This window comes from Bos mutus, chromosome 6 (assembly GCF_027580195.1).
Source record: "Bos mutus isolate GX-2022 chromosome 6, NWIPB_WYAK_1.1, whole genome shotgun sequence".
Classification (NCBI taxonomy): Eukaryota; Metazoa; Chordata; class Mammalia; order Artiodactyla; family Bovidae; genus Bos; species Bos mutus.
The window spans coordinates 96,751,650-96,895,828 of NC_091622.1; the positions used below are offsets into that span (position 1 = coordinate 96,751,650).

General features: G+C 40.4%; 1 protein-coding gene, 1 long non-coding RNA gene and 3 pseudogenes across 7 annotated transcripts; 1 reads left to right on the plus strand and 4 right to left on the minus strand.

Annotated features, from left to right (window-relative positions):
* The first annotated feature begins 32,562 nt into the window (after nt 1–32,562).
* Nucleotides 32,563–71,049, plus strand: LOC138988236 (uncharacterized). The gene is made up of 3 exons (XR_011464534.1): nt 32,563–32,694; nt 42,131–42,201; nt 70,757–71,049. It is a non-coding gene; the product is annotated as an uncharacterized lncRNA (long non-coding RNA).
* Nucleotides 71,050–83,021: 11,972 nt separating this feature from the next.
* HNRNPD (heterogeneous nuclear ribonucleoprotein D) lies at nt 83,022–100,027 on the minus strand. Of its 6 annotated transcripts, XR_011464532.1 has the most exons (10): nt 99,524–100,027; nt 97,606–97,662; nt 88,561–88,729; nt 87,791–87,952; nt 86,353–86,484; nt 85,823–85,922; nt 85,563–85,709; nt 84,370–84,464; nt 83,950–84,056; nt 83,022–83,189 (listed from the first exon to the last, which is right to left on the minus strand). XR_011464532.1 is itself a non-coding variant. In XM_070372575.1 (9 exons), exons 1-8 carry the CDS (start codon nt 99,754–99,756, stop codon nt 84,397–84,399), a joined length of 1,068 nt encoding a protein of 355 aa, XP_070228676.1. In that variant the 5' UTR covers nt 99,757–100,027; the 3' UTR covers nt 83,022–83,189; nt 84,370–84,396. The 6 variants fall into 6 exon arrangements, 4 of the variants coding, with proteins under 4 accessions (XP_070228676.1, XP_070228677.1, XP_070228679.1 ...); XR_011464533.1 differs by lacking the exon at nt 85,563–85,709; XM_070372575.1 differs by lacking the exon at nt 83,950–84,056.
* Nucleotides 100,028–127,391: 27,364 nt separating this feature from the next.
* LOC138988319 (small ribosomal subunit protein uS17m-like) lies at nt 127,392–128,371 on the minus strand (annotated as a pseudogene).
* Nucleotides 128,372–132,666: 4,295 nt separating this feature from the next.
* LOC102280521 (growth hormone-inducible transmembrane protein pseudogene) lies at nt 132,667–134,937 on the minus strand (annotated as a pseudogene).
* A 367-nt stretch (nt 134,938–135,304) lies between these two features.
* Nucleotides 135,305–136,873, minus strand: LOC102280243 (ATP synthase F(0) complex subunit C1, mitochondrial-like; annotated as a pseudogene).
* Between the last annotated feature and the right edge of the window lie 7,306 nt (nt 136,874–144,179).

Genomic DNA, 144,179 nt, shown 5'->3' on the forward strand with positions numbered 1-144,179 from the left:
TCCAACCATCTCATCCTCTGTCATCCCCTTCTCCTCCTGCCCTCAATCTTTTGCAGCATCAGGGTCTTTTCAAATGAGTCAGCTCTTCTAATCAGGTGGCCAAAGTATTGGACATCTTTTCATATAATGAAAAAGTCACAACTATTGGCCTCAGTCTTAAAAAATTAAAGTTTACTTTTACAAATCATTTTTTGTTTGATTCCTTCCATGATAAAACAACATGTGTTTAGTAAAAGTTGCAGCACAGTACAGATGTGATGGTCCGACCTACAACCACACTTCTATAGGTAACTGTACTTAGCAGATTTTTGTTTTGAGATCTTTCTCTGATGCAGGAGCTGTAGGAGAAACTTACTGGGTACAGTGGATGACTTCATGAGCTGCCTCCTAGCATCTGAGATTGAAATACAAATTTGGTACCTTCAACTGGACTCTCTTTGAGTTCCTAGCATAGTGCTCTCCCTTTGGTACTTAATGAATCTTTGTTGATGTCGACCTCTAATTTAAATGATTCAAATCCTTGAAAAGGAGCTAAAAAGTAGATCATCTAAGATGTTAGTCTGAAGCACACATCTTTAGGTGTAGTAAAGATCTTGTGCAAAGCAGGGTGGTTTTTTTTGTTTTGTTTTTGGAATTAAAGGCTACATTCACTTTTAAACAGTAGATAACTATCACAGAGAAATAACAGAGGTCTTTTTAGTCAAGTTTTACCTTCTTGATCTTCTCAAAATGCAGTGATTCCTCAGGCTATATCATTTCAGTAGAGGTAATACTGATAACTCTCGACATTTGTAGTTGCTTTGCATTTTACAAAGCACTTTGAGATGTGTCTTATTTGAGCCTATTGGTGCAGACTTAGTAAGAAGTATATCCATCTTAGAGATGAGTAAATGGAGATTAACAGAGTTTCATTGACCTTCTCAAGGTTACATAGTTAATGGTAGAGCTTGAACTAAAACATTTTTACTTTAGTGTTCTTTTCCCCACCTACACATAATGATTGCCTTTCTTAAATGATGATTTTTTAAATTAGTTTTTATTGGAGTATAGTTGCTTTACAATAGTTGTGTTCATGTCTGCTGTATAGCAGAGTGAATCAGTTATACATATACATATATCCACGCCCCATGGACAGTGGAACCTGGTGGGCTACAGTCCACGGGGTCACTAAGGGTAGAACACGACTGAAGCGACAGCAGACACTCTGTTTTGGATTTCCTTCCCGTTTAGGTCACCACAGAGCATTGAGTAGAGTTCCCTGTGCTGCACAGTAAGTTACCATTAGTAGTCTATTTTATACATAGTATCAATAATGTGTATATATCAGTCCCAGTCTCCCAGTCATCCCGCCATCCCTCTGGCCCTCTTGGTATCCATATGTTTGTGTTCTATGTTTGTGTCTCTATTTCTGCTTTGCAAATAAGATTATCTATATCACATTAAATGATAATTTGGGTAAGATGACTTTGGGGGACAGTTATGGGATGGCTGGCATATGCTTCTGCAATTTCCTTGCTTGTACAGTTTTCCTATCTTGGAAGCTAAGTGACAGTTCAGCACTATTAATATAACTCAATAACTAGTTGTGGCCTGATGAGGGCGCTCTTATTCAATGCATGGTTTAAAACCTGATGTTCAATCTCACTTGTAACTTCACATATAGCTTAAATAAATGAGTGTGAGTATAGTTATCTTGGACCAAATAAAGTATTTCAGTTCAGTTTCACCTTTTTTTCCACCTATCTGCTCTTTCCCCCTTACTTTTGATATAGATTGAAAATAATAAAGAACCTTCCAAAGATTGGATTGATTTAACTCTGATTCCAGAGCGAGAGTGTGGAGGGGGAAATGGGGCGGGATCTGTCCATCTCTGAGATGATGGTCAGCAACTGGTGAAACTTTTTAAAGGAGCCCTTTGACCTGCAATGCAGGAGGCCCAGGTTTGATCCCTGGATCATGAAGATCCCTGGAGGAGGGAATGGCAACCCAGTCCAGTATTCTTGCCTGGAGAATCCCAAGGACAGAGGAGCCTGGAGGGCTACAGTCCATGGGGTTGCAAAGAGTTGGACACAACTGAGCGACTAACACATTCCCTTTCACTTGACCCTCTTTTTTAACTCCATCTTAGCAGTGCAGATGTCACATAAACAGAGTTTGCTACGTATGTGCAGACCTTCGGTGTTCAGATTAGCTTGCCTGAACTTTTGGCTAGTGCCAGAAGTCATAAAGTTTACATTTGTGTTTGTTGACATATTGACAGAAAAATTCACCAGAGCTTCTGTTTTAGCTCAGTTTTGTTTCTGAGCTGCTATTCATGGACAGATTTGGGTCAGACCTTCCTGAGTGGGCTGATTCACTTCCCTCACCTGCCACCATCACAAACCCACGCACACACTCAGGTCTCTCTTGAGCAGGTGCTGTCCCGCCCACCTAGGCCTGGGAGTCCCTAGACAGTACAGGAGCATCACGTGGCCTGTCAGCCCACTAATCACTCTCATGGGCTACTCTGTCTTTAGTTTATCGAAATCCATTATACCACAGTACACTGAATTTCTTTCTTTTTTAAAAATAATTTTATTTATTTATTTTTGGCTGTGCTGGGTCTTCGCTGCTGCTTGGGCTTCCTCTCAATGCATCGAGTGGGGTTACTCTCCATTGCAGTGCATGGGCTTCTCGTTGCAGAGGCTTCCCTTGTTGCGGAGCACAGGCTCCAGAGCGCTGGCTTCAGTAGTTGTGGCACGCGGGCTTAGTTGCTCCGAGGCATGTGGGATCTTCCCAGACCAGGGATTGAACCTGTGTCTCCTGCCTTGGCAGGCGGATTCTTTACCACTGACCCACTGGGGAAGCCCTGGATTTCTTAAATAGTGTCAGACAGCAGTGACTTTGCCACTTCCAGAGTTAGATGTTAGATACAGGCAAATGGTTTGTTTAAAAAAGTTTTTGCAATCATATAAAGAAATCATGTTGGTGTATTAGGTGACATGTTTGGGGGGTGGGGGTAGTAGTGATGGAAATGGTGAGAAGCAGCTGAATTCTGGATATAATCAGAAGGATTTGTTGGTGAATTGTATATGAGGAGTGAGAGAGACAAAGATGTTGAGAATGGCTCTAAGTTTTGGTCTGAACAATGTGAGGAATGGAGTTGCTATTTATCGAGGTAGGGAATCTGAAGGAGCTTGGTAGTGTTTCATAAAATAACATGCATCAGATTGTTAACAGAGATGGAGGTAAGGGATGGCAGGGAGTCTGAACTAGGGCTGAGATGGAGAGCTGGAATCAGAGCCCTGCACCAGGTCCTAGGACCTAGACAGGTAGAAAAGCCTGTATCTCCGGCATCTCCTGCATTAGCAAGTGAGTTCTTTGCCACCAGCACTAACAGCCAGTAATAATGCAAGTAGTCACATGAACATTACTAAACATTATTAACTGTATGTACCAAACTGCAGAGGTCACTGGGGACAACAAGGACTTCATCGTGGTTTGTTTTGAATTTTAAATTTTCTTATTTGGTTACAGATGAGAAAATCAAAGGTAAAAAAATTTAGTCATTTGCCCAAGTTCATATAAGTGCAGAAAAAGTATAGTTCAAACACAGGCTGCTCTAACATCCAAGTCCATGTACCAGATTTTTTCACAAACCAAGTTAACCTGAAATACAGAGCCACAAACGCATCTTTATGAATCCTGTGTATTTAAATACTCGACTCTGGGTCTTCCCTGGTTGTCCGGGGCTTCCCTGGTGGTCTGGTGGTTAAGAATCTGCCTTGTAATAGAGAGGACACTGTTTGATACCTGGTCTGGGAAGATCCCATGTACCTTGGAGCAACCAAGCCCCTGCACCACAACTACCGAGCCCACGTGCTGCAACTACTGAAGCCCGCACGCCCTAGAGCCTGCACCCCCAAGAGAAGCCACCGCGGTGAGAGGCCCGAGCAGCACAACCAGAGAGGAGCCGCACTCACTGCAACGATGATGCCCGGTACAGCCAAAAAATATAAATAAATTAAAACAAGAACAAATATTTGGCTCTGTGTTATGTGCACAATCTTCAGAAACAGAAGCAGGAACTGTATAAAACGGAAACCACGTTTTACATGGTACATACTGAGAGCTCTCCTGGAAAGTTATTTTCGTGTCACTTTCCAGGTATGATAGATAGCCTGCATGACAAAACAAAGAAGATGAAAAAGAATGTAGCTAAGTCAATCACGGGCAAAGTTGGACCATCATGACTGGCTCAGATCAATGATTCTCAAAGCATGGACCTTGAACCATCAGCATCACCTCAAAACTTGTTAGAAACACCCCACCCCTCCTCACCTACTGACTCAGATATTCTGGGGGTGGAGCTCAGCAATCAGTGTTTTACCAAGCCCCCCAGGTTAAGGTGATCATGCTAAAGTTTGAGAACACCAATTTAGGTTTTGGCCAGTTCTGATTCGACCTCTAACCTACAGTATGAGTCTATCCCTCAGGATGCAGGAGGAAAAGTGATCACCTAGGCAAATCTGGGGTTCTCACAGCAAGAAAGATGTTTGCCAAAGCCTCTGTGTAAAATGCTTTAGGGGATCAGAGGAGGTTTTGAGGCCTCAAGGGAACTGACATGTGAATCAGCCAGCGGGATGGGAGAGTTTCATGGGGCCAAAAGGGACATTTCAAAGAGCGGAAACAAAATGAGAGACAGAAGCCACTACAGTTCCCTTAGCCCAGAGCCACTTAATTGATTGGGATTCATTTGTTGAAAATGAAGTAAAAATTCATTTCCCCAAATGTCAATCTAATGCATATGAAAACCCCCAACTCCTTCTTTTTCAATTACAAAGATGCCTAAAGGGGATTCGTAATTTTAAAAGACCTCAGTGTGAACAAAGCAACTAATTCCCTTGAGATTATTTTTCATATTTAGATTAATTTACTGAAACTTTATATTACCCACATCACAGTTCCTCTGTCACACCTAAATGATTGTCACTACTATTTTCAAATAGCCAGTACAAATTTTAACAACAATATCTTGGGTCATATTTTTAACTACTGCTTTGGGATTTTCTAATGGGAGCAAGAAATGTGACAAATAAATAAGTTAAAGAGAAGTAACATACTATTTCTAATATGTAGAATAGGAAAGAAGTTAATCTTCATGATATATAAAGAACTACCAATAGAATAGAAAAACAACTCAGTAGAAAAGTGAGCAAAAGAAAAACAAACAGGTCATTCAATCACTCATTCCATAGCTATTCATTTTTTTTTTTAGTTTCAGTATCATTTGCATCCTGGCTCCACCCTTTCTAATGGTGTAACCATGAGCAGTTTATTTAACCTTTCTCTGACTCAGTTTTCCCACCAGCCATAGGCAGATGATAATAGTATCTCATAGGTCTTTGTAAGTATTCAAATATACATAAAGTACAAGAAGGGGCTTCCCAGTGGCGCTAGAGGTAAAGAACCACTTGCCAATGCAGGAGACGCAAGAGACATGAATTCGATCCCTGGGTCAGAAAAATCCCCTGGAGGAGGGCATGGCAACTTACTCCAGTATTCTTGCCTGGAAAATTCCATGGAAAGAGGAGCCTGGCAGGCTACAGTCCACAGAGTCATAAAGAGCTGGACACAACTGAAGCGATTTAGCACGCAGGCATTCAAAGTACAAGAAAGCTCAGAAAACGGTAGATATTGCTATTATTGTTACATGTTATAAGACAAGCAAAAAAAAAATATTAAAAAAAAAACAAGCACTCTATTAGGCACTAGCAATTCTCAAAATAGAAAAAGAAATGGCAAAAAAAAATAAAAGATGCTTCCTATCAAAGATATGCACAGGTTTCTGGGGAATTGGCATTCTCATCAGATCAGATCAGTCGCTCAGTCGTGTCCGACTCTTTGCGACCCCATGAATCGCAGCACGCCAGGCCTCCCTGTCCATCACCAACTCCTGGAATTCACTCAGACTCACGTCCATCGAGTCAGTGATGCCATCCAGCCATCTCATCCTCTGTCGTCCCCTTCTCTTCCTGCCCCCAATGCCTCCCAGCATCAGAGTCTTTTCCAATGAGTCAACTCTTCGCATGAGGTGGCCAAAGTACTGTAGTTTCAGCTTTAGCATCATTCCTTCCAAAGAAATCCCTGGGCTGATCTCCTTCAGAATGGACTGGTTGGATCTCCTTGCAGTCCAAGGGACTCTCAAGAGTCTTCTCCAACACCCCAGTTCAAAAGCATCAATTCTTCGGCACTCAGCCTTCTTCACAGTCCAACTCTCACATCCATACATGACCACAGGAAAAACCATAGCCTTGACTAGCCGGCATTCTCATACTTAGTGTAAATTGTGGGCAAAGGTTGAGAAACAGGTGGATAGTATCAACTTTAAATGCACACACCCTCTGATGTCAGAATTCCACCAATAGGAATTTACCTGAGGGTACCCACAAAAGCACAAAAATGTTCATCATGACATTTTTATAATGGAATAAAAGTGTAAATATCCTGAATATCCAAATGTGGGGATTGATTTAAAGAAATATGATGTGTTCAAATAATGAAAAATCCACTAAAAAGAATAAGATAGAGATGTAGGTACTGGTAGGAAGGCACCTTCAAGATACATTAAGCTTTTTCAAGAGTGTAATATGATTTTTATAAACATCTTAACAGGATTTTAAGATGAAACTTGTATATACATGAAGTTTGTAGAAGAATAATTTGGTCATCTTGCGATGAAGAACTGGAAATTGGCGGTGACCCATGCTAACCAAACTTATTGTGGCAATCGTTTCACAACAATGAATAATGATTTCAAATCATTTTTTTGCATGCCTTGGATTAATATGTTATATGTCAATGACATCTAAATAAAACTGGGGAGGAAAGTAGAGATAAGGGATGGGAGAAGAGTTTTAATTTTTCCTTTTTGCACTGTTGGGATAGATACTACTCTTATTCACAAGATTGTGGATTGCATTTTCTTTCTTGTTCATTTTTCAGTACTTTTTTAAAACGTAACTTTTTTAGGGACTTCTCTGGTGGTCCAGTAGCTAAGACTCTGCACTCCCAAAGCAGGCAGTCTGGGTTCCATTCCTGGTCAGGGAACTAGATCCCACATGCCATAATTAATAACAATCCTGCGTGCCAACAATGAAGATTAAAGATCCTGTGTGCTGAATCAGAACAAGGCCCAGCACAGACAAATAAATACCTATCTTAAAAAAAAAAAAAAAAGAGCAAGTATTTATTATCTCACAATTTCTGAGGGTTAGAAATGTAAGAATAGCTCTGGCTAACAGAAGCTCTGGTTAATTTTTCCATCGATAAACCAACAAACACAAATGTAAACTTTATGACCTTTGGCACTAGCCAAAAGTCCAGGCAAGCTAATCTGAAAACTGAAGGTCTGCACATACGTAGCAAACTCTGTTTATGTGACATCTGCACTGCTAAGACAGAGTTAAAGAAAGAGGGTCAAGTGAAAGTCAATGTGTTAGTCGCTCAGTTGTGTCCAACTCTTTGTGACCCCATGGACTGTAGCCCTCCAGGCTCCTCTGTCCTTGGGATTCTCCAGGCAAGAATACTAGACTGGGTTGCCATTCCCTCCTCCAGGGATCTTCCCCATCCAGGGATCAAACCTGGGCCTCCTGCATTGCAGGTCAAAGGGCTCCTTTAAAAAGTTTCACCAGTTGCTGACCATCATCTCAGAGATGGACAGATCCCGCCCCATTTCCCCCTCCACACTCTCACTCTGGAATCAGAGTTAAATCAATCCAGTCTTTGGAAGGTTCTTTATTATTTTCAATCTACACTGTAGTATATAAAAAGGAAGGGGGAAAGAGCAGATTCCAGTTCTTTGCATAGGTGGAAAAAAAGGTGAAACTGAACTGAAATACTATTTGGACCAAGACAACTATACTCACACTCATTTATTTAAGCTATATGTGAAGTTACAAGCGAGATTGAACATCAGGTTTTGAACCATGCATTGAATAAGAGCGCCCTCATCAGGCCACAACTAGTTATTGAGTTATATTAATAGTGCTGAACTGTCACTTAGCTTCCAAGATAGGAAAACTGTACAAGAATAAGCGGAAAGTGCAGAAGCATATGCCAGCCATCCCATAACTGTCCCCCAAAGTCATCTTACCCAAATTATCATTTAATGTGATATAGATAATCTTATTTGCAAAGCAGAAATAGAGACACAAACATAGAACACAAACATATGGATACCAAGAGGGCCAGAGGGATGGCGGGATGGACTGGGAGACTGGGATTGATACATACACATTATTGATACTATGTATAAAATAGACGACTAATGATAACTTACTGTGCAGCACAGGGAACTCTACTCAATGCTCTGTGGTGACCTAAACGGGAAGGAAATCCAAAACAGAGTGTCTGCTGTCGCTTCAGTCGTGTTCTACCCTTAGTGACCCCGTGGACTGTAGCCCACCAGGTTCCACTGTCCATGGGGCGTGGATATATGTATATGTATAACTGATTCATTCTGCTATGTAGCAGAAATGAATACAACATTGTAAAGCAACTACACTCCAATAAAAACTAATTTAAAAAATCGTCATTTAAGAAAGGCAATCATTATGTGTAGGTGCGGAAAAGAACACTAAAGTAAAAATGTTTTAGTTCAAGCTCTACCATTAACTATGTAACCTTGAGAAGGTCAATGAAACTCTGTCAAACTCCATTTACTCATCTCTAAGATGCATATGAAAGTAAAGTGAAAGTGAAGTCGCTCAGTCCTGTCCGACTCTTTGTGACCCCGTGGACTGTAGCCCACCAGGCTCCTCCGTCCATGAGATTCTCCAGGCAAGAATACTGGAGTGGGTTGCCATTTCCTTCTCCAGGGGATCTTCCCAACCCAGGGATCGAACCCGGGTCTCCCGCATTGCAGGCAGACGCTTTAACCTCTGAGCTATACTCCTTACTAAGTCTGTATCAACAGACACACCTCAAAGTTCTTTGTGAAACACAAAGCAACTACAAATGTCAAGAGTTATCAGTATTACCTCTACTGAAATGATATAGCCCGAGGAATCACTGCATTTTGAGAAGATCAAGAAGGTAAGACTTGACTAAAAAGACCTCTGTTATTTCTCTGTGATAGTTATCTACCGTTTAAAAGTGAATGTAACCTTTAATTACAAAAAAGCACCAGCTTTGCACAAGATCTTTACTTAAGAGGTGTGCTTCAGACTAACATCTTAGATGATCTACTTTTTAGCTCCTTTTCAAGGATTTGAATCATTTAAATTAGAGGTCAACATCAACAAAGATTCATTAAGTACCAGAGCGAGGGCACTGTGCTAGGAACTCAAAGAGAGTCCAGTTGAAGGTACCAAATTTGTATTTCAATCTCAGATGCTAGGAGGCAGCTCATGAAGTCATCTACTGTACCCAGTAAGTTTCTCCTACAGCTCCTGCATCAGAGAAAGATCTCAAAACAAAAATCTGCTAAGCACAGTTACCTCTAAAAGTGTGGTTGTAGGTCGGACCATTACATCTGTACTGTGCTGCAACTTTTACTAAACACATGTTGTTTTATCATGGAAGGAATCAAACAAAAAATGATTTGTAAAAGTAAACTTTTTTAAAGAATGAAGCCAAAAATCATGGTCCTTCACCTCAAAGGACATTCTAGAGATAATGATGCCCAGCCTAAAAGCAAGATGCCAGACTCCTGTGCTTTCATCTCACCTATCAGAGTTTTGAAGGCTTCCCTGGTGGCTCAGTCGGTGAAGAATCTGCCTGCAGTGCGAGACACCTGGGTTCGATCCCTGAGTTGGGAAGATCCCCTGGAGGAAGGCATGGCAACCCACTCCAGTATTCTTGCCTGGAGAATCCCCCTAGACAGAGGAGCCTGGCGGGCTACAGTCCACAGGGCTGCAGAGAGTTGGACATAACTGAGCAATGAAGCATAGTACGGCATCAGAGTTTTGAAGACTAGTTATCTGACATAGTTTTAAGTGAAACATCTAAATTTTTCATTAAAACAGAAGTACTTTCAAATGATACAATCTTGGCATGCTGTGAATAGTGTACACAGATGAATCTAAATATCATAACAAGGGATTTCCCTGGTGATCCAGTTGTTAACATTCTGTGCTTCCAGTGCAGGGGGAGAGGTTTGATCCCTGGTTGAGGAACAAAGATCTGACACGCTGTGGCACATGGCCAAAAAACAACTTTAATGAAAAAAAGTTAAATATCACGGCAACTTGACACCCATTATCACAAGCTCCTCTTTCAAAGTTGAAAATGCCACATCATTCATCTTTCTGCTTTAACTCTGACTGAACCAAGGTTCAGTACAAGAAACAAGGAATAGGACACAGCGACTGAACAACAGTCCCTGGCGCTTAGCTCCCCTAAAATCATCAGTTGACAGTAGTCACACTATATGACAACCCGTGGGGCATAAGCAACAGCCACTCAATAGTTACCATAATACAGATGAGTACAGAGCTCTCTGGTGGTTTCCCTGGCGGCTCAGATGGTAAAGAATCTACCTGTAATACAGGAGACTTGGGTTCAATCCCTGGGTCAGGAAGATCCCCTGGAGAAGGGAATGGCTACCCACTCCAGTATTTTTGCCTGGATAATTCCATGGACAGAGGAACCTGGTGGGCTACAGTCCATGGGGTCACAAGAGTTGGACATGACTAAATAACCGCTAGGTCACACTGCTCTCTGGGTTTACCAGTTGAACCTCAACCCTGACTGTACCTAATATCAAACCATTTTTAGAAAGGCTGAAAAGGATAAACCTGCCCAACCATCCTATTTTTCAGATAAAGAAGCTAAAGACTAAGAGATTAACATCCTGCCAAATGTCACACCACCGGTCACTGACTGAGCCAGACTACAACACCAGTCTCCAGAATCTCCTGTGTTTTAGCATTGATTGATGAGTCTGCGAGTGACTGATAGAACCCTGCTTTTTCTTCTAGAATCTAAAAGAACTCAAGATGGCTTCATGTATACAGTCTCCAGTGCTGGAGCATGGTCATTTCAGGATGGTTTCAAATAAGCAGCTAAAGGTTCAGGATAAATCTGTGAATATCTGTGAACTGATTCCAATCCAGCTATCTGCCCTACTTCTCTTCCCTTTTACATCATCCACTGCTTGCCTTTCACTGGTGCAGAAGAGAGCATTGCACAGTGCATGCAAGAAGCCTGGGGATTCTGTGAAACTGCAGTCTAATTCAGGAGGTCTGGGATGAGGGCCAAGATGCTTCATTTTTAACAAGCTCCAAAGTGATGTCAATGTGGCTGATCAGGAAACCTCCGTTTAAGAAGGACTTTAAACCATGAGGAGTGTTACTTTACACGATGACTTTTCTAAATTAGAAATAATGATGATGATGATATCATATTAGACAGTGTTGAGGATTACCCAAATTAAGACAGTCTCTAAAATCTGTATTTCTGATCACTGAACTCTAACCAGTAAGCAAATGGCTTCATCTGATGTGTTGGGAAATGAAATAATCATGCCTCCTTAGCAAAAAGAAAAAGAAAAACCTGTAACATGAACCTACCTACCCTGGATTACATAATCTTTTACTCTAGTAAAATTAATGATGTTGCCTAAAAGAATACCCACTAAAAATGCATGCTGCATTTTTCTTGCGGCTAGGAATTTATGAGATTCTATTTCTCTTTTACTTGGCTCGTTACTCTTCGCGGTGCTTTCTAAAAACAACTCTACCACCAAGTGGACAATACAAAAACCAGTTTATATGATACAACATTCAGGCTTTTTCCAATTCCATCCTCCAACTTCACAGGTTAGTTAAGGGTTATTAATTCTGGACTAACTAACAGAGGTCAGTAGAACTCACTATTTGAAGATGGGCAGTCTCAAAAGATAAACCAGATGAAAGAATCATTTTCCAGGACCATTTAAATGGTGGCATCTGAGCAGAACTGACACCGCTGATCAGGGAATGCATGCCAATAGGTAAATATTTCCCCCATGGATATATCAATGATGAGTATACACAGCTGGAGCAATTGTCTAACACAGGAACTCATGCTAAGTGGATCTTCAACAAGGAAAGCAATGTGTTTTTTACTGCTTTTATTTTGCATTTTTATAATTCTATGCCTACTTCAAAAGCAGAGAAACAGATGTCCGTTGTCTATGTCTCCATTCATGCCCTGCAAATAGGTTCATCTGTACCTTTTTCTAGATTTCAATATATGCATTAAGATACAATATTTGTTTGAAGGGGAGGGTGGGATGAATTGAGAGAGTAACACTAACATACACACGCTGCTGCTAAGTCGCTTCAGTTGTGTCCAAGTCTGTGCAACCCCATAGACGGCAACCCACCAGGCCCCTCCATCCATGGGATTTTCCAGGCAAGAGCACTGGAGTGGGTTGCCATTGCCTTATCCCATACACACGCTACCATGTGTAAAACAGCTAGCGGGAAGCTGTTGTATAGCACAGGGAGCTCAGCTCGGTGCTCTGTGATGACCGATGGGAGGTAGAGGGAGGCTCAAGAAGGGGGGATATAGGTACACACATAGCTGATTCACGTTGTTGGACAGAAGAAATTAACACAACATTGTAAAGCAATTATATAAAGAATATATATAAAAATAAATAAAGCAATTATACTCCAACAAAAACTTGCCTTTAAAACTATATTCAATTGATCTTACAATTTGATGTAGATAACTTTAAGAAATAGTTTTATCAGTAATAAAGTTTCTAAATATCATAATAAACAACTCATGCACCTGTTTAAAAAAAACAGCAGGGAAACAGAAACAAGCAACATTACAGAGAAATATTATATGGTGAAGAACACCAGGGCCCTCCCACTGGGGAGTGTGCTGTGCCCCTCCCCTGCACTCTGGCTCAGTCATGTAATTTATTTCGGTGAGAAGGATATTAGCAAATGTAACACAATCAGAAGAATTGATGCTTTTGAACTGTGGTGTTGGAGAAGACTCTTGAGAGTCCCATGGACTGCAAAGAGATCCAACCAGTCCACTGTAAAGGAGATCAGCCCTGGGTGTTCTTTGGAAGGAATGATCCTAAAGCTGAAACTCCAGTACTTTGGCCACCTCATGCGAAGAGTTGACTCATTGCAGGAGGAGAAGGGGACGACAGAGGATGAGATGGCTGGATGGCATCACCGACTAGATGGACGTGAGTTTGAGTGAACTCCGGGAGTTGGTGATAGACAGGGAGACCTGGCGTGCTGCGATTCACGGGGTTGCAAAGAGTCGGACACGACTGAGCCACTGAACTGAACTGAACTGAACACAATCAGAGGCTAGTAAGAGCTTGCTTGATTGAGCTTATTTGCTCTTGTTCCTCTGCTACCACCATGCAAACATGCCTTCTGTATTTGTTTGTCTGTATTCAGGATTTGCATTCCTTTAAGTTTCCCTCTAAGAACTGTTTCAGCTGCATCCTATATTTTGGCATGTTGTGCTTTCGTTTTCACAAATGTCAAAGTATGAGTGAACATCTCTGGTGATTTCTTCTTTGACCCATTGGTTATTTTAGGAGTATGTTAGTTAATTTTCACATATTTTGAGTTTTGTAAAATCCCTTCTGTTATTGATTTCTGATTTTATTGAACTGTGATCAGAGAATATATTTTGTAATTATTTCAATCTCTCCAAATTTATTGAAGCTTGCTTTATGGCCCAATATATGGTCTATCCTATAGAATGTTTCATGTGCCCTTGAGAAGAATGTGGGCTCTGCCATTTTGGGGTGGAGTGTTCTACAGCTGTTAATCAGTCTACTTGGTATATAGCATTATACAATTCTTTGATTTCCTTGCTGATTTTCTGCCTATTTATTCTATATATTATTGGAATTGAGGCATTGAAGTCCCAAGTATTATTTTTTTTAATTTTCAATTTTTTCCTTCAGTTCCATGAATTTTTAGTTCCTGTACTAGAAACTCTGTTGTTAGGTACATGGATGTTTGTAATTTATGTCTTCCTGATGAACTGGCACTTCAATCATTATAAAATGTCCTCTTCGTCTCTAGTTAGAATTTTTATCTTAAAGTTTATTTGTCTCATATTTGTATAGCTACATCAGTGCTCTGGTGACTAAGGGTGACTATTTGCATAGTATATCTTTTTTCCATCCTTTTTATTTTAAAGCTGTTGAGTTTTTTTCATCTAATATGTATAAGCAGCATACAGCTGTATCATCTTCTTTTAATTCATCCTATCAATCTTTACCTTTTAATTGAAGAGTATAATCCATTTATATTTAATTTAATTACTGATAAGGGAGGATTGACATCTGCCATTTGTTATTTATTTCTACATATCTGATGTTATTTTTGTTTCTTGATTCCTCCAATTCTGCCTTCTTTTGTGTTAAATAGATATTTTCTCCTGTACCATTTTTCTTTGACCATCCCAATAATTCTTTTTCAGGTTTTCATTTTTTTGTTCTTTATTTATTTTTAATTAAAGGATAATTGCCTTACAGTATTGTGTTGGTTTCTGCCTCTGCTGTACCATTTTAGTCCCCTTGTCAATTCTTATTTTTTTAAGTCCTCTTACTTTATATGTACCCTTTTTTTTTTTTTTTGGCCATAACATGCAACTTGCAGGATCTCAGTTCTCCAACCAGGGATCAAATCCATGTCCCCTGTATTACAAGGTAGATTCTTAACCACTGGACCACCAGGGAAGTCCCCTTGTCAATTCTTATATTATGTATTTTTTATTTATTTTCCTACTAGCTGCCCTGGTGATTACAATTAACATATTAATTTATAATAATCTGGTTCTGATTAACACTCCTTAAAAATTTCAATAGTGTGTAAAAAAAAATTGCCCTAAACAACTCCATTCCCCACCTCTCCTCTATACTGTGATTACCATAAATTTCATCTGTATACATTATGTTCAAAAGCATCAATTCTTCGGCACTTAGCCTTCTTCACAGTCCAACTCTCATATCCATACATGACCACAGGAAAAACCATAGCCTTGACTAGACGAACCTTTGTTGGCAAAGTAATGTCTCTGCTTTTCAATATGCTATCTAGGTTGGTCATAACTTTCTTTCCAAGGAGTAAGCGTCTTTTAATTTCATGGCTGCATTCACTATCTGCAGTGATTTTGGAGCCCAGAAAAATAAAGTCTGACACTGTTTCCACTGTTTCCCCATGTATTTCCCATGAAGTGATGGGACCAGACGCCATGATCTTCGTTTTCTGAATGTTGAGCTTTAAGCCAACTTTTTCACTCTCCACTTTCACCTTCATCAAGAGGCTTTTGAGTTCCTCTTCACTTTCTGCCATAAGGGTGGTGTCATCTGCATATCTGAGGTTATTGATATTTCTCCCGGCAATCTTGATTCCAGCTTGTGTTTCTTCCAGTCCAGCGTTTCTCATGATGTTCTCTGAATAGAAGTTAAATAAGCAGGGTGACAATATACAGCCTTGACGTACTCCTTTTCCTATTTGGAACCAGTCTGTTGTTCCATGTCCAGTTCTAACTGTTGCTTCTTGACCTGCATACAAATTTCTCAAGAGGCAGGTCAGGTGGTCTAGTATTCCCATCTCTTTCAGTATTTTCCACAGTTTATTGTGATCCACACAGTCAAAGGCTTTGGCATAGTCAATAAAGCAGAAATAGATGTTTTTCTGGAATTCTCTTGCTTTTTCTATGATCCAGCGGATGTTGGCAATTTGATCTCTGGTTCCTCTGCCTTTTCTAAAACCAGCTTGAACATCAGGAAGTTCACGGTTCACATATTGCTGAAGCCTGGCTTGGAGAATTTTGAGCATTACTTTACTAGTGTGTGAGATGAGTGCAATTGTGCAGTAGTTTGAGAATTCTTTGGCATTGCCTTTCTTTGGGATTGGAATGAAAACTGACCTTTTCCAGTCCTGTGGCCACTGCTGAATTTTCCAAATTTGCTGGCATATTGAGTGCAGCACTTTCACAGCATCATCTTTCAGAATTTAGAATAGCTCAACTGGAATTCTGTCTTTTCCTGTGGTCATGTATGGATGTGAGAGTTGGACTGTGAAGGAGGCTGAGTGCCAAAGAATTGATGCTTTTGAACTGTGGTGTTGGAGAACACTCTTGAGAGTCCCTTGGACTGCAAGGAGATCCAACCTGTCCATTCTAAAGGAGATCAGCCCTGGGATTTCTTTGGAAGGAATGATGCTAAAGCTGAAACTCTAGTACTTTGGCCACCTCATGAGAAGAGTTGACTCATTGGAAAAGACTCTGGTGCTGGGAGGGATTGGGGGCAAGAGGAGAAGGGGACGACAGAGGATGAGATGGCTGGATGGCATCACTGACTCAATGGACATGAGTCTGAGTGAACTCCAGGAGTTGGCGATGGACAGGGAGGCCTGGCATGCTGCGATTCATGGGGTCGCAAAGAGTCGGACATGACTGAGCGACTGATCTGATCTGATCTGATACATTATGTACTTATCAGCACATATTTGGCTATTCTTTATGCAGTTATCTTACATCAGATATGGGGGGAAGGAGTAACAAACAAAAGCTATATTTGTACTATCTCTCATATTTACCCATGTTCACCCACTTTATCAGTGGTCTTTATGTGGATCTGGCATACTGCGTAGTGTCCTCACTGTTTAATTTTCCACGGAGGGCAAATCTGCTAGTAATGAACTCTCACAGTTTCTGTTTAGGTGATAAGGTCTTAATTCCTCCTTGTCAGATAAAAATTCCTGGTTGATAGGTTTTATATTTCCTTTCAGTGCTTTAAATATGTCTTCTGGTTTCCATGACATTTGATGAGAAGTCAGCTGTTAATGCTGTTGAGGTTCCTACATATCTAATGAGTTCCCCTCTCTTGCTATTTTCAAGATTCTATCTTCTCCTTTGGCTTTCAACGGTTTGAATATATGATGTGTCTAGGTGGGAATCTCCGTGAGTCTACCCTATGTGGAGCTTTTGAACATCTTGGATATACAGGTGAATGTTTTCCATCAAATGTGTGAAATTTTCAGCCATTATTTCTTCAGTTACTTTTTACCTGCCCTTCTCTCACTCCCCGTTCCTCTATAACTTCCATTACGGTTGTATTGGTAAATCTTTTGGTGTGCCACTGGTTTGTGAGGCTTTGTTCATTTTTCTTCATCTTTTTTTTTTTCTCTTCCCCAGACTGGATATCGATGCACCCATCTTCAAGTTCCCAGATTCCTTTTTGCCTGTTCGTATGTGCTGTTTAGCTCCACAACTGATTTCTTTCATTTTGTTTTTGTACTTTTAAGCTCCAGAGTTTCCATTTCTTTTCATAATTTATGCCTCTCTATTGATACTTTCTATTTTGTAAGATGCTGTTATCACACATTAATTCTTTAGACTTGGTTTTCTTTAGCTCTTTGGAATACTTAAAACAGTTGATTTAAAGTGTCTTATAGGTTCAATATCCAGGGTTCCTTATGTATAATTTCTACTGATTCCATTTTTTCCTTGTATGGAGTATATTTTCTTAACTCTGCTTTTTAAACTATGCCTCATAATTTATGCCTTAAATTATGCCTTGATATTTTTAATCTGTTTTTAAATTATGTCTCATAATTTTTGGTAAAAAGCTGAACATTTAATGAACTTTAATGATTACCAAGGGTGGGGAGGGATAGACTGGGAATTTGGGATTGACATGTACATACTGCTATATTTAAAATAGATTAAAAGGAGACTTTTTAATAGATAGCATCACCAACACAATGGACATGAATTTGAGCAAACTCCAGGAGATAGTAGAGGACAAAGGAACCTGGTGTATCTATGGGGTCACAAAGAGTCAGACGTGACTTAGTGACTGAACAACAACAACAACAGAAAGGTGGTCCAATGGTCAAGTGGCTAAGATTCTACAATCCCAATTCAGGGAGCCCAGGTTCAATCCCTGGTCAGGGAACTAGATCCCACATGCCACAACTAAGGGTTCGAATGCCACAAGTAAAGATTTCGCATGCTGCGACAAAAATCAAAGATCTTGGATGCCACAGCTAAGACCCAGCACAGTCACATAAATAAATATTTTTAAATAGATTTTTTTAAAATATTGATGGGAAAAAAACTAAACATTTAAAATAATACGACAACTCTGGGAATCAGATTTGCTTACCATACCTATAGTGCTTTACTGTTACCACCTTTTAGAGCTGTTGCTCTTTGTTTAGATCCTGAACTGATTCTATAAAGTCTACATTCTTCATCACATAGTGTCTCTACTTGGCTAGTTTATTGGTGAGCTAACGATTAGACAGAAATTTCCTTAAATACTGGAACCAATAAATCTCCCAGATTTTACTGCAAATGGCTTTATGTGAGTGTTGGAGCATATCTTTAAAACTCAGTTTATAATTCCACCTTAGCCTTCACTTCTTGCTTGCAAATAACCTCAAGGTCAATCAAGAATGAGAGCTTTGGGGCTTCTCAGGTCTCTTCTATGCATGCTCATAGTTCATCCATGTACACAGCCTTCTAGATTACCAGGAATATTTTAAGAGTTTTTCAAAGTCTCTATGGACAGTACATTTGCCAGTTATTCCTTTTAAGCTGTTAGTCTATTGTTTGCCCCAACTGCTATTCATCTAAAGCATCTGCAAAGTTAAAATCCCTGCTTTTAATTGTTCTTGACAATTCCCTCTGTGCAAAGAGAAGATTTTTAGCACTGAGTGAGTTCTGCGTCACTCTTGTAAGTGAAGTCTTCCAGGGAACTACAAGATAAGTCAGATCACAACAATTCTATAAAAAAAGGGGCTTTGAATAAACTCCAAATACATTTTGCCCTCCAGGCCTCTCTGGTAGCTGTCAAGCTGCCCTGGAAATGTAGGCAATTATTTTTTAAGACTATTGCATAACTGGAAAGTGGGGGCAGGAAGGACTAGGGCAAGCTAAAATGCCAGAGAGCTCAATGTTCACACTAAGATTCAGCCATTTTTCATGAATAAACAATTCCTGAGTTACAACAAGCCTTTGATTAATTTCTAGAGTTCTAAAGAAGTTAAATCTGAAAATTTTCCCCCAGTTTTTTCATTGCTCTTTAAGGAGAGAAAAAATCTTTGGAGGTCTTATTTTCTGCCATTTTTCCTGATATTTACCCATAACCTTTGTCAAGCCAAAAATAGTCTGAACTATGGCTAAATACAAACGCACTAGTAGCAGACACGAGCATCATGGGAACAAGGAGTTAGGAATTGTGGGACTTTCCTGGCAGTCCAGTACTTAAGACTTTGTCTTCCAATGCAGGGGGTGTGCGTTCAATCCCTTAACATCCCACATGTCTGGGGGCCAAAAAACCAAAACATAAAACAGAAGTAGTATTATAACAAATTCAATAAAGACTTTTAAAAAAGAGACAGAGTTAGGAGTTTTAACCTAATGAAGACATAAGGTAAAGCCTATGTCTTCTGTGAAATTGCCCCATAAGGCCCATCAGAATAGCCACTAATTTCCAGCACCTGTTCATCTGCCTTTAATTAAACCTGCTCTCCCTTAAACACCAGCACCAAGATAAATGAGAGAAAGCTAATTCAATCTTATTGATTCCCTGTTTTGTTTAATCACTAGAGTTACTGTTTTGCTTAATTACTAAAGGTTGCATTCTACTATTTCTATTTCAAATACACCTTGACTCAGTTACAATATTTCTGCAGAGAAATGTGCTCTACCTTCCAGTCCTTTTATAAACATTTTAAACTCAACAGTTTCATCAACAAAAAAATTAGCTGTCTGCAGTTAAAAGCTGAAACCAATATTGTAAAAAATAAGTGGTGTAGGCTGGGGGATAACTGGAGACCTCTGAAGGAAGTAACATCTAAGTGGAATTCTGCAGGATAGAAGAGGATTTAGGAGAATGAGGAGAAAGATTTTATGTCCAAGAGCTTCCAGCCCAGAATCAGCATAATATGCTCTGAGGTCAGTGAGCAGAATATAGTGGTAAATAATGTGGGAAAGAGAAGAAGATTAAATTGAGGGAGATTTGGGGGGTTTAAGGAGACAAGAGAAAACTTTAAACAACAGGCAGAGAATTTTGGACTCCAGGACAATGGTTCACAACCATATCCTCTCTTCCAGCATGCTTGAGGGATACAGTTATTCCCAGGGCCAGCAATGGCCTACAGGTCAATAGATCCTCAACTATAGGGATGTGGAAGTGAGAATATCAGGCTAAGAAGGAAGGAGGAGTGGTGACGGACATGAGAGATTTCAAAAACTCCACTTAAGGAAGGGGCTTCTCTGGTGGCTCAGTGGTGAAGAATCCGCCTGCCAATGCTAGAGACATGGGTTCAATCCCTGACTGGGGGTCTGGGGAGGGAATCCTGCGTGCCATGGAGCAACTAAGCCTGTGCACCGCAACTCTTGAGCCTGTGCTGCCCAGCCTGGGAGCCACAACTAGCCAGCCCACATGCCGCAACTGCTGAAGCCCAAGTACCCTACAGCCCATGCTCCACATCAAGAGAAGCCCCTGCAATAAGAAGCCCACGGACCGCAACTAGAGAGAAGCCCCCACCATCCTCAACTAGAGAAAAGCCCATGCAGCAACAAAGCCTAACACAGCAAAAATATAAATAAATAAATGTTTTTAAAAAACCCACTTGACATTTTGATATTGCTTCCTTCAGCACTCCACTCATCCCTGCCTGCACACTCAGTGGTTCAGCCGTGTTCAACTTTCTGTGACCCCACCCCTGGACTGCAGCCCACCAGGCTCCTCTGTCCATGGGATCCTCCAGGCAAGAATACTGGAGTGGGTAGCCGTGGGAAGCCACAGGAGACTTTTGAAGAAAATGCTGTCCTTTTTAACGTGCTTCACAGCTACTTTTTAAAGTATTTCATGGAGTAATAACCTAATTTCCTAAACATTAGACAAGACTATATCTGCACTTTTCAAGAGTAATTCACACAATACTCAACCCATAGATTTTCGTTAAAAAGGTTCAGTCCACATAAGTTTGGGAAATCTCGTATCACATCCCTTTCTGTCGGAGTTCACAAACCATATTAATTAGCCTACTAAAGGATCTAAGAACTCCCACTGTAGAACTCCCTGTTCCGTTTTTCACACCACTTTCCACACACTTATTTGATCATAGATCTTATTCCCACATAATACCTATTAAGATCCTAGCACTCCACAGAAAAAGTTAACAAACACTGGCCAACATTAGCGTCTGTGTGGCTGTGGCACGTCACATGTGGTTCTGTGCTCACCAGATCTTCTTACACAAGATAATAAAGCAGGAAGTGGCATTGCTCCTACTCTCCAGAAACCCCACTTCCCACAGCCCTTCCGGTCTGTTCCTATTTGCCTCTTCAGTTCCTTATGCAGAGAACCCTACTCCAGCCCTCCTTCCTACCCAGTGGAAAAAAAAAAGTAAAAGCTTTAGTCGTTCAGTCCTGTCTGACTCTTTGCGACCCCATGGACTGTAGCCCACCAGGCTCCTCTGTCCATGGGATTATCCCCCTAAGAACACTGGAGTGGGTTGCCATTCCCTACTCCAGGGGATCTTTCCCACCCAGGATTCTTCACCACCTGAAGCCCTCCCTTCCTACCCTTTAAGACCCTCCAGAGGGCTTTATTCAGTGGGGATGATGAAGTGAGGCTCCTGGGTTCCTCAGTGTTTTTCTGAGACCCTCACCAATGTCCACGCCCAGAATATGGGCTAAGTAACCAAGCTGCCGGAGAAAGAAATGGCAACCCACTCCAGTATTCTTGCCTAGAGAATTCCGTGGACAGAGGAGCCTGGTGGGCCGCTGTCCATGGGGTCGCACAGAGTCGGACACGACTGAAGCGACTTAGCAACAGCCGCAGCAGCAGCAACTGAGTTGGCTAAAGGAGAAACCAGCCGGGAGGGCCTAATGACCCTTTGTGCCGGTCTGTGTAATTAACTAGAGGAACGGGAAGGGCTGGGAAAAGCTGCTGAGCAAGAAACAAAAGAGAAGAACAGGCCTGTCTGGGCTTGAACGAGTTACAAAAGTAGATGAGAATAAAAACGAGGAATGGCCGTCTCCCTAGCTCTCATTTCCTTCTGCAAATTCCCTGAGTGGCCTTTTTAATTCTTCCCCACCACTACTGCAGGCAGATTTCTCCTTCAAAACTGTGCTCTGGGCGCCCTCTGCTGGCAGTTAGGTTTAAAACCAACTACGGCATGGGCTCACATTCAGAAAACTAAGATCATGGCATCTGGTCCCATCACTTCACGGGAAATAGATGGGGAAACAGTAGAAACAGTGACAGACTTTATTTTGGGGGGCTCAAAAATCACTGCAGATGGTGATTGCAGCCATGAAATTAAAAGATGCTTACTCCTTGGAAGGAAAGTTATGACCAACCTAGATAGCATATTCAAAAGCAGAGACATTACTTTGCCAACAAAGGTCTGTTTCCAGTGGTCATGTATGGATGTGAGAGTTGGACTGTGAAGAAAGCTGAGCACCAAAGAAGTGATGCTTTTGAACTGTGGTGTTGGAGAACACTCTTGAGAGTCCCTTGGACTGCAAGGAGATCCAACCAGTCCATTCTAAAGGAGATCAGTCCTGGGTGTTCATTGGAAGGACTGATGTTGAAGCTGAAACTGCAATCCTTTGGCCACCTCATGCGAAGAGTTGACTCATTGGAAAAGATCCTGATGCTGGGAGGGATTGGGGGCAGGGGGAGAAGGGGACGACAGAGGATGAGATGGCTGGATGGCATTACCGACTAGATGGACATGAGTTTGGGTAAACTCCAGGAGTTGGTGATGGACAGGGAAGCCTGGCATGCTGCGATTCATGGGGTCGCAAAGAGTCGGACACGACTGAGCGACTGAACTGAACTGAACTGAACTGAACAGCATGGGCTTCCCAGGTGGTTCAGTTGTAAATAATCTGCCTGCCAGTGTAGGAGACACAGGTTCGATGCCTGGGTCCAGAAAACCCTCTGGAGAAGAAAATGGACACCCACTCCAGTATTCTTCCCCAGAAAACCCCACGGATAAAGGAGCCTGGTGGGCTACAGTACATGGACTTGCAAAGAGTCAGACACAACTTAGCAACTAAGCACAGCATAGGGGAATTTCCTGGTTGAGACTCCAGGTTTCCACTGCAGGGACATCAGGTTTGATACCTAGTGTGGGACCTAAGACCTCTCATGCCCCATGGTGCGGTCAAAAAAATAAAATACTTTAATTTTAAAAATTAAAAAGTACACATTTGCTCTTAAACTTGGCTACGCTTCCTAGCAAAGATGACGGTTCAACTTCTTTTCTATCAGCAACAAAAAAAAAGTACGGGGGATGATAAAAAAAAAAAGGGAGTGGTAAAATAAATTATTATACTTCATACTATGAAACGCAGTCCACCTAAATTGTGTCCACCACTATGTGAGGTCCTGAAGAATAAAAAATTACTAATACTTTGCCTCTACTCTCAAGGAACTTGCAATTTAGAGTGAGGAGACATACAATGCATTTCTCAAAAGGAAGAATTTCAGAAAATTTCTGTAACATGTGCCTTGAATGCTGATTCCAGTAAGTTCACTGAATCTATAAAGAAGCAACTCAGGACTTCACTGGAAGTCCCATGGTTAAGACTCCAAGCTTCCGATGCAGGGGGCGAGGGTTCAATCCCTGGTCAGGGAACTAAGATCCCACATGCCACGCCATGCAGCATGGCCAAAAAAAAAAAAAAACAAGAAGAAGCAACTCAACAGAGCAGGCTGTGCCTTCTTAAATGTGCATCTTACTGGACATGTTTGGTTACATGACAATATGGACTCAGCCAATGATCGTAACAGCCAACTATTATGGAATACTTGTTGGGAGCCAGTCACAAAAAGTTTTACGCGTGTTAGCTCATTTTATGAATTAGGTTCAGAGATGAGCCTAAGGAAGGAACTGAGGTTCAGAGATGCCAAGATGACATAATCAGAAAGTGGCAGAGTCAGCATTCAAGCCAAGGTCTGCTGAACTCCAAGGTCCCTTTAATCTCCACCCACTATACTACCACGATCATTATCAGTTTCACGATCATTATCAGTTTCCATAAATATCACTGCTACCTGAGGTTTCCCTCCACTTGGTCACTGAGTATAATGCGTGTGCTAAGTCACTTCAGTCACGTCTGACTCTTTGCGACCCCGTGGACTGTAGCCCACCAGGCTCCTCTGTCCATGGGATTCTCCAGGCAAGAATACTGGAGTGGGGTGCCATGCTCCCCTCCAGGGGATCTTCCCAACCCAGGGATCAAACCCGCGTCTCTCATGTCTCCTACATTGGCAGGTGGGTTCTTTACCACTAGAGCCACCTGGGAAGCCCACTGAGGATACTGGATGTAATGGTCAACAATAGTATCCTATATCATGTTCATACTGAGCAAAGCCCTGGGCGAAGGCCCTGGCCTTAAGGAGTGTACAATAATAACGGAGCAAGGGCTACATGCAAAATAAATTAAATGTAGCCAACAGATTTTCCACGTGGCAAAAAAACAGCTAGTTTGAAAACATAATGGAAAACAACTTCCACTAACAAGAGCATCCAAATACTCCAGAATAAACATTTAAACATTTGTCAAGTCTTTATGAAGAAACTTACAGAGCTTTTATAGAAACATATAATGTAGAATAAATACAAAGTTAACTGCAGTTCCTGGATGAGAAGACTCAATATTGCAAATATATTCATTCTCTTCAATTTGTTAAATGTAAAAAGTAAATTTGGTTTATTGATTTGGTTATTGAATCACTGTGACATCAGCACATAAATAGACCTATACATCAACTCTAAAATTCAATTAACAATGGATATGGGGAGTTTAGTCTATGGTAAAAGTAGCATTTCAAACTAGTGGGGAAAACAGTCAATAAGTGGTATGTAACAGCTGGCTGTACATTTGAGAAAACACAAATTCCTACTCTTACAAGAGACATAAAAACAAATTCTAGGTGGATTAAGGATTTAAACATTAAAACAAATAAAAGTAACAGAAGAAAAATAAGGCAATATTTTTATATGGAGATAGGAAAGAGAGCCTTGCCCAAAATGCCACTCGGGTCCAACATTATGATTAAAATATACTGACACGTTTCATGAGGTAAAAAAACAAAATGTCTGGAAAAGAACAGACATGAAAAAGAAAGAGAAAATGGTAAACTTCAGGGGAAAAATATTCGAGATATATATGACAGAGAAAACAATGCATTATTAATTTTAAAAACAATAAAAAACAGAGTTCAGAAAAGTCTTCATTAATGTTAAATATAAAATGCACAAAAGAAAAGACGAATATAAATTAGATCACTACATTATTTTTATGGGATGGTAAAGAGACTTCCTGGTGGCTCAGACGGTAAAGCATCTGCCTGCAATGCAGGAGACTCGGGTTTGATCCCTGGGTTGGGAAGATCCCCTGGAGAAGGAAATGGCACCCCACTCCAGTATTCTTGCCTGGAAAATCCCATGAACGGAGAAACCTGGTAGGCTACAGTCCACGGGGTCGCAAAGACTCCAACAGGACTGAGCGACTTCACTTTCACTTTCAAATAGACTTTTACTGCTGTACTGTTTGAACTTCTACAGTGATCACATGCTACAAGAAAAAAAAAACTATAAAATATTTCCATTTCTGAAGAACAACAATAAGTAAAAGAACAGTCCTTTACAGGAGACCTAATACTTAACAAGCAGCATCCTGAATTAGTGACTACTTGAAAGTCTCCATCTTGTGGCATATTCGAAAACGCTCTAGTAACCTAAGAAATAGGATGATTCAAAATTAGTGACTTCTCCTTCTAAGAAGCTAATCTCTAAAAAGCAATGACAGGGACTTGCCTGATGGTCCAATGGTTAAGAATCCACTTTACTCATCAGTTCAGTTCAGTCGCTCAGTCGCGTACAACTCTGTGACACCGAGGACTGCAGCATGCCAGGCCTCCCTGTCCATCACCAATTCCTGGAGCTTGCTCAAACTCATGTCCACTGAGTCAGTGATGCCATCCAACCATCTCATCCTCTGTCATCCCCTTCTCCGCCTGCCTTCAATCTTTCCCAGCATCAGGGTCTTTTCCAGGGAGTCAGTTCTTCACATTAGGTGGCCAAAGGACTGCAGTTTCAGCTTCAGCATCAGTCCTTCCAATAAATATTCAGAACTGATTTCCTTGAGGATGGACTGGTTGGATCTCCTTGCAGTCCAAAGAACTCTCAAGAGTCTTCTCCAACACCACAGTTCAAAAGCATCAATTCTTTGGCATTCAGCTTTCTTTATAGTCCAACTCTCACATCCATACATGACTACTGGAAAAACCATTGCTTTGGCTAGATGGACTTTTGTCAGCAAAGTAATGTCTCTGCTTTTTAATATGCTGTCTGGGTTGGTCATAGTCTTTCTTCCAAGGAGCAAGTGTCTTTTAATTTCATAGCTGGAGTCACCATCTGCGGTGATTTTGAAGCCCAGTAAAATAAATCTGTCACTGTTTCCACTGTTTCCCCATCTATTTGCCATGAAGTGATGGGACCAGATGCCATGATCTTCATTTTCTGAATGTTGAGTTTTAAGCCAACTTTTCACCCTATCTTTCACTTTCATTAAGGGGCTCTTTAGTTCTTCTTTGCCTTTCTGCCATAAGGGTGGTGTCATCTGCAAATCTGAGATTATTGATATTTCTCCCAGCAATCTTGATTCCATCTTGTGCTTCATCCAGCCTGGCATTTCGTATGATGTACTCTGCTGCTGCTACTGCTAAGTCACTTCACTCGTGTCCAACTCTATGCGACCCCATAGACGGGAGCCCACCAGGCTCCCTCGTCCCTGGGATTCTCCAGGCAAGAACACTGGAGTGGGTTGCCATTTCCTTCTCCAATGCATGAAAGTGAAAAGTGAAAGTGAAGTCGCTCAGTCGTATCCAACTCTTAGAGACCCCACGGACTGCAGCCTACCAGGCTCCTCCGTCCATGGGATTTTCCAGGCAAGAATACTGGAGTGGGTTGCCATTTCCTTCTCCAATGAATGAAAGTGAAAAGTGATGTATTCTGCATATAAGTTAAATAAGTAGGGTGACAATACAACAAGACAGCCTTGACATACTCCGTGCCTGATTTGGAACCAGTCTGTTGTTCCATGTCCAGTTCTAACTGTTGCTTCTTGAGCAGGATACAGACTTCTCAGGAAGCAGGTCAGGTGGTCCGCCAGTATTCCCATTTCTTGAAGAATTTTCCATATTTTATTGTGATCCACACAGTCAAAGGCGTTGGCATAGTCAATAAAGCAGAAGTAGATGTTTTTCTCGAAGAAGGCAATGGCACCTCACTGCAGTACTCTTGCCTGGAAAATCCCATGGACGGAGGAGCCTGGTGGGCTGCAGTCCATGGGGTCGCTGAGAGTCAGACATGATTGAGCGACTTCACTTTCACTTTTCACTTTTCACTTTCATGCATTGGAGAAGGAAATGGCAACCCACTCCAGTGTTCTTGCCTGGAGAATCCCAGGGACAGCAGAGCCTGGTGGGCTGCCATCTATGGGGTTGCACAGAGTCAGACATGACTGAAGTGACTTAGCAGCAGCAGCAGCAGCAGCAGCAGATGTTTTTCTGGAACTCTCTTGCTTTTTTGAAGATACAATGGATGTTGGCCATTTGATCTCTAATTCCTCTGCCTTTTCCAGATCCAGCTTGAACATCTGGAAGTTCATGGTTCACCTACTGTTGAAGCCTGGCTTAGAGAATTTTGAGCATTACTTTGCAAGCATGTGAGATGAGGGCAATTGTATGGTAGTCTGAACATTCTTTGGTATTGCCCTTCTTTGGGATTGGGATGAAAACTGACCTTTTCCAGTTCTGTGGCTACTGCTGAGTTTTCCAAATTTGCTGGCATATTGAGTGTAGCACTTTCACAGCATCATCTTTTAAGATTTGAAATAGCTCAACTGGAATTCCATCACCTCCACTAGCTTTGTTCGTAGTGATGCTTCCTAAGGCCCACTTAACTTCACATTCCAGGATGTCTGGCTCTTCATGAGTGATCACACCATTGTGGTTATCTAGGTCATGAAGGTCTTTTTTGTACAGTTCTTCTGTGTATTCTTGCCACCTCTTCTTAATATCTTCTGCTTCTGTTAGGTCCATACCATTTCTGTCCTTTATTGAGCCCATTTTTGTATGAAACGTTCCGTTGGTATCTCTAATTTTCTTGAAGAGATCTCCAGCCTGTCCCATTCTATTGTTTTCCTCTATTTCTTTGCACTGATCACTGAGGAAGGCTTTCTTCTCTCTCCTTGCTATTCTTTGGAACTCTGCACTCAAATGGGTATATCTTTCTTTTTCTCCTTTGCCCTTAGCTTCTCTTCTTTTGTCAGTTATTTGTAAGACCTCCTCAGACAACCATTTTGCCTTTTTGTATTTCTTTTTCTTGGGGATGGTCTCGATCACTGCTTCTGTACAATGTCATGAACCTCCATCCATAGTTCTTCAGGCACTCTATCAGATCTAATCCCTTGAATCTGTCACTTCCACTGTATAGTCATAAGGGATTTGATTTAGGTCATACTTGAATGGTCTAGTGGTTTTCCCTACTTTCTTCAATTTAAGTCTGAATTTGGCAATAAGGAGTTCATGATCTGAGCCACAGTCAGCTCCTGGTCTTGTTTTTGCTGACTGTATACAGCTTCTCCATCTTTGGCTGCAAAGAATATAATCAATCTGATTTAGGTATTGACCATCTTGTGATGTCCACGTGTAGAGTCTTCTCTTGTGTTGTTGGAAGAGGGTATTTTCTATGACCAGCACATTCTCTTGGCAAAACTCTATTAGCCTTTGACCTGCTTCGTTTTGTACTCCAAGGCCAAATTTGCCTGTTACTTTAGATATCTCTTTGACTCTACTTTTGCATTCCAGTCCCCTATAATGAAAAGTACATCTTTTCTGGGTGTTAGTTCTAGAAGGTCTTGTAGGACTTCATAGAACCATTAAATTTCAGCTTCTTCTGCATTACTGGTTGGGGCATAGACTTGGATTACTGTGATATTGAATGCTTTGCCTTGGAAATGAACAGAGATCATTCTATCGTTTTTGAGACTGCACCCAAGTACTGCATTTCGGACTCTTTTGTTGACTATGAGGCCTACACCATTTCTTCTAAGGGATTCTTGCCCATAGTAGTAGATGTATGGTCATCTGAATTAAATTTGCCCATTTTAGTTCAATGATTTCCTAAAATGTTGATGTTCACTCTTGCCATCTCCTGTTTGACCACTTCCAATTTATCTTGATTCATGGACCTAACATTCCAGATTCCTATACAATATTATTCTTTACAGCATCAGACTTTACTTTCATCACAGTCACATCCACAATTAGGCGTTGTTTTTGCTTTGGCTCCGTCTCTTCATTCTTTCTGGAGTTATTTCTTCACTCTCCTCCAGTAGCATACTGGGCACCTGCCAACCTGGGGAGTTCATCTTTCAGTGTCCTATCTTTTTGCCTTTTCATACTGTTCATGGGGTTCTCAAGGCAAGAATACTGAAGTGTTTGCCATTCCCTTCTCCAGTGGACCACATTCTGTCAGAACTCTCCACCATGACCCGTCTGTCTTGGGTGGCCCTACATGGCATGGGTCACAGTTTCATTGAGTTAGACAAGGCTCTGGTCCATGTGATCAATTTGATTAGTTTTCTGTGATTGTGGTTTTCTTTCTTTGCCCATATATCCGGAGAAAAACATGATCTGAAAAGGATATATACACCCCAGTGTTCACTGCAGCACTGTTTACAATGGCCAAGACATGGAAACAACCCTAACATCCATCAACAGGGAAATAGATAAGGAATATGTATACACACACATATATAGAATAAGATACCACATGCCACACAGCATGGCCAAAAAACAGAAACAATAAACTTTTTAAAAAGTAATGATAGTAGATTTGCTGGTCCATGAAAGGTCTAAAAGCCTTATTTTAAAAGAAATGGACATATTAAGCAATTATCCTTCAATTTAAAAATAGTTTTTAAAAAATAAATAAAAGAAATGGACAAGAGCACAATGTCTCATTTCTCCTTCCCATGGGTCCATCTTCTCATCACTCTGCTCCACCCTCAAGATTTTACAAAACCATCTAGGGAAAGACAGAAATATCTATGCTGTTTTATATTGCCTGCTGTGGTTTTTAGGCTCTATTATTCTTCTGGCATAAAAACAGAAAACAAAGAAAATGAAAGGAGGACAAGCAGGGAAAGAAGGAAAAGATTCCCTAAAGGTTTCAAAATAGATTTTGGAAACTCCCTGAAGAGAGAGTGTACAGAAAGAAAAGGTTGGAGGTACAGAAGCCAACAGTAATGCCACAAACCGAGAAGACTGCCTGAGAGCTGGGCAGCTCCCCACCTGGGCTTACTGAAGGAGCATAGGGGGTCCACGGGAAGCAATCCACTGGGCCACAGAGCCCCGGCTGGGAGGTGAGGGGTGACAGCGTGTGGGACGAGAAGACGCTCAGTCACTGGGGACCCAGGTGAGGTAAGGCCCAAGAGCTGCTCCCTCAAGACCACAGAGTGACAGCATGACAGGAGGGAAGGCAGCATGGTGTGCTGGCCAGAGTCCTGAGACAGCCTCTTGAACCTCTCAAAGCCTCAGAATGGCATGAGGGAGCAGCAGAAAGTCTCCCCTGCCCCTCACAGGGCCACAGAAGAGGTAGAGAGAGACCCAGAGTGCATGCGGGACCCTGGAGGTCCCAAGTGGGGTGTGTGAACTGATGAGCAGAGACAAACACAAAACAAATATTAGCAGCAGATGCCACCTGAGTGAGATGAAGATCCTCCATCAGGAGACCTGCTCCTCCAGGTTCCTCACACACACACAAATGGCGCCCCCTGTACACAGAAGAGAAATTCTGTGTTCACTGAGGAAACCTCTCATTGACTAGATTAAGCACAGATACCAGGTAAAATGAGGCTCACGAGAAAGGCAGAGGTGTGCTATAAATTATGCTTTATGTTGCTGAGGCCTGAATTTGTGGACTGTGCAAAGTTAACCCCCCACACTAGTTTTACAGGATTGTTTTAATATGACAAGATGAGACCAATGATAGGGAAGGTCCCATATACATGTCTCCAACCATCAGATGCTTGTTGTCATTACTCCAGCTCAGGATTCATTGCCCAGTCACTTTCAGCACCACCATTTACTAAACAGAAGAGGCAAGGCAGTGTGGCCAAGCTTATTAAGCTTATTTTTACAGTAAGCAAGAATATACCAATGTATCACCTCAGAATTAACATATTTCTTTTTCCCACATGTAAGTGCTCGTGATTCAGGCATCCCACCTATAACACAAGACATTATCTCTAAGCTGGTAAGACACATTGATTCAAGATTTCCTTTATACAAAAGGATAAAGGATTCAACAAGCCATTTTTTAATAGTTACAGTCCAGACCAGTTTTGCTGCTTGCTTGTCAAATCCCATTTGATTGCACTGGGTTAAAATAAATTCAATCGACTACCTGTCTTCAAGTCCAGGGAGGGATCGACTGTTTTTCCTTTAAAGTTATACCATCAGAAGCAAGACAGTAATTCTCAGTAATTAATGTGTTTATCATACTAAAGATTGCAACTACATATCTATGGTGTGCTGAGTATTCCGCACAATTACTTAATTTAAACTTGACAATTATCCCTGTTTTACAGATTAGCAAACTGAGTCTCAGGAAGGCTAAGTTACAATAAAGGCACAGAGTAAATGGCAATGCCTATATTTCACTCTACCACAACACCTTGCTAATGAAAATACCTAAGCTCATCTGAAGTTTATACTTTAAAATATTCTTGTCAAGAAACTCTATGTCTAGAATAACAAGTCATTCCACCACTCCTCCCACTCTCAAGTCCTACCCACTCCACCACACACCTTCCCTCTGACACACACTCACATCCATTCCCTACACCCACTTGCCTTCTTCCAAGCCTTCACAGAGCTGTTCCCTCTGCTTAGACTGTCCTACCTTTCTTCCCCACTTAAGAGAACCCCAACCCATCCTCCCCAATGGGACAGTGACTTCAAAATCTTTGCTCCCTCTCCCAAGGAGGATTAGCTGCGTCCACTCCAGCATGTGTGATCAGTTTATCTTTCTGTCAGATCGCACATCCACCACTTGAGACTGGCATTTGCCTGCCTCTTTGACCACTACTAGAACATGAACTCCTCAAAATCAGGGTCTGGAACCTACTTCTGCATATCTGTTCATCTAAGTACTTAGGGAGCGCACAGTGGGAGTTCAAAAAGTGCTTGTTGAATTCATGAATGAATTTCCTTTTAAATCAAGGTCGATATTTCATATGTCCTAGATTGTGAATGAATCATATGTACGTAAATACTGTGAAGTAACTGGCTCTTAAATGAGTTTAAGAATGACTACGAAGAAAGGCTTCACTCACCCAAACCCAGTTTTTTCAGAGACCTCGCCCGGTTTCATCTGTTTCAGCCCAGGCAAGAGATGGCCCCGCCTCCCTGCCTGCCAATCAACCGGCTCTCGCGCCTGCGCAGACATCGTCCTCTCACGAAGCCCCGCCCCAGTCACCGCCCCGAGACTGTTGCGGGCGGTTAGATGTGGCGGGAGCTCTTCCTTCATTAGCTCGCCCAGAATGACGATCACCTACAGCTGCATTGCAAATGGCCGAGCGGTCCTAGCGGAGCTGGCCCTAACCGGCGGGTCTTATCAGGTACCCCTCCGTCGGCTCCTCAGCCTTCGGCCTTCTCAGATTCCACCTTTCGAGGGTGGCGCCCACCGGACCCGCTCAAGGGCGGTCCCCACCGGGCTGAGGGGCGTGAGGACCCGCCCCCGTGAACGGCCTGGCTGGTGAGCTGTGAATCCCTGGCGGGAGCCACTCACACTCTCCGGCGGCCGAGCCGCAAGTGCGCCGCCCAGGGGTTAGTGTTGGTGCTGCATGCGACGTACTTGAGGGTGACTTGGCTGTCACGTTAAATTCCGGAGACCCCTTAAAGATTTTCTCTCCCCCGCGGAGAAATGGCCTGCAGTTCAACACACGTTTATGAACATGGTTTAGTTGCAAAATCCCAGAGTCATGGTGTAAGGGAACAATACAACAATGAAAACCGCCCCTGGAGCTGTCCTTTTATACCCAAGGGCTGCATTCAGTCCTCCTGCAGTGTGTAATAAGTATTTCAGTGGACGTAGAGAGAGATTGCTACGGTAGCACTCGGGATGGATGACTGCTTGGCAACCAAAGAGATGATGGTGGGGTACTTGGCTTAAAAGCATTCCAAGAGTTCGCCGTAGCCTGGAGCAGCATGGTGGGCTTGGGGAAATCTCAAGAACCTCAGGTGTGGCTTGAGCGCAGCGTCGCAATATATGAGGGGCTAACGACAAGGTCAGAAAAGTGAACAGAGACTAGTTAATGAAAGGTCCTACATTAAGTTGGTTCTCTTATCCTAGAGATACCAGGGAGCAGGTCAAGATTTATAAATAGAGAAATGACAATATCTGATCCATTTTCTGGGAAATTTGGTATGGTTACAACATAGAAGGTGGTTTAGAGGAAAGAGAGACAGTTGGGATGGTGTTTTTATAGTTTATCCAGACGATCAAAGAGCCTGAGCTAAGGCAAAGACAGTGCAGAAGGAAAGGAATGGACAGATACTAAACAGACTTTGCCAACTAGTCCTCAGGAGTTAATGACTGGTAGTATATGTAGGACAGAAAACAGGGCCATGCTTAGGAGGAATCTCAGGGTTTGTTTGTTTAATATTTGTTTATTTTTTTGGCTACGCTGGGTCTTAGCTGAGGCATGAGGGATCTAGTTCCCTGACCAGGGATGGAACCTGGGCCGGCTGCATTGGGAGCTCGAAGTTTTAGCAACTAGACCATCAGGGAAGTCTTCAGGGTTTTTGTTGTTTCCTTTTTTTTTTTTTTTAATCTTTTTACCCACAGCTTTATTGAGATATAATTGACATACAACACTGTGTAAGTTTAAGGTGTATAGTTTGTCCATTTGTTTTCTTAAGTGGTATGAAACAAGAGGGCAGCTACAGATGGAGGAAGAGGATTGTGGGAGAAGGAGTTAGGAGAGGGACTGCAGGGAGGAGAGTACAAGTTGGGACAAGTAGAATTTTGTGGCCATTTGGAAACAGTCCATCTGTTTGTGTATTTATTCCTCCATCTTATTCCCAAAAGATTTAAGTTGTAAACATGTCCAACAGGTCAGAGATAACACTTAAAGATGGTAGAAGTGGGTAAGACTGCCCAAGAAAAGGAAAGAGAGTGAGAAGAGAATAGCACCAGAAGGCTGGACACTATTAAGAATAGAATAGAGAGACTTCCCTCCTGGTCCAGTGGCTAAGACTCCCATGTTCCCAATGCAGGAGGCCGGAGTTCGATCCCTGATCAGGGAACTAGATCCTGCATGTCACAACTAAGACCCAACATGGGCAAATAAATAATTCAATAAATATAAATGTAATTTAAAAAAATTTAATAGAATAGAGAGGTGGGTCACCAAACAGGAGCAATGATATTCTGAAAGCCAAGAGAAAAAAGTTACAAGAATGTTTTGTGCCCCAGAGAAGTTGAATAAGAGCCAACTTGGACAGTTAGGAGATGATAAGTGATCTTACTGATAGTGGTAGAGGTGGAGGAAGAAGACATTGCTTTAGGCCAAGTCGGGGGAAAAGCAGAAACAGTGACAGGTTTTATTTTCTTGGGCTCCAAAATCACTGCAGATGGTAACTGCAGCCATGAAATTAAAAGACATTTGCCTCTTGGAAGAAAAGTTATGACAGCGTATTAAAAAGCAGAGACATCAGTTTGCTGACATAAAGTCAAAGCTATGGTTTTTCCAGGAGTCATGTATAGACGTAAGAGTTGGACCATAAAGAAGGCTGAGGGCTGAAGAATTGATGCTTTCTAATTGTGGCTCTGGAGAAGACTCTCGAGAGTCCCTTGGACAGCAAGGAGATCAAATCAGTCAATCCTAAAGGAAATTAGTCCTGAATATTCATTGGAAGGATTGATGCTGAAGTTGAAACTCCAACACTTTGGCCATCTGATGCAAAGAGCAGACTTACTGGAAAAGACCTTGATGCTGGGAATGATTGAGGGTGGAAGGAGACCGAGGATGAAATGATTGGATGGCATCACCAACTCAATGGACATGAGTTTGAGCAAACTCTGGGAAACAGTGAAGGACAGGGAAGCCTGGCGTGCTGCACTCTATGGGGTGCAAAGAGTCAGGCAAGACTTAGCAGCTGAACAACAACAAGTGAATGGGAGATGGAAGCAGGGAGAATGAAGTTAGACTGTTCTTTGAAGAATTTAGAGAGGGAATGAGAGAGGCCAACAGCTAGAAGAAGCTTGGTCCAGGAAAGGCTTCATTTGTTAATATAAGGAGAACTTTCACATGTTTGTAGGCTAATGGAGAGAAGAGGTGCAAAATTTTGTGGAGAGGGCAGTTATTGAAAGAGTAAGACCTGAAGGAGCACGAAGGGTTGGAATCCAATGTGGCAGTAGAGAAGTGAGGCTTGGATTAGAGGAATGCGGTCTTTCTCTTGGGGAAAGGAGGCGTGTGGATGTAGACATGGAACGTAAGTCTCCTTCTGAGGCTTGTCTCTGTGCCAGTCCCTTAAATGCTGTGTTCCTCAGGGTTCTAACTTCAGTCCTCTTTTTAACTTGACACATTCATTCACACTCTTGGATTACTTTTGCTTTGATCACTGCCAAATCCACTTCCAAAGCATTCACCTCTCTGCACCGTCAGATTGTCTAATAGAGGTTCAAGCGTGTGATGTCCAGCACTAAATTCATTCTTGCTTAGCAGATTCCTCCTCCTGTATTTTTAATGTTGCTGGACAGCTCTGCCAAACCATTCAAGCTGGAAACTGGGAGTCACTTTCCATTTTTCCCTCTTCTATAACCCTCACATCTGTTCTTTGCTGCCAAGTTCTATCATTTCCGTCTTGTGAGTATATCTCGAATCCGCCTCCTTGTGTCAGAACCACATCTCATCATGGCCCTCATTACTTCTCATCAGGGTCATTGAAAATGCCCCCTAACTCATCTCCCAGACTTCAGCCTTGTTCCTCTCAAAACCAGCCTCCACATTGCTACTCAGGAGACTGTTCCTAAAAGCAAATATGATCATGTCACTCCCTTGCTTCAAATCATCAGGTGGCAACTGATTACTTTCATCATAAAGTTCACTGTCCTCAGACTGGCATTCACGGCCCTCCTGGTAGGGCTTCTCCATGACTATCTCCTCTTCCGCACCCCCCGGGTGTCCCACCCACCCTGAACTTCACACCGCTCTCCGGTCTGACCAAGGTCTCCATTCACATCCCCTGTCCCCACTCCCTAGAACCCACTTGTCTCCATTTTTTAGCAGTATCACCTCTTCTGTGCTTTGAGATGTTTCTGCATTCCTCCTCGAAGCTTCCTCAATGCCCAGGCTAATTTACATCCCTTTAACAAACTACTTGCCAGGCTGAACTGGAATCTTCTTTTACTTATCGGTCTCTGCCATTGTACTTCTTCAGGACAGGGACTGTTTTCATCTCTGCCCGTATAGTGTGTGATCCCTAGACATAGTAGATTCTCAATAACCATTTGATTAGTTATGAAGACACAGGGTCAGAAGGTTGAAGGAGTTTATAAGCCCAGTGGACTCTGTATGAAGCACGCAGAGAGATAAGAGAGTGGAAGGTAGTGGAGGACAGGATTAAAGGTCTGAAACGACTGCTGTGTGGAAGGCTGACCAGGGAGAAGAAGGCACTTTATGGCACAGTTCTGTCATATATTCCTTTAGTGCTAAATATTGATGTCACAAATGTGTTATACTCATTAGAAAATACTAGTACCAACCAAAGCGTAATCATGAAATCAAATAGAGCTGGACAGGACTGTAGAGATGATCTTTTTGTTTTGTTTTAATTTTTAATGGAGTACTATTGCTTTATAATGTTGTGTTAGTTTCTTTTTTTAACTTTTCCTTTGAACTGGGGGATTACCTATTAACAAACAATATTGTGACAGTTTCAAGTGAGCAACAAAAGTACCCAGCCATGTATACCACACATATCCATTTTCCCTCAAAGTCCCCTCCCATCCTGGCCACCACACAACAATAATGTTGTGTTATTAATAGCTTCTTGGCAAAGGAAATGGCAACCTACTCCACTATTCTTGCCTGGAGAATTCCATGGACAGAGGAGCCTGGTGGGCTGCAGTCCATGGGATGCAAAGAGTTGGACACGACTGAGCACACAGCACATTAATAGCTTCTACTGTACAGCAAAGTGAATTAGCTATATGTATACATGAGCGCGTACATGCTAAGTTGCTTCAGTTGTGTCCGATTCTGTGCGAACCCATAAACTGCAGCTCCCCAGGCTCTGCTGTCCATGGGATTCTCCAGGCAGGAATACTGGAGTGAGTTGCCATTTCCTTCTCCAGGGGATCTTTCCGACCCAGGGACCAAACCTGTCTCTTAGCCTCCTGCATTGGCAGGCAGGCTCTTTACCACTGGCGCCACCTGGGAAGCCCATGCGTGTACATATCCCCTTTTGCAGATTTCCTTCCTGTCCATTTAGGTCACCACAGAGCTCTGAGTCGAGTTCCCTGTGCCATACAGTAGGTTCTCATTCCAGTACTTAGTCACTCAGTCGTGTCCGACTCTTTGCGACCCCATGGACTATAGCCCACCAGGTTCCTCTGTCCATGGGGATCCTCCAGGCAAGAATACTTGCCATGCCCTCCTCCAGGGGATGTTCCCAACCCAGAGATTGAACCCAGATCTCCCGCATTGCAGGCAGATTCTTTACCCTCTCAGTCACCAGTGAAGCCCAAGAACACTAGAGCTTTGCAACCCCATGGACTGTAGCCTGCCAGGCTCCTCTGTCCATGGAATTTTTTCATGCAAGAACATTGGAGTAGATTGCCATTTCCTTCTCCAGGGGATCTTCTTGACCCAGGGATCAAACCCACGTCTCCTGCGTCTCCTGTGTTGGCCGGTGGATTCTTTACCACTGCGCCACCTTGGAAGCCCATTTTATACATAGTAATGTATATATGTCAGTCCCAATCTCCCAATTCATCCCACCACCACCCTTTTCCCACTAGGTGTCCATACGTTTGCTCTCTCTGTGTCTCTGTTTCTTGTAGAGCTCATCTTGCCCAGTCCCTTCATTCTTCATGCATGGAAGCAGACCCAGACAAGTCATTTTCTTACACTGTGAGCACGTCAATCCCAGAAACAGCACTAGTGCCTCGTGTGTCAGTTATTTTACTACCTTACGTCGCCACTTGCTTTGTTTCACATTTTTCTGATTTTGTAGTTTGCGTACTCTAAAAGAGGCACTTTGGAAAAGCTAGGGGAATATGTTCCAATGTTGAGAACAGAGTAACTGAAAGATTATGTATTCTCTTAATTCCTTTAATGTTTCTTAGGAAATCATTTTCTACAGAATACACTTGGATTTTTCAGGTAATACCAAGAATTTCAAGTTTTACTTTCTCCCAACTCATTAATAATAAGCTCTTCTCTCCCAAAAAGTTTTTATTTCAAGCACCATTTTCTGCAAATGGAAAAGTTAATCGGGAGCATGCCTATTCAAGTCTTCTTATGTCATTTTCGGGTTCCTTTCATGCTTCTAAAGTCAATTAATGGGATTCCATATAATTCGATATAGTTAAGGTATTCTGGATAATCATGTGTGTGCTTGCTTGCTAAGTCTCTTCAGTCGTATCTGACTCTTTGCAACCCCATGGAATGTAGCCCACCAGCCTTCTCTCTTCATGGGATTCTCCAGGCAAGAATGCTGGAGTGGGTTGCCATGCCCTCCTCCCTGAATAATCATAATACCTTGCAAATTTTCCCCAAAGAATGAGCCTTATAATAAACAGGTAGAAGAAATCTTAACAATTATTTTTTACACAAATACATCAGTGAATAATAATGAATACAATTTTTATCTTAATCAAAAAAAAGAAGACTGCATAGTTTATCAGAAACTAAAAGCTGAATTCTTTTAGTCAATTAACATTTTACATATAGCTTCACGGAGGTCACTGAAAAGATGTTTGATTAGATACTCCAATCCCCAGTCATATTCAGTTCAGTTGCTAACTCATGTCCAACTTTTTGTGACTCCATGGAGTGCAGCACACCAGGCCTCCCTGTCCATCACCAACTCCCTGAATTTGCTTAAACTCATGTCCATTGAATTGGTGATGCCATCCAACCATCTCATCCTCTGTCATCCCCTTTTCCTCCCATCTTCAGTCTTTCCCAGCATCAGGGTCTTTTCCAAGGAGTCAGTTTTTCACATCAGGTGGCCAAAGGATTGCAGTTTCAGCTTCAGCATCAGTCCTTCCAATGAATATTCAGGATTGATTTGCTTGAGGATGGACTGGTTGGCTTTCCTTGGAGTTTAAGGGACTCTCAAGAGTCTTATCCAACACCGCAGTTCAAAAGCATCAATTCTTTGGCACTCAGCTTTCTTTTTAGTCCAACTCTCACATCCATACATGACTACTGGAAAAACCATTGCTTTGGCTAGATGGACTTTTGTCGGCAAAGTAATGTCTCTGCTTTTTAATATACTGTCTAGATTGGTCATAGCCTTTCTTCCAAGGAGCAAGCGTCTTTTAATTTCATGGCTGCAGTCACCATCTGCGGTGGTTTTGAAGCCCCAAAATATAAAGTCTCTCACTGTTTCCACTGTTTCCCCATCTATTTGCCATGAAGTAATGGGACCAGATGCCACTTAGTTTTCTGAATGTTGAGTTTTAAGTCAACTTTTTCACTCTCCTCTTTCACTTTCCTCAAGAAGCTCTTTAGTTTTTCTTCGTTTTCTGCCATAAGGGTGGTGTCATCTGCATATCTGAGGTTATTGCTATTTCTCCCAGCAGTCTTGATTCCAGCTTGTGCTTCATCCAATCCAGCATTTCTCATGATGAAGTCTGCATATAAGTTAAATAAGCAAGGTGACAATATACAGCCTTGACATACTCCTTTCCCAGTTTGGAAGCAGTCTATTGTTCTATGTTAAGTTCTAACTGTTGCTTCTTGACCTGGATACAGATTTCTCAGGAGGCAGGTCAGCTGGTCTGGTATTCCCATCTCTTGAAGAATTTTCCACAGGTTGTTGTGATTTACACAGTCAAAGGCTTTGGTATAGTCAATAAAGCAGAAGTAGATGTTTCTCTGGAGCTCTCTTGCTTTTTCAATGATCCAACGGATATTGGCCATTTGATCTCTGATCCCTCTGCCTTTTCTAAATCCATCTTGAATATCTAGAAGTTCATAGTTGAGAATTTTGAGAATTACTTTGCTAGTATGTGAGATGAGTGCAACTGTGCGGTAGTTTGAACATTCTTTGGCATTGCCTTTCTTTGGGATTGGAATGAAAACTGACCTTTTCCGTCCTGTGGCCACTGCTGAGTTTTCCAGATTTGCTGACATATTGTCAGCATCATCTTTTAAGATTTGAAATACCTCAACTAGAATTCCATCACCTCCACTAGCTTTGTTTGTAGTGATGCTTCCTAAGGCCCACTTGACTTTACATTCCAGGATGTCTGGCTCTTCATGAGTGATCACACCATTTGGTTACCTTGGTCGTGAAGATCTTTTTGTACAGTTCTTCTGTGTGTTCTTGCCACCTCTTCTTAATACCTTCTGCTTCTGTTAGGTCCATACCACTTCTGTCCTTTATTGAGCCCATCTTTGTATGAAATGTTCCCTTGGTATCTCTAATTTTCTTGAAGAGCTCTCTAGTCTTTCCCATTCTATTGTTTTCCTCTATTTCTTTTCATTGATCACTGAGGAAGGCTTTCTTCTCTCTCCTTGCTATTCTTTGGAACTCTGCATTCAAATGGGTATATCTTTCCTTTTCTCCTTTGCCTTTCACTTCTCTTCTTTTCATAGCTGTTTGTAAGGCCTCCTCAGACAACCATTTTGCCTTTTTGCATTTCTTTTTCTTGGGGATGGTCTCGATCACTGCTTCTGTATAATGTCATGAACCTCTGTCCATAGTTCATCAGGCACTCTATCAGATCTAATCCCTTGAATCTATTTGTCACTTCCACTGTATAGTCATAAGGGATTTGATTTAGGTCATACTTGAATGGTCTAGTGGTTTTCCCTATTTTCTTCAATTTAAGTCTGAATTTGGCAATAAGGAGTTCATGATCTGAGCCACAGTCAGCTCCTGGTCTTGTTTTTGCTGACTGTATACAGCTTCTCCATCTTTGGCTGCAAACAATATAATCAATCTGATTTAGGTATTGACCATCTTGTGATGTCCATGTGTAGAGTCTTCTCTTGTGTTGTTGGAAGAGGGTGTTTGCTATGACCAGTGCATTCTCTTGGCAAAACTCTCTTAGCCTTTGCCCTGCTTCATTCTGTACTCCAAGGCCAAATTTGCCTGTTACTCCACCTATGTCTTGACTTCCTACTTTTGCATTTCAGTCCCCTATAATGAAAAGGACATATTTTGGGGGTGTTAGTTCTAGAAGGTCTTGTAGGTCTTCATAGAATTGTTCAACTTCAGCTTCTTCAGCATTATTGGTTGGGGCATAGGCTTGGTTTACTGTGATATTGAATGGTTTGCCTTGGAAATGAACAGAGATCATTCTGTCGTTTTTGAGACTGCACCCAAGTACTGCATTTCAGACTCTTTTGTTGACTATATTAACAATAACCAGTCATGTTAATAATGTGTTATAAAAATGACTAATTAGTGCATCTTATATCTGCACACTTATATGTATAAAAACAAAATATATGTATATTTAGTAGTAGTAATGTCAGTTGCTCAGTCATGTCCACCTCTTTGGGACCCCATGGACTGTAGCCCACCAGCCTCCTCTGTATATGGAATTCTCCAGGTAAGAGTACTGGAGTGGGTTGCCATTCCCTTCTCCAGGGGATCTTCCCAAACCAGGGGTGTAATTTTAATATATTCCTTTAGATTCATATGCCTATTTCATGATAACTTGTCTCTTACCATGCATTATGAATAACTACCCATCAGTTCTCCTAGTAAACAGTTGTTCCTTAATAAAAAGAACATTCGTAAATTAAGGAGATGAATAATGAATGGCACTACAATATTCTATGTAAATGCTAACAATTTTTTTTTTAGGAAGCAGCAGCAGCAGTGCTTAAGCTAGTACTTCTTAGAGCTGAACCAAAGACCATGATTCAAATGGGAAGGTAAGTTATATTCTAATAAAGTCTACTTTTTAATCATTACCAGCTGATAATTGGGCTGGGTTCCCCTGGTGGCTCAGTGGTAAAGAATCCACCTGCCAATGCAGGAGATGCAGGTTCAATCCCCGGGTCAAGAAGATCCCCTGGAGAAGGAAATGGCAACCCACTCCAATATTCTTGCCTTGGAAATCCCATGGACAGAGGAGCCTGACAGCCAGTCCATGGGGTTCAACTCTTTTGAACTACTGACTAAACAACAACCACCACAAACTGATAATTATAATGATAATGACATGGGGGGAAATATTTATCACACAGACTCTCGACTGAATCCCCAGAAATGAAGGTATAAAATTATGAATGGTAAGGATGACATTAAATTCAAGAAAGTGGTTACCTCTACAAAGAGAAGGGAGAAGAAATTGAGGAACAGTATATGGGGGACATTAATTGTATCTGTAACACTTTGACTGAACAGTAGGGCTACAAATGTTCTTATCTTATTCTCTGTACCTTTTTTGGTATACCAAAATATTTCGTTAATAAAAAGGGCAATTTCCACTTTAAAATATCTTTAATAAGATCATTCTACTTTACTTGAGACATTATATGATGTGGCTTAAACCATGTATTGTCCCAAGTAAATATTTTGCTAGTAAAAGAACAAGTGGGGAATAGTGAAAGTGAAAATCACTCAGTTGTATCTGACTCTTTGTGACCCCGTGGACTGTAGCCTGCCAGGTTCCTCTGTCCATGTAATTCTTCAGGCCAGAATACTGGAGTGGGTAGCCATTCCCTTCTCCAGGGGATCTTCCCAACCCAGGAATCAAAACCAGGTCTCCCGCATTACAGGTGGAAGGCTCTTTACCATCTGAGCCACCAAGGAAGCCCAATTTCTTTTTTTTTTTTTTAGACTCATCATTGTTTTTTAAAGAGGAGGTTTGTTTTAGCTTACACTTAATGTAAAGACACATTAAATGAATGCACAGTTTTATGAAGTTTCTCAAAGGACTCACTCCCAGCAACCAGCTGCAACTACCAGCTAAGCCAAAGAATAGATCTCTGCCAACTACCCAAAAACTCCCCACCATGATACCCCATTCACAACTTCCTCCCTCTCCCCCAAATCAACAACCATTCCAACTTCTGCAGCAGTCACTTATCCTATTTCTTCATCACCTGAGCACCTGAATATGCATCTTCAGGCAAAAGAGCCCAGTCCCGCCCATTTTTTAGTTTGGTGTCTTTTAAGTCTCTTTAATCCACATATTGCCCTTACATGCCTTTCCTTTCCTTACAATTTATTGTTGAAGAACCTACAGAGTTTCCCGCAGTCTGGTTTTGCTGATTGCATATTCAAAATTAAGTTCATCCTGATCAAAGCAGTTGGATCCAGTGACTTGATCCCTTTGGCAAGACTGTAGGTTTTTCATCAGTTTTTGATCTGCGGGTGCATCATTCTGCCTTTTGGCATATAGCACCCATTGATATTCATGGCCTACACCCTAGAGCCATTAATTTATTGGGGGTTGCAAAATAGTAATATTCTAGTTTTGTTTTACTTGCTAGCTGGAATGATGTGAAAAAGGGATTCTCTCCTCCATTTGCTTACCTATATCAAACATTCTAATTTGAATCTTTTGAGGACCTCTTCCCTGGTCTCCAGACTTGTATACCTAACCATTCATTCCATATCTCTAGAGGATGTCTAATGGACATCTCCAACTTAGGTTCAAAGTCAAGCCTCCTCTTGAAGTTGTCCCCACATCACCTCTCCAATTCTTCAGGTCTAAAACTTCTATGATCCTTGATTTTTATCTCTTTTACTTCCAAATCTAACCCATCAGCAACTCCTGTTGTCTTTCCCTTCCAAATATATCCACAATCTGACTGCCTCCACCACCATCTCTTGCTGGGGTTACTTGACATCAAGTTAGATTTTTTTTTTCCTTTTTGTTTTTTATTTTTAAGGGTTGCACTCTTAAAGTTTGATTTAATGACATTTTATCATTATGTAAAACATTTGTACGGCTCCAAAGTCAAATCTACAAAACGAGTTTCCTTCAAGAAGTCTCATTTTTGTTCCTTTCTTCATACTACTCTCCCTCTATGTAGGTAACTATTTTGACCAAGTTTTTAGTTTATCATTTTCTTTTTTTTCTTATGTATTTCCTTTATGGTAGCATACGAAAATGACAGATAAATGGTAGTACATCATAAGCACTTTTCTCCGCCTTGCATTTGTCAGCTAACAGTATATCCTGCTGCTGCTAAGTCGCTTCAGTCGTGTCCAACTCTATGTGACCCCATAGACAGTAGCCCAACAGGCTCCCCTGTCCCTGGGATTCTCCAGGTAAGAACACTGGAGTGGGTTTCCATTTCCTTCTCCAATGCATGAAAGTGAAAAGTGAAAGTGAAGTCGCTCAGTTGTGTCTGACTCTTAGCGCCAACCCCATGGACAGCAGCCCACCAGGCTCCTCCATCCATGGGATTTTCCAGGCAAGAGTACTGGAGTGGGGTGCCATTGCCTTCTCCGAACAGTATATCCTAGACATCACATATTCAAGTTTTTTTAATATTTAAGGACATTTCTGAATGTTATTCACTAAGCATACTAAACATAAATTTAGAATCACGTCCAGTATCAATTTACTTCAAATCACATATTCAACTTTTGAAGAGATGATAGAATTAGAAACTCTTTTCCTATAAAGACTCTCCCCAATTTAAAAATAAAAATAAATATTTTTTAAGTCACTAAGTCATGTCTGACTCTTTGTGACCCCATGGACTACCAGGCTTCTCTGTCCATGGAATTCTCCAGGCAAGAATACTGGAGAGAGTTGCCATTTCCTTCTGCAGGGGATTTTCCTGACCCAGGGATCAAACCCATATCTCCTGCTTGGCAGGTGGATTCTTTACCACTGAGCCACCTGGGAAGCCCTAATGGATGTTATGCATGTCAACTAATACCATCATTAAAAATATTTGTAGTATATTGTATTCATGATATGATATGAAGGATTTGTTTTGAAAGGGTGCATATTTTAAATTTTCTACCTCTGGGATTATCTTTTCTACATGTTTTGAGATTCCTCATTCTCATATATATCCAGTTTAACATTTGAACATGTCTGTTGCCTATATAACCATTTGGATATAGAGTGTTCAAAAATCACTAGATTAAAGCCTACGCACCAAGCAACTATTTTGCTTCCTATATCCCTAAATTTTCTGGATTGCTGGGCAGTAAAGATGGTGACACTCTCCAAAAATCTTATATCCTCCTAAAATGTCTGAGAAGGTACAAAAGGTACTTAGAAACTAAGTGGTCTAAAAAAGGTACACTTTGGATTACTATGGGGAAGTTTAATTCCCCCCTCAACTCATGTTCTCCAGAATATTTGATCTTTGCAGTTTATGACTTTTAAATTCTAATCTGTCATGATAGAAAGCCAAGAACTGCCAAAATTAAGTATGTCTACCTAAAAATATAAGAATACTAAAAGTCAGTGAACAAATAGAATTTTCTGTTTGATCACAGTCTAGATGTAACCTTGGAATGTTAGTGACTTCCATCAAAGGCATGTCAAATATACATATATATGATCAGATTATTAGACTTTTCCCTGTTGTAATTTGTTTTCCTTGATGCAATGTTAAATAGATATTCACATTTTAGAGTTTTTATCTAACATAATTTAATTCTTCAAATGTATGAAAGATTTTCTAATTATTTTGATTATAAAAAGTTACCTACGTAGTTTTTATACTATTAATGAAAGCTTGAAAACAAAATTCAATTCTCTGTATCAGTACTTAATTTCTTTAATATTATATGTAAATGAATGTATTCTTTTCAAAGCTTTGTCTACCATACTCTCTTTATTGACGGAATCACTTACCTTTGTGCCTCAGACAATGCCTTAGATATTTTAACACCATCTGCATTTCTTAAAAATGTAAGTAATTTCTTATACTACTTTGACTTTTTCAATTACTGAAATTATGAGGTCTGATTTATAGTTTATTAGTAGTAATGTCCCTAGCCAAGAGCAGATCAGCCATCTGTCCATATAGCAGAGCCATTAATGACCTTCAGAGATTTCTCACCCTCACCCTTCACCTATCTCCTGCCTCCACACGTCCCCCCACTCTAAAGCAAGATCTGCAAAGACAATCAACCCAGATCTATCAGAATCTCTCTTTATATTTCTTTTGTCCTTTCAAAGTAGAAAAACTTAAGCTTTAGTATCAATAATATTTAGTATGCTTTCTTAGTAGCTGCTGCTGCTGCTAAGTCACTTCAGTCGTGTCTGACTCTCTGAGACCCCATAGATGGCAGTCCACCAGGCTCCCCGTCCATGGGATTCTCCAGGCAAGAACACTGGAGTGGGTTGCCATTTCCTTCTCCAATGCATGAAAGTGAAAAGTGAAAGTGAGGTCGCTCAGTCATGTCCTACTCTTAGCGACCCCATGGACTGCAGCCTACCAGGCTCCTCTGTCCATGGGATTTTCCAGGCAAGAGTACTGGAGTGGGGTGCCATTGCCTTCTCCGTTCTCAGTAGCATATGTATTTAATTTTCAAACACATGTAAGATACTTCTGGCAGAAAATGTGAATCAATTACAAGAGTTAAAAAAAATTTTTTAATCATTCATACTACCTTTGTTGTTGTTTTAGTCACTAAGTCGTATCTGACTCTTTTTCAACCCCATCTGCTGTAGCCCACCAGGCTCCTCTTGTCCATGGAATTCTCCAGGCAAGAATACTGGAGTGGGTTGGCATTTCCTTCTCCAGGGGATCTTCCAGACCCAGAAATCAAACCCGAATCTCCTGCACTGCAGATAAATTCTTTTATCACTGAGCCACCTGGGAAGCCCTACATTACCTTCAGGGAATGTTTTATGTAAAAGTTACCAACAAATATAAAATATAAATAGAGTAATTATGTGTGTGTACTTATGCAGATATTTGAGATTTTATAAATTTCTTAAAAGGTAATTGCTGCTGCTGCTGCTAAGTAGCTTCAGTCATGTCTGACTCTGTGCGACCCCATAGACAGGCAGCCCACCAGGCTTCCCCGTCCCTGCGATTCTCCAGGCAAGAACACTGGAGTGGGTTGCCATTTCTTTCTCCAATGCATGAAAGAGAAAAGTGAAAGTGAAGTCGCTCAGTCGTGTCTGACTCCTAGTGACCCCATGGACTGCAGCCTACCAGGCTCCTCTGTCCATGGGATTTTCCAGGCAAGAGTACTGGAGTGGGGTGCCATTGCCTTCTCCAAAATTAACATTCTCTAATAGCTATCATCTGTTACTGACGATTACCCAGAATTTGATAACTGCAGTCCATGGGGTTGAAAAGAGTCGGACACAACTGAGCAACTAAGCAACAACAAGAACAAGATTGTGAAAGGCAGTCTCAGAGACAGACTAGGAATAAACCAATATTCTAGTAATTTTGTGATCCAGATAGTATGCTTGTTTCTTATTTTAAAAAGTAAATAATACTAATCTTCAATTTTATTCACAAGTATGTAATTTAGGATAAATATTTTAACAAAGAAATATTAATGGAAAATCAGTCAAGTATACTATACTTATTAATAGATAGTCTCCAGTCATATTCATGAACCATTCATAGATTTTGTTTGCTTAGCTTACCAACTTGTTTTAACACAACTCAAATCTTAACCACATAGAATCAAGGAGTATAAGGCCTAATATTGTAATTCACTCTACCTTTATGCCTAGACAGTTCTTAGCACCTACATGATAAACACTGTTAGCCGTTTAACTGACTAGAATTTTTTTCCCCTCTCTGCCATTATGGAAAAACATCCCAACTTTACCAACTTTTCAAAATCAGGTAACACAAAATTTCTCAACTGCATGATTTTTACCACTGCTTCTGGGATGATACAGCATTAAGTACAAACAGCTGTCAGAATTCCTTCTTGAAGCTTTGAAATGTCATTTAACAACCCTATAGGGTTAACATTTGGGTGGGTTTGTTTTGTTATCATTGAATGGATTTTGAAAGTAAGGCAGGAGGAGAAAATGAAAGGCGCTTATTTAGAGAATATCATAGACCCCCTATTTTTCCTTGTCTGCCAGAGGTAACATCTGTGGGTCCCAAGTCCCGAGAAATATCAACACCAAAGAATCAAGGTACACCTGCAGTCTCATGATATGAGATACGAGCAGTTTTCATTATACTGCATCTTTAAAATAGAAACATACCCTGCCCAAAAATCTAGAACTGTTCTGTTTTCTCGTATTGCAAGTTTCTACCAGACTTTGCTTCAAATTAACACTTGTTTTGTAATTCTCTGGTTGAAATTATCTACACAGTTTAAATATTTCCATTGATTTCTCCAGGTTAGTGAGACTTTTCTGAAAAATCCTTTGATGTCACAAGAACATTTTTCTCCTTCAAATGCAGTTGCTGCAGATTTTCAACAAGTATTAGGAAAGTATATGGTATGTAACCTCTAACTGTATTCCTAAACATTGTCAGGGAGACTTCCCCAGTGGTCCACTGGGTAGGACTCCAGCCTCCACTGCAAGGGGCCCAGATTCAGTCCCTGGTCAGGGAGCTATGATTCTCCAAGCCATGCAGCGTGGCCAAAAAAAAAACATGTCAGTATCACTTCTGAAAAATCAGTTAGGAGTTTAAGAGCTGTTAAGATGAACGAGAACTAAGAAGAACTTTTATCTTTCTATAATGGAAAGGAAAGATATCCATGATATCTTGGTAAGTGAATAAAGCAAGAGAGAGAAAATATATATGGCATACTATTATTTACTTACCATCCTGATATACAACCATTTTAAGCAAAAGGAATAAATACAAGTATATGTGTTGCTTATAGTGAAAAAGGGGAGGATGGAGAGACAAGGGAAGGATAAACTGAAAACATGCCTCTAAGGGATGAGGATGAGAATAGAAACTAGACCTCTGTGAACGAAACCTGTCTTGCAAATTTGACTTGGAACTACATAAACATTTTACGCAGTTTTAAAAATTGTAAAATATTTACACAATCATTCTGTACATATTTTACATACATATAAAATTATTAAATATTTTAAAAGTAGGCCCTCAGCAGAAATTAACATTGTAAATCAACTATACTTCAATAAAATTTGTTTTAAAAAGGAGTCCTGGGACTTCCCTGGCAGTCCAGTGATTAAGATGCCACACTTCCACTGCAGAGGTGTGGGTTCGATCCCTGGTCTGGGACCTAAGATATCACATGCCCCATGGCACAGCCAAATATTAAAAAAAAAAAAAAAAAAGTAGTCCCTAATAAGTGAAATAAAACAGTGACAAGAAGGCAAATGACGTGTGATTCAACTTACATGAGGTACATAGAGTAGTCAGATTTAGAGACAGAAAGTAGAAGGTTGGTTGCCAGAGCCTGGGTGGAAGGGAGCAGGAAGAATTGTGTTTAATGGATATACAGTTTCAGTTTAGGAAAATAAAAAAATCCAGGAGATAGATGGTGGTGACAGTTGTACAGCAATCTGAGTATACTTAATGCACTGAACCATACAGTTAAAATGGTTAAAATTGAACATTTTATAAAGTTTTTTCTTTTCTTGAAGTATATAAGAATATATATTTTGAACAATATTGTATAAATTACTGTGGTACAAAACAGTGATTCACAATTTTTAAAGGTTATACTCCATTTATAGTTATTATAAAATATTGGCTGTATTTCCTGTGTTGTACAGTATATCCTTGTAGCTTATTTTGTACTTAATAATTTGTACTTCTTAATCTCCTGCACCTAACTCCCCTCCCGCCTTTCCTGTCCCCACCGGGAGCCACTAGTTCATGCCTTTTATCTGTTAGTCTGCTTCTTTTATGTTATATGCACTAGTTTGTTATGTTTTTTAAATTCCACATATGAGTGATGTCATATAGGATTTCTCTTTCTCTAGCTGACTTATTTCACTTAGCATATCACATTCCAAGTCCATTCATGCTGCTGCAAGTGGCAATATTTTATTCTTTTTAAAAAATTGTATTTATTTATTTTTGGCTGCACAGGATCTTCGTTGCTGCACAAGGGCTTTCTCTAGTAGCCGTGCGCGGGGGCTCCTCTTCCTTGTGGCGCACGGACTTATTGCAGTGGCTTCTCTTGTTGCAGAGCACGGGCTCTAGAGCACACGAACTTCAGTAATTGCAACACGAGGGCTCAGTGATTCCAGCTCAGGGGCCCTCGAGCATGGGCTCAGTAGTTGTGGCACAGGGGCTTAGTTGCGGTTGTGGCATGTGGGATTCTTCCTGGGCCAGGGATTGAACCTGTGTCCCCTGCATTGGCAGGCAGACTCCCAACCTCTGAACCACCAGGGACGCCCCATGGTTTTGTTTTTAAGAAAAAAACAAGGCCATAGCTTTTAGAGGTACAAACTCAAGCGTTTACAGATTAAAATAATAGACTGCCTAGGATTTCCTTTAAAATAATACATTTGGGGAAGGGGTAGTCAGTAGTAGGGGCTTCCCTCGTGGTTCAGACAGTAAAGAACCTACCTGTAGTGTGGGAGACCTGGGTTCAATCCCTGAGTTGAGAAGATCCCCTGGAGAAGGGAATGGCTGCCCACTCCAGTCTTCTTGCCTGGAGAATCCCAACAGAGGAGCCTGGCGGGCTACAGTCCCTGGGGTTGCAGAGTCAGATGCAACTGAGCAACTAACACTTTGACTTTTCAATCAATAGTAAGACAGACAGAAATAAGATTGGCCACGTGTTGATAACTGCTGAAACTAGGTATGGGTACACTAAACAATTCACTCTTTCTGTATATGTTTGAACTTTTCCATAACAAAAAAAAAAAATTGGCCACACCTTGCGGCTTGTGGGATCTGGGTTCCCCAACCAGGGATCAAACCCTTGCCTCCTGCAGTGGAAGCTCAGAGTCCAAACCACTGGACCACCAGGGAATTCCCCATAATAAAATGTTTTAAGTATGCCCCGTAATAAAATGTTTTAAAACAGTTCATTTTCTGTTTATGTGTAACAAATCACCACGAGTCAGCAGCCCCAAGCAGCACACATTTATTACGTCACCGTTCCTGTGCGTCAGGAGTCGTGTAACTGGGATTTTCGGCTCAGGGTCTCGCCAGGCTGCCGTCAGTGTGTCAGCCCAGCTGTGTTCTCATCTGTTAGCGCTGGGGGAGAATCTGCCTCCAGCCTCATTCAGCTTGTTGCAGAATTGATTTCCTAAGAACTGCGTGAGGACTGCAGCTTTTTGCTGGCTGTTGGCTGGAGGACACCCTCGGTCCTAAGACTGATAGCAGTTCTTTATCACCAGGACATCCTCAGCACACATGCTTGCTTCTTCAAGGCCAGCAGAGGAATCTCTCATTCCAGTCTGCTGAATGACATAATATGATAATCACAGGAGTGACATCCATCACCTTTTCTTCCGTTCACTAAGGGCAAATCACACTGAAGGGAGGGGATGTTACAAAGATGTGACTCCATGGGGGTCCCTATAGCGTGTGTCCACCACAATGCCTGAAAAAATAATGAAGGATAGATATATCAAATTTACATACTGTTCTATGGAGAATTCTGCAGTATTCATCACAGCCAAAATCTATTATTAACATGCTCCCTGAAAACCACTTACCCTGCGAAAATATGCACATGTTAAGCAGTTAACACAACTGACATCAAAGAAATTTCTGTTTAACATTTATAAACTAACCCAATGAGCTTTAAATCTGTAGAAAGTTTTTATGAAAGTTGTTGACTTTTTAATGCTGTAATTAACAAAATGCACACAGGGAAAAAAAGTATTTTTGAGGGAGTTTTAAATATTTATATATATGTGTGTGTGTGTATATAAATATGTGTGTGTGTGCCAAATAACATTGAATGGACTATGAATACATTATATTAACAAAATTTAAATGATTCTCTTAGAATAAAGGAAATGGCAACCCACTCCAGTATTCTTGCCTGGAGAATCCCGTGGGCAGAGGAGCCTGGTAGGCTGCAGTCCATGGGGTCACTAAGAGTCAGACGTGACTGAGCGACTTGACTTTCACTTTACACTTTCATGCCTTGGAGACGGAAATGACAACCCACTCCAGTGTTCTTGCCTGGAGAATCCCAGGGACAGAGGAGCCTGGTGGGCTGCCGTCTATGGGGTTGCACAGAGTCAGAAACAACTGAAGCGACTTAGCAGCAGCAGCAGCTTAGATTAAAAAGAGTAAACATTTTTAAAAGGAGAGAAAAAGGGAAAAGAAATAAAAAAAAATCAAAGATTCACCATTTATCTTGACTGTGTCTTAATAAAAATTTTAACCTGTGAGCCACAGAGGCATCTACCTAACATTTCTTAGCACACGCCACCAAAACCTTATTTCCAAACAAGGTCACATTCATAGGTATCCAGAATCAGGACTTGAAAGCATGCTTTTAGGGGGACACAGTTCAACTAGCAGCTCCCTCTTTTCTAAATCCAACTGGTGAGCTCCTCACAGAATGTCAGTCCTAAGTTGCACGGTCCAGTGACCAAGAGGAGAGTTCTGTTTAAGGTGGATGTGATCACTTGCCAAAGCATAGGGGATTTTAATATCATTTTTATTTAAAAAATAATGCTCAGTAATAAGGTGAGATAATACAAAAGTATAGAAAGTGAAACATAAGTATTTCTTACACTGTCAAACAGACACTCTTGAGGTGAGCACTCAACAGTTTGGGGTGAACCTTCCAGAATTTTATATATATATGTGTAAATTCACAAAACTGGCATCATTAGGTCAACAGGTAAAGGTTTAATCTCTAGAGCCTCTTGATCTAAATCCTAGTTTTCCTTCTAGTTGTGTTGTCATTCAGTCGCTAAGTCACGTCCAGCTCTTTGCAACCCCAGGGGCTGCAGCACACCAGGCTTCCCTGTCCTTCACTGTCTCCCAGAGTTTGCTCAAACTCGTGTCCATTGAGTCGACTGTGTAACACTGGGCAATATATTTACTTCTCTCAGTCTGAGTTTTCTTATTTAGAAAATAAAAGATGATAAGATTACTACTTTGTATAAAGGTTTGGGAATTAAATGAGCTAATAAATGTGAAGTGCTTGAAACAGTACCTGGCACACACAAAGTGCTTAATAAGATTATTTAATACTCTACTGCAGCTGCAGCTTATTTTTTAAATATACTATATCTTAAAGATCTGTTTTTGAACTTAAATACAGTTGATTTACAATGTTATGTTAGTTTCAGGTATAAAACACAGTGATTCAGTTATATACATATATTCTCTTTCAGATTCTTGTCCCTTATAAATTACTACAAAGTATTAAGTACTTTGAGTATAGTGAAATATTGCTGAGTATAGTTCCGTGTGCTGTATACTAGGTCTTTGTTGGTTATCTATTTTTATATATAGTATTGTGTATATGTTAATCCCAAACTCCTAATTTATCCCTGCCCCTACATCCACATTTAGTAATCATAAATTTGTTTTCTATTTCTGTTTTGTAAATATGTTCGTTTGTATCTTTTTTCTTAGACTCCACATTTAAGTGATATCATATGGTATTTGTCTTTGGTTACTTCACTTAGTGTGATAATCTCTAGGTTTATGCATGTTGCTGCAAATGGCATTATTTCATTCTTTTTATGGCTGAGTAATATTCAGTTATATATATCTGAATATATTTATCCATTCATCCATTGATGGACACTTGGGTTGCTTCCATGTCCTGGCTATTATAAATAGTGCTGCAGTGAACATTGGGTGCAGGTATCCCTTTAAATTACAGTTTTCTCCAGATATAGATATATTTTTAATATGGATAGAGTGGACAACAAAAATAGGAACAACAAACAAGAGCAATGAATAGGAAGCAGTAACAAATATGGTAGCTATTAATCCAGCTATGTCAGTAATCACTTTAAAAGTTAATGGTGTAAATACACCAATTAAAAGACAGAGATTATCAAACTGGATCAATGAACTGTCATGAGAAAGAGAAGACAAGCCACAGACTGAGAGAAAATATTTGCAAAAGACAAATCTGTTAAAGGACTGTAATCCAAAATATACAAAGAACTCTTAAAACTCAACAAAAAGAAAATAAACAATCCAGTTTTAAAAGTGGGCCAAATATTTAAATAGATGTCTCACCAAAGAAGACATGCAGATGACAAATAAACATATGAAAAGGCCCAATATCTTATGTATTAGGGAATTGCAAATTATAGCAACAATGAGGTACCCCTAACTTACCTATTAGAATGGCTAAAATTCAAAACACTGACAATACCAAATGCTGACAATGTGGAGCAGGAGGAACTCTTATTTACTGCTGGTGGGAATGCAAAATGGTACAGTCACTTTGGTAGACAATTTGGCACGTTCTTATGCAACTAACATCCTCTTACCGTATGACCCAGCAATTGTGTTTCTCAGTATTTACCCAAAGGAGTAAAAAATCATATCTACACAAAAAACCTGTATATGGATATTATACAAGTGTTATTCATAATTGCAGAAACATGGCAGCAATCAAGATGTCTTCCCATAGGTGAATGGATAAATAAACTACAGTATGGACTATTATTCAGCACTATAAAGAAATGAGCTATTGAACCATGAAAAGACATGAAGGAACCTTAAATACATGTTACTAAGTGAAGGAAGCCAATCTGAAAAGGCTCCATACTGTATGACTCTATATGATATTCTAGAGAAAGCAAAACTATGGCAACAGTAAAAAGACCGGTTGTTGCTCGGGCTTAGAGAGAAGGGAAGCATGAATAGGTGGAGCACAGAGGATTTTAAGGGCCATTATGAAACTGTTCTGTATGATTCTCTTGTGACAAATACATGTCATTAGACATTTGTCCAAATCCACCAAATGTGCACTATTAACAGTGAACCCTAAGGTAAACTACGGACTTTGGATGATAATGGTGCATCACTGTAGGGACATCCGTTGTGACAAATGGACCACCCAGGCGCAGGATGTTGATGGTGAGGGAGGCTGTGTGTGGGGGCGGGGGGAGGGGTAAGGAATATGCAGGAACTCTGAAATTTCCACTCAATTTTATTGTCAACCTAAAAAGTGAAGTGAAAGTTGCTCAGCCGTGTCTGACTCTTTGTGAGCCTATGGACTGTAGCCTGCCAGGTTCCTCTGTCCATGGAATTCTCCAGGTCAGAATACTGGAGTGGGTAGCCAGTCCCTTCTCCAGGGAATCTTCCCAACCCAAGGATCGAACCCAGGTCTCCCACATTGCAGGCAGATTCTCTACAGCCTGAGCCACCAGGGAAAGTCTATACAAATAAGTAATTTAAATTAAAAAAAAAAACACTTCAGAACATTGCTGGTTGAATACATTGATATATTCCCTCTCTCACCATTCCCCATTTTTTTTCTGCAAGATTAAGGTAGGACAATTTGAGGCTCAGTTGATTCTCTATGCTGAAATACCAGTGAGATGTCCCTCTGACACCTTTGTTCCGATTTGTACAATGTATTACAATAGATTTCACTTATAGAAAATTAAATGTATATTATATTTCACTTCTCTATAGATGAAATATAATACAAATCAAGTTGACAGCTCGATATCCACACTGAAGAGTCAAGTAACTGATGTAAAAAATGTTATGACCCAAAATATCGATAAAATTTTGGAAAGCGAAGACAGATTGAATATCTTCACTGGTAGAATGGATGATCTGCAAACAACTGTGAGTGTTCCACAGCTGTCTTGATACCCAAACAGTGCTCTAAGTCATAGGATCCCTGCTCTGGAGACAAACTGCCCAAAGCAAAAACATTCTGGGACACTCAGTGAGATGATCCTGTATCACCAGACTCTCTCTTTATCAAAGATTATTGCAGTGCAACTAAAATAGTAAAAGGATAATTCTAAAACAACCCAAATTTTAAAGCCTATTAAAGGAGAAAATGGTTATTTGTGTAACTGAAGGATTTCCTATTTAAGAAACACACAGGTTAGTCAACAAATAAATTCCAAGAGGAAAAGGAGAGCGAAACTTAGCGAAAAAAGGATTTAGAAGAGTTATCAGTTGCAATATGTAGTCATTACTGGATTTTGATTCAAATAAACTACAAAAATGAACATTTACAGTATCATGAAACAGATATTTGAACTCTGGCTGGATATTGACGAGATTAAGAAATGTTAGTAATTTTTAGGTGTGATAATGGCATTCTGGGTATGTTTTTGAAGAGTCTTTACTTATTAGAGATATATACTAAAATATATATGAATGAAATTATGTAACATCTAATATTTGCTTCAAAATAGTTCAGGAGTAGGGGAGTAGAATGGGGTATACATTAAACAAAAATTGGCCATAAATTAACAATGGTTGAATCTGGATGTTGAGTATATAGGGATTCATTATACCATCCTGTCAACTTTTGTTATATGTCTGAAATTGTCTGTTAGAGAACAGTTTTAAAACAATCACTAAGGTTTGAAGAGTTCCCTCTGAACATTTTTTTTTCTTGGCCATGCTTCACGACTTGTGGGATCTTAGTTCCCTGACCAGGGATCAATCCTGTGCCCCCTGCAATGAGGCACAGAGTCCTAACCACTAGATCACCACAGAATTCCCTGTGGTGAGCATTTTAAATTTTATTTTTACAGATCTTTTCTAGAAACACAGATACCATATAAAGCAAAGTATATACATACTTTTTACTTACCAAGTTCTGTTGGTTCAACCTCCTAAATCTTTTTTATTATAAGCTTCATTTTTTTCACCTTTCAAAACAATTTACAAGGTATTATTCATATATAATATTCACGCACTCTTAAGTATGGAGTATGATGAACTGTGATAATTGTGAACAATTGTGTGACCGCAGTCAAGTTGTAGACTAGCTCTTCCATCCTAAAATCTGCCCTCCTCTGTAGTTGACTCTCCCCCCACCCCTGACCCCAACCAACTACTCATCTGCTTTCTGTCACTAGTGCTGTCTTTTCCGGAATGTCTTATAAGTACAGTCATACAGTGTATAGTATTCTGTGTCTGACTTCTTAATGTTTTTGATATTCATGTTGTGCATTGTTAATGTTTTCTTCCTTATCACAGAATGGCTAAATCTCTTTTAAACCCACCTTCTGCCCATTCCAGTGCCGCTCACTGTCTCACTCTGAGGTCAGTTACCTCTTGTCTGAATATGGTAATTCCCAGATTTAATTGTTCTCCCTATTTTTGGTCCCACTCTGCTCCATTCATCCTCCACAGTGACACTAGAGTATTCTTTTAAAATTCAAGTAGTGAGCATTATCTACAGCCCTCTTTTAAAATTATTATTATTATTATTTTTTGCTGTGCTGGGTCTAAGTTGCAGCATGCAGTATCTTTTATTGCAGCACAGGGGCTTCTCTCTAGTTGAGTCCCACGGACTCAGTTGTCCTACAGCCTGTGGGATCTTAGCTCCCCAACCAGGGATCAAACCCATGTCCCCTGCATTAGAAGGTGGATTCTTAACCTCTGGACCACCAGGGAAGTCCCTATCTATAGCCTTCTTAAAACCCCCCTGTGGTGCAAGGTAGAGTCCAACCTCCCTAACTTGATGAGCTTTCTTCTGACTACATTGCCAGTCACATCACCCAGAGGTCATGGTTTTATAGTTTATAAATCTCAAAAATTATCAGACTACTTGTAGTTCTCCCAAATATATGTTGCATTATTTCATACCCGTATGCATACTGTTCCTTCTTTTTCCTTGCTTTGGAAAACTTCTACTCATCCATCAAAACCCAACTCAAGAATCATCTCCTCATCCATTTCTCAGGCTGAATCTATCCCTCTCTCATCTGTGCAGTCCCTGCATCTTTTATTTATTGATTAATTTGACAAATATCTCTTGAAGATCTACTGTCTACCAAACTCTATGTTAGGCACTAAGAATAATAAGAATAATAGAAGAAGAATAAGGCACCATCTACCAAACTCTATGTTGGGCACTAATATAATAAGAAGTGGTGCAGCAAACAAGCACTCGATGTTAGTTAAGTTAAACACTACTTACTTAAAGCAACCCTCTACATTTTTTTTTTTGGAGTGTTATATCTACATGTTAAAGAAATTCAAGGATTTCCTGGGGCCACTAGAAGCTGGAAGAGAAGAAAGGACCACCCCTTAAACTGTGTTGACACTGTACAGACTTGTGTTCTCCAGGACTCTGAGACAGTACGGGTCCTGTTGTTCTGAGCCACCCAGCTTGTAGAGCTGTGCTACAGCCGCCCTAGAAAACAAGGGCAGTTTGTTGACAGAAACCTGTATGTGCGCATTCAGTTGCTAAGTCATGTCTGACTCTTTGAGACCCCACGGACTGTAGCCCACCACACTTCTCTGTCCATAGGATTTCCCAGGCAAGAATACTGGAGTGGGTTCCCATTTCCTTCTCCAGGGGCAACCCTCTACATTATTTTTATAGCAGGAAAAAGAATAGGTCACATCAGTTTATATAATCTATAAAGAAGAATTAATAAAGAAAATCATTGTCTACGATTCAGTTGTACTTTATGAGAATTATAACAAAAGAGTTCAGATAAAACTGTTCTAGCCATTTAGATTCATGCATTAATAAACATTCTTTGGGGGCCTATTATGTACAGGGTATTATGCTTGTCGTCTTCAGGGATTAAAAAAAATGAATGAGATACTTTTCAAAGTTTAATCTATTGCAGGAGACATATTAGTATAAGCCTAGCTACAATATAAGTATGTGTTAAGTTCATAAAAGATGGATAAAGCGTAACAGCCAAAGAGTGGATAACTGATAGTGTCTACATTTTTACAATGCATTTTGAAATCACAATCATTAAATTCTAAAATCAGTATTATATCATTCAACATTTATTTCAGGTATGTGAAAATTTTCTGTGAATGATATATCTAATACCCTTGTAATCATCAGCCAGCCATATATGGCCTTAGCATTTTGCCACATTGGATATGGGCCTTTGGTTTTCAAAGAAATAAAATTATAAATGTAATTAAAGTCACCTCTGAATCTTTCCCGAGCTCATTCCACTCCCTCACTAGAAGAAACACTATTATGAATTTGATATGAATCATTTGTATGCATGTTTTCATTCCTTTGCTATAATATGTATCTATAGTTGGTTTGCATTTTTTAACTTTGTTATATATGACATTCTAATGAGCTTCCCCTTCTGCAATCTGTTTTTAGTTCAACATTATTATTTTTTGAAATGTATTAATTTTGATACACTTAGCTCTAATTTATCAGTTTAGCTTCTGACAGCATCTCATTACTATTTGAAGAAATAGAGTGTTTTTGTCCTTTCCCCTTTTATCAGCATTAATGTAGGTTCCAACTTCTTTATTATCAACAACACTGCATTGAACACCCTTGTACATGTCTTTTGGTACACGCTTGCAAAATGTTTCTAAGACAGAGGTCTACGGAATTTTTTGATCATGCACATTTATTTGTAGAGTACTGTTGAGAATGCATTTAAATATATATAAATTATATGTATTATCCTATAATAATCTTATATAAAACATATAGAAAAGTAGAAATTTAAAGAATGAGACAAAGATGAAATAAAATTAAATAGTTTGTTTTCTTAAGAAAATAAAACTCTAATTAAGAAAAAAAATTTAATAATGTATTTTAATTATAGCAATGCGATTAAAAGTCAGATCTGATTACAAATGACTTTAAAGTCTCTAAATATGGAAGGTGGACTATTCAAACTAGAAGCAGAGATATATTCTCTTTGTCATTTTCTTGTTGTTTAGGTTTGCCTTATTAGTGTTAATATAATTAAGCCACGTCTATTCTTTGGCTTAGTTAAAACTAATAAATATTACCCATCCATTCACTTACTCACATGTATCGTCGGTGTTAACAATACACTGCAAGAGAATGGATAAAGGAGTTTGCAGTGGCGAACTCTTCATCACTGTGGAATTTCCACCCTACTCTCAAAACACCTTAACTTTCATGATTTAATTATTTTACACCATACCTAGGGAAGATGTCAGTGGCTATCCATATGTTAAAATTTAAATATTTTCATTTCCTTCTTGTTTTTTAGATTAAGACAAATAGGGATTCTAATATTACTTTCCTGCTCTCCAGTGGGTCATCTGAACCCCTTGGGATGCTTGATCCTATTTTAAACCATCTAGAATATATACATAGAAATTGAATTTCTGGATCTTAAAATATATGCACCCTTGAATTAAGCAAATAATTTAAAATCGCTTTCCAAAGATTGTGCCAATTTATACTTCCATCAGTACTGTATGAAAGGTTCTGTATCTTTCCAGTACTTGGGATTATGAGATTATAATTTTTAACAATCTGACAGGGGGAAGAAAATATCATCTAAATTTGCATTTTGGATGACAGTGAGCAATTTTTATGTTTATTAACCATTAGAATTTCTTCAGTGAACTGTTTGTTGATATCCTTTGACCATTTTGCTAATGGGGTGCTTATCTTTTTAATAGTTTGTAATATATATTCATGTATAAAACAATGATTTTATAACTATTAGAATAAAGAATGAGTATATAATTCTTCATCCTAATACTTAGGCAGTTGTATAAAGTTTACATATGTTCTCCCAATATTTGGCTTGATTTTAGCTTTGTGTATAGTATCTTTTTTTAGGACAGAAGTCATTTTTTTTACTATTTTTTTAATTGCAGTATAGTTGACTTGAGAAACTTGTATGCAGGTCAGGAAGCAACAGTTAGAACTGGACATGGAACAACAGACTGGTTCCAAATAGGAAAAGGAGTTCGTCAAGGCTGTATATTGTCACCCTGTTTATTTAATTTATATGCAGAGTACATCATGAGAAACACTGGACTGGAAGAAACACAAGCTGGAATCAAGATTGCCGGGAGAAATATCAATAACCTCAAATATGCAGATGACACCACCCTTATGGCAGAAAGTGAAGAGGAACTCAAAAGCCTCTTGATGAAAGTGAAAGTGGAGAGTGAAAAAGTTGGCTTAAAGCTCAACATTCAGAAAACGAAGATCATGGCATCCGGTCCCATCACTTCATGGGAAATAGATGGAGAAACAGTGGAAACAGTGTCAGACTTTATTTTTCTGGGCTCCAAAATCACTACAGATGGTGACTGCAGCCATGAAATTAAAAGACGCTTACTCCTTGGAAGGAAAGTTATGACCAACCTAGATAGCATATTCAAAAGCAGAGACATTACTTTGCCAACAAAGGTTTGTCTAGTCAAGGCTATGGTTTTTCCTGTGGTCATGTGTGGATGTGAGAGTTGGACTGTGAAGAAGGCTGAGCGCCAAAGAATTGATGCTTTTAAACTGTGGTGTTGGAGAAGACTCTTGAGAGTCCCTTGGACTGCAAGGAGATCCAACCAGTCCATTCTGAAGGAGATCAGCCCTGGTATTTCTTTGGAGGGAATGATGCTAAAGCTGAAACTCTAGTTCTTTGGCCCCCTCCTGCAAAGAGTTGACTCATTGGAAAAGACTCTGATGCTGGGAGGGATTGGGCGCAAAAGGAGAAGGGGACGACAGAGGATGAGATGGCTGGATGGCATCACTGACTCGATGGACGTGAGTCTGAGTGAACTCCGGGAGTTGGTGATGGACAGGGAGGCCTGGCATGCTGCGATTCATGGGGTTGCAAAGAGTCGGACACGACTGAGCGACTGATCTGATCTGATAGTTGACTTACAGTGTTGTGCTAATCTCTGCTGTACAGCAGTGATTCAGTTATACATATATATGAATATCCTTTTTTATACTCTTTTCCATGTGGTTTATCATAGGTTATAGAATATAATTCTCTGTGCTACAGTAGGACGTTGTTGTTTATCTATCCTACGTGTAAAAACTTACATCTGCTAACCCCAACTTCCACTCCAGCCTTCCCCTAACCTCCTCCTCCCTCTTGGCAGCCACCAGTCTCCTCTCTATGTCCATGATTCTGTTTCATAGATAGGTTCATTTGCGTCATAGTTTAGATTCCACATAAAAATCATATCATAGGGTATTTATCTTTCTCTTTCTGACTTACATAGTATGATAATCTCTAGTTGCATCACTGTTGCTACAAATGGGATTATTCCATTCTTTTTAATGGCTGAGTAGTATTCCACTGTATATATGTACCACATCTCTTTATCCATTTACCAGGACAGAAGTCTTTAACTTCCATGTCGGCAAATGTATCTGTCTTGCTTTTTGTGATTTATGCTTTCTGTGTTTATTTAGGGCTTCCCAGGTGACTTTCCCCAGGTTACAAAGACAGTCTTACATTGTCTCCCCCAAAATTTTAATTCTGCTTCTTAAACATGGATCATTAGAACAGGGGGCATTTTATTTTTGTGTAAAGTATAAGGTAGGAGGGCTTCTCAGGTGGCTCAGTGGGTAAATAATCTGCCTGCAATGAAGGAGATGCAGGAGATCCAGGTCCAATCCCTGGGTCAGGAAGATTCCCTGGAGGAGGGTATGGCAACCCACTCCAGTATTCTTGCCTGGAGGATTCTATGGACAGGGGAGCCTAGAGGGAGGGCTACAGGCTGTAGAGTGGCAAAAAGTCGGACATGACTGAAACGACAGCACACGAGGTAGGAATCAAATTTCATTATTTTCTATATAAATAGGCAGTTGCCCAACAACCATTCGTTGAATAGCTCAGCCTTCCCCATTTGTTTTGTAATGCCAACCTTGCCACATATAATGTTTTCATATGCAAACAACTTTCATTCTTTTGATTTGTATATATTATATTCTTCTGGTCTATTTCTGTATCCTTGCACCAGTATTATACCATTTTAATTATTATGACTTTAGGAGAAGCCTTTATATCTTATAGGGCAAGTTCATCTACTTTCTCCTTTTCAGAAATTATGTTGGTTAGGTTTCTTTCTCTTTCAGGGAATTGTAGAATCAACATCTCAAGTTACACACAAAAGAAATGTTCGTATATTAGTTGGAATGACAGTAGTATGGGGAGAACTAACACCTTTAAAATACTGTTTTCCCATCTCTGAACATGCTATGTCTCTTTTCCTAAGTCTTTCAAAATCTTTCGAGTTTTATAATTTTTCCCATAAAGATCTTGTACAACTTTTATGAGATTTATTTCTTGATATCTGTTTTTGTTGTTATTTTATATGATATTTTTAAACTACATTTTCAAAAAACTTTTGGTTAATAGGAACACAGTCAATTTTTGCATACTGATGTTTATATCCCAAGTCTTGCTGAACTCTTTTGTGGTAATATTGTCTAAAAAATTATTTTCATTTTCTGTATAGCAGTTCTATAAAAAGCTAAGATCATGGCATCCAGTCCCATCGCTTCATGGCAAATAGATAGGGAAATGATGGAATCAGTGACAGACTTTATTTTGGGGGGCTCCAAAATCACCACAGATGGTGACCGTCATTAAAAACACTTGCTCCTTGGAAGAAAAGCTATGACAAATCTAGACAGAATATTAAAAAGCAGAGACATTACTTTGCTGACAAAGCTCCATGTAGTCAAAGTTATGATTTTTTCAGTAGTCATGTATGGATGTGATAGTTGCACCATAAAGAAAGTTGAGTGCCCAAGAATTGATGCTTTTGAACTGTTGGAGAAGACTCTTGAGAGTCCCTTGAACTGCAAGGAGATCAAACCAGTGAATCCTAAAGGAAATCAGTCCTGAATATTCATTGGAAGGACTGATGCTGAAGCTGAAGCTCCAATACTTTGGCCACTGGATGCGAAGAACTGACTCATTGCAAAAGACCCTGATGCTGGGAAAGATTGAAGGCAGGAGGAGAAGGGGACGACAGAGGTTGAGATGGTTGGATGGCATCACCGACTCGATGGACATGAGTTTGAGCAAGCTCTGGGAGTTGGTGATGGACAGGGAAGCCTAGTGTGCTGCAGTCCATGGGGTCACAAAGTGTCAGACATGACTGAGGGACTGAACTGATAATATGTAAAAAATGACAGGATTTTTTTCATCCTTTCCAATATATATTTTGTTTTCTCTTTCTTTCCATCCTTCTTTCCCTCCTTCCTTTCTTCCTTTTTCTCTCTCTCTCTTGTTCTTTCTTTCTTCTTTTCTTCCTATCAGTACATTAGCTAGGACCTCCAGTAATATATTGAATAGAAATGGTAATGTCTGAAATACTTTTGTTCCTGATGGAAAAATTAGTAAAAATGGTTTTATGTATTTTGTCCATTCTTCCACACCTCTTTTCTCTGGCAACCACACTGCAAAGCTTTTGTTTTTTTCTTTTTTGGTCTTTTTAAAGGACCAGTTTTTGGTTTATCATTTCATTCAAAACTTAGTTGACTTCAAATCTTTTTGCATCTAAACATTTCCAAGGGCCTGTAGACACATGTAAAGTTCTTTTCCAGACACACTTCTCAAGTTCTAAAGCCTGGTTATTTGCTTTCTTGCTCATGCCTCCCTCTCAGGTTAAAAGGCCATCTACCTTGAGGCCATTCATCTGGGTTGAATAGGAAGCTTACACCCTTAATCTGATCTCTAATGCAGGGCAGAATTTTTTTTTTTTTTTGTAATGTAAAATTCACATAACATAAAATTAACATTTTAAAGTATGTAAAGTACTAAAGGTATAGGTAACACCAAGTGAATACTGACTTCAGTATAGGTGGTGAGAAGTGTTTGGACTCTGGATATATTTTGAAGGTGGCGTGAATTAGAGTTGCTGACAGATTGGACACGGGGTGATAGAGAATGTGGAGCCTTGTTATCTGGAAGGATGGAATTTGAGTAACTTCATTGCTCTCCTCATGTGAGCCCAAGGCTTAGCCCACTGTCCCTGTGACCACTAAAACCCTAAGCCCTGCCTGCATGGTAGAAGCCAACACCATCACCTTCCCGAATCCAGGGGAGCTGTGCCATCAGTGCAGCTTCTTGCTGCTTCCCCAGGTTCCTGCTCTTGACCTTTCTCTTACTTTCTTCCAAGCTCAGCTAGGCATTTAAGTTTGCTTCTTATATTGGGTTGACCAAAAAGTTCATTTGGGTTTTTCCATAAGTTATTGTTGGTTAATAAGTTAATATTAAGTTGGCACATTTTTAGGCCAACTTAATATATTATCTAGCATTTTTGAGTAGTAATACTGGTGGGCTTGCCAGGAGGCTCAGTGGTAAAGAATCCACCTGCCAATGTAGGAGACACAGGTTCGATCCCTGGGTGGGGAAGATCTGCTGGAGGAGGAAATGGCAACCCACTCCAGTATTCTTGCCTGGAGAATCGCATGGACCGCAGAGCCTGGCGGGTTACAGTCCATGGGTCACAAAGAATCACACAACAGAGCACACCCACACAAAGTGGCAAGGTTACAGTTACACAATCCTCTATATCACTGGGCCTTTTACTTTTTTATTAGATTATATCATGTATCTTTCCTGTCAGAAAAGAAGCAACATCTAAATCCCAGAAAGTTATAGCAAAAAAAGTTGAGATTTTTTGCCTTCCCTTTCAAGAAAATCTCACTTTTATGTATACATCATATTTTCATGATTACATGGGGAAAAATTACTTTCTCCTTGAAGCCCGTTGAGTAGAAGCAGCTCAAAACAAGATGAAATTTCACTGAAGTATTTTATAATTGTTCTCAGGTTATTTTCACACAGATATCATATAATCATTCTCATTAAATCCTCTATTTTTGCCTATCTAAATTAATCTTCTCTCTCTTTTCTCTGGATCTTTTTGTAAAAGACTCCACCGAATGTACTTAAAAAGCAGATTTTTTTAACAAAAACTAGGACAATAAGCTTTCTGTCAGTCTGCCTACAGATGAATATGGGTCATGGATTTGAACCTAGCAGATTAAACATATACATTTTTCTTGGTATGCTCTCAAAACTCCATAAAATGATAAGTAAAACAACAGTTACGAATTTTAATGTATAAACCACTAAGATTTTTTAGAAAAAGAATAACAGGAAAGAAATCTCAAAATTTTGGAAGCTAGAAAAAATTTAGGTTCTTTGTATTTAATAGCTTCAATTGAAGCAGTGAAAGCTCAAAACACAAGCTTATAGTAGCAGAAGATATTAAGATGCAAACTGATCCAGGCCATAAAAGCTTGGAAAGGATCAGCAACTGGACGCGCATGGTACTTCTAAAAGTAGACACACGGTACTTCTAAAAGCAGTATGGGTCTAGAAAGAAGTGACTTGAGTATAAAGTTTTTCAAAGGAACAAGTTACCTGTAGAGTCCCTCCCCTTCTTTTTACAACCACGCTGCTTCCTCTCCTTATCACTGACAAAGGATGATAAATTGTATTATCTAAAGACAATGGATCTAAGAGATTTTAAATTCAGATACCAGGTGCAGTTAAGGCCAGAGTGACCATCATATTAAAATTATGTGAACTTAGTGAAAATCCAGAATATGGTGACCACTCTCCAACCTGTCTCCCAGGCAGCTTCACTCAGCGGGAGATTAGAAGATTCCTCCCTAAGAAAACTGACTAGACCAAGGAAAAAAGACCTACAGATACTAATTTACAAGTATTGAGGCATTCCCCCAATGAAACGGTCAGGTGTGCACCAGATTACCCTATAGAGAAACTCACCAAATCATAGCCCTCACTCACTCATAGTGAGTTTCCAACCATCACTTTAATCAACAACACAGATCATGAGATATTTGAGAAAAATCTCTATAATAAAAAAAAATAAATAAAAATAAACAGGAAAAAAAGAAACTCAGACAAAACAGATTATGTACAAGAAAAAGAAAGCTTCATTATAAAACAAAACACCTCTAACTTCCCTGGTGGCCCAGTGCTTCAGACTGTACTTCCAGTGCGGGGGGCACAGATTAGGTCCTTGTTTGAGGAACTAAGATCCCACATGCTGCATGGCATGAGAAAAAAATAAACTGTTAATAATAATCCTCTCTAGGGGAGAAGGACAAATTAGGAGTTTGAGATTAACACATACATACTCCTCTCTATAAAATAGATAACCAACAACGACCTACTATATAGCACAGGAACTATACTCAATTTTGTAATACCCTATAAGGGAAAAGAATCTGAAAAGATATATATATATATATGACTGAATCACTGTGGTATATACCTGAAACTAACACAATATTGGAAATCAACTGTACTTTAAAAAGAAAAAAAGAAAAAAAAACCTCTCTAACATCCTGGGAGAAATAACAGAATATAATACAACTCTGAAAACAGAATGAAAAGCTATGTAAAAACTTATTCATAAAACAAAAAGTTCTTTTGGAAATTAAAACAGTAGTAAAATTTTAAAATTAAATAGAATTATTGAAATATAAAGTTGAGATATTCTCTCAGAGAGTAGAGCAAAAAAAGAGAGAAGAAAGAGGACAGTCTAAGAGATTCAACGTATGAATAACAGGAGTTTCAGAAAAAGGAAATGAAGGAATCAGAGGAGAGAAAACCAGATTAATACAAGAAAAATTCCTAAAACAAAAAACATGAATTTACAGATTCAATGAACAACAAAAAAGGACCATAGCAGAGCATATAATCTTGAAATTATAGAATGTTAGAAGAGAGGATTCTGAAGGCTTTCACATGGAGAAAGAAAAACAAAGACTTGGCAAATAGAGTAACAACAGATTTTGCAAAAACAGTATAGGTGTGCTAAAGAAAAAAGAAGGAATGCTTTCAAAATTCTGAAAGAAAATGATTTCCACACTAGATTTCTATAACCAAACTACCAACTCAATGTAAGGGTAGAATGAAGTCATTTCTAGGCATGTAATTTTCAGAAACTTACCTCCCAGTCACCCATTCTAAGAAATTTTCACAAGAAATTTTTCACTAACAAGAGGGAATAAATCAAGGAATGAAAAGAAATGAGATTGAAAGAACAAGAGAAGGGCACGCCCAGAATACTGGTGAAGAAAGATCTGAAGATTAAAGCTTTAGGTATAGCAAACCTGGACCCCAACCAAAACCCACTGGAGCAGATCAAAAAGACTGTGTGGAACTTCCAAGATAAAGCAGAAGGGACCCCGGTGGTCCAGTGGTTAAGAATCTGCCTGGCAATGCAGGGGACATGGGTTCAATCCCTAGTCCCGGAAGATCCCATGTGCCTCAGAGCAACTAAGCCCATGCGCCACAAATACTGAGCCCTCATGCTACAGCTACTGAAGCCCATGTAGCCTAGAGTCCATGCTCTGCAACAGAAGCCACTGCAATGAGAAGTCCACGCACTGCAACAGAGTAGCCTGCATTGTCCACAACTAGAGAAAGGCCTCAGGCAGCAAAGAAGAGCCAGCGTGGTCAAAAATAAATATATGTGTATTTATGGCTGATTCATATTGATCTTTGACAGAAAACAACAAAATTCTGTTAAACAATTATCCTTCAATTAAAAAATAAATATATTTTTTAAAATTTTAAATAATAGATAAAACAAATGGATGCGCCACAGGAGCCATCAAAGGAAGGATTTTTTTTTTTTTGGAGGTATGGTAGGAATTATTATATCCTCTTTTCTATAGTTGGAAACAGAAAAAAATCAAGAACTATATATATATATATTTCTAGTAATATATATGTATAATAATAATATGTAAATATTTCTAGTAACCCATAGGAAAACAAACACCAGGAAAAAACAGACAGCTAAATGAGATGGACTGAGCAAGTATTTCCTGATCACCCACTATACATCAGACAGTGTTTAAGGTCAGGGTTTCTCAACCGAGGCACACTTGGGACTGCCCGAGGCCTTGCAGGATGTTCAACAGCATTCCTGGCTCCTAGCCATTAGACGCCCAGCAGCAACCCCTAAATTCATGACAGGCAAAAATGTCTCCTGATACTGCCCAATGCTCTCGGGAAGGCACAAGCATCCCCAGGTGAAAACCACTGTTCCAGGCAATAGGGATACAGCAACTAACAAAACACACAAACAAGAGCTGAAAGTGATTACCTCTGAAGAATAGGATTGGGGTGGAAAGGAGCAGGACAGGAGAAGGCACTTTTTACTCACACACCTTACAGAATTCTGACTGCCCAAACTGTACATGCATGTTACATTAATGCAAGAGAATAAATAACCTAAGAGAAGAATGTAAAGCCCATTTATACCTTAATTCAGTATTTCTACACAAGGCAGTATAGTCACACAATTCTAGATCTGAATCCCAGCTCCGTCACTTTCTCTGAGGCAAGTAACTTCAAACTTTCTGAGCCTCATTTTTCTTCAACAGTGTAAAACAGGAATATTAACCTAAGGTTATTATGAGTATTATAGTATTGTGCAGAAATACCTACAGTGCACATCCTATAGTGCCTGCACTTAAAGCACTGTAACACATTGCAAAGTACACCTAGTTGCTAGCTTCCATACTCCAAGTCCTTGGGATAATCAGCATCATCTTGGATACACAAACCTGGGCTCCCATAACTCGTCATAAACTAGAGTCATGAGGCCATCTGAGTGGCATACCAGGACTCATGCCACTTACAGTAAGCACTGCAAGCATCTACCTTGATTTTGTTCTTGGAAAATCACTGTACACTGAGACTAAAGAAGCAGACGTGATGCATGAAGAAAGATAAGTGAAATATGATAGTTTTCCTTATCCGGGTGGCAGACAGCAGAAATCCATGTAAGCATCAAGCAATTCACTTGTATCATGACTAGATGAAAAGCAGTTCCATATATTTTAAAAAGGAGTGGACCGAATAGGGGGGTGGGCATAAGGATTTTATAATTTTGTGTGGCCACGTTTCATTTCTCTTTATTGCTCCTTGAATTCTTTCAATAATTTTAATAATATTTAATAAAAGTGAGCTGTTTTGTTTAGGTTAATTAGGTGAAGATATGAAACTTTTTTGTATTATACTTAAGGAAACCCATCTCATTATTCATCAAAATATTAATAATGGCATAATTTATTCTTATATCCAGTCTTGATATACTGTATTCACTATCTTGGTTAATTCTCAGAATCTGAGCTACTCTGTGGCAGGTACTATTATCCTCATTTAATAAGCAGATCTAGTCATTCATTTTTTTTCCAACAAACATTAACTAAACACCTGCTCTATATCGTTGGTTCACTGTTGGGACTATAGCAGTGAATGAAACAGACAAAAATCCCTGCCTTCATAGAGCTTACATTCTCGACAAACAATAAAAGTAAAAATTACATACTGTTAGAGGAGAGGTTAAGTACTTTGGGAAAAAATAGTGTATTGAAAGGGAAAAGGGTTGCTGGAATGAAGATGAGTTAGCAATTTTAAATAGGGTTGTAAGCGAGAGTGACACTTGTAAAATCATGAAGATGAGGAAACTGGAGTTCAGAGAGTAACTTTTCAACATCAAAAATTTTAAAAGCCAATAAAACCACAGCTGAACACCATAAGGAATCTTGGTGTACTGTTTTAGAACAGCTGCTCAGACCTACTGAGATTTTGTGATTGATCAAAATCAAATTAAATCCATTCTTCTAAATAGTTCTAATATGTATTATAGGGTACACATTAATCCAGAAATAAGAAGAAATCATGAAATTTGTTTATTTCAGGCCAAAGAATCCCCCCAAACAATGAAGACTCTTAGGAGGATATGGCGGAAACACTGCAAAAAGATCATAATCATCAGCATGGCAATTCTTCTTTCAATCATCATCATTCTTTTAAGTACAAACGTTATACCAACTTGACCCTTCTCCCCATCTGCAAGGATACCAATAAATTGTTATATTAACTAGAGAGTTCTACCACCACCAATTACAAAAGCATTCTCTAGTAGTGGTAGGAGAGCTTCCCTGGTGACTCATATGATAAAGTGATAGGAGGAAGAGGGGGTTGCAGTATTTCCTTGTCTCTTTGGTGTCTCTTGACTGTTGTATCTCCTCCATTTCTGAAACCCCATTTGGTTTGAGGGGTGGAGGGTTGTTTTTGTTATTACCATTGCTCCACTGCTTTTCTGTTACTATTACAAGCACAAACCCTGGAATCAGACTGCCAAGTTTCAGCTCTGCACTCTGCCACATACCACAGAGGTGACTTTAGACAAGTTGGTTATGTTTGGTGCCGAGTTGGTTATGTTTGGTGCTGTTTTCGTCTTTAAAATGGAGCTAATAATACCACACAGTTGTCTGCTGCTGCTGCTAAGTCGCTTCAGCCGTGTCCGACTCTGTGCTACCCCATGGACTGCAGCCTACCAGGCTCCCCCGTCCCTGGGATTCTCCAGGCAAGAACACTGGAGTGGGTTGCCATTTCCTTCTCCAATGCATGGAAGTGGAAAGTGAAAGTGAAGTCACTCAGTCATGTCCGATTCTTCGCAACTCCATGGACTGCAGCCTACCAGGCTCCTCCGTCTACCCCATAGTAAATGCTACTTAAGTGTTAATTATTACTTAATAGGAAAGATGATTCCATTTATGGCACTGACTAAATTCCCATCATCTTACTCTTTACTCAGAAATGACCTTGACCTTAAAATTTCCTGATCTTGTTGGGACTTCCCTGGTAGTCCAGTGGCTAAGACTGGACTCTCAATACAGGGGGTCCAGGTTTGACCCCTGGTCAGGGACCTAGATCCCACATGCCACAACGAAGTTTGCACGTCACAACTAAAGATCCTACGTGCTGCAACAAAGATCAAAGATCCTGCGTGCTGCAACTAAGACCTGGTGCAGCCAAATAATTTTCTTTTTTTAATGAGAATCTTTACCTGAGTACAGTCCAGATACACATCACCTCTTTTACACACTCTTTCATTGAAATGAAAACTCAAACCACCATGTTTTATACTAGGCATTTTGGGGGGGTAAAGTTTAAAAAAAATAGAAAACTTTGTTATTTCTCAAATAAATCACAGGTCATGTCTTTTACCACATCAAAAGCTTTTTTTTTTTTTTTTCGAGTGATACACTCATTCAATAACCACGAACCACTAAGATTCCTAAAAACCAAAACATTCAACTCCTTTACAGTTGGTCAACAAGGTTCCATGCTAAGTGGGATCATGAGGTCTGAGATAGGTTTCTGTTGTTGGTTTATTTGAACGACATGCAGGATCTTGGCCCCCTGACCAGGGATCAAACCCATGCCCCCTGCAGTGGACGTCTTAACCACTGAACAGCCACAGAAGTCTCATAAAGTCGGCTTTAAAATCATAAAAGTCATAGTGACCCATGGGGAAGAATAAAAAGATCAGAAGTTCTTGACTACGTAGAGAACTCATTTTAATCCTAATAATCTAATTTCAGCATTTTAAATAGGTCCCAATTCCTCCAGCACAATATCACATTTCCATTCACCAAATATTCTTTATTAAAGCATTTTCAATGTTAGAAATTTTTGGAGTTTCTGTAATTTATACCCGGGGGGAAAAATACAGTCCAACATAATGCAGTAAGTGCTTTGGGGGAGAGGTGTTTCAATGACACGAAGAGGTAAAAACGATTATATTGTTAGTATAATGTAAAGCACATAAAACAGTAGTTTTAAGCACGTTAAGTGCTGCTAATGTTGTTGTTCAGTCGCTAAGTCATGTCCAACTCTTGGCAACCCCATGGACTTGCAGCATGCCAGGCTTCCTTGTCCTTCACCGTCCACTGAGTGGTGTCCACTGAGTCGGTGATGCCATCCAGCCATCTCATCCTGTGTCATCCCCTTCTCCTGCCTTCACCAGGGAGTCGGCTCTTCACATCAGGTGGCTGAAGGACTGGAGCTTCATCTTCAGCATCAGTCCTTCCAATGATATTCTGGGTTTATTTCCTTTAAGATTTGACAGCTTTGATCTCCTTGCTGTCCAAGGGACTCTCAAAAGTCTTCTCCAGCACTACAGTTCAAAAGCATCAGTTCCTCAGCCCTCAGACTTCTTTATGGTCCAACTCTCACATCAGTACATGACTACTGGAAAAACCATAGCTTTGTCTATATGAACCTTTGTCAGCCAAGTAATGTCTCTGCTTTTAAATATGCTGTCTAGGCTTAGACATAGCTTTATCTTTACTTTGCAGATGAGAAAATAGCAAAGTTAAATTCAAGATCACATAGACAGCTGAGATTTTACTGATTCAAGTACTGACTGAAGTATATAGCCATGAAACCCACATTTAACTCAGAGTATATTATCTGATTGCTTAATTGTGGGCCAGACAGCATATCAGTACTATTTTGCTTTGGGCCAGGTTAGTAGTTGTTTCTGGAGGGTAGAGATAGGATCCTGAAGTTTTTTAAGAAGAGATATTGTCATGAGTTGGCATTATTTTTGAAGCCCTATATTTACCTAATATTTCTGCAACTTATAGTGCTAAGTCGATTCAGTCGTGTCCGACTCTATGTGACCCCACAGACGGAAGCCCACCAGGCTCCCCCGTCCCTGGGATTCTCCAGGCAAGAACACTAGAGTGGGTTGTCATTTCCTTCTCCAATGCATAAAAGCGAAAAGTCAAAGTGAAGTCACTCAGTCCTGCCCGACTCTTAGTAACCCCATGGACTGAAGCCTACCAGGCTCCTCCGTCCATGGGATTTTCCAGGCAAGACTACTGGAGTGGGGTGCCATTGCAACTTACAGTAATTGTGTATAAAACAATGTATAGTTAAGTGAAGTCACTCAGTCGCATCCAACTCTTTGCTATCCCATAGACTATAGCCTACCAGGCTCCTCCCTCCATGGAATTTTCCAGGCAAGAGTACTGGAGTGGGTTGCCATTTCATAAAACAATGCTTCACTGATTGCCAGTGAATACTAGCATATTTATTGCTTGAAGACGTGGAACTTAAAGATCACCTCATCTAACCACCACCCCGCCCTGTTTTACATATGGAGATGCCAAGACCCAGAAGCCTGAACATTACACTACATGTCATTATGTTATTACATGTCTTTGCAACCTCCTCTCCACTGCACTGTTGAAAGCACAGGCCATCACCCTGGTTCCAGGAAGCAAGTCTCACAGAATGCCTGTTCTCCCAGGCAATCTCAGAGTTTGTTTTCCAGATGATGTGTATTTTTTACCAAACTCTTGAAAGCTGCCAGGAAGGAGAGCACTGGTTTAGTAGGAGTGTTTCCCTGCCATCTGTGCCACATCTGTCACAATATACCCAAGTAGAAAGAAACAAATATTTCAACAATCGTAGACTTTTCACTTGTGGCTTCAAATATTGAGTTCCTACTCAGCATCAAACAGTCCTAGAACATTAGGATTTATTCTAAGTTACGCAGAGATGGACACGACTGAGCGACTTCACCATACTGATAGAGATAACCAATATTTAAGAAATGAATGGCTGTATACACAAGGGTAAGAAGTGGTCCTGATGTTAAGGGAAGCTTACATTTCAGTTGAGAAGGCAAGACCCCTAAAGATCCTAAACACGCTAAAATACCATCTACTTAAAAGTGGTGGTTGTGTGGCAGAAAATAAATACAAGAAAGATAATGAGCATCACTGGCTCCAATCACTAAGAGGGATGGGAATTGGACCCTACTGGAAATCAAAGTTATCTCAACAGGTAAAGGCAGTCCCATTAATGTTACTGACCACTGATGTGCCAGTACTGTTTAAATACTTTTTAATTTAATCCTCACAACCTTGAGGTACATATTCTTCCCATCTTACAGATAAGAAAACTGAAGCACAGGTTAGATAACTTGCCAGACTCCACTCGGCTAACGTAGTTAAGAGGAATGAGGATAAACGAAGACACCACTGGCTGTGAGGGTGGAGAAAGAGAACTAGACCTGGGGAGTTCAATCATGCACACATGCATCCATTCAGAGGACAGCAGAGAGCTCAGCCTTCAGGTCTCTTCATTTTCCACACTATCCGGGGTGTTTTTATTCACTCCCACAGCATTGCCTTCTCTGGCAATTGCCTTCCTTCTGAATCACTAATGATTTTCTACTGGAGACACTCACCTGGGTATCACGCAAACACCTCAAATTGTTAAATCCTGAAACTCTTAACTACATCTTTTTCTTTTCCCCAGGAAACTACTTGTTTATTTCAAAGGGGATCACAGCTTTCCATAATCCAGAACTGTCTTTAGCTGGCCCTAACTCCTCCCTCCTGCTTATCTCACCTTTCCACATCACTCATGGAAATCACGGGGCTACTACATGGAACCTCATAGCAAGAAACTCCAGAAGTGACAGAAGCAAAAGCAGGGAGTCCCTGCAGGTGCCAGGCAAGCTTCGCAAAGGGCACTCATTCCCATCACAGTGGGCAAGTATGTGCCCACTCCCCTCAAGCCTGGCCACATCACACGTTCTGTATGAAGCTGAGAACCACCACCAAAACACTGCACATATCTCCTAAAGAACAAATTTTACAGCTGGAAAAATTGATGCTTGTTGGAGGAGTTAAAATTTTATTTGCCCAACATCACAGGGCAAATGACAGAGCAAAACCTCACAATCACTCATTTGATATCATCTATTCCACTAAATATACTAAACAAGAATTTTAAAAATCATCTACTAGACAGAATGCCCCACACATTCTAATAGATCTGAGAATTATTTTAACTTTTCAAAGTTCATTATCTCTTTATACAATGTTAGCAGAACCTAGAACTACAGAATGCATGATTTAATTCCCGCCTGCATTCAGACAAATCACAAGCTGGTTAAGAAAGAATTCATTTGAGAGGAAGCACCTGTTCAGTACTATGACCCACCCAATGACGACCACCTTTCCAGGCCGGCACAATGAGACCCCCACACCCCTTGAAAGGAATTCTCAAAGGACACAAACATAGGAATATAATAATAGGCTTTTTCTGTATTTACATTGACTACAAGGACCTTGGTTAACATTACTGCTATTGCACAACTCTAATTTGCCATTTTTTGAAAAATGTGTTAAGTCTGCAAAGGTATTAAATGCATTCCCAGGCCTTTTGGTGGTTTCACCCCAATCTGACAGCAAACCCAGTTGAGGGCGAAGACTGAACATCCCCATAGAGATTACTCCCACCGCAGGCATCCTTTCTCAGAACATCCTGGAGAAAACTGGAAATTGCCCTTTTTTCATCCATCACAGTCTCAACTTTTAGTATTATTTAACCAATTATGCATAAAATCCCATCATTAACATTATGTCCTTTTTGACTTGACAGTAGTTGCCTGACTTTTTCAACTAAGAAAATAAGACCTATTTTATTTCAAGAAATTCACCCTAGAGGGGAAAGCTTAAATAAAAAAAAAAAGAAACAAGACAGTGCAAAAAATGCATGACTGCTGTAAGAGTTTAATTGTAAAACAAAAGCACTACATTGTAATTTGAACATGAGTAATCTTTTCAGAAAAGGAAGTTTAGTGCAAATCAAAACCCCATTAAAACCCACTATAAACTTTATATGAAGACTCTGGAAGTAGACTCCTAGAACTGGAAACACTTGGTTCCAACAGAATTTGCTTAGGGAAAGTATGCCTGGAAAGGTCAGATGGTACAGAGAACATCACGTTGGGTTTAAAATCAATCAACCAGGTTCTCAAAAAATGACATGCTGATAGGCCTTAATACATGGAACTAATTAGTAGTAGCATGCTTTATCAATGACTGGAGAAGCAATTTACAACAACTTTCTGAGCATTCCGAAGTTTTCTTTATTGCCATAGCCAATCTCATAACTAACCCATTCTTCCAATTTCTTTTAAAAAGGGTTCCACTTCACCAGTCTGAGATTGGCAAATGTTTTCTAAATATGTGATAAAGCCCCATGTAATCAGGGCTATCCATACAACAAAAAGGGGGCAATTATAATTACTTTTCTCAAGTATTTATTGAAAGCATAGCTTTCCATGACATATTAAATGTCACATTCAGGTACTGGCACCAACAGACCTCTTAAGTTTCTAGTGTTTTAAGAGAAATTTTTAAAAATTCAGGAAAGTAACCTTGCCTTCAAATTCTAAAATAAATATGCCTACACAAATAAAATGTATACCTTGAAATAAACTATCTTCCCAAGCAACTTATCCAAAGTTTCTCAAAATAGAATCCAGTAACCCTAATATCCATGTTTAATGAATAGAACCTTTCCTACTGTCTGTACTTTCTTTGAAGACTAAAGAAACCCTCCCAAGACAACTGGAACAACTGACTTGGGCTGCTGTAACAAGAACACCTTGCTCACTTAGGATCTCATTCCTATAAAGTATCTCACCCTTTTTAAGTAGTAAAATAGTTTTATCTAGTCCTCTTCATGCTGTCCCTCCAAAATTATTCGCCTTTATAGGGCTTAGTGGGGAAAATTAACACTTAGCACTTGCCCCACTGCTGTCTTCTAAATTACAGTCCCTTGGATCCTAGTCTTTATCCAAAGCTACAGGTAGTGCTGGTGCTAAAGAACCCACCTGCCAATGCAGGAGACGAGAGAGATGTGGGTTCAATCCCTGGGTAGGGAAGATCCCCTAGAGAAGGGCATGGCAGCCCACTCCCAGTACACATGCCTGGAGAATCCCATGGACAGAGAAGCCTGGCAGGCTAGTCCACAGGGTAGTAGAGTCAGAAACAACTGAAGCAACTTAGCACACACTATACTACAGTCATTTATAACCAGGCTGTTGGAATTACATCTCATTCATTAGATTCTAAAAGATGCTTATGAACAAATAAGGCAATATGTAATCAGCCCAACTCAAGACAACACTCAATTTTAAACAGAGTCGCTGATTAACAATTCATAAAAATGGAATCAATGAGTGAGATCAGTGACAAACGGGGGAATATGCAGGCCACACAATGTACTGCCTCAAAGAATTGAGTAACTACCTCCTCCCACACCTCTATTCCTTCCCCAGCTTGTACGCTACTGCTGTCATCTCGTGCACTCTTTAGGATGCCAAGTCTGTTTTTTTCTTTCAAGCTAGACCTGGGGTCTGTGATTAAAATCCTGGAGTGGTTAAGTTTTATGAAACATGAACCTGTGTCTTTACACAAGATAGAAGTAAAAACAAAAAATTCTTATGAAAACAGCAAGCTTAACCATCTTAAAGCAAGTTCTTACAACTCTAGTACAGCTAAGATCACTCGGTGTATGTGAAATACATAATTCCAGGCAACACCAACAAACAATACTGATTCTTATATAAACAGCCTGCAAGCTTCTTTTGAAATACCAACAGATTATAATAAATTTCCCCCCAACTTTTCAGATTATAGGCAACTGACAGCAATATATAGCCCAAGCCAACTCATTTTACACAGCTGGATATTCATCTTGCTAGAATCATGTTACATATGCAAAATTTCAGATTAGACTCCTCAATATGGCCAGTCGTGAAGAAAGAGTAAATCAGTATGCATTCAACTGTTTCCAAGGCAGGTAGTAACAATCAGTCTTTACGAAATCTAGGGTCATCCTTAAGTATTAGTGCACTGATGAACTGCACTATTACGTAAACCGCACCCAAATGAATTTTCTGAGATGTCAGTGTATCCATTTTGCATGGATCCAGATTTTTACATTTCTGGTTAATCTGACTCTAAACCAAATAAAACTCATTATACAATACAGGAAAAAACAAACACCGTGATGGACAGTGCTATCAGTCCTTGTTTTAAAATTCCCAATACCTCAAGGCCGCACACATACAGTACTTTTAAAGTGCAAGCTAACAACTTCAAACAACTTTTCCAGGCAGTAAAACAAAGCACATAAACTACAGAACACAAAGAACTGAAAATCAGATTCTAATGTTTTTAGTAAGATTACCTTTCAAAATTATCTCAGCATAAATGGAACCTGGAGAGGTGTCCACACACTATATTCTAACTTGTATACAACAAAGAACAATGAAGCAGTTGCCATACCAATGGCAGAAAGAGTAACATGGTAAACAAGACCTGCAACCTTGAAAAATATGTTGAAGATAAGAAAAGGGACAGAGAAAAGCCAGGACCCCGGGAAGAGAAATTAACTCAGCTGGTAGCAGACATCTAGTTAATCAAAAGGTATCAAAACCTGAATTAGGACAACAGGCATAGAAAATGGGATCAGTAGCTCTAACAGGTCTACAAAACTGATGGGAGAAGTGAAATCAAAGCTTCCTAACACTGTCCAGCAAGTAAATGAGATTGGTTCTATGTTCAACTAGCAACCTACCTGTAAACTTTACTTTGTGGCCAAACTTCAGAAGGTCACTGAACTACTTGTACTTTGCCTCATTTGGTTCCCCCAATCCTTTCATCACCACACACACACACACACACACACACACACACACAGGTTGCTTATCACTTCTAGTCTCTTCTGAAATCTTACTAAAACCCAGGGCTTAAAAAAAAGGGGATTACCACTGGCAATCCAACTTTCATTGTCAGTGGGCATGGGTTCGATCCCTGGTCAGGGAACTAAGATTCCACAAGTTATAGTCAAAACCCAAAACAAACAAATACCATAAAAAAGAAACTACTGAATTATATAAGCTGCAAAGCTTTTGAACAAATGGCAATTAACCAAGCAGACAAGAAAGGAATTTTCTGTCAGCAGTGAGGGTATTTCAAATTGTATCACAGAACCTGCAAAGGCTTACTAAGCAACTGGCAGCCCTGATCTCTCTGGAAATAGAGGTAAAGGGGAGCATTGGTCGACAAGCAATTAAACCTCCATATCCTCTCTGTACTGCAGAACAACTGAACTCGCCCATCCTGGCAGAAACTTGTCTGAGCAGGTAAGGGAAGGTGGTCTTTCAACAGGCATACTGTGATGAAAACAAAGGAGTTAAAAAGTACTTTACTTGTTCAGATCCCTCAGGTTTCTCCCCACACTGGGATCTCAGAACATTGGCAGCCAAGTTTTTTTTACCCTCCAGGCAGCAGAATGGAAGAAAGGAAAAAAAAAAAAAAAGACTTCTCTGGAGAACCTGATCAGCTCAAAGTAGAGGAGAAATACATCAAGAGGTTCCTCAATAAAATGAGACAGCCTGACTGCCTAGCAGTGAACCCCATGGTTGACAAGTCCCTATCCTCCCCATCCCTCAGCCCCACACACAACATCCAAGCAGCTTTTAAAATGCTGCACTCCTAAATATGAGCTAAGGATCACCAAATATTTGAGGCAGATGAAGGGCAGAGGCCAAAGCACAGGAAAGAAAAGCACCTTGCAGGAAACAAAACTTTCAAAGTTACAAATAATCTTAGAGATGAGGAAAAGATAACCCATGGAATAAAAGGTTGGAAGGGATGGCCTTAGAAATTGATTGAAATTTAAAACCTTAAAAAAAAAAAAAAAGCCAAAAGTTGTAAAATGGCTCGAAGTATAATTAACAACCTGCAATTGATGTGCAGGGCTCACACTCAAATAACAATGCCAGAGAACAGAAAAACTGGGGTGGTGAAAGGCATGTGGAAGGACTAGCTCAGTACCATTTCCCATAATTGAAGAGCATGTTTACACAACGACAGGACCACTGAGTGCTCAGCACAGTGGATGAAACAAACCCAAGACAGTCATGAAACTGGAGAACACTGATGACTGGTAAAACACTAAGCATTTCATATGAATGATGAAGACTTACAACAGCGTCAAATCTCTTAACGAAACCCTGCGTTTTCTATTGAGTCAAACTAGCACTGATAGTTCAGTTACAAGGATGGAATAGACCTTTATAGATGGAAAGGCCTAAGCAGGAAGACGGGCTATACAAAAACAAGACCTGGGATTCAGGGAAACAGAGAACCTAAAATGATAGGTAAAGAAGGGAAACCACCACCACCACCACCACCCTTCTCCGAATAACAGCAAAGCCTCAACTTATTCAACAATTCTGAAGGGCAAGGAGTTCAGATTGAAATATAAAAGACCTAAGAAAAACATGAAACTGATGAACAGATTTATATTAAGGGAGTTTTTCAATTCTGCACAAGTTTGGAAGCAGATCAGAGCCCAGTGCACAGGCAAATATTCATCTCAGTCAAGAAATAACACCTGAAAGGGATCTGGGAATAGCACTTTAAATGTGGTATCAAATATATGGAAACAAATGGTATAAAAATCAACATTTACCCTAATGCTGTATCCAAGTGTAACTTCTATAAAATGTCAGCAGTAGGAATAAATCATCCCCTAAAATTAAAACACTGAACTGCTGGGGGCAAAGAATTACACCTGAGCACATCTATTTAAATCTCCCGAATCATGGGGCACTATAATCTTTTAATATAACAAAAACTTAAAATGAAGTTGATAGCTTTACATTATCCAACACAAACAAACATCACTTTTAAAAACCTACTTTTTATTCAACCAGTTCCAACCTTTTTGCAAAAAATGGTTTCGATCTGGAACATTTACAAACAAACCTCACTTTTTAAAACCTATCTTTTAATTCAATGTTTTAACCCCCCTTTTAAAAAAAGATTCTGACGCATAACACTTTCATAAAATATAGTACTGCTTAACAGTTCCAAAACAAATTCACTGAGTTAGATCAGGGGTCTGCACAAGCTTTCTGTAAAGGGCCAGATAGTAAACATTTTAGGCTTTACAGTCTGTCATAACTGCTCAACTCTGTTATGGTGCAAAAACAGCCATACAGGAAACAAATTAGCATCACTGTGCTGTGTTGTAATACTATCAACAAAAACAGGCTCCAAGCCCCCAATTTAGACATCTATCATGTAAGTTTAACTTACTAACACAAACTTCTGTTCACTTTAAAATGCCTGCCTAGTTGGAGGTCAATTCTTAACACCAGAGGATTCAACACCATAACAAGAGGAGGGGGCAAGACTATAAAAATCACTTCACTCTTCTACAAAATTATCAGATTTCTCACCTATAATGTACTTTTTTCTATCTGTTCTTAGCAGCCTGGCTTGACTCAGCTGACTAGTCAGGATAAGCTACCACCATTCACTTGAGTAATAACTGCAAAGATTTTCCAAGTTGATATGTATCAATTCCCTGAATGCTATTAACATATACCAAAAGCCTTCCAACTGAAAGTTTACCTATTTCTACATTTTACAAATGACAGAAAAAAAGAAACCTTCCAACTTAATCCTAAAGCCATCAACTAAACTCCCAGTTACTTTCTTAGAATGACTCAGAACTGCTAGGTGTCTTAAAATCCCAGTCTGGGATGTTTTAAAGCCCTGAACACCCCGTTCCCCCGCCAAAAAAACTAAGACTTTAAGAAATGGCAATAAAAATCATCCAAACAAATGAGCGCACACATCAACACAGTACACATTTCTTTAATCCTCCCTCAACACTTGGATATCTACTGAATACAAACCCACAACCCTAAAAATCTCTAAACTAGCTGCATTTGTATTATGATAACCAGATTTTTTATTTAATGGAAGCACAAAACATTATCTGTGCAAAAGGGTTCTTGCACGTTTATCCAGATTTGTTCTAAAAAGCACAATACATATTAAGCAAAAACTGGGAAAGTATTATAAAGCTTAATGGCTACATATGGAAGTACTTTTAAAACATCCAACAAACAAATTAACTACATTAAGTCATTTCCAATTAGGACAGGGAGGTCACACTGTGCCAAAAACTAGATCTTAACTAAAAACATGTAAAATTTCACTGCAATCTTAACCATGGCCTCAATTTTGACAAGTTTTACTATTTTCCAAACTTCTGCTTAACTTCATGACAGTTTATAATTCATTTTTTTCCCTATTCTGATGATAAAAGAGCCAATACATTTTTATACAAAAGGATTTATTAAAAAACCAGTAAGACACTACTACATCATGACACTGTCACACTGGGCTTTTAACACAAGACTTGCTCTACAATACTGGGGGGAGGGGCATAAAACACAAATTGATTCTGAAGCATAGCAATTAAGAAATAAAACAATGAAAGCAAATTTCTTTTAATGAGAACTCAGAATTAAACTTCAGAGGGACCCAACGTCATACTTCCATTCGGGGACTTGATACAAAAAATTTAGTTTGAACTGATATTAGCAGGTGGCAGGAGCCACCTTCAAATGAATCTTCAATTTGGAAAATACTGCTTCACCACCTGGAGACAAAGAAGAAGAAAAAGAAAACAGCAATCACTCCAGGCAGCTACAACACTTACCAAAATTTACATAAAACTGAGATATCCCTATGTCCCACTATATGTAAATATTGTATAACATTAAATGTGTGATATGTTTTATAAATTAAAGCTGAACAGTAGAGTCCATGAGCTGTAAATCCACATGTGCACCACTGGTTTAAGATGTGATATGCTTTCAAAGGGTTCTTTAAAATTACAAAAAGCTTTTCAAAAAGCATCTACCCAAGAACTCATAAAAAAGGTCAGTCAATTTGGTAAAAGGCATTTTGACCCAAGAGCATCTAATATTTAAACTTATTTTTATTGGATCAGCATATCTCTTGCCCATCGGAAATTATAGAAAAGTTATATACAACTAAAAGAAAAAGTTATCTATTATAATTATAGATATATAGGAAGTTGTCACAACAGGAATTCAGCTCAAGAACTTCTTGCAATTACTGCTACAACGTCTATAAATGGGAAAAGCAAGCATTAAAATAGATTAATAAAATATAAAATTAAGACTGGAAAATCCAGAGACAAGCTGTATCCTTAGAAGAATAAATAGTTAAAATTATTCAGTAAGCTGACGTATTTAACCATTACTGGGCCTGTAAAAAATGCATTAAAATTACATTACAAATAGTTTTTAAAAGCAAAGAAATAAGTGAAGGCAAAGCTTGAAGTATCCATTTTATTTTATAATGCTGATACAGGATGTTGGAAGAGACCATACCACACGGCAGCATTCGAGAGCGTGAGCATCTCGTACCCTGTCCGCATTGAGCGGGCCTGTGAGAATCGTGAAGTCAGCGCGACACAGGGCCTGCAAGGAAGTTCCCGCTGGCGGGTACAAACAAGGTATAATGTCAGAGTTAGTAGGCAATAGTTTTTTGCTGCAATTCCTTAATTTGTACCCATTAGCAGTACTTTACCTGTTAACTTTACTGACTTGTTAATAATAGGACAAAAAAGGCAAAAAGCTTAAAAGCACCTGTGTTACATATCTTGAAAAGTCACTATGTTAAAATATGATAAGCTGTGTGCTGTCACAGCTGGGTGCTGTGAAACTTTAAAATAGTAAACATTATATTAAGTACAATATAGAACATATAAACTACTTTAAGATGATAATAGGACTGTTTTGAGAACGTACCTGTTGGGGAAGTTGCAAATGAATAATTTAGTATGGTTTGTAGCTATTTTGATGGCCGCCTCGCCTGGATACTTTCCCATAGCCACTCTGCTGGTCTAAAGTAAAAACAGGGTTAGAACATCTGCAGTGGTTACACAGTACTAGTAAGAACAGTGTCTAATTTTAAATATAGCAAAAAATTAGGAGTTATCCTCCCAGCATAAAAAATCACCATCTCCAATCATTTAACAAGTATATGTTGAATGCCTACAATGAGAAGCATTCAGGATGAGTTGATTACTTGATTCTTATATAAAATGGAACACAATCCCTTGACCCTTACAGTTTAAAGGTTTAGAGTTTCATAGCAGACTCTTTTACAACCACCAGGTAAAACCGTCTTACAATTTAGAACAGGAGATTCTGTCAACCACAATCAACGTTTCTTATCTCTGCCCTTCTAAGCAAAGGGCTCCAAGCTCACCCAGCCATCTTTGCTGACCTTCTTCTGACTTTAGTTAGCCTATTATTGTGCAGCAGGCCTAGTCACCTAAGAAAGGATATGATTCCAAGAACTGGTCTAACCAAGGAAGAAAAAGAATCACCACTTAAAACAATGCAATCAATGCAACCAGTCTCCTCCAAACAAATCTAAAATTGTTTCCAGTAGAGCCCCTTCCCTGAAAGGCAGAAGTCACCACGAATTAGGAGAGCAACATATCAAGTTGCACAATAAAGTCAGGGCTTCACATGTCTCAATTTCAAGGGTTCTTTTTTGCCCCATCAAGTTCAACAACTGTTTTAACAATTTACACCTGATTATCTTATGGTGAGGATACGATTTGTGGTAACTGGCAACATCCTTCGCTTTTATAGGATTTAAGACACATCATGCCAAGATTATTGGTTGGTCCAAGAACTGACATTTAGAATACCTTGAACTTACAAGACCTGACCTAACCTTAGTTTCTAAAAGCAAGAAAAACCGAAGCCCAGCAAACATATACAGAAACACACATACACCTTACCCTTAGAGCGTGCATGTGCTACAAAAGCTGGGAGAAACAGCAAAAAATGGCTGCAGTTTCAAGTTTCCAGGAATTTGAAACCTGAAGAAGTTTGCACTTGGCAAAGCTACACTAACCTTTCTACCTATCCAAATTTGTACAAAATAAATGTCAAATAGCAGTTAATATAAAAAGTATAGTACTTACTGCTATAATCACCATATCCATAGTAGTTGTTGTAACCAGTGTAGTCATATCCTCCATAACCACCGTAACCTTGGCTGTTATATCCATAGTTGCCATAGCCTTGATTCCAATAGTTACTATATCCCTGGTTCCAGTTTTGACTGGGGCCTGCAGCACATTAATAGGTTCACTAAAGTCAGAAGATCAGCAAAGATCTTTACTTCAGGATAATTAAAAAGTAGAAAAGCTTAAGATAAGAGTAAACTTAGGCTCAAGCTTACCACCACCTCTTCCACGAGCTCTTCCTGCAAATCCTCCTCTCGATCCCCACTGCTGCTGTTGCTGATACTGTTCCTTCGACATAGCTACTTTGATTTCACACTAAAGAGAGAAAAAAGTATGTGATTATACTGACTCAAGGAAAAAAAAATAACCAGAATAGCCAATACTGTCTAAAACATACAGTGGGCTGATTTGATACTTTCCTCAAATCAATTCTTCAAGTAAACCAATCATCAGTACTTGGAGAAATAACACTTCTGACAGATCCAAGAAGTATCTGCTTGAGTATGCTACTATATTCTATTTGTTGGGTCCTCAGAAAATATCTCCTGGTAAAGTCTAGACAAAAATTCACTTAAAAACAAAAAAAATATTCCCCAACTAAAAGCAAAAAGTCAAAGAATGACTGATAAATAAGGAGCCAATAAGACATCTTTAAAGCAGAAGCACACAAACTGAGCCTTTTATAGAAAGTTTACATGATTAACTCTCAACACCACCCAGTATTATCTACAATTGCTTAACTTACTTTACTAAGACCAACATTGTGATATTTCTTTTCCATTATCTTCTTCACTGGTTCCTCTTCCTTAAAGGTAATAAAGCAGAATCCACGCCTCTTATTGGTCTTGTTGTCCATGGGGAGCTCTATGGATTCAACCTGATTATTAAAAAAAAAAAAAAAGTTATAATACCTTAGTTTGCAAGTTTAGTAGGGAAAATAATGCACAGAGAAAACAAGCATTTGGCCCTCAAGCTCTATTCTGCTGTCTCTCCGTTTACTTTACTCTTTTAAAAGAAGTTTTCACATTAGAATATGCACTCCACCTAAAGTCTTTAAAGCTTTTTATAAAAATACAGCTTCCCAGGGCACTGACATATATTACTTAATTCAAGGGTCACAAACTCAAATGCCCACTAAGCACAAGCAAAAGGAAACAATACATTTTTAAAAATTTTGGCCGTGCCATTCAGCATGTGGGATATTAGTCCCCTGACCAAGGATCAAACTCACGCCCTCTGCATGGCAAAAGTGAAGTCTTAACCACTGAACACCAGGAACATCCCAAAACAGTCTATTTTAAGAGAAACAGAATTAAAGTGACTGTTTGGGAGAATATGGGGGAATGGTGAGAACTGCTAAAAACTATAAAGAATATTCGAGCAAAGGTAGAAGCTGCTACACTTAAATCTTAGATGGCTGTAACCATGTAAGAAGGCAATCCCAATGTTGCTTGATCTTACAAATATCGAAGAAAAGGTAAATGCCCAGATTTTTGCGGGAAATATTTCAGCTCTTAAATACTAACAACAAAACAAGCAATATGTCTGTCTGAATCATACCAAGGATGTCTGCCGGCTGTATCTAGGTCTAAAGACTCAAATTTCTCAGCTTTAAATCATTAATTCACAAACAGAATCTAAATCTGTAATTAGCTTCATAAAATCTGCACATATACATGTACTTAACTGAGAAGGCACTCCACCATATTTTTAGTTTATTTCTTTTCTATTCTCAACTGAAGCACTGCCTTGTGTATCTCAGGTAATCCAATCTTGATTTCTTCCTCATTTAGTTTTATTCCTTCTACTAATCCAGTAAATTTCAAAATAGGAACATCTCCTTTAAAGTTTGTGTACATTGTGCCCAGGGACACTGCGCACAACAGCTCCTCAATAAACCAGAACAGGCAATCTTCTAACCTCCAAAGACACTACTGAAACTACTACTAATAAAGTATCTACACCATCCTTATTTCCAAACAAATCACATTATCTGTCCAAACTTCAAAACAATTTTGAGAAATCTATAATGTGACAACTGTATTTATTTCCAAACAAATCACATTATCTGTCCAAACTTCAAAACAATTTTGAGAAATCTATAATGTGACAACTGTATTTATACTAAATTTGACAAAAACAAACAAAAAAAAAAAAACACGGGTCAAAATATTAACACATACCTCACCAAAACCACCAAAGTACTCCCTTATTTTCTCTTCAGGTGTATCTGGAGAAAGGCCACCAACAAAAATTTTTTTAACAGGCTCTTTTGTTTTCATGGCTTTGGCCCTCTTAGGATCAATCACCTTCCCATTCAATTTATGTTCTTTCTGATCCATGACCTAAGGAAATTGAAGTTTTTCATTTGAAAGATGTGTATCTTAACTAAAGTTCAGAGATCATTAACTTACTTAAGAATAACTATAGTTGAATAAATATAGCTAATGCCAGACATACGTTGACCAGCCCACAGTTAAACCGTCCAAATGTAGTGATGTGCCATCTGCTAATATATACTAGTGTTTAAGCCTCAAGGTCAGTTAAGAATGAGAAGGGTTAATCAATAATCCGAAAATCATCATGCCTTTATCTATCAGCTCTATAAGCATGATTGCTACTTCCCTGTAGCCTAAAGACTGAAATGTAAAATGATCCAGTCAAGTTTCCTGCCTACAGATTTCAACATCTCTACTTCTGTAAACATGTCACAGCACATCTTTCCAATCAAGCATCTTTAAAGGCTTTTAAATTTAATCTTAATATAGTAGAGCCTGGCACATGAAGTATTCAGTAAACAATTCTTCAATCTGATTCTTAAAATGTATTGGCAAAAGCCGTTATCTTTTCCTTCATATAAGCAAAGAGGGAAATCACAAACAATGGGCATATTAATTTTATCAAACTATTCACATATTTTATTATTAACTGATGAGAACACATAGCACACTACCTTATCTACACTCTCCGACTCTTTAAATAGCACAAAGCCAAAACCCCTCGATCGCCCTGTGATAGGATCTAACTTCAGAGTGCAGTCTACGACTTCACCAAATTTGGAGAAGTAGTCCTTCAGATCTTTCTTTGTAGTGTCCCAGCTAAGGCCTCCTATAAACATTTTCCTGTAAAGACAAAAAGCAATATTAAAATGCTAAAAAGTTTTTTATTTTGCCTTAAGTATCCACATCAATAATATACTTTCCCCAAACTGCACCAATTTACTGGGCAGTATATTGAAATGTCACTCTTCCTACATAACCACATATCAAGAACACTCTATTACAGTTTTGGAGAGTTTTATCACTACTGCGCCTGCATAATCAATTACAAGATAGTGAGCAAGCAGCAGATTAAGTCTTTTGACTTATGAAAAAGATAAGTGCATCCCCAAGGTAAAAAGAGTGTATACCGTCTTTCTTAAATTACAATACTGCTAATAGCGAAATACAGAATTTCACCTTGAAATTTCTCTTCCAAATCTTTATTAAACTTATAAAAAGGTTATGCAGTTCCCACTAATCACAGCAGCTACCATGTGCTTACACTGAAGTTTCTTTTCTAACAGTTCTCTCATTAATAAAACTCTTAGCACAAAAAAATGAGAAAGTCTCACAATTAAGTTGTAAACCAAGTTTTTGGATGTGCTAAGAATCCTTAATAAAGACAAAAGTAATCACATAAGCAATTTAATGAATAAAAAGAATTATCCAGTGAAGCAAAACCCACTAATTAGCCTAGATGATTTATTTCCAGTAGAACCTCAGTTAACCAGCAATAAGATATTTAAATCTTTAAAATGCTACAAGTGACAAGTGGTAAGTGGAAACCACCAAGACACTTTAAATCCAAACTACAGCCCCCCTCAAAAGAAAATTTAACATGAAATCCTATTTTTATTACAGCAAAAGGTCATAAAGCTCAGATCTGGCGGCTCTGTGAGCCCTATGACTTCTGCCCTCTTTACCCAGTCCCACAAAAGAGCTAACATTACCTCCTATCCTTTGGAGAGACTGAAGATTGTTACTTTAAGGGTAAACTGTCAGAATTTGTTATGTGAGGACTAAAAATCAATTTCAACATGGGAGTAAAACCATGTTTGGTCAACGACTTCTATCTGTAACTACAGATAGGGTCAGAGGTAAGGGCAGGGGGGGAATGTGGTGCTAACTTTCAGCTCTGGAAAGAAATTAAAGCAAGAACATCTCCATCTTGTGGGCCTCTTAGAATTCTGCCACTGAAACCAACTCTTTCAACAAAAGGACAAAGTCTTATCTCTAGAATAAGATCCTGCTTCAGCTTAACCTAAAAATGCCAGATTAACTGAGGTGTTACTGATCTTACTGTTTTATCAGTCTTGTTCTTACTTCCAATGATAAATTTAACACAAAAAAAGTCATTTTTAGGCATACAGTGTGCTTCCCATTTAAGTTAGGTTTTCAACTTGTACCTGTATTCTAGAACTGGACTATTTATATGCTTAACATTCAGAATTCTAATAAAATTTCCACACTCTAAGTAACTTTTATTAACCCTTTTTGTATTCTATAATCAAAGGAGTATAACAAAACACTCATGATGTACAGGTATTTTTTAATGTTTATGGCTAATTCCATGGGGAAAAAGTTGAGGTATTTTCAATGACATTTTCTTTCATATCCAGTGAAATAATATACAGTCCAAGTTACTTAAATTGCTTTAAGCACTTTTATTTTTAACCTACAGATCCAGAGTATGTACCTTCATAGACGAAAGTACATTATCAACATTTACTCTTTCAAGGTGAAGAGGACACTACTATCTTTTTCATGAGAAAGAAACTGACTATAAGGCAATGACCTCTTACTCTGATATTCACGGGATATTCTTGATAGAAACAATTTCAACTATGTTAAAATCCAACTATTAAATTACTACTATTGTGATTATTACAGAAACTTTCCACCAATAATTTAACAGTTTGAAGTTATTTCAACCTGAAGAGAATAATTAAAGAAGCCTTTTTTAAAAAACTGAAATTGAAAGGCAAGAAAATCCTGTGGCTGTCTGGCCTATTCCTCAGATACTGAGACAAAACTAGTTTTGATTTTATTTACCCAAGGCAATATTTTATTTACCCAAGGCAATGTTTTTATTGAGTTGTGTCCTCAATTTAAAATTAATAAAAAATAGTTACAAAGAAATAAAATATAACACCAAGAATGAGGCACATTCTATTATTCACAAACCCCAAACTTCGTCAACATTAGAAATCAGTTTTCTTAAATACTACATAAGCATACTAATTCATCAATTGGTCCATTAAGTGTTCTTTAGAGAAACTCTGCACATTTAATAAGAGTCCTGAAGATCAAAAAATACTTAAATGTGCCTACCTTAAGAGTTAAAAGGTCACTGAAGAGGCTATCCTTCTTAAACTAATAGTCATATCCTATTTATCCAGAACAGCAAATGTCCTAGACAACTGTAACTTATAGATATTCCAGAGAATAATTATTGTTTGTCAAAAAATTAGAGCAAAATATGTAGTAATAAAACTTTAGCCATCCAGCACCTTTAAAGAACAAGCCAGATAGTCCACCTTCCTTCAAGTATTTCCTGTTTCCCTAGTCTCTCAATTGTTTAATGTTCAATTTACTTGGAATGCGCCTAGATGGAATGGCAACCCATTCCAGTACTCTTGCCTGGAGAATCCCATGGACAGAGGAGTCTGGCGAGCTACAGTCCGTGGGGTCCCAAAGAGTCAGACACGACTGAGCAATTAACGCACTACTTGATTTTTTTTCTTTTTCCCCTACAGCATACTGCACATACTCTTCTGCTGTAATCATGATTTAACACTCTGTCAGTCACCACTGACACCTTATGCTACTTGTAGCATGCCTACACTCTTCTGAACTTTTTATTAATGCATTAAATACACCTTATTCCTTGGCTCTAGCTTTCTTAGTTCTAGTTTTCATTTTTGCCAGATTAATCAGCAGCCGCTATTCTAAAATGCTCCCTGCTCCATTATGGGGGAAGTTAGTTGGCACGTGATTTTTTTCTAATTTTTGGTAAAGTAACAGTAAACAGCCTCTGACCAGGAGTTTAACTGGCTCTTTTTGAGATTAACCCATTACCATTTTGGCAGCCCCAAAGCACTCTTCTGCTGCTCTAATAAGGCAGGCTGCTGCACAAAACTGATAACCAGACAGGTGGATATACTACAATGAACATACTGTACCAAATCCACCCCATCTTTACCAAATGTAACATATTAAATCCATCCCGTCTTTATTCAGTAGACATACCAAAATATAACAGATAAAAGTAAGCCTGTTATCTTAATTCTGGATAAATGGGAACTTATTTTAGCGTCTTTATAACATGAGCATTCCCACATCCCGACTCAAATTATGAAATGGTATAAGACATCAATTTAAACTACCTGTATTTTATATTACTATATCTTACTTAAAGCACAATATCTTATCTGTCCAGATTACCTTCGCTGCCTTGAATGCAAAGACTGACTTTCAAGTTACTTACACCCCTGCAATGATACACAAACATTTTACAATGAAGGAGAGCTGGACTTTCATAAAAATCCTGAACAGTCAAGTTAAAACTACAGCACAGGACTTGTTCAAGTAGCAAAATTGGGTCCCTAATACTACAAGTTTAAAATCTGATCCTTACCTGTAAGTGAATCAATAATCCCAATTGAAGTGTAGAACTTCATCTACAGTATCAACGAAGTTTAATTTTTTAATTCTATCTATAAAATTATTTAGCACCCCAGAAGCAATACAGTACACAACTTAAAATACCTACTGAAGAATTAAAATATCCTTGCCTTATAAATACTGACATTATACCATACTATAGTATTAAATGACAAGCATTGCAGATAAGTCTCCAAATGAGACTTGAGGGTGCTTTGTGGGACATTCTCTTCTAGAGGTTAGAGGCAGTGAGCCAAGCTACTTGGGGTTTAAATCCTTCCTTCAGAACTTACTGAACGCTTACCTCGGCTACCTGCAATAAGGATTTAAATGGCACAAAACATGGTCTGACACACTCTAAGTGCTCAATAAAAACAAATTACTATTTAGAAGGGTAGAACACAAACTAAATATTAAAATATTAAATAATTTTTTCATTTATTCAATGACTTGTTTTTAATCTGCATGAGCTAAAGTTTCCAACATTAAAGGTGTATAGGCCAAGATGAGTTTTATACAAATGGATCCTAAAAGATGATTTTTAATGCTGAAGACTTAGCCTCAAAACTTTATATATCCCATATAAAAAATACAGACAGGAAATTAGGTTGTCTGAGACTCTTTAAATAAAATGTAGTTCCAAATTCACACTAATGATTTGTTTGTACTCTACATAAATGCCAGTAACTTTAGTAAGGAAGAATTTCTAAATATAAAAAGCAATATGTAAGCAACAGTACTGGCTGGTGGAAGCTGTTTCTTCCCATCTAAGAACTTTATTTTCAATACTACTGAGGCCTCTAGGTTTAAACACTCCAAACTCAATAGTATTTTTTATATAAAGATACTTCCCCTAACAAGGCTTTACTGTCAAATACCCTATTCAAAGTAATACATCATTACTTTGAATATCATTCATTACACTTCTTTCCAATTTTGGAAAAGGGCAAAGAAAGTTCTCTTTTAAAACTTCCCAACAACTTGCAATCTTCCATATGTAGTTTCATAACAAATTCTGACAGTTTAAAAACTACAACAGAATGTCAAACTGATAATACATTTCAAGTATGTAACATGACTGGCTAAGTACTGTCACCTTTTAGAGTAATGTCACTCAAGCATAAACACTAATCCTTATTTAAATAAAATTTCTGGTATTTTATCATTATGTCTTTACAATCCTAAAATATTAAACATTATTGCTAGTAAGGACTCTTACCAGTAGATAAAAAAATGAGTATTTATTTTTCCTTATGAAATACAGATTTAGTTTAAAATTAAGTCAGCAGTTACCTAAAACAGGGAGGGGTTCATTTTTTGCAACTAGATATCACATGGTATCATTTTAGAATCTGCATTAAAAAAAAATACCCCTGGAAATGGCTTGACAAACTTTTAGTAAGTCAATAAAAAAAAAATTCTTCTAAGAGCTAATGTATCAGATCTTATTTCTTCATACTTTGAATGAACCTAAATGACTAAAAAGGACAACTGAGTTGAAATCTAATAGCTAATAAACATGAGAATTTTTAAACAAACTTTAAATGTTTAACCCAAAATTTCCCCTTTTCATTTCATTCCCAAGCAAGAATGACATCTTGTATTTTTGCTTTTAAAATAAACTCTCAATCAACTTTGTAAGATAAACACTGTTCTACCTAGAGGTTAAGATTCTGGTTAACTGAGATTACTACACGTTCACAATTCTTTATCAACACTAAACTCATCAAATGATTTTCACCTTTCTCCATGGAACTTCAGAATCTTGCAATGCTTTAAAATCACATTACTTTTTAATAATGTAAGGGGGAAAATATTTAAGATTCATTCCATGACATTGTCTGTTGATTCTTTTCGAGTATACTGGCTGACAATTTCATCTCTTTCTCATGAGACTTGGGGTAGGGAGACAGAGCTGGGTTTCCCGGCTGTTTGGGCTTTGTGATAGCTTCAAGTCTAGATAAGCAGGAGCTTACAGAACATGACCCAATGCTTAAAACTATCACCTTGATTATTGGCCAAACACTGCCAGTAATATGAGTCTCCCAATCCACCCCCAAAGAGTCTTAAATGTCTAGCTCCAATGTATAATATAATACTCCAGAAACTAAAACATGCTTACCTTTACTCCACAGGAGTAAACCACTGGCAGTATCAACTATTAAGGCACAGGATAAATACACACAAGCTATGAAAGCAGGCTATGTAGTCAATCTTCCTGTGGTGAGCAGTGTTTCCATCAAACAGATCAGCAAACCAAGTAACAAACATGTTATATTACCTGAGACCACACTGTTGGAAGTGAAGTAACAGAAACAGATTCCACGCTTCCAGCATCCAGTTCAGTGCCCTATCTACTAAAACGTTGAAGCAGAACTAAAGTCAAATGAAACTTCAACTAACAAAGGTTGTTTCATCACTCCATTTGTGAACCTGCACACACTCAAGGTGCAATTTTAATTCGAATACGGGAAAAAATTAATTCTATTCCTTTTTAAATGCTTTCAAGCTAAAACTAATCACCCTCAATATTGGCCATGAAATCACACACAATGTTAAATTCAAAACTCTTATTAGGGCACCCTTACAGATGACAGAGTACCCTGGTAATGTTAAAAAAAAAAAACAAAACAGAAAAACTCACAGTAAACATACACTTAATTTATAAAAGGGGCTACAAGTATATTCATCTCAAAAAGCAACACTTAAAAACTGATATTCAATGATATTCTCCAATTCCAAACCCAAAAGGTCAGGTGATTTTAGTATCCTGTATATTGAAGAAAAAACATGAAACGAAGAGAATTGAGTACTCCTTCCTTACATGTTCATCATCTTAAGATCTGGGGGCATCCATTTCTGCAATTTTAGCCCTGGAAGCTGTCAAAGGTTCCAAAGAATGCTAAAATTCAGTCTACTCAGGGTCTCAACTTTATAGTAAATCCAACATACTAAATCAAAGGCCAGTCAATCTGGCGTGAGACTATTTTATCTAAAAGTAACTGTTCTTCTACAAAGCAATGTTCAAGATGCCCCAGAAGCACCAGGATATAGAGTATAATCTCAAATATTTAAAACAAAAACTTGTTAGGTAGACCCATTTCTTAAAAATTAGATGGGTGACAACCTATAGCACATTTAATTTACAATATTCTCAAACAGGAAGAATCATATTTAAATTTATACACTAACAGTTACAGTACTATATCAATCAACCTATTACTAGGAAATTATTGCTGTACTTTGGCTGATAGACAAAAGGGTTATTCTGCTTGTGTAATCCAATGAAGGTTAAGTCAATGCACCTACCCTGTAAAACTGTCTGAAGGTTAACATAGTATTATTACAGCTCCCCATGAATCATTAGAATGTAAAAACTTTGTCTCCAGGTAGCTTGCTATACATGGAATGCATTATTTTAGCAGACACTAAGTGATTTTAGAGTATCTAAAAGGATTGTGGCCTTATAGAGGAGGAGTAAGTCCACACCAAAACGGGAAATCCCAGTGTAGTAGCTTCTAAGTAAAAACTTGGAATGTGAAAGTTGGAAAAATTAAAATGAGGTGAACTCAGGAAGGCATTTTACTATAGAAATACCCTAAACGTCCACAGTAAATTGTGGAAACCCTTTATTCCACTAGAGGTTTAACAAGCATGTCCTCCTCAAAATGCCTGTTTATTCTTGTATTAAAAATAAACACTTCAGTCTACAATTTAAAATACTTTTAAGATGAAATTGTAATCACTTTAGTCTCATTAGAATCGTAAAAACACACACACAAAAAGATATGTTTAAGAAATTAAATTTAGATAATTTTGTCTCTATTAACCACTATTTCACTATTACGAAACTTTTCCCCAGTTTTCCTCAAATTGGGACACAGAGAACAGCACATAGGGTGGCAAGTGCAAACACCAAAAAGATTAGAAATTTTGAGGGATTTTTTTGTTGTTGTTTAAAAAACAGTATGTGTAAAGCACGAGGCTAACTGATGAGACAGTAATTTAAGTCAAATTATTAGACTTTAAAAATGAAAATATTTGTTAAAACCTAAAATTGTTAGCTGTAAATATTCAATTGTTCAATTTTCCTGAGAGATCACTCAAAAAACTTGCAAAGTTATATAGTATTAGGTAACAGAACACAAAAATTATCGCAAAGTCAAAGAAATAACCAACCTTTATACCTAAGTGTATGGTCCTTTCAAATTACTGAAAATAACTGCTTACATAAGATGAAATAAGTAATGGAGCAGTCAAATACAGTTGTAATTTATACTTAGTTTGCCACTATTGCCTAGAAATGAAATTCAACTATCAAAGGGCCAAACAGATTAATTTCCATCAAAAAACTTTTATTCAGTATGTCAAACTTCATCTCCAATATAAAACTGGACAGATTTCAGTGAAAGAAAATAACAGTAATAAGCTCCTGTAAGATTTAAATGTTATCCCAACTGGGTTCTTAGAATGTAGTCTCTACAGCTGTAAGTCAACTACCTGCAATTTACCTGCCCTCTAAACACCAGTGGTAGTAAATACAAACTCTTAGAAAACTCAAATATAACCTAAAGGCTGAAATAGTGACATCTGGAGGAAGGGAGGGATAAAAAGAACAATAATCTACCAGACTTCCAAAAAGTCATGCAATTGTGAATACATGTAAACCAACTGTAATTAACATTCCAGCCAAATCACACTGAACATCTAAAAGTCTGATTTAAGCTGTAGTGGAAAGCCACATCAATATGATCTAACATTAATGTGCAATTCTTTTTAAAGTTGTGTTTACAAATATGTTTGGAGATTTTTAAAAAAACTTCATTTTTGCATACATATACACAATACTACTTTAAAAATGGTTTTGACATCTCCAGAATACTTCAGTATAACATGCAATATATTTTAAACACACAATACTTCGTATCAGATAACCTTCACACATAGCATTAAAGTTAGAATTACAAGGAAATTTTGTCTTAACAAAATCAAATCAACTTTCAATTTACTTTTTCTTGCTCACATAGAAAACATCATTACTAATTATATTAAGCATTAATTGGCCAAACCACAAATACATGCATTACCACAGACCAAAAACCATGTAATGGCATCAATTTTGCCCAAAGATCACACACATGCCTAAAAGGTTTTATATCCCAGGTACAAAATATCCTACTGTACTAAAGTCTAGAATTTCCTGGGAATCAATGGGCAACTAACCAATTCAAAGCCTCCACATGTTATGACTACTGAAACCTTTATAATACAGAAATAAAATGTAAAAGTTTTACCATTCTTCCCGCTGTGCCGTCGCTGCTTCAGAGTGTCGTGGGGAGGAGTTTGAATGGCTAGGGAATTAACAACCGGTACAGCAACCAATCAAAATTCTAGTTTTAGTGTTTGACATGTTAGGGTTAAAAACTTTAATTTATTTACACTCTAGTTCAATAGTAGATTAACTACAAAGGCAGCTGCTTTGTGATTTGAAAATTCAGAACAGAAAGCCTGCCCCAAACAGTAAGTTAAACAATTAATCATTTGGCTGCCTCTGTCCAAAGAACAGAATTCAGAAAAAAACCAAAACGTTAAAGGCTTAAATTTCCAAACATTTAACATATCCCTTTCTTAAACTAAGTCGTACATAATTCAAGATAAATGAAGTTTCCCCATCCCACCTCTACTCTCCCAAAGCCAGCAATCAGCAAAACAGCCCCACACAAGTCTGCCTCGGCTGAGAATATTAAATCCTGTATCCAAAGGGCTTATCTCTCCCGCTGCAAAGCTTGTGCTTTTTCCCAATAAAGGACACCGTGTTTTCTAATATTGGGTTAAAGCGACATTTTACTGTTTTTACCTTCTACCAACACCTTTCTCCTTGTTACAGCGGAAAAAAGTTCACAGACACACCCCCCCCCCCGCCCCAACTACAAAAATTAATGGAAGCGATAACCCAAGATGAGTGATCAGTAACGGGAATAAGAAAACTCAAGCAAGAACCTCGATTTAGTCCCTCCTGCTAACTCCTGTATTATGCTCCCGGCTCCCAAATGCTGCGTTCTAATAAATACTATGCAGCTTTAAGTAATACACACAACGTATTCCAAATGGAGAAAACAACTTACTACTTAAAAACCTGCAAAAAAAAAAAAAAAAGCCATAGCACAATACAGGATTTGTTCGTTTTATGAAAGAAGGCTGGTGGGCCTCCTTTAACTTAAGCGGGTGAGAGCGGGAAGGAGAAATCAAGAGAGACCAAAAAAAGGATTCCGGGCACAGGGTGGGTTGTAAAAACTGAAAACCGCCCAGAAGAAGTAAGGTAAGCGTACTATCTGTATCCACAGTCGGGGAATCCAATAGCCGAGGGCGCGAAAAAGGTGCGCGGTTAGAATAACTCTGCGGGTGGGGGAAGGGCAGTTCGCAAGCCAGAGGTAGAAGAGCTCCAGTCAAGCGCAGGCCCGCCGACCAGGAACTTCAGGAAAGCCCTGGCAGCAAAACCAACGTACCAACAGGCGATCGGGCAATTTCACCGGGCCCACTGGGTTCCGTAAAGCTGAAAAGTAGGGACTGTGTGAGCAAGCCGTTGGGCGATGGTGAATAGAGGAAAAAGGCGAAGGTCGAGGCGAAACTTACTCAAAATACTAAGAAAAAAACAAAATACATTCGGCCTGAAGCCGAGACGGGAAAAGAGGAAAGCTGGACAGCCTACACATTCCCCGAAGCATGTGTTTTGTAAAAGCATCGTCTCGGGATGCTGCAGTGAGAAGCACCCAATAACCCTTAGGTGTCCAGGCATACAAGCTTTTCTGATTGCGTTTTTTATACCCAGGACTTTTAAGAAAACTGGGCAGCGAGAAGACACCGGGACTAGAAAAAAGGTTACCCCCTCGACAGGCGGGAAAAAATTCCGGCGGCTAAGTCAGTGGGAGGAGACCCGAGGCGAGGGAGGGAAGGAGGGCGGGCCGGGGAGCAGCATGGTGACGGCTAAAGGTGGAAACGTGTGTGATGGGGGAGGGGGCGATTAGCAGGCTGGGGGGAGAAGGAAATGAAAGCCCCGGGGAGACCAGCGTAGAAAAGGGGAGGACAGTGCAAAGAGGCTGCACGGGCGCCTGGAGGGCGGGCGGAGAGCGGGAACGAGGCCTAATGGCGGGGGGGTAGGGAGGGGGAGGGGGGATAGTTGGGCCTGACTATCCCGGGCCGCCCCTTACTCACCCTTCATCCTCCTCGTTCTTACTGGCATCGATCTTCGCCCCCTCCGACTCGGCGCTGCTCCCTTCGGTGCCGCCGGCCGCGGTTCCGCCCCCGGTCCCGGCTCCACTTCCCGCCGCCGCCGCTGCCCCCTGCGCCGCCGCCACCATGGCTCCCTCCTGCTCGCCCGCCGAGCCGCCTACCGCCGTTGTTGCCGCCGCCGCCGCCCCGTCCCCGCCGAACTGCTCCTCCGACATGGTGCTACTGCCTCCGCCGCCGCCGAGACTACACCCTCCGCTGCCGCGAACCGAAACTAGCAGCAAAGTAATCCCCGCCGCTGCCGCCGCGCGCCCGCTCTACCGCGCGAAGCACACAACAAGGCAGAGAAGGCGCGCGTGGCTGCAAAGGCTCCCGCGCCTCTCCCTGGCCTGCCCCCCTCGCCTCCCACTCTCGCGCGGCGCGCACTCCCGCTCTCGCCCGCTGCACTAAAAAAGAAAAAGCAGCGGCGGCCGCTCTTGCCTCCTCCTCGCTTTAATGGCGCCGCCGCGGACCACCTAAAATGGCCGACGGAAGAACGGCGCGTCCCGGTCACGTGACGCGCGAGCGCGCCCTTTGCACCTCCCCCGCCCCCTTTACCGCTAGTTCTCTCCTTCCTCCCCCTTCCTCTTCGGTCCCGCCCTCTCGCTCCCTTTTATACCTTCCTCGCACGCGCAGCGCCGCACAGCGTGGGGGCCTTTAAAAGGAACCGGAAATGGCGTTCGATAAGACGGCCGCGCGGGGACCATCGAGAACAAGGAGCGCTGTTTCGAAGGCGCGGCTAGAGGGGCCCCTTCCTCCACCCCCGCTTTTCCGAGGGTTCCTGGTCGGCTCTCCCAGCAGCCCCTCCCGCACAGCCCAGCTGCGGGCGGGAGGCGAGGCGTCGGGCCGGGGTGTGGTAGCACCTCCCGGAAGGCGGTTTTGCCCTGTGCGCTTGCAGAGTTGGAGTGGGGGAGGGGAGGCGCGCTGCCGGCGGCTCCCTGGGATGTCAGCGGTTCCCTCCAGGAAAGGGAGTCGGCCCAGAGGTCTTGACCCTGTCCCGCGGGCTCCTGGGGACGCCTAGCTTGGGGTGGCCTGAGCGAGGCGCCCCGGCTGGCCGCGCGCGGCCACGGACTGCGGCAGCTCGTCCGGCCGCCGTAGTCGCTGGCGACCGGGTGACATTTTGAGGGGTCCCCGGCTGCCCCTGCTTCCCAACCCGTGACGGGCCGGCTGAGGTTGTTGACGATCAGGGCTGCTTTCCTTTTAAGATGTACTTTCCAAATAAGATAACTTGCTTGCCTGCTTTTCTCCTGAAATTTTTCTCCAGAAGAAGTAGGTAACTTACGTATCTTAAGGAACGGGGTGGTTTTGCTTTGCTGTCGTTGAGGATCCTGAAACCTACCACGATTCTTTGAAAATGCTAGGAGTTGGGAAGTGTGTTAAATCAACCAAGGGTTCATTTAATGTTAATGCCTGTGTGCTATAGAGAGTACATAAATGATGTGAGTCATCTTTACAAGGTTTCTCGGTCTGTTGTGGACTAGAGGAGTTTTTTTGTTGTTGTTAAACACCGCTCGGAGTGTTACGCAGGGTAACAGTCAAGTTCTTTAATAGACCTATTCGAAATCCCAAGCGCCTTGACTGGAAGCTGGTTTATTCGGGCTTTGGGATTTGCAGCTTCTTGCAATTACATCTAGAAGTATACGAAGACTTTAGGTACTTTAGTCAACAAGTGATTATTTGCATGTTTAGCGTGTGCCTAGGCACTGGAGAAACGAAGACTAGTTGTGAAGTATAGCTAAGAACTCTGAAGAGTTTAAATATTTGTTTTCCACTTTGTAATTAAATGAATTCGTATTAACACCATCCAAAACTCAAAGAAAGACTAAAAAGTCTTTTTTTTTTTTTTTCTTAATAAGTTAGGAGAAATAGCGTTACAGAATAATTAAAACCCAAGACTACGGATCAATTTCTGAAAACGTCTTAAAAATATAATCTTACTGAACTGTATTAAGTCAATCATACCCAGGCAATGCCAAGAATGTGCATCTTTGATCAAGTGGTAGTGACTTCAGGTCTGTCTCCACCTGTCAAAATAGTAGCCAAGGGACTTCGCTGGTGGTTCAGTGGTTAAGACTGCATTCCCACTGCCGCGGGTGGTGGGGGAGGTGGTGTGGAATTAAATTCCTGGTCAGGGAGCTAAAATCCCAGATGCACAGCTGTATGGGCCAAAAAAATAAAAGTAGCCAAGAAGAAAGTGAGTATTGTGTTCAAACCAAATATTCCAATTTAGAGATGACTAAGAAGATCATCTAAAGGGGGTGTCTTTTGAATCTCTTCTGTCTAAAGGGAGGATTCTTTTGCTCTTCAGACAGCTTTTCGCGTGCCTGCCTTTTAGTAAAAGACTCCCAAAAGGTTTATTTTAATTCACACATAGCCCTGTAGCTTCTGGACTTCTTGGTGGTTTACTTGCTAAGTGCTGTCTGACTCTTGTGATCCCATGGACTTGTAGACCGCCAGGCTCCTTTGTCCATGGGATTCTCCAGGCAAGAATACTGGAGTGGGTAGCCATTTCCTTCTCTAGGAGTTCTTGGAGTTTATATTAAAAATTCCAGGAAACCTAGGAATGATTTTAAAGCTAACACTTTTACTATGTGTTATGTGAGTATATATGATGCCTTAGAACTCATACCCCTACATATCGTGGTCCAGATCTCTGCATCCTATTCTCCCACATCCACCCAACGTTCCTCTTAGAACTCATTTAACTTCAACTCTAGTTCTTTATGTTCCTTACCTGCCAAGTAAAACTCCTGTTTGTCCTTCAAAACTCCAATTAAATGTTTCTACTTCTGTGAATCTTTCCCAGACTACCTGAGGTAGAATTAATCATACATTGTCACAATCTTTATCTTTTCTTCTGTTTTTCTAAACAGGTGACTTTACTAGACCTTGAGTTTCTGGAGAGTAAAGATATGTGTTCTAAGCCCCCTTCCTCCCTTATGCCCATATGCACACATAGTAAACTAACTGCTGGTTGAATTATTCAATGGCAACTTGTTAGGTTTAGGATCTTTTGGGTAAACTAGATATTCTTCCAGAGACTTAAAAGTCTCTTACTACCGTCTCACTGGTTTTTCCAGTGGTCATGTATGGATGTGAGAGTTGGACTATAAAGAAAACTGAGCGCTGAAGAATTGATGCTTTTGAACTGTGGTGTTGGAGAAGACTCTTGAGAGTCTCTTGGACTGCAAGGAGATCCAACCAGTCCATCCTAAAGGAAATTAGTCCTGGGTGTTCATTGATAGGACTGATGTTGAAGCTGAAATTTCAATACTTTGGCCACCTGGTGCAAAGAACTGACTCATTGGAAAAGACCTTGATGCTGGGAAAGATTGAGGGCAGGAAGAGAAGGGGACGGACAGAGGATGAGATGGTTGGATGGCATCATCGACTCAATGGATATGGGTTTGGGTGAATTCTGGGAGTTGGTGATAGACAGGGAGGCCTGGCATGCTGCGGTTCAAGGGGTCGCAAAGAGTCAGACAGGACTGAGCGACAGAACTGAACTGAACCATCTCAATCTCTGGCATAAAATCACTTCCTCAAACTACTTGCTGACATGTGAAATTTCTTAAGAGGGAAAACCAAATTTGTATTCCATAGCCATTGGTAAGAGTTTAATGTTTAAGTGGCTGAAGATTGTGTATTGGCAGTAAGTTAGACTGGTGCCAGCCCTGTGGAAAACTAGTATCCCTTCTCTGTGTTGACATCAGAAATTCCATGCCTCAGGAGGTTCCCAGTGTTTCAGATAACACACTGAAATGTTAGAGCCTCATTGAATTCAGCATTTATGAAGCAAAACCTGCAGGAACAACTGCAGTATTTAAGAAAGACAGAAAAAAAAAAAGAGTTCATTTGAGATTTTAAACAAATCACTTTTATCCAGAACAGGATATACACACTTAAGTCAAGAAATCATAGTTTTAATCTGCTAAATACACTCTACAGGTTAGGATTCCAGGTTTTCACCTCCCTGGCCCAGGATTAGTTCCTGGCAGGAAACAGATCCTGCAAGCTGTGTGGCATGGCCAAAAAATTTTTTAAATAAATAAATATACTCTACAAATGGAGTAAGCAAATTTGTGCTCAGAAGTGGAATACACATTCCGTTCAACAACCTAGAATAAACTGTCCGGAAGAAAGTGCAAGCAGAACCAGTTTCTTACACAAGGTACGCATAGTTGAGCCTCTTCTGCAACCATGCTGAACATTTACTCATTTGCAGGACAGCCTCAGGAGGATTTAAGCTTTTTCTTAAAGAATTCGCTTGTGATTTTAGGTGAAGTAACCATTTGCCCTGGAGAAGGCAATGGCACCCCACTCCAGTATTCTTGCCTGGAAAACCCCATGGATGGAGGAGCCTGGTGGGCTGCAGTCCATGGGGTCGAGAAGAGTTGGACATGACTCAGCGACTTCACTTTCACTTTTCCCTTTCATGCATTGGAGAAGGAAATGGCAACCCACTCCAGTGTTCTTGCCTGGAGAATCCTGGGGACAGGGGAGCCTGGTGGGCTTCCGTCTATGGGGTCGCACAGAGTTGGACATGACTGAAGTGACTTAGCAACCATTTGCCCAAAAAGTGAACATTCTCAGTCATCATTCTTGGTTACCAGGAAGCTCTCTTTGCACTTAGAAAACATAGAGTCCCTGTCATTGTGAACTGTCAGATTTTAGCTTTAGCAAGTCTGTCGTAGAGTTTGAGTTATGCTTGACCACAGAGATGTCAGTAGGGTGCCTTTTAATTCAGTTAAAGCCTAGCTCAAAACAGATTCAAACAATTTTAAAAAGTAATTATCCCATATCCAACTGCCTACTTAACTTCTGCACATGGTTGTCCCACAGGCACCTCAAGCTTTAAGTGTGCAAGACTGAGCTCACGCTCCCTACGAATCCGCTTCTTTGGTCTTCCTTCTTGTCTTGGTAACTGACTCTTCCACCCACTGGTGTGCTCCTGGCAAAAATCAGGGAATCCTTGATACCGCCCCCACCTTCACCCTGCATCTCCAATCAGTCACCAACTCCTACCTCTAAAATATGTCTTCATTCATCCAAATGCTTCTTAGAACATTAATGGTGGGTTATTAAAGCTAGATTTATTCACATTCAGCCATGTAACACATGACAAGGTACATTTCTGGCACTGGGAATGTAACAGTGACCAAAGCAGACGTCTTTGATCTTATGGAGCTGACATTCTAGTGGAAGAGACAAACAATAGGCAAAATGTAGTATAATCTTAGGTAGTGATAGGAAGAATTAGCAAGGTGCTAGAGATAGAGTAGGGGCTTTCCAGGTGACACAGCAATAAAGACACCTCCTGCCAATGCAGGAGATGCAAGAACCTGGGTTCTATCCCTGTGTGGGGAAAAATCCCCTGAAATAGGAAATGGCAAGCCACCACAGTATTCTTGCCTGGAAAACTCCATGGACAGAGGAACCTGGCGGTCTACAGTCTATAGGCTTGCAGAGTTGGACACGACTGAGTAACTAAATACGCACACAGAGGGTATGTATTTGTTTTGGCTTTAGTTGCAGCATGCAAACTCTCGGTTGCAGCATGTGAGGTCTAGTTCCCCAACCAGGGATCGAACCCAGGTTCCCTGCATTGGGAGTTCGGAGTCTTAGCCCTCGGACCACCAGGGAAGTCCTGATTTTGTGCTATTTTAGGTAGTGTTCAGAGAAGACCCTTCAAGGAGGTACTGTTTTAAATAGAACCCTGAAGGAGGTGAGGAAGAAAGTCGTACACATAGCTCAGGGAAGACTTTACAAGACAAAGACAGAACTGTGCTGGGCACTTTCAGTGAACAATAGAGTCCAACGTGGATGAACAGAATGAAGGCAAGAAAGCATAACAGAGCATTCCTAAAAGAGACCCAGAAACCAGGTCACCCAGGACTTTGTAAGCTCCATTAGTTAGCACTTCGCTTTTATTATCAATGTGATGAGAAACTATAGGAGGGTTTTGAGCAGGGGGAGAATGTGACCTCACTTAAAGTGGCCAGAAGAATCCAGATAATGATAATCTGGATTCAAGTAATCTAGATCATTCTGGATGTTGTACAGACCGTGGAATGGTAGCAGGAAAATGAGTCAGAAGGCGGTTGTCATGAGGGGCCTTTCACCACTGATTTCTGCTGATGACAGGCTAATCTCCAAATAAAGTGTTTCTTATGTGTGGTCATATGAGTGTATTTTTTCCTAAAGTGACATTTTCTACAAAGAAAAACACGCTTTGATACAGCAAAGGATCATTGCAAATAAAACCAAGAATTGAGTTACTAATAACATTTCCCATAAAAAATAAGATGAACATTTTCATTAAGTTCAGTACTTTTTCCTTTTTTACCTGCCCCTTTCTGAAACCCTGGGGTGAAATTTTGGTTAACTGCTGTGGATAGGGTTTATCCAGACTTGGACTGAGTTCTGGCATCTTGGATCCTCCAGACGTCTTTCTTTTCCGAGGCTGAAGCCAAATAATAGCAGGTTTTGCTTCATAAACTACCTGTAAGTTTCTTTTAACTAATTTTATAGTTGTCCTACTTAATTTTTTTTTTTTTTTTTTTGTCATGCTGCTCAGCATGTGAGATCTTAGTTCCCTGACTAGGGATCAAACCCAAGCCCCTGCATTGGAAGCTTGGACTCTTAACCAATGGACCACCAGGGAAGACCCTTTGGTTTTTAGCAGCTACAGTTCAAGGGAATAATTCTTGAAAGAGAACATAATATAGACAAGTTGGGGGTTTCAGGTTAGGGTTCAACTAGCAAATACTGAAAGCCTCAAAGGCTTAGGAATGAGTTTCTTGTCCTGGGGCTGTTTGGAGCCAGGCCTTTATTGCAGTGGCTCTGAGTTATTTGATATGCCTCATCCTGTACCAACTGCCTGAGAACAATCACCTCCTTACACCAGATTTGGGAGTCCTCTGATGCTCAGGCTCAAGGTTCTTGTTCAGTAGCTAAGTTGTGTCTGACTTTGCAACCCCAGGGACAGCAGCAGGCCAAGCTTCCCTGTCCTTTACTATCTCCCAGAGTTTGCTCAGACTCATTACCATCGAGTCGGTGATGCCATCTAGGCACCTCATCCTCTGTCGCCCCCTTCTGCCCTCAATCTTTCCCGGCATCAGGGTCTTTTCCAATGTCAGCTCTTCACATCCAGTGGCTAAAGTACTAGAGCTTCAGCTTCAGCATCAGTCCTTCCAGTGAATATTCAGGGTTGATTTTCTTTAGGATTGACTGGCTTGTGCTTCATGAAGCCCGGCATTTTGCATGAAGTACTCTGCATACAAGTTAAATAAGCAGGGTGACAATACACAGCCTTGATGTACTCCTTTGGCAATTTGGAACCAGTCTGTTGTTCCATGTACAGTTCTAACTGTTGCTTCTTGACCTGCATACAGGTTTCTCAGGAGGCAGGTAAGGTGGTCTGTTATTCACATCTCTTGAAGAATTTTCCACAGTTTGTTGTGATCCACACAGTCAAAGGCTTTGGCATAGTCAATAAAGGAGAAGTACATGTTTTTATGAAACTGTCTTGCTTTTTCGATGAACCAACGGATGTTGGCAATTTGATCTCTGGTTCCTCTGCCTTTTCTAAATCCAGCTTGAACATCTGGAAGTTCGCGGTTCATGTGCTGTTGAAGCCTGCTTGTAGAATTTTGAGCATTTGCTAGTGTGTAAGATGAGTGCAATTGTGTGGTAGTTTGAACATTCTTTGGCATTGCCTTTCTTTGGGATTGGAATGAAAACTGACCTTTTCTAATCGTGTGGCCATTGCTGAGTTTTCCAAATTTGCTGGCATATTGAGTGCAGCACTTTCACAGCATCATCTTTTAGGATTTGAAATAGCCCAACTGGGATTTCATCACCTCCACTAGCTTTGTTCATAATGATGCTTCCTAAGGTCCACTTGACTTTGCATTTCAGGATGTCTGACTCTAGGTGAGTGATCACATCATCATGGTTATCTGGGTCATGAAGATGTTCTTTGTATAGTTCTTCTATGTAGTCTTGTCACCTCTTCTTAATATCTTCTGCTTCTGTCCTAGGGCTAGATTAGGAAAAGAGTATGTCAAGGCTGTATATTGTCACCCTACTTATTTAATTTATATGCAGAGTACATCATGCAAAATGCCGGCCTGGTTGAAGCACAAGCTGGAATCAAGATGCTGGGAGAAATATTAATAACCTAAGATAGGCAGATGACATCATCCTTATAGTAGAAAATGAAGAAGAACTAAAGAGCCTCTTGATGAAAGTGAAAGAGGAGAGTGAAAAAGTTGGCTTAAAACTCAACATTCAGAAAACTAAGATCAGGGCATCTGGTTCCATCACTTCATGGCAAATAGATGTAGAAACAATGGAAACAGAGACTTTCTTTTCTTGGACTCCAACATCACTGCAGATGGTGATGGTGGCCATGAAATTAAAAGATGCTTGCTCCTTGGAAGAACAGCTACGACCAGCCTAGACAGCAGAGTAAAAACGGAGACATTACTTTGCCAACAAAGGTCCATCTAGTCAAAGCTATGGTTTTTCCAGTGGTCATGTATGAATGTGAGAGTTGGACTATAAAGAAAGCTGAGCGCCAAAGAATTGATGCCTTTGAACTGTGGTGTTGGAGAAGACTCTTAAGAGTCTCTTGGACTGCAGAGAGATCCAACCAGTCAATCATAAAGGAAATCAGTCCTGAATATTCATTGGAAGGACTGATGCTGAAGCTGAAACTCCAATTCTTTGGTCACCTGATGGAAAGAGCTGACTCCTTGGAAAAGACCCTGATGCTGGGAAAGATTGAAGGCGGGATGAGAAGGGAACCGCTGAGGAGGAGATGGTTGGATGGCATCACTGACTCGATGGACTTGAATTTGAGTAAGGGAGTTGGTGATGGACAGGAAAGCCTGGCATGCTGCAGTCCATCGGGTCACAGAGTCAGACACTACTGAGCGACTGACCTGAACTGAGGATTGACTGCTTTGATCTCCTTGCAGCCCAAGGGACTCTCAGGAGTCTTTTCCAACACCACAGTTCAAAAGCATCAATTCTTTGGTGCTCAGCTTTCTTTATGGTCCAACTCACACGACCATACACGACTACTGGAAAAATCATGACTAGGCAAAGTGATGTCTCTGCTTTTTAATAGGCTGTCTAGGTTGGTCATAGTTTTTCTTCCAAGGAGCAAGCATCTTTTAATTCCATGGCTGCAATCATAATCTGCAGTGACTTTGGAGTCAAGAAAATAAAATCTGTCACTGTTTCCATTTTTTCCCCCATCTATTTGCCATGAAGTGATGGGACCTGATATCAGATCTTCGTTTTTTGAAAGTTGAGTTTTAAGCCAACTTTTTCACTCTCCTCTTTAACCTTCATCAAGGGACTCTAGTTCCTTTTTGCTTTCTGCTATTAGGGTGGTTGAACATAACCTTCCTAGCATGGGAAATGAGCACAATTATGTAGTAGTTTGAACATTCTTACCTACTCTAGGTGGCTCAGAGGTTAAAGCGTCTGCCTGCAATATGAGAGACCTGGGTTCAATCCCTGGGTCGAGAAGATCCCCTGGAGAAGGAAATGGCAACCCATTCCAGTATTCTTGCCTGGAGAATCCCATGGACAGAGGAGCCTGGTGGGCTACAGTCCACGGGGTCACAAAGAGTCGGACACAACTGAGCGACTTCACTCACTTTGAACATTTCTTTAGTATGCTCTTCTTGGGAATTGGGATGAAGATTGACCTTTTCCAGTCCTGTAGCCACTGCTGGGTTTTCCAGATTTGCTGACGTATTGAGGACAGCACTTTAACAGCACATCTTTTAGGGTTTTTAAATAGCTCTGCTGAAATCCTATCACCTCCATGAGCTTTATTGGCAGCAGTGCTTCCTAAGGCCCACTTGACTTCAGACTCCAGGATGTCTGGCTCTAGGTGAGTGACCACCCCATGGTGGTTATCTGGGTCATTAAGATCTTTTTTTGTACAATTCTCCATATTCTTGCCATCTCTTCTTGATCTCTTCTGCTTCTATTAGGTCTTTCCCGTTTCTGTCCTTTATTGTGCCCGTCTTTGCATGAAGTGCTCCTTTGATATCTCCAGTTTTCCTGAAGAGATCTCTAGTCTTCCCCTTCTGTTGTTTTCCTCTATTTCTTTGCACTGTTCATTGAAGAAGGCCGTCTTGTCTCTCCTTGTCTTCCTCTGGAACTCAGCATTCAGTTGGGTACCTTTCCCAGCTGAATGCAGGGATTGTGGAAGGGATTGTGCAGTTTAATTAAAGGCTCCTTTACTGGAAAGATTATCCTGGATTATCCAGGTGGGCCCAGTGTAATCACAGGGATCTTTACAAGAGGCAAAAGGTCACAGGCAGAAAGAGAAATACAAAAAATACGAAGGTTCACTACTGGCTTTGAGAAAAGCCAGTAATGTACATTCATTTCCCCTAGAGCCTAGGAAAGAAAATCTCCCCTAAAGCTTTCAAAAGGAATGAAGCCATGTGACACCTTATTTAGCCCAATGAGCCCTTCCGAAATGTAAAATAATAAATTTGTGTTGTTCTAAGCCTCTAGATTTGTAGTAATTTGTTCCAGCAGCAATAGGAATCATGCTACTGAAGGGTATGTGTGGGAGGTCCAGCTGCTCCCCACTCAAAAGCCAGTAAACAGGCCAGGTTGGTGGAAAGGAAAGGTTGCTTTATTTCAGGTGCCAGCAGCTGGTGGGGGAGAGTGGTGAACATCTGTCCAAAGGCCGACTCCCCCCATGATAAGCAGGGGGTGAGAGCTTCTATAGACAGAGTTGAGGGGGTTACATGCAGAAACAGCACAGTCATCTCTAACAGGCGTCTTCAGTTGGTCATCAGTGGTCTGACTAGCGTCATTTTGGTTGTTTTAGGAACAGTTAATCTTCAGTTCTGGGGTGCACTTGTTCCCCTTTCTTTGCAGTCAGTCCTTGGAATTGTGGCAGCTCAAGTCCTGGGTACAGTCTGGTCGTCATGTAGTTAATTTCTCCACCTGGTGTTTTGGTTTCTATAAGACAGCTCACAGGATGTGGCTCAGAATATTATCTATAGCCCTTGAAAAAGAACTAAAGGTCCTTGACTATTCTTAATGACTACATTATTATTATTTAGTCTCCTTTGATGACTCTTCATTTCAGCACTTCTCACTTCTCTGATTAAACTTATTCTTTGATGTTTTCCACAGGCAAAATGCAGGCAGAGGACATGGTTAGGGGACAAGGACCATATGGTCCTGCTCCATTTCAATCTGATCCATCAAACTGTTTGGAGATTAGTGTCCCCTTGCCTGAAGAACCTGTAATGACCTATCCTGAAGTAGGTGCTTTGCAGATGAATGCTGATTCTCCTCAAGACCCATATCACTTCTTTCATTGCTTCTACTAACAACTAGACTCAAAGCCTGAAAGACCCCAGTGGAACAAGTACATTGCATATTATTCTATGGTGTTGACCATCATTTAACAAATTTGGAAAGACTTTGTGAAGATTGCTAAAACATTTCTCAAAGGGAACACAGTATTTGTTCAAGAGGATCAGACCATAAAGGTTTTTTGGTCTGCTGATAGTTTAACATTATAGCTAACTGGCAGTCTAGATGACATAACTCTTATTTGTGGGAGCTGATTTCTTTTTATATTATAGCATGGTTGTATGATTATGGTAATAATACAGTAGAAGGACAGAAACTGGTGATGTAGCATACAAATGGGAAAACTGCAGAAGCCGGGTTCTTAAGTAGGTGAGGGAAGATGGGATCAATGCACAGGTGGGGTAGAGATGATTCACCTGTGTATAGGAGGGAAGGACAATTATCAAATCAGATCAGTTGCTCAGTCATGTCCGACTCTTTGCGACCCCATGAATCGCAGCACGCCAGGCCTCCCTGTCCATCACCAACTCCCGGAGTTCACTCAGACACGTCCATCGAGTCAGTGATGCCATCCAGCCATCTCATCCTCTGTCGTCCCCTTCTCCTCTTGCCCCCAATCCCTCCCAGCATCAGAGTCTTTTCCAATGAGTCAACTCATCATATGAGGTGGCCAAAGTACTAGAGTTTCAGCTTTAGCATCATTCCTTCCAAAGAAATCCCAGGGCTGATCTCCTTCAGAATGGACTGGTTGGATCTCCTTGCAGTCCAAGGAGACTCAAGACTCCTGCAGTCTTGAGACTTGCAGTCTCAAGAGTCTTCTCCAACACGACAGTTCAAAAGCATCAATTCTTCGGCACTCAGCCTTCTTCACAGTCCAACGCTCACATCCATACATGACCACAGGAAAAACCATAGCCTTGACTAGACGAACCTTTGTTGGCAAAGTAACGATTATACGAGTCCAGATTTAGATAAATCATTAGGCTTGGTGATAAATGATTCTGATTGCTTCTATTTTTCTCATCTGGTTAAGAAGTCGGTCATTAGCATAGAGAATGGATTTGTGGTTGCCAAGAGGGAGGCGGTTGGGGGAGAGGTGAAGTGGGAGGTTGGGTTAGCCAGATGTAAGGTTTTATACATAGAGTGGATAAACAACAAGGTCCTGCTGTATAGCAAAGAGAGCTATATTCAATATCCTATGATGGAAAATAATATTTAAAAAGAAAGTATAACTGAATCACTTTGCTATGCAGCAGTAATTAACATTATAAATCGACTATACTTCAATTAAAAATAAAGAAGTCTATCATTAGCAGAGAGTAGATAGGGGTGGGGGCTTCCCAGGGGCTTCCCTAGTGGTAAAGAACCTGACTGCCAATGCAGGAGACATAAGAGGTGCAGGTTCAATCACTGGGTTGGAAAGATCTGCTGGAGGAGGGCATGGCAACCCACTTCAGTATTCTTTCCTAGAGAATCCCATGGACAGAGGAGCCTGGTGGGCTACAGTCCAAAGGGTCACAAAGAGTTGGACATGACTGATGCGACTTAGCACGCTTGCATGCAGACAGGGGTGGAGGCAGAGAAGATTTAAGAATGTTAGGGAAAATGGAAACACAAATTCCCCAGGCCTAGGGAATTCAAGACTTTATGAAAAAATGTTGATCAGGATAGGGTCTACATAGAGCCTTTACTGGAAGCTATCGTAGATGTACTCATAAGATCTGAAAGCCACTTTCTCCAGAAATCTTAGGCAGAGTGTCACTGATTTATCTTCTGTGGGTGTGGTCATTTACCCAGTTACAGTATACCTTCTTATGTATTCAACCAACTCCTGTTTCTCCAGCTTGATGCTGAGGACTCATGAGAAATGCAGGTGGTGGACTTCCCCAGGGCACAGTGGATGGGAATCCAGTTGCAAATGTAAGGAACACGAATTCAATCCCTGGTCCAGAAAGATTCCACATGGCACTGAGTAACTAGGTCCATGCACCACAGCAACTGAGCCTGGTGGTGGCGATTTAGTCATTAAGTCGTGTCTGGCTCTTGGACTTTAGCACGCCGGACTCCTCTGTCCATGGGGTTCTCCAGGCAAGAATACTGGAGTGGGAGCCATTCCCTCCTCCAGGGGATCTTCCCGACCCAGGGATCGAGCCTGGGTCTCCTGTATTGCAGGCAGATTCTTCACCCTCTGAGCCACCAGGGAAGCCCTACTGAGCAACTACTGAAGTCCACTCGCCTAGAGCCCGTGCTCCACAACAAGAGAAGCCAGCACAATGAGAAGCCACACACCAAGCGAAGAGTAGCCGCTGCTCTCCATAACTCAAGAAATCCTGCACAAAAGCAATGAAGACTCAGCACAGTCCAATACATTAATAAAACCCAAGTGGTAAATAGACCTTTTAAGTTGTCTGCCAAACCAAGCCCCTTTCTCCGAACCCTCTCCTCAACCAAGGGTGGCCCGTTTGCAGCCAAATTTATTTTATACAATCCCCACCCCCACCTCCAATGCCAAAATCAAAGCTGGGGTAAACACTTGACTCACTGATCAATTGGATTTTCTCTCCTGGGAATTAAAATTGAATGTAAATTAGAATACTGGGTCTCTAAGCATTTGACTAGAGGGCTAGAGCTAGGGGGAAATATTATGAGAGTGAGCAGCCTTTTGTAACATGTGGATCAGAGAAGCTGAGAAGATAGGTTTTGAGTGTGAAGGAGGAGAGAGAGAAAGAATGAGCAGACGTATAGAAAGAACCAGAGGCCACGTGGTCCTGAAAGATGGTATCTGCCTTGGTTCTTCATCACATACTAGTCACTGACTTCTGTCCTCAGCTGAACTTCCTCCCTTGGATTATATACAATGGTCCTGTTCCCCAAGATTCACACTTTGCATGAGCAAATCTGAGCACATTTGTTATTATGACCCAAAGAACCTTAACCAAAAGCAAAGATTTATTAAATGCTAAGCAGAAATCAGGATATATTATGTCTATAACATTTCACTAATCTAATCTAATAACCAATTCTGTCAGAAAAGAAAGGAAGTGACCTGAGGCTGAGGGATTATTTAGTGACTCTATCCAAACTCTTGGGAGATTTGAGAAGAAAAATGCGGTAGTCACTACATACAATCCAGTTGTAATTTTTTTAGTCATTAAAAATAATCTTATTCAATCTGAAAAGCAATGAAAGGAAAGAAAAGAAATCATTCATGTGGCTACCTTCCTAATATAACCACTCTGAGCATTTTGATATGTTTCATGTGATTTTTCCCTTATGTGTGGACTTTTAACAGTGAAACTACATGTTCTCCTTTTTTCATCAGATATTATGCCATACATATTTCCTGTGTTGCTGCATAATCTTCATAGCTAATGTTTTCATGGCTGCCTAATGTTTACTGATCAGTTATCCTATAAAAACAACACTGCAGATCTAGTTCTCTCCAGTTTGAAATTCCAAAAAGAAATTCCTAAGTATATATGGCTATTTTTATCATAAGAAAGAAGTTCTCTTTTATAGGGTTGGAGATAATCAGACTTTACCATTTTGCATCTCTCAAGTTTTATGTTCATGGGACTTCCTGGTGGTCCAGTGGTTAAGACTCAGTATTCCCAAAGCAAGTGGCCCAGGTTTGATCCCTGGTCAGGGAACTAGAAAGATCCCACATGCCACAACTAAGACCAAGCACAGCAAAACTTTTTTGTTTAAGTTTATTCCTTTTTATTGGTGGCTCAGACGGTAAAGCGTCTGCCTGCAATGTGGGAGACCTGGGTTCGATCCCTGGGTCGGGAAGATCCCCTGGAGAAGGAAATGGCAACCCACTCCAGTACCCTTGCTTGGAAAATCCCATGGATGGAGGAGCCTGGTAGGCTGCAGTCCATGGGGTAGCAAAGAGTCAGACACGACTGAGTTGACTTCTTTTTCAGGGAACTAGATCCCACATGCCACAACTAAGACCAAGCCCAGCAAATATTTTTAAAAGTTTATTCCTTTTTTTTGTTGCATGGTGTGCTCTGATGTGAATGCAGGACAGTTTATTTAAACCATTCAGCTGTTCAAGTTCATCTGAGCAATTTCCAGTTTAGGATTACAATAAGTAAAGCCACTATGAACATTCATGTACAGGTTTTCTATGAACATAAGTGTTCATTTCTTTAGAATAAACACCCAAGAGTGTAATTGCTGATTCAAACAGTACGTGTATGTTTTGTTTTATAAAAAACTGCCAAACTTTTTCAGGGTGACTGTACCATTTTAAATACTCACCAACACTCTAATGAGGCACTTCTGCATCTTCACCAGGATTTGATATTATCATTATTTATTTCAGCCATCCTGAGAGGTATGTAGTGATCTCTCATTGTGGTTTTAATTTGCATTTCCTCATGTCTGGTGACGTCATACATCTTTTTGTGTGATTATTTGCCTTCTGCAAAAAAAGCAAGAGAGTTCCAGAAAAACATCTGCTTCATTGACTATGCCAAAGCCTTTAGCTGTGTGGATCACAACAAAATGTGGAAAATTCTTAAAGAAATGGAAATACCAGACCACCTTACCTGCCTCCTGAGAAATCTGTATGCAGGTCGAGAAGCAACAGATAGAACCAGACATGGAACAACAGATTTGTTCCATACTGGTAAAGGAGTACGTCAAGGCTGTATATTGTCACCCTGCTTATTTAACTTATATGCAGAGTACATCATGTGAAATGCTGGGCTGGATGAAGCACACAAGCTGGAATCAAGATTGCTGGGAGAAATATTAACCTCAGATACGCAGATGACACCACCCTTATGGCAGAAAGCATAAAAGAACTAAAGAGCTTCTTGATGAAAGTGAAAGAGGAGAGTGAAAAAGTTGGCCTAAAACTCAACATTTAGAAAACTAAGATCGTAGCATCCAGTTTCATCACTTAATGGCAAATAGATGAGGAAACAATGGAAACAGTGAGAGACTTTCTTTTCTTGGACTTAACAATCACTGCAGATGGTGACTGCAGCCATGAAATTAAAAGATACTTGCTCCTTGGAAGAACAGCTATGAGCAACCTAGACAGCATATTAAAAAGCAGAGACATTACATTGCCAACAAAGGTCTGTCTAGTCAAAGCTATGATTTTTCCTGTAGTCATATATGGATGTGAGAGTTGGACTATAAAGATAGCTGAGCGCTGAAGAACTGATGCTTTTGAACTGTGGTGTTGGAGAAGACTCTTGAGAGTCCCCTGGACTGCAAGGCGATCCAACCAGTCCATCCTCAAGGAAATCAGTCCTGAATATTCATTGGAAGGACTGATGCTAAAGCTGAAACTCCAGTATTTTGGCCACCTGATGCGAAGAACTGACTCCTTGGAAAAGACCCTGATGCTAGGAAAGATTGAAGGTGGGAGGAGAAGGGGACGACAGAAGATGAGATGGTTGGATGGCATCACTGACTCAATGGGCATGAGTTTGAGCAAGCTCTGGGAGTTGGGATGGACAGGGAAGCCTGGCATGCTGCAGTCCTTGGGGTCACAAAGAGTTGGACATGACTTAGAGACTGAACTGATACCCACTTCAGTGAAATATCTGTATGTATTTATAGGGAAAGCACTCCTTGTGTTTATGCTCTACCCTATTTCCATTATTCTCACACTTTAACAGTTCACAACAGCTCTGACACTCAATCTAATGGGAAAAAGAACCCTTATTTCCTCTTTACTTACATTCACAACACTTCGACCAGAGGTGCGTAGGTTTTGCCTCAACACCAAGCAGTTCTCAGTTCCTCCCGACACCAGCTGAGTGTTTACAGTTTAACTCAGTTCTGACGCTGTCGACTTGTAGATAGCATCAGATCCCACAGGCTAAGGGCTCAGACTCACAAGGCTGCCCCGGGCCACTTCAGATGCCGACTGCAAGTCCAGGTCTTTACCTATTCCTTTGACCAACCAGCTGTAAATCAGAGTTTCCCACAACCCTTAGTCAGTTTCCATTAGTTTGCTAGAGTGGCTCACAGGACTTGGGAGAAGAGTTTACTTGATCACCAGCTTAATATAAAATGATATGACTCGGGAACAACCAGATGGAAGAGAGGCACAGGACAAGGTGTGAGGGGGAGGCACGGTACATCCAACCCTTCTCTGAATGCATCGCTCTCCCAGCATCTCTATGTTTCCACCAACCCAGAAGCTCCACTGACCTTGTCCTTTTGGGTTTGTATGGAGGCCTTCTCTCGTAGGTGTGGTCAATTTAATCATCAGTCTTTTTTGAGGAATTCAACCTCCAGCCCCTCTCCCCTCCTTGGAGATCAGGAGATGGGCAGAAGTTCCAACTATCTAATCACATGGTTGGTTCCCCGACAACCAGCTCCCATCACATGATTATCTAGGAGTTTTCCAAAAATGACTTTATTATCGTACACAGATAGGGGAAAGGGAATTTTTATGAATAACAGAAGATACATATTTCACCTTTATTGCTCTAAAGCTATTTCAGAAACAAACGAAAAGAAGTATTATAACAAAAGATGCTGCTATTGCTCTGTTCAGCTAGAAAATTACAAGTGTTTTAGGAATTATGTGCCAGGAAGGGACAAAAATCCTATAAATCACAATACCATGATGTCTTTTGCTCATATTCTAATTTATTACCCTTTCTCTGAGACCCACTCCCCACACATATTGATGCACTTAATGGGATCTCAGTTCTCCAACCAGGGATTGACCCTGGGGCATGGCAATGAAAACCCCGAATCCTAACCACTGGGCAACCAGGGAACTCCTCAGTTCTTTATCTTTTATGACTGAACTGTGGTCTTTATAATCTTTATATTGAGTTGGCAAAAAGGTTGTTCAGAAACAACAACCTGAACAACCTTTTGACCAACTCAATATATTCTAAGTACTAGTCCTTTTTCTTTTGTGTGGCTTGCAGATATTTATCCAAGTTTGTATCTTGTCTTTTCATCTTCTTTCTAGGTGCTTTCCCAGAACAAAAGTTTTAATTTTGATGAAGTCCAATTTGTCAATTTTTCCTGTTACAAATTGTGCTGTTTTACCAAACAAGCTCAAGAAGGCTTTGCCTAGCCTTAGTTCCCAAAGATTTTCTCCTATATTGTTGTCTAAAAGTTTCATGTTTTTTTATATAAGTCTGTGACTAATTTTGAGTTTATTTTTGCATAAGCTGTAAGGTTTAGGTTGAGATTCTGGTTTTTGGCTTTTTTGCCCATCAAGGTCCAGTTGCTCCATATGCACTTGGAGAGGAAAAGCTTTCTCTTCTTCCCTTCTAAGTTTGTTGGCTGGAATAATAATTAACTGATATAAAACAGATTAACAGAAGAAAAGCAAACATAACTTTATATGTTCAGGATACCCATAAAGACATGAATGCTGTGCTGTGCTGTGCTTAGTCATGACTCTTGGTGACCCATGGACTGTAGCCCGCCAGACTTCTCTGTCAGTGGATTCTCCAGGCAAGAATACTGGTGTGGGTTGCCATGCCCTCCTCCAGGGGATCTTCCCAACCCAGGTATCAAACGCAGGTCTCCCACATTGCAGGTAGGTTTTTTTTACCATCAGAGCCATCTGGGAAGCCCAAGAAAACAGGAGTGAGTAGCCTATCCCTTCTCCAGGGGATCTTCCTGATCCAGGAATTGAATGGGTCTCCTGCATTGTAGGCAGATTCTTTACCAGCAGAGCTACCAGAGTAGCCCTAAAGACATGAGACTCAGAGGCAACTGAGGCTTACATACTATTCTAAGCTAAGAAGGGGGTAGGGTGTGGGCCCTCAAAGTGGAGGAAGACAAGTCGTAGGATGAAGAAGAGAGTAAATGTTTACTCTGACGTGCAGATAAGTCCTTCTGTTATTAAAAAGTTATCTCTGGTAATTACTCTTTTGCTGGTACAGGCCCCCTGTTTAAACTCTTTTAGACAGTTAAGGAGAAGGTTAAAAAGAAAAGTCTTCCCGACTCTGCTGGGCCTTGATTATCTTCAGCTCAAAATAATCCCCATGCGAAAATAGCACGTTCTGGGGAAGCCCGCCCCAAACCCCCCTATATTGTTCCTTTTTATCCCTCAAAGTTCACTCTTTTCAAATATTAATGTGATTATCTCTGCTTAATGATGAAAAAAATTGAACCCGGAAGGAAGAAATGAGGTACAAGAAACAAAGAGAGGGGCTTCCCTGGTGCTCCAGTGGTTAAGGCTCCGCACTTCCACTGCCTGGGACATGGGTTTGATCCCTGATCCAGGAAGTTAAGTTCTCACATGTTCCTCGTACGGCCGAAATAAGTAAAATTTCTTTAAAAAAGAGAGATTTGAATCCAAAATTTGAAACCTAAGAAAAGAAAGCAGAGCTTCTCCAATGGCTCAGTGGTAAAGAATCTGACTGCCAATGCAGGAGAACACGGGTTCAATCCCTGAAAATCCCAGATTTGCAATCTGGGAAAATCCCACATGCTGTGGAGCAGCTAAGCCTGGGTGCTGCAACCATTAAGCCTGTGCTCCAGAGCCTGGGAGCCGCAACTACTGTAGGCCTGGCCTAGAACCCATGCTCAACAGCAAGAGAAGCCACCCCATTGAGAAGCCTGCATGTCACAGCTAGAGAAAAAGCCTGCCTGCAGCAACGAAGACCCGGCACAGCCAAAAATAAATTATCAAAAAAAGAAAAGGGAATTCCACCATGGTTCAGAGGATAAGACTCCATGCTTACACGACAGAGGGCATGGGTTTGATGTCTGGTTGGGGAACTAAGATCCCACACATTTTGTGATGTGGCCAAAAATTAAAAAAAAAAAAAGTAGAAAAATCTTCAATGTATCAGTGTGATAGAGATCATGCAACGCAAAGAGGCAAGACATGTGAAAGCAGAAGGGAGATCATAGATCAGCTGGTCTGAGCCTCCCTTTTTGCAGATGAGGAAAATGAGGCCAGGAGGCTAACTGTCCCACTGACAATCACTCACGAAGTGTCAGAGCTGGACTAGAGCCCTTGGCTCCTGATGTCCAGTATAGTGCCCTTCCTGAAACATTCTGCTCCTTCACTCACTCGGCGATTATGGATTGCACATGTCATGTATACCCAGAAACTTAACCCATCACCAGTTTGATCATAGACAGTACTTCTGAAAATTGATGGCTTTATTTCCTTTCTCATCAATTCACCTTTAAGAGAGAGGAGCAAAGAAGGAGGAGACAGAAGGAAAAAAAAGGGAAAGGGAATAAGCTTTAGACAAACATAAAATCATCATTGGAGAAAGCCTAATAATATTTCTGTTCCTAAAAGAGGGAAAAAAATTAGATTTAGAAAAGCCCATTTGGGATTTCCCTGGTGTCCAGTGGCTAAGATTCCATGATTCCAATGCAGGTGGCCTGGGTTCAATCCCTGGTCAGGGAACTAGATCCCACATGAGACAACTAAAACGTTGTGCAGAGAGAGAGAGAGAGAAAGAAAAAAAACCCATTTCAACACATACACACAAATCCTTTTAACTTATTTAAACAGTAACTCAGACTGTTGACAATTTTATCAAGTTACAGAATAAAACAGCCAATATTAATCCCCTCAGAATGGACATGAAGGATGTTTGAGGAGGGAAGAAGTTTTTCTTTAAACTACATGATCTTTCAGACAGCTAAGATAGACAGTCCCTTCAAAACAGAGTTGTTTTCTCTTTCTCTTTCTTATTCTAAGGTGTCTCTAAAATGAACCATCTTATTTAGGTCAAAGTTCTGCAGAGTAGCGGTACAATTCCAAACCATCTTCTAATGAAGCTATGTCAGAAAGTAGTGCAAGTTTATTAGCAGACAACCCATGAGAAGTTGGCTGACATTTGGTCAAAAATAAAAATAGAACTTAGAAGAGTTTTGGTCCCTAAGCCCAAGGATTAGTTGCCCTGCCTGCTTACTCAAAAAATCAGCATGTCTCTGAAGCCCAAAGAGATAATAAAAGTCCAGATTCAGCATAAAACCCTGCAGTTAAGGACAGGGAGTTCTTGGCAGGGGAAACACAAGGGGTCTGAGATGTGTATATTGCTACTGAGTTGAGGTCCTGGTTTGTGGCAGCAAAGGACTTGTGCATACACTGATGGCAGTTGTTCCAGGCCAATCAGCCCAAGACTAGGACCAAACCTGTAGTCAAACACACATGTTGCAACAAGAGAGACTGCACATGGGAGAAACTATAGGTGTCTCAAGGGAAGAGTTACAGGATTGGAGAGAATGCCATATTTAGGTGAAATTTAAAGGAAAATCAAATGTTGTGATAGGATCAAAACAAAGCACGTCAGTTCAGTTCAGTTCAGTTCAGTTCAGTTGCTCAGTCGTGTCCTACTCTTCGACCCCATGAAGCGCAGCACGCCAGGCCTCCCTATTCATCACCAACTCCTGGAGTCCACCCAAACCCATGTCCATTGTGTCGGTGATGCCATCCAACCATCTCATCCTCTGTCGTCCCCTTCTCCTCCCACCCTCAATCTTTCCCAGCATCAGGGTCTTTTCAAATGAGTCAGCTCTTTGCATCAGGTGGCCAAAGTATTGGAGTTTCAGCTTCAGCATCAGTCCTACCAATGAACACCCAGGACTGATCTCCTTTAGGATGGACTGGCTGGATCTCCTTGCAGTCCAAGGGACTCTCAAGAGTTTTCTCCAACACCACAGTTCAAAAGCGTCAATTCTTCAGCGCTCAGCTTTCTTTATAGTCCAACTCTCACATCCATACGTGACCACTGGAAAAACCATAGCCTTGACTAGACAGACCTTTGTTGGCAAAGTAATGTCTCTGCTTTTTAATATGCTGTCTAGGTTGGTCATAACTTTCCTTCCAAGGAGTAAGCGTCTTTTAATTTCATGGCTGCAATCACCATCTTGCAGTGATTTTGGAGCCCAGAAAAATAAAGTCAGCCACTGTTGCCACTGTTTCCCCATCTATTTCCCATGAAGTGATGGGACCGGATGCCATGATCTTCATTTTCTGAATGTTGAGCTTTAAGCCAACTTTTTCACTCTCCTCTTTCACTTTCATCAAGAGGCTCTTTAGTTCTTCACTTTCTGCCATAAGGGTGGTGTCATCTGCATACCTGAGGTTATTGATATTTCTCCCAGCAATCTTGATTCCAGCTTGTGCTTCTTCCAGCCCAGCATTTCTCATGATGTACTCTGCATAGAAGTTAAATAAGCAGGGTGACAATATACAGCCTTGACGTACTCCTTTTCTTATTTGGAACCAGTCTGTTGTTGCATGTCCAGTTCTAACAGTTGCTTCCTGATCTGCATACAGATTTCTCAAGAGGCAGGTCAGGTGGTCTGGTATTCCCATCTCTTTCAGAATTTTCCACAGTTTATTGTGATCCAGGGTTTTGGGTAAAGGGGACAGCATCAGTTGTGGCCTGCCAGGACGTCCCTGGGGTTCCAGTGGTTAAGAATCTTTCTTCCATCACCGGGGATGCGAGTTCAGTCCCTGGTCAGGGAAGACCCCACAAATGCTGCAGGGCCACTAAGTCTGCGCACCACAACTACTGAGCCGGAGCATCGAGAGCCTGAGCTTCAAAACAAGAGAAGCCAGCACGATGAGAAGGCATCACTCTGCAAGACCCAACTTGTGGCAACTATAGAAGGCCCACGCCCAGCAACAAAGACCCAGCACAACCAAAAATAAACAATATAATATACTTAGACCTGGCCTGCCAAAGTGAACAGGCTTGTTTCCTTGGAAATGACAAAGTTAAGGTAAAGGTGGAATGTGGTTCTCAGAGACCACTTCTCTGAAGCTGGGTAGGAAATCATTTCTCACATTCATGCCTTTGTGTAATCAGCTACACTTGAGTGTGGTGGGGCTTCTCGCTTGCTTCTGCAACCAGGAGAATATAGCAAAGGTGATAAGATGTCACTCAAAGTAAGATCACCTCACTTTGCCTAAGACTGTCTTGCTGTCGTACTCACTCCAGATATTATTCTCACTGGCTTCATTAATCTAATGGATCATTTTTTTTATTTTGGAGGTTTTCATTGATTTATTCATATACTTATGCACTAATTTGAACAAATACATATACATAGAGTGCAAACCATCATATTTATTAGACAAAACAGTGTGCCAGGGGCTCTAGAGGATTTCAGGGTAATATGAGAACCCTTATAATGGCATGTCTGGCTCTCTGTCCCAGGAATATTTTGATCTCATAGTTGGAGCTACTCAGCTATCATGTGAGAGCTTGCTCTTGCTGTTGAACCAAAGGAACCGAGCATCTGCATCCACAGAGTGGGCTCAGCTGTGCTGCTGCACTTGGACTCATCCCCCCATTCACTTATTCATTCGTCATATATCTATGGAGGTACAAACATGTCCTTGACGTGATTTAAATTCTGATTGACAGAAAAATCAACAGGACATGGCTCCTAGCTTCAAGGAGCTCATGGTCTAGCGAGAGAGTCAGACATCTTGACAATAATTATATTGGGCTTCCCTGGTGGCTCAGATGGTAAAGAATCTGCCTGCAATGCAGGAGACTCAGGTTCAATCCCTGGATCGGGAAGATCCCCTGGAGAAGGGAATGGCTACCTACTCCAGTATTCTTACCTGGAGAATCCCATGGACAGAGGAGCCTGATGGGCTACAGGCTATGGGTAGTTCATCCTTATGTGGAGGGTGCTGTTGGAATACAGAGGATCAAATCTCTTCTCCTGTCTGGAGAGGCCTGGGAAGACTTGACAGAGGAGCTGATTGTGAGCTCTGTCTAGAGGAAAGACTGTGAACCCCAGGTAGATAAGGGAGGAAGTGGTGTTGCAGGCAGAGGGACCTGCGAGTGTAGAGAGAGGGCTCCCTGTGTTCAAGGAGCTGCAGAGAGTCTGGTGTTGACAGGGAGAAGGTGGGGATGACACTTGGAAAGATTGACTGGGTCAAGACCATGAGGGGTCTTGGTTTCATTGAACTCTACTTCCAAAAGTTAGTCTCTGGCTTTCTTCCTGGTGACCAAACTCCACCTTCTGTCTCTACCTTGGCTGGTTTGTTTATAAACCCAGTTTCCAGTTTTCCCTCTTGAGGACTCACATGTGACCAAATCACTCTTTACTTCAGACACCAGCTCTTTCTTCTTTCTTCCCTCAACCTCTGCCAGCTGTCTCCAACCATTTCTCCAGGCTGAAGCTACACAGCTTTCCAGATGCAGAATCTTGGATTCTCAAAAATTGAAGGCATTTTTAAGACTATCAGACCAGTGGTCTTTTAATCTTCCTTTTGTTATATATTAACAGACATGGTGATTTTCTTCTGCAAAACATACTTCCAAGGAGGTATTTGCACCGAAACCCTGTTCCTGTCTTTCCACTTCAACTAACATCAGTGAACTGCAAGTAGTTGAAAGAGACATCATTGTAGGACTAACGCTGAAACTTCGAACACTGGCGCTCCTTAAACCACAGGTAACAATTTCCCTGTGACTGATCTCGAGGATCTGATCTCAACCACAGACACTTCTTTCAACACCCCAGAACCTCAGCTTGACTATTCCTGATAATGTAAATCTCGTCTTTCCTAAGCAGTCATTCAACTCCTGAAAGTGAAAGTTGCTCAGTCGTGTCCAACTCTTTGCAGCCCCATGGACTATACAGTCCATGGAATTCTCCAGACCAGAATACTGGAGTGGGTAAACTTTCCCTTCTCCAGGGGATCTTCCCAACCCAGGGATCAAACCCAGGTCTCCCGCATTGCAGGTGGATTCTTTACCTACTGAGCCACAAGGGAAGCCCTAGAATACTGGAGTGGGTAGACTGTCCCTTCTCCAGTGGATCTTCCCAATCCAGGAATCGAACTGGGGTCTCCTACATTGCAGGCGGATTCTTTACCAGCTGAGACATGAGGGAAGCCCCATTCAATTCGAGGACAGCTCCAAATATTAGTTCTTTCTTAAACAGAGTAGAATCTCCCTTTCCGTGATTTTATGTATCCCAGTCCCAGTCTTTGGTTACAGAGAATAAATATAATCATGCCTCCACATAACAGTCCTTGAAATATCTAAAGATGATTACTCTAGTTCCAATAGCAGTTTTCTTTTTCTACTTTAAATATTCCACAGGAATGGTTTCCATTCTTGGAGGACTAAATGGACCATTTAGGTTATTGGGGTAGACAAAAATTGGATTAGATATTTAATAATTTTCTCTTCCACTAAGAGGAAAGTCAGAATAGTTTTAGCTTCAGAAAACCCATGTGTTATACCCCACAGGGTTATTTTATTAGTGGGTAACTGACCAAAGAATTATAAATCAATGGGGTAACAAAAGCATTATGGTACAGTCTTAGGATAATTTATTGTGTGACTAAAATCTTGCTTTAGAAAAATAAGTTACAGAATCTCAGAATGTCAGCATGGACTGCAATGCCATATTTCTACTAAATAAAAGGACTAGTATGAAAGACAGACAAGGCAATGGCACCCCACTCCAGTACTCTTGCCTGGAAAATCCCATGGACAGAGGAGCCTGGTAGGCTGCAGTCCATGGGGTCGCTAGGAGTCCTACACGACTGAGCGACTTCACTTTCACTTTTCACTTTCATGCATTGGAGAAGGAAATGGCAACCCACTCCAGTGTTCTTGCCTGGAGAATCCCAGGGACGGGGGAGCCTGGTGGGCTGCCGTCTATGGGGTTGCATTGGAGAAGGAAATGGCAACCCATTCCAGTGTTCTTGCCTGGAGAATCCCATGGACGGAGAAGCCTGGTAGGCTGCAGTCCATGGGGTTGCAAAGAGTCGGACATGACTAAAACGACTTAGCACCAGTATGAAAGTAAAACAAAACCCCAAAAACTTCTTGTTTTTTCCCTATACATCTGAATTGTGGTAAGAAGTAAATTTTTGAATTTATTTCACAAAATTGTCATGGGGAAATACAGACAAAAGGAAAAATTAACAAATGAAAATAGTATTTTCTAACCCATTCACCCCTTTTCCCAACGCACATCTAATACGAAATTTAGTGCTTTTTATGCTGCATATTTTATCAATAAAAATGTTTTAATAGAATGATATTCTGATGAATTATCAATTTTTTCCTATAGCTAAATATAAAGCAAATTTAAATCTTTGCTTAACTTGATATGGAGAGCAGTAAAGCCATTTTCAGTGTTTTTCATTTTATTTTTATTTCTCTGAAATTATTTAATCAGACTCAATTCTTTGTTTTGAAGATTTGGTCACATCTTGCCCATATCTAGTTTTACCACTGAAAATTTTGCCACTATAATTTTTTTTTCTTTGGCCTCGTGTGGGATCTTAATTCCTTAACTATGGATTGCACTCAGGCCCTCAGCAGTGAAAGTGCAGAGTCCTAACCACTGTTCCACCAGGGAATTCCCTATAGTTTCTTTTTATGACCATAATTTCTACCAAATAAAAATTTCCCGGTCATAATTTTGCATATATAAATTTTGTCAAAAGATTTCACTCTTTTGTTAATTTTTAAGTTTTATTTTCTAAGGTCAACATTCTTATTAATACAGATCTGAATCTGATAAAGTCTGACCCAAGCATGTTAAATATTTCAACTTAGAACTGGTTAAGTCAGAGAAAAAAATTTAGTATTGTATTACATACCCTCAAAAATAACAATTCACTTAATGTGGCTTTATCTGTTTATGATATCAAAAGGTAGATTTTCTTCTTCCAAATAAAGATTCTAGGATAAATTCAAGATTTCTTTGAATGAAAAAAATGCACCTTCTAAAACAAAACATTATAAAATTATACAAAGATTATAAACATTATGCTGCTGCTGCTGCTGCTGCTAAGTCGCTTCAGTCTTGTCTGACTCTCTGCAACCCCATGGACTGCAGCCTACCAGGCTTCTCCGTCCATGGGATTCTCCAGGCAAGAACACTGGAATGGGTTGCCATTTCCTTCTCCAATGCGTGAAAGTGAAGTCGCTCAGTCGTGTCTGACTCTTAGCAACCCCATGGACTGCAGCCTACCAGGCTCCTCCATCCATGGGATTTTCCGGGCAACAGTACTGGAGTGGGGTGCCATTGCCTTCTCCTATAAACATTATAAAACACTATAAAATAATGCTGTGGATTACTAGGTACACTTCATTTCAGTTCAGTTGCTTAGTCGTGTCCAACTCTCTGTGACCCCATGGACTGCAGCACGCCAGGTCTCCCTGTCCTTCACCAACTCCCGGAGCTTGCTCAAAGTCATGTCCATCCAGTCAGTGAAGCCATCCAACCATCTCATCCTCTGTCGTCCCCTTCTCCTCCTGCCTTCAATCTTTCCCAGCATCAGGCTGAGTCTCAGTGTAACAAAAAAGTATGTTACCAAGAAAGAAACTTGAAAAATTGTAACAAGGCCTTTATTTCATTTACTTCTGGTATTTCTGAATCCCAGAGGATGAATTGGACAGTTTGTGATGAAACTTAGAAAGCTTTTTCCATGAAGCAAACTTAGAAATCTTTGCTTGTGTCTCTGTCTTTCAATCCTCATTCACTGTGTTGAAGAGGTACCAAGTTCTGCGCAATTTTTGGTTAAATGAGTGCTTTCCAAACTGACTGGACTCTCCAGGTAAGGAGTTCCTGCTCACAGTTTCCCCGTCACTAGATCTATGACTCGTCCAGCTTTGAAAATGATCTCAGGTGGTTCCTGTTTCACGTGCTCTGTTCATGCGACAAGCAAAGCAGTGAGCAACACAGTTCCCCGGCGTCGCACTGCTAAAGAGCACCGTGAACAAAGTGGGTTTTTCACTTACTAAAACACTTTAATGGGGACTTCCATGGTGGTCCGGGGGTTGGGTGTCTGCCTGCCAATGCAGGGAACATGGGTTCGATCCCAGGTCGGGGAGATTCCACATGCTGAGGGGCGATTCAGTCCGCGTGCCACCACTTGAGAGCATGTGCACCATGACTAAGGTGGTGATGGCAGTCAAAGATAAATGAATATTTTTTAAGAATAAAAAAGAAAATGCTTTATATACACTAACATATGTGAAATAGATAGCCAACAGAAATTTGCTGTATGACTCAGGAACTCAAACTGGGGCTCTGAAACAACTTGGAGGGGTAGGAGGTGGAAGGAAGATTCAAGAGGGAGGGAACATATGTACACCTATGGTTAATTCATGTTGATATATAATAGAAATCAAACCAATATTGTAAAGCAGTCATCAATCAATTATAAATAAATATAATTTAAAAAAATAAAATGCTTTAATAAGTAGGGATCCAGAAAAAGCCTGGTTACTCTCACTGTAGCAGTTTGTTGAACTGCTGTCCTGATCACTTTTCCCAGGGCCCATTTGGCTATGGAGTTGGGCACCTGGAGTTCTCCCACACGGTTGTCCTTTGGGCCCGGGAATCCACCCATAGCAGCAGTCACCTCAAGGCTCCACTGGCCTGACATGTGGCTTCCTAAGATTTCTTAAGTCAATATTCAAAGTTTTCAGTGATGTAAAAAAGAGATGTGGGACTTCCCTGATGCTCCAGTGGTTAAGAATCCTCCTTCTAATCCAGGGGATGTGGGTTCCATCCCCAGTCAGGGAACTAAGCCTATGGGCCACAATGAAGACACAGCACAGCCAAAATATAAAAATAAAACTGCTCTTGTACCTCTACAAATGCATAGAGAAATTTAAAGAGGAAAAAAAGAGATGGGATTTTTAAAAAATAAAATGTGTATCACTAATAATATTCATTTTGAATTTGGTATAAGACTGATAATTTATGTTTCTTTCTTAGAAAATACACAAGGAAATTATGATGGTAACTTTTGATCATTCAGGATTTTTCCATTGTCCTAGATGAATTGGTGAATATACTATTTCCACATGCATTTTAGGAACTAACTAGTTCAAAGTTAGTTGCTAACTAGTTTTCACTAACTAGTTCAAAGCAGTATCAAAGCAAAGTTTTGATATTTGCATTGCCCTAATGACTACTGCACAAGTGCACTCATCTCACACGCTAGTAAAGTAATGCTCAAAATTCTCCAAGCCAGGCTTCAGCAATATGTGAACCGTGAACTTCCTGATGTTCAAGCTGGTTTTAGAAAAGGCAGAGGAACCAGAGATCAAATTGCCAACATCCGCTGGATCATAGAAAAGGCAAGAAAGTTCCAGAAAAACATCTATTTCTGCTTTATTGACTATGCCAAAGCCTTTGACTGTGTGGATCACAATCAACTGTGGAAAATTCTGAAAGAGATGGGAATACCAGACCACCTGATCTGCCTCTTGAGAAATTTGTATGCAGGTCAGGAAGCAACAGTTAGAACTGGACATGGAACAACAGACTGGTTCCGAATAGGAAAAGGAGTTAATCAAGTCTGTATATTGTCACCCTGTTTATTTAACTTATATGCAGAGTACATCATGAGAAACGTTGGACTGGAAGAAACAAGCTGGAATCAAGATTGCCGGGAGAAATATCAATAACCTCAGATATGCAGATGACACCACCCTTATGGCAGAAAGTGAAAAGGAACTAAAAAGCCTCTTGATGAAAGTGAAAGAGGAGAGTGAAAAAGTTGGCTTAAAGCTCAACATTCAGAAAACGAAGATCATGGCATCTGGTCCCACCACTTCATGGGAAATAGATGGGGAAACAGTGGAAACAGTGTCAGACTTTATTTTTCTGGGCTCCAAAATCACTGCCGATGGTGACTGCAGCCATGAAATTAAAAGAGGCTTACTCTTTGGAAGGAAAGTTATGACCAACCTAGATAGCATATTCAAAAGCAGAGACATTATTTGGCAACAAAGGTTTGTCTAGTCAAGGCTATGGTTTTTCCAGTAGTCATGTATGGATGTGAGAGTTGGACTATGAAGAAAGCTGAGTGCCAAAGAATTGATGCTTTTGAACTGTGGTGTTGGAGAAGACTCTTGAGTGTCCCTTGGACTGCAAGGAGATCCAACCTGTCCATTCTAAAGATCAGCCCTGGGTGTTCTTTGGAAGGAATGATGCTAAGGCTGAAACTGCAGTACTTTGGCCACCTCATGCGAAGAGTTGACTCATTGGAAAAGACTCTGATGCTGGGAGGGATTGGGGACAGGCGGAGAAGGGGACGACAGAGGATGAGATGGCTGGATGGCATCACCGACTTGATGGACGTGAGTCTGAGTGAACTCCGGGAGTTGGTGATGGACAGGGAGGCCTGGCGTGCTGCAATTCATGGGGCCGCAAAGAGTCGGACACGACTGAGCGACTGAACTGAACTAACTGACTACTGAGGGCTTCCCAGGTGACACCAGTGGTGAAGACCCTGCCTGCCAATGCAGGAGAGGTAAGAAACTCCGGTTAGAAGCCTGGGTTAGAAACATCCGCTGGAGGAGGGCATGGCAACCCACTCCAGTATTCTTGCCTGGAGAATCCCATGACAGAGGAGCCTGGTGGGCTACAGTCTATAGGGTTGCAAAGAGTCGGACATGAGTAAAGCAAATTATAACGCACGCATGCAATGAGTACTGATGTCCAGCATCTTTTCATGTACTTTTGGACCACTTGTGTATATTCTTTGGGAAAATTTCTATTTGGATTCTTTGCCAGTCTTAAAATTGGGTTATTTGTCTTTCCCCCCAGCTTTGAGTTGTATTTCTTTAATACTCCAGTTACGAGGTTTTTTATTTTTCATCAGATATATGTTTTGCAATATATTCCCATTCTGTGGATTGTTTTCACTCACTTGATGGTATACTTTGAAGCACAAACATTTTTAATTTTAATAAAATCCAATTTATCTGTTTTTTTTTTTCTGGCTGTTTTTTTTTCCATTTATTATTTCAGAAATAAGCATCCTATGTAAATTGAAATGGTTAGAATAGTTATCTCTGGATTACTATAATAAATATTTGTCAAAACCACCAACCATGGGTGGGAGGGAGGTTCAAGAGGGAGGGGACATATGTATACTTAAAGCTGATTCAAGTTGATGTATGGCAGAAGCCAACACAACATTGTAAAGCAATTATCCTCCAGTTAAAAATAAATTAAAAAACACCAACCATCTCAATAATCATAGTTATTTCATTCATAAGAACTTCCAAAAATAACTCTTGTATCAAAGAAAAACTTACAAATTGCACGGGAGAGTTAAGTAATGGTCTATGGAGTAGAGAAGGAAAATTGTGCTATTCGAAACTCGAATGAAGCATTTTTCATTTCTTTTTTTTGGTAGACTCATTGTTTTTTTTTTTCTTCTTAATTGGAGGATAATTGCTTTACAATATTGTGTTCACTTCTGCCGTATATCAACATGAATCAGCCATAGGTTTATGTATGTCCCCTCCCTCTTGAACCTCCCTCCCAACTCCCACCCCAACTCCATTGCATTTTTGATTGATACAGCTCATGAAAAAAGCCTCACTTTGCCTTTCTTTTTTTAGTGATTCCTCTGAGATGGAATTCAAGAAACCAAATCTGAGGGGAAAAACTGCTTTCATAATCTCAAGTGTAATACAAATAGGCTTTTTGATAAAAAGCTTTAAAACTTGAAGAGAGGAGAAAGGCAAGCATGTACTCCTTTAAACATTTCAATAAATTTGCAAAACTATTCAGCAATTATGCACATATTGTTTGTATACTTTTAAATTTAGTTATATAGTTATAACTTCTTAACTTAGTTATAGTTATACAGTTGATATACAATATTATATATTACATATTACAATATAGTGATTCACAGTATAATTTTTAAAGATTAGGCTCCGTTTATACTTATCATAAAGTATTGGCTACTATTTCCTGGATTATACAATATATCCTTGCAGCTTATTTTATACATGATAGTTTGTACCTTTTACTCTCCCACCCCTATATTGCCTCTGCCCCTTCCCCCTCCCCACTGGTAACCATTAATTTGTTCTCTATATCTGTGAGTCTGCTTTGTATATTTAAAAATGCAAGAATTTTTATGCTTTGAATATTTTTTCCTGAGTGTTTTAATGATATTTTGTTCTAGACGATTCACGACTTCAACACACATATGTAATATATATTGCTGCTGTTCAGTCACTAACTCGTGTCCGACTGCAACTCCATGGACTGCAGCTCACCGGACTTCCCCACCCTCCACTATCTTCTAGAATTTGCTCAAGTTCACATCCAAGGGGAGTCAGTGATGCTGTCTAACCATATCATCCTCTGCCACCCTCTTGTCTGTTTTTTGTTTTTAATATATATTATGTAAGAGGAATTCTCCATATATTTAACATTGTGGACTCTCTTAAAAGTGTGAAACAATGAGAAGTCAAACATGACCACATCTATGTTGTAAGGAGAGTCCTGAGAATCATCTATGTCTTTGTTTTCTGCTCAATGCTTCTGTAAGTTAGCAGATGTACAGCCAGAACTTATTTTCAAACATCCAGACTCCCTCCCTGGCTCACCACAATTACATATGTGCCAAGTTTTAAGTTTTCACAGAAAGACCACAGCTGACCCTTTACTTCTCTCTTGTCCTTTTACCAAACCCTATGTTACTTATAACATTACTTGTTAATATCCCACACTCAAAAAAAAAAAAAAATGCAGGCACACGTTTCCTAAATTTCACTTAACCAAATAAATTTAAAAATCGATAAAACACTTTAATTCCTGCAACACAAACCAGTTTTCACATTCATCAGAACATTTTAGAATTATTCAAACATGAGAATTGAAAATGAGTGCGCTATTTGGAAGAGAACTACTGAATTTATTCTCCAGAAGAAAAAGCAGACCTGAAGCATCATATCACTGTAACACCTGAAACATGTTGACAAGTTCTTGTCTTCTAAACTTCAATGAAAGCTGCTTGCACAAACTATTTAATGAACATGCATGCATGTGTGCTAAGTCGCTTCAGTCCTGTCCAACTCTTTGCAACCCCACGGACTGTAGCTTGCCAGGCTCCTCTGTCCGTGAGATTCTCCAAGCAAGAATACTGGAGTGTGTTGCCACACACTCCTCCAGGGGATCTCCTCAACCCAGGGATTGAACCTATGTCTCTTACATCTCCTGCATGATGGAGGCAGGCAGGTTCTTTATCATTAGTGCAGGAAGCCCCTATTTAGGGAAAATCTTCCCCTGTTAAGCCAGATATCTGAAGTATTAAGGAAGTCAGAAGCTGAGTCACTTCACTTCTTTCTGTTGCCTCCAGTTGGTAGAATACTGACAACCAGTGTAAATATATTTAATGTCTCCATGTAGATTCCCAGCATTGAGTTGATAGGGTCATATTTTTGAACCGTATACACTGGTACTACTTCTGCATACTTGATTGATTCCTGTGTATCATACATAAGAAACATGCTGAAAAGAACTAATCTACCATAAATTGCTACTGAGTATACAGTGGCAACAGCCACCGTGGCAGGTGGAAGAAACAGATCCCAGTGAGAACACAAAGACAAGATCTAGGCCCATGCCCAAGGGTGCTCTCATGTTCAGAAACTTCTCATTGGGTGGACACATGGCCACATTGGAAAGGTCTCCCACAATGCCAGCAGTGTACCCCTCTGCTCTGATGAGAAAAGGTCCTCATAATATTTTGAGGAGCCACCACTGCACTGATCACACCTGATAGTAATAACCAAGCAAGATGTTTTGGGCCTGGGTTCCAATAATACAATACTGACTGTATCAGCATTCCAGCTCCAGTTATGGCTGCAAAGGTTGCACCAATCAACACTGAAGAGCCTTTCATCATGAAGTTCTTGAGAGAAGGAGTTCTGTTCACCGCCAAAGCAGATGAAGCTGTTAAGCCAATGCTTCCTGCTAAGAGTTAATACATACAGTGGAATGAATTCTATCTTTCACATACTGAGGCCAAATCATAGCCTTTTCAATAGCTCCAATCTCATTAGACATTCCCAAGTGATCAAAGCACAAAGCACCAAGACCAACAGCAGCCCTTCCAGCCATAAAAACATCTTCTCATCTGACCAGTTTTAAATGTTTTTCCAATGATGGTTCCAAAGTTACCTACTCGAGTTCTTGCCCAGCTTTCCTATCAGTTCAGTCGCTCAGTCCTGTCCTACTCCTTGCAACCCCATGGACTGCAGCATGCCAGGCTTCCCTGTCCATCACCAACTCCCAGAGCTTGCTCAAACTGATGTCCATCAAGTCAGTGATGGCACCCAACCATCTCATCCTCTGTCGTCCCCTTCTCCTCCTGCCTTCAATCTTTCCCAGCTTTAGGGTCTTTTCCAAGGAGTCAGTTCTTCACATCAGGTGGCCAAAGGATTGGAGTTTCAGCTTCAGCATCAGTCCTTCCAATGAATATTCAGGACTGATTTCCTTTAGGATTCACTGGTTTGATATTCTTGCAGTCCAAGGGACTCTCAAGAGTCTTCTCCAACACCACAGTTCAAAAGCATCAATTCTTGGGCACTCAGCTTTCTTTATAGGTCCAACTCTCACATCCATACATGACTACTGGAAAAATCATAGCTTTGACTAGACAGACCTTTGTTGGCAAAGTAATGTCTCTGCTTTTCAATATGCTGTCTAGGTTGGTCATAGCTTTTCTTCCAAGGAGCAAGCATCTTTTAATTTCATGGCCATAGTCACCATCTGCAGTGATTTTGGAGCCCAAGAAAATAAAGTCTCTCACTGTTTCCATTGTTTTCCCATCTATTTGCATGAAGTGATGGGACCAGATGCTATGATCTTTGTTTTTGGAATGTTGAGTTTTAGGCCAAAAGACCTCTCCTTGGATCCTTGCAAGACTTTATTTCCAGAGTTTTGAAGAAGTTGATTTTGACAACTTTGGCCACTGTTCTCATTTCTTTTATGGAGTAGTGAAATTTTGGATGGCCTCAATCTGCTATTCTGGCACTGCTTCCATTAATTCATCTGTTATATATCCTTTCCTCTTTTTCTTTTTTTTTTAACTAAAAGTGAATTTAATAATGACTATTTTAGTATTAGACTCTCTAGGAGAGTTGGAAAGCCACACCGGGAACTCTCATCCAGGAATTATTTCCAAAATCACACCGCAGAATGGGCTCCATAAAGCTCCCCTTGTTTCTCCTGCTGCCGCTCCTGCTGTCCACAAACATGCTGCTTTCGGCACTGACGCCATCAATGCTGGAATCTGGATGATGCTGCTAATACACCACTGCTCTCTTGGAAAAGGAATACCACCACGGCAGCCACCTGTCCTAGCACTGATCCCACTGAATCAATTCCATTCACTTCTGTTTCAACGTCTGCTATAGGAGAACTCTGAATGAGAGTTGAGGTCATAAATCTGTGCTCTGGCTGTAAGAGAGGCTGAGAAAGGTTTTTTTATTTTTAGAGAAACTTTTTCTTAAGACTTTTTTCCTGTGGACCTTTTTTTTTTTGCATTTATTTATTTATATTTACACAAGGCTTAATTATGATCAGTGTTCTTTAGAGATAAAATTATAAATAAAGTGACTCTATATGATGTGTAGTTCTTTTTTTCAATATTATTATTATTTTTTTAATTTATTCTGTGGACCAGATTTTAACAAAAAGTCTTCATTGAATTTGTTACAGTATTGCTTCTGTCCTATGTTTTGGTTTTTTGGCCTGAGGAATATGGGATTTTAGCTCTCCAATCAGGGATGGAGCTCTCATCCCCTGCATTGGAAGGTGAAGTCTTAACCACTGGACCACCAGGGAAGTCCCAGAAATGCTGTGTTTAATGGTAAAGTACTGGGCATGGCCTGGAGTTGAGCAGCAAGGATAAGTAGGTGACCTCCACGGAGTCTCACACGGTGAAGATGAGGAAGGGGACCATCAGACAGAAGAGCCTCCTAGCCTCAGCCACGGCAAAGCCCAGAACGGCACAGGGAAGAGTTGCTGCTTCAGGGATGGGTTCCTGGCATAGTCAGCGATCAAGCTGCCAAAGACTGTTCCAATGCTGGCTCCTGAACCAGCCACACCAAACGTGGCAGCCCCAGCGCCAATAAACTTGGCTGCTGTGTCAATATCAGCACTGGTCTGGGACTCCCGCCTAGCCTCCTAGAGTGGGACACTGCTGTAGGAAGGCTGTTCAGATGGGACTGCTGGCTTCCTCAGGAAGGAGGCAGACACAAGCCTGATCAGACCCTTGGGACAAGAGTAGATCGGTCACTGTTTCCACTTTTTTCTGAATCTATTTGCCATGAAGTGATGGAAACAGTGACAGATTTTATTTTCTTGGGCTCCAAAGTTACTGTGGATGGTGACTGTAGCCACAAAATTAAATGACGCCACCTGATGTGAAGAGCTGACTCATTTGAAAAGACCCTGATGCTGGGAAAGATTGAGGGCAGGAGGAGAAGGGGACGACAGAGGATGAGATGGATGGCATCACTGACTCAATGGACATGGGTTTGGGTGGACTCCAGGAGTTGGTGATGGACAGGGAGGCCTGGCATGCTGCGGTTCATGGGGTCGCAAAGACTCGGACACGACTGAGTGACTGAACTGAACTCCTTGGAAGATAAAGCTATGACATACCTAGACAACATATTAAAAAGCAGAGACATCATTTTGCTGACAAAGGTCTGTATAGTCCAAGCTACGTTTTTTTCAGTAGTCATGAATGGATGTGAGAGTTGGCTGAATGCTGAAGAACTGATGCTTTCAGACTGGGGTACTGGAGGAAACTCTTGAGAATCCCTTGGACTGCAAGAAGATCAAACCAGCCAATCCTAAAGGAAATCAGTCCTGAATATTCATCAGAAGGACTGCTGCTGAAGCTCCAAAACTCTGGCCACCTGATTTGAAGAGCTGACTCATTGGAAAAGACCCTGATGCTGGGAAAGAGTGAAGGCAGGAGGAGAAGGGGGTAACAGAGGATGAGATGGCATCACTGACTCAGTGGACATGAGTTTGAGCAAACTCTGGGAGATAGTGAAGGACAGGGAAGCCTGGTGTGCTGCAGTTTGTGGGGTCACAAAGAGTTGGACAGGACTTACCAACTGAACAACAGAAAAAGCAGATAAGAGCAGGAGGAATGAGTAGTGCCCCAGGGGTCTGCATGTTTTTCAATCTCCCAGCTTTAGCTCTAGGACTTGGAAAGGTGATTTTTTTCAGCAGGACATTAAGTGGTACTCTTTGCTTCTCACCAAGACTCATATGATGGGAATTCCCCAAATATGGGGAGGCAGTCTCCATTTTCCGTAAAATCCATACTTGTTCAGTTGCTCAGTCATGTTCCACTCTTTTGCAACCCCATGGACTGTAGCTTGTCAGGCTCCCATGTCCATGGGATTTCCCAGACAAGAATACAGGAGTGGATTGCTATTTCCTTCTCTAGGGGATCTTCCCAGAGGAGGGACTGAACTCCTGTCTCCTGCACTGGCAGGCAGATTCTTTACCACTGAGCCACCAGGGAAACCCATACCATGTCATAATTAAAGAAATAGTGATTTGTACTTTAAATGCTTGCTTACCATAATATATATTGATTACCATAAGTCTTTTACAGTTGAACCACCTCCACTGCCCAGTTATTTATGTCATTTATTTTTTGAAGATGTGGGACATTCTAATAGCTGAATTTCCCACAATCTAGATTTGGATCATTGCTTCTTCGTGGTAGTTTAACAGGTGCCTCTATTTCTTGTATTTCGTGCTTACTGGTGGTTGGATCTAGATGTAGCTGTATTAAGGATTTTCTCTTTGTGGTTGAATATTTTGGTTTCACCATGATGAGCCTTTATAAAGATTTCTCAGTATTTTTTGTTACTTACAGTTTATTGGTATACTGAGCCTGTAGATTGTCTTCCAAAGCTTCTGAAAAAAATGTCAGCCATTTATCTCTTCATTGCCTTTTATTCTGTGCTGGGTCTTTGTTGCTGCATGGGTTTTCCTGTAGTTTCTGGTGAGCAGGGGATACTCTTTAGTTGCGGTAAGCAGGCTTCTCATTGTGGTGGCTTCTCTTATTGTAGATCATGGGCTCTAGGGCACATGGGCTTCGGTAGTTGTGGCTTTGAGGCTTTAGATCGTGGGCTCAAGAGTTGTGGCACATGGACTTAGTTGCTCTGAGGCATGTGGGATCTTCCCAGATCAGGGATTGAACCCACGTTTTCTACACTGGCAGGTGGATTCTTTAACACTGAGCCACCAGGGAAGCCCCGTATCGCCTCATATTTTAAACTTCCAACTAAACATGTTATATCTATCCACTGTATCCTTAATGTCACTGGTTCTCTAAGGCAGTTTTCTTGTTTTTGTCTTTCCATACATTTTGGATTGTTACTTCTTATTCATCCTTCAGTTCTGTATTCTTAAGTTGTGCCCAATCTGTGGTTAGACTCACCTATCTTTTGCTTTTAATTTCATTTATTGTGCTGTTTTATTTGTGTAAGTCCTGTTTGATTCTTTATCAGACCTACTGTCATGTTTTTATAGTTTCCTCTTCCCTGGAGCTATTTTCAAGCTTATATATTATTTCAACATGATAAGCATGGAGGCCTGATGCTTCCTGGAATTGTACACTGTGTGTGCTGATTCTCACTTGTGCTGGTTTTATTTATGGGTCATTATGTTTGAACAAATATTTGTAGAAACAATCAGAAACCTAGGATGAAATAATGATTTTCATTTGATTCTTTCAAGCTCTTGAGGCCCTTTACTTTTCCTGCTGCCGCTGCTAAGTCGCTTCAGTCGTGTCCGACTCTGTGCGACCCCATAGACAGCAGCCCACCAGGCTCCCCCATCCCTGGGATTCTCCAGGCAAGAACACTGGAGTGGGTTGCCATTTCCTTCTCCAATGCATGAAAGTGAAAAGTGAAAGTGAAGTCGCTCAGTCATATCTGATCCTCAGCGATCCCATGGACTGCAGCCTTCCAGGCTCCTCCGTCCATGGGATTTTCCAGGCAAGAGTACTGGAGTGGGGTGCCATTGCCTTCTCCATTACTTTTCCTGCTACTGCTAAGTCGCTTCAGTCGTGTCCGACTCTGTGCGACCCCACAGACGGCAGCCCATCAGGCTCCTCTGTCCCTGGGATTCTCCAGGCAAGACCACTGGAGTGGGTTGCCATTGCCTTCTCCAACTTTTCCTAGCACTATCTTAATCTAAATTCTGAGACTGAAGTTGCCTTAACCACCCAAATGAGGAATCCAGGTTATCCCTCGCCTGGAAACTGTAGCCCTTTGCAAGCCCTTAGTTTAATGGAGCAATGGGGTATCAGAGTCTCCACTGGGGATTGGACCTACATTTTTGGCTTCTGTGCCCTTAGTCCAGTGAGGCCATCAAACCCAGATTTGAGTGCTATGTTTGCTTCTCTAGATTTTAATCTTCTGTCAGATTTTAGCCAGGTCAATCTCCCATTACCTTTTCAGCTCTTCCAGTTCTCTTGTTGTTCAGTTGCTCAGTCATTTCTGACTCTTTGCAACCTCATGGACTGCAGCACACCAGGCTTCCCTGTCCTCCACTATCTCCCAGAGTTTGCTCAAACTCATGTCCATTGAGTCGGTGATGCCGTCCAACCATCTCATCCTCTGTCATCCCGTTCTCCTGCCTTCAGTCTTTCTCAGCATCAGGGTCTTTTCCAATAAGTCGGCTCTTCACATCAGACGGCCAAAAGTACTGCAGCTTCAGCTTCAGCATCAGTCCTTCCAATGAATATTCAGGTTTCATTTCCTTTAGGACTGGTGTGAACTCCTTGCTGTCCAAGGGACTCTCAAGAGTCTTCTCAACACCAAAGTTCAAAAGTATCAATTCTTCAGCATTCAGCCTTCTTTATGACTGACTGGGAAGACTGGTACATGACTACTGGAAAGACCACAGATTTGACTAGACGTACCTTTGTCATCAAAGATGTTACTGCTTTTTAATGTGATGTCTGGGTTTGTCTGTCACAGCTTTTCTTCCAATGTGCATGGTTCTTTTAATTTCATGGCTGCAGTCACCGTCCACAGTGATTTTGGAGCCCAAGAAAATAAAATCTGCCACTGTTTTCATTTTTTCCCCATCTATTTGCTATGAAGTGATGGAACTAGACTGGTTCCAAATAGGAAAAGGAGCACGTCAAGGCTGTATAACATTGTCACCCTGCTTATTTAATTTATATGCAGAGCACATCATGAGAAACCCGGGGCTGGAAGAAGCACAAGCTGGAATCAAGATTGCCGGGAGAAATATCAATAACCTCAGATATGCAGATGACCCCACCCTTATGGCAGAAAGTGAAGAGGAACTAAAAAGCCTCTTGATGAAAGTGAAAGTGGAGAGTGAAAAAGTTGGCTTAAAGCTCAACATTCAGAAAAGTAAGATCATGGCATCCGGTCCCATCAGTTCATGGGAAATAGATGGGGAAACAGTGGAAACAGTGTCAGACTTTATTTTTGGGGGCTCCAAAATCACTGCAGATGGTGACTGCAGCCAAAAAATTAAAAGACGCTTACTCCTTGGAAGAAAAGTTATGACCAACCTAGATAGCATATTGAAAAGCAGAGACATTAGTTTGCCAACAAAGGTCTGTCTAGTCAAGGCTATGGTTTTTCCAGTGGTCATGCTTGGATGTGAGAGTTGGACTGTGAAGAAAGCTGAGTGCCGAAGAATTGATGCTTTTGAACTGTGGTGTTGGAGAAGACTCTTGAGTCCCTTGGACTGCAAGGAGATCCAACCAGTCCATTCTGAAGATCAGCCCTTGGATATCTTTGGAAGGAATGATGCTAAAGCTGAAGCTCCAGTTCTTCGGCCACCTCATGCGAAGAGTTGACTCATTGGGAGACTCTGATGCTGGGAAGGATTGGGGGCAGGAGAAGAAGGGGACGACAGAGAATGAGATGGCTGGATGGGATCACTGACTTGATGGACGTGAGTCTGAGTGAACTCCAGGAGTTGGTGATGGACAGGGAGCCCTGGTGTGCTGTGGTTCATGGGGTCGAAAGGAGTTGGACATGACTGAGTGACTGAACTGAACTGATGGAACGAGATGCCATGATCCTAATTCTCTTAAGAATTAAGACTTAAAAAAAAAATTTTATCCTGCTTAATTTTCTTTAGAAGGATTGAACTATTTAAAAGGCCATAGTTGCTGAATGCAGAGGCAAGTAAATATTTTTGAAAAATTATACATGAATACCTCATTTTATTGCACTTGTGTTTTCCAGATGTTATTAATCCTTTTTTCTTTTTTAATGGAGTTTGCAGTAACCCTGTATTGAGCAACTGTTATCATTTTTCCAATAGCGTTTGCTCACTTAGTTTCTCTGCATCACATTTTGGTAATTGTCAAAAGATATAAAACTTTTAAAATTACTTTCATATTTGTTATGGTGTTCTGCCAACAGTGTTCCTCGATTTAAAAAGTGTAATTGTTTTGGGCATTGGGAACCATGCCCATTTAAGAATGCAATCAATAAGTGTGTGCTTTTTTAAAAAAAAATAACTTAAGTTTTAGCTGCACTGGGTCTTTGTTGCTGTACATGGGTTTCTCATTGCAGTGGCTTCTCTTACTGTGGAGCATGGGCTCTAGGACACGTGGGCTTCAGCAGTTGTGGTGCGTGGGCTCAGATGCCTGGCGATATGTGGAATCTTCCAGGACCAGGGACCAAACCCATGTTGCCTGTGTTGGCAGGCAGATTCTTAACCACTGGACCACCAGGCGAGTCCTAAAGTGTGTGTTCTGATTGCGCCACTGACTGTCTAGTCCCCCACCTCTCTCCCTCTCCTCAGGCCTCTCTGCTGTTTGAGACACAACAGTATTAGGCCAGTCAACAACCCTACAGTAGCCTCTAAGTGTTCAGGTGAAATCAAGAGTTATGCATCTCTCAGTTTAAACCAGAAGCGAAACATGATTAAGCTTCCTGAGGAAGGCATGTCTAAAACTGAGATAGGCTTTAACAGTGCACCTCTTGCATCAAACAGCCAAGTTGTGAATGCAAAGGAAAAGTTCTTGAGGAAAATTAGAAGTGCTACTCCAGTGAACACATGAATGATAAGAAAGCCAAACAACCTTGCTGTTGTTATGGAGAAAATCTGAGTGGTCTGGACAGAAGACCAAACCAGCCACAAGAGTCTCTCAAGCCAGAGCCTACTCCAGAGCAAAGTCCTAACTCTCTTCCATTCCCTGAAGGTCAAGAGAGGCGAGGAAGCGGCAGGAAAAAAAGTTTGAAGCCAGCAGAGGCTGTTTCTTGATGTTTAAGAAAGAAGCCGTCTCCCGTGATCTATAAATAGCCACAGCCTAGAGGACAGCACATCTGTTGACAACATGGTTTCCTATTTTAAGTCCACTGTTGAGAGAACTACTCAGAAGAGATGATTCCTTTCAAAGTATTACTGCTCATTGACAATGCAATGAAGAGCTCTGATGGAGATGCACAATGAGCTAATTGCTATTTTCATGCCTGCTAACACGGCACCCATTCTGCAGCCCAGGGATCAAGGAGTAGTTTCAAGTCTTCCTGAAGAAAGCCATTTGGTAAGGCTGTTGTTCAGTCGCTCAGTGGTGTCTGACTCTTTGCAAATATATGGACTGCAGCACGCCAGGCCTCCCTGTCCTTCACCATCTCCCAGAGCTTGTTCAAACTCATGTCCATTGAGTCAGCAATGCCATCCAACCATCTCATCCTCTGTCGTCCCCTTCTCCTCCTGCCCTCAACCTTTCCCAGCATCAGGGTCTTTTCCAATGAGTTGGCTCTTTGCATCAGGTGGCCAAAGCTGAAGCTTCAGCTTCAGCATCAGTCCCTTCAATGTCCATCCTCACAGGGCTATAGCTGTCATGCTTTGATTCCTCTGATGGATCTGGGCAAAGTCAATTGAAAACCCTGTCAAAAAGATCCACCATTCTAGATGCCATTAAAGAACATTTGTGCTTCATGAGGTCAAAATGTCAGATGCCAGTTTGCAAGAAGTTGATTCCAGCTCTCATGGATGACTTTGGGGGATTCATGACTTCAGCAGGGAGATGTGGTGGAAATGGGAAGAGAGAATTAGAAGTGAAGTCTGAGGATGTGTCTGAATTACTGCAGTCTCACAATAAAATGGAAGAGGAATTGCTTCTTACAGATGAACAAAGAAAGTGGTTTCTTGAGATGTAAACTACTGTTGAAGATTCTGTGAAGATTCAAAAATTTTAGAATACGACATAATTTTGTTGGTAAAGCAGTGGCAGGGCTGGAGAGGGTTGACTCCAATTCTGAAGTTCTACTGTGAGTAGATATTAAATAGCACTAAGAGCTATAGAGAAACTGATCATGAAAGGGAAAAACCATTCAATGTGGCAAACCTCATTTCTGTTCCCAGCCTTCAGCAACCACCACCCTGATCAGTCAGCAGCATCAACACTGAGGCAAAACCCTCTAGCAGTGAAGACTACTTGCTGAAGGCTCAGATGATGGTTAAACCTTTTTAGCAGTATTTTTAAATTAAGGGGTACACATTTTTTAGACATAATGCTATTACACATTTAGTCGACTATAGTGTAAACTTAAGTTTTATATGCACTGGGAAACCAAAGAATTTATGTGACTCACCTGATTGCTTGAGATAATCTGACACAGTACTTTAGTATTTCCAAGGTATCCCTGAATGCCTTTTCTAGCTCATGAAGTTATATGTATCTGGATACTGTACACTATAGGTAGGAGTGCACTAATGCACAGAAATGTAAATATGTATTGCAAATTCATAAAAGAATAGGGTATGATCTTAGCAGTGATTTACAGAGTAATTTTGAGAAACTTGACATCTTCACATAGTGCTTTTTCTTCTTTCCTATGGCAACTCCTAAATGGGGTTAATAAACCGTGATGGTTGCTCTTAAGTTATACTAAAAGAGTCTCCGTATTTTCCCATGAAATTGTCAAGAGAACAGCAATTAATGCCTGTATTATTTCCTGGTTGAGAATGTCTGGTAACTTTCCTGGCAGTCAGTGGTTAACACTCTGGTGCCAATGCAGGGGGCACGGGTTTGATCTCTGGTCATCAGGGAACTAAGAGTGGTATGACTACCCTCCTCGACACCCCACCCCCCAACCAAGAAGGAATATGTGAAGTTATTCATGTGAAGTTATTCTTAGTTATAACAGGATCTAAGTCCTATTTTTACATAATTGTAACTAAAAATATATATATATGAAAAAATAGACATTTAAAATGCGATCAAAAGTGTAATTTGGGGGTCTGTTTATTTTCTGGTCATTCAAATGCATAATTTTTAAAAATTATATCTGTACAAATATTTTATCATTTTTCCAATTATAAAAAAATTACATACTAAAAAGTGACTTTTCTCTTTCCTTATCTCCAATGATGTACTGAGTATATAGTTAAGTCCTAGAGAGTAGCAAAAATTATTGGACTTGTTTTCAGTATCTTATTAAAAAATCTTTTT

What these genes read in the sequence shown, in the direction of transcription:
- HNRNPD (XM_070372575.1), bottom strand. Translation starts at nt 99,756, where the DNA reads ATGTCGGAGGAGCAGTTCGGCGGGGACGGGGCGGCGGCGGCGGCAACA. An exon ending in ACGGCACAGCGGGAAGAATG is followed by an intron (nt 88,730 to 97,605) that starts GTAAAACTTTTA and finishes TTGTCTTTACAG; the next exon opens with GAAAATGTTTATAGGAGGCC. An exon ending in ACTTTGGTGGTTTTGGTGAG is followed by an intron (nt 86,485 to 87,790) that starts GTATGTGTTAAT and finishes TTTAATAATCAG; the next exon opens with GTTGAATCCATAGAGCTCCC.